Source organism: Aethalodelphis obliquidens, unplaced genomic scaffold (assembly GCF_003676395.1).
Source record: "Aethalodelphis obliquidens isolate GAN/ISIS:26980383/991018 unplaced genomic scaffold, ASM367639v1 scaffold10, whole genome shotgun sequence".
Classification (NCBI taxonomy): domain Eukaryota; kingdom Metazoa; phylum Chordata; class Mammalia; order Artiodactyla; family Delphinidae; genus Aethalodelphis; species Aethalodelphis obliquidens.
Window position 1 is genome coordinate 17,974,252 of NW_020837954.1, and position 144,179 is coordinate 18,118,430.

At 34.9% G+C, this 144,179-nt stretch overlaps 1 long non-coding RNA gene across 1 annotated transcript; it reads left to right on the forward strand.

Moving 5' to 3' along the window:
- The first annotated feature begins 27,427 nt into the window (after nucleotides 1-27,427).
- Nucleotides 27,428-98,103, forward strand: LOC113622702 (uncharacterized). The gene is made up of 4 exons (XR_003433623.1): nucleotides 27,428-27,590; nucleotides 76,552-76,748; nucleotides 83,913-84,050; nucleotides 97,232-98,103. It is a non-coding gene; the product is annotated as an uncharacterized LOC113622702 (long non-coding RNA).
- The last annotated feature ends 46,076 nt before the right edge of the window (nucleotides 98,104-144,179 follow it).

The following is a 144,179-nucleotide window of genomic DNA, read 5'->3' on the forward strand; positions in this document are numbered from 1 at the left end:
TTTGCTTTATTTTCATAGCTATAATTAAAAATGGAAACACTATATAAATTATATTTTAAATATATATTTCATATTCTATTATATCCTATAATAGACACATCAACTTATTCTAATTAAAACCTTTTGGAGAAAATACATCCTAGCCTTAGAGCAATTTATGATACCTGATTCTCTATATTATTTTTTAAATTGTTGAATTTTCAAAACACTGTTCATGTCTTCCATTATTTAAAATAAGTGTGTAGTTTCCAATTATTTCTATTTTTTTACAATGAGAATGCATATAATTGCTTTACTAAATTCCAAAAGCTTGAAATTTATGAAATGTACGTTTACTTATTATCTTTTACAAACACTGCAAGAATGACAAAAAGTAATTTTTAAAAAAATTATAAGTACTAAAATAGAAAAGTAAAGAAAAAGGAAGCGTATCTTTAATGGACATAATTTGGCTGAATTTCTCAAGGAGAGAAAACAAAATGAATACAATGATTAGAAGGGAATGCTTTAGAGATTGAGGTCTTTATAGGGCTGCCCCAACCTCAGAGGTCCAAGAAACAATAAGTAAGGAAAGTATGCTAAGGTATTATGTAAGTGATTAATTCATGTAGCAGATTTGAAGAAATGAGGATATGTAATGGACACAGGAAACATATATACCATTGAGTACAAATACTGAGGCACAAAGAAATTCAGTGCCTCCAGGTAGACATGGAGCCCAAAAGTAGTGTTTACCTACCAGGAAAACAAGTTATTGGAATAACATATTGGTATTATGAATTGTTCCTCCCAACCAAAGCTTCTGAGGCAGACCATAGTACAAAAAGTAGCTTCCATAGTCTAGGGCTTGTCTTTCAAATTTTTTAATCTGGTGATTAAAAAACAAATATTTTCATCTTGTGTTTTAAAATATATTACTCCTTTCCTTAAGAGTTTCTGGGTGCTGAGTCATAATTAAGAAAATCTTTATCTCCCCTTGAACTACTGAAACAAATATAGTACTTGTGCTACTAAATAACCAAGAGATTACTGAAGAAATCAAATAAAAAATTAAAAAAATATGTAGAAACAAATGACAATGAAAACATGATGATCCAAAACCTATTGGATGCAGCAAAAGCAATTCTAAGAGGGAAGTTAATAGCAATTCAATGTCACCTCAAGAAACAAGAAAAATCTCAAATAAACAATCTAACCCTACATTTAAAACAACTAGAGAAAGAAGAACAGAGACAACGCAAAGTCAGTAGAAAAAAGAACTCATAAAGATCAGCGCAAATGAAATAGAAACGAAGAAAACAATAGCAAAGATCAATAAAACTAAAAGCTGGTTCTTTGAGAAGATAAACAAAATTGATAAACCCTTAGGCAGATTCACCAAGAAAAAAAGGGAGAGGATGCAAATCAATAAAATTAGAAATGAAAAAGGAGAAATCACAACTCACACTGCAGAAATACAAAGGATTATAAGAGGCTACTACAAAAAAACTATATGCCAATAAAATGGACAACCATGAAGAAATGGACACATTCTTGGAAAGGTACAATTTTCCAAGCCTGAACCAGGAAGAATTAGAAAATATAAACAGACCTATCACAAGTAATGAAATTGAAACTGTAATTAAAAACCTTCCAACAAACAAAAGTCCAGGATCAGATGGCTTCACAGGTGAATTCTATCAAACATTTAGAGAAGAGCTAACACCAGTCCTTCTCAAACTCTTCCAAAAATGGGCAGAGGGAGAAACACTCCCAAATTAATTCTACAAAGCCACCATCACCCTGATACCAAAACCAGACAAAGATGTCACAAAAAAAGAAAATTATAGACAGTATCACAGATGAACATAGATGCAAAAATCCTGAACAAAATACTAGCAAACAGATTCCAACAACACATTAAAAGGATCATACACCATGATCAAGTGGGATTTATCCCAGGAATGCAAAGATTCTTCAATATACACAAATCAATCAATGTGATACACCACATTATCAAATTAAGGAATAAAAACTATATGATCATCTCAATAGATGCAGAAAAAGCTTTTGATAAAATTCCACACCGATTTATGATAAAAACTCTCCAGAAAATGGGCATAGAGGGAACCTACCTCAACATAATAAAGGCCATATATGACAAACCCACAGCAAGCATCATACTCAATGGTGAAAAACTGAAAACATTTCCTCTAAGATCAGGAACAAAACAAGGATATCCACTCTCACCACTATTATTCAACATACTTTTGGAAGTCCTAGTCACAGCAATCAGGGTAGAAAAAGAAATAAAAGGAATACAAATTGGAAAAGAAGAAGTAAAACTGTCACTGTTTGCAAATGACATGATACTATACATAGAGAATCCTAAAGATGCCACCAGAAAACTACTAGAGCTAATCATTGAATTTGGTAAAGTAGCAGGATACAAAATTAATGCACAGAAATCTCTTGCATTCCTGTACACTAATGATGAAAAATCTGAAAGAGAAGTTAAGGAAACACTCCCATTTACCATTGCAACAAAAAGAATAAAATACCTAGGAATAAATCTGCCTAAGGACGTGAAAGACTTGTACTCAGAAAAGTATAAAACACTGATGAAAGAAATCAAAGATGACATAAACAGATGGAGAGATATACCATGTTCTTGGAGTGGAAGAATCAACATTGTGAAAATGACTATAGTACCCAAAGCAATCTACAGATTCAATGCAATCCCTATCAAACTACCAATGGCATTCTTCACAGAATTAGAATAAAAAACCTTACAGCTCCTATGGAAACATAAAAGACCCTGAGTAGCCAAAGCAATCTTGAGAAAGAAAAATAGAGTTGGATGAATCAGGCTCTCTGACTTCAAACTATACCACAAATCTACAGAAATCAAGACAGTATGGTACTGGCACAAAAACAGAAACATAGATCAATGATACAGGATAGAATGCCCAGAGATAAACCCATGCACATATGGTCACCTAACTTATGACAAAGGAGGCGAGAACATACAATGAAGAAAAGACAGCCTTTTCAATAAGTGGTGCTGGGAACACTGGACAGCTAAATGTAAAAGAATGGAATTAGAACATTCCCTAACACCATACACAAAAATAAACTCCAAATGGATTACAGACCTAAATGTAAGGCCAGACACTATAAAACTCATAGAGGAAAATATAGGAAAAACAATCTTCGACATAAACCACAGCAATGTCTTTTTTAACCCATCTCCTAGAGTAACGTAAATAAAAACAAAAATTAACAAATGAGACTTAATGAAACTTAAAAGCTTTTGCACAGCAAAGGAAACCATAAACAAGACAAAAAGACAACCCTCAGAATGGGAAGTAAATAATTGCAAATAAAACAACAGAGAAAGGATTAATCTCCAAAATATACAAACAGCTCATGGAGCTCAATATCAGAAAAACAAACAATCCAAATAAAAAATGGGCAGAAGACCTAAATAGACATTTTACCAAGGAAGACATACAGATTGCCTAGAGGCACATGAAAAGATGCTCAACATCACTAATTATTAGAGAAATGCAAATCAAAACTACAATGAGGTGTTACCTCATGCCAGTCAGAATGGCCATTATCATAAAATATAGAAACAGTAAATGCTAGAAAGGGTGTGGTGAAAAGCAAACCCTTTTGCACCGTTGGTGGGAATGTAAACTGATACAGCCACTATGGAAACAGTATGGGGGTTCCTTAAAAAACTAAAAATAGAACTACCATACGACCCAGCAATCCCACTACTGAGCATATACCCTGAGAAAACCATAATTCAAAAAGAGACATGTACCACAATGTTCACTGCAGCACTATTTACAATAGCCAGGACATGGAACCAACCTATTGACTTTTTAAACATTTTGTTTTCAGCAGTTACAGTGTGAACTTTTCAAGGACATGATTACAACTTAATCTTCTTCATATTCTCAAGGTTTATAATAGGGACAGCCACACAGTAGATGTTAGACTAAAATGTGTTGATTTTCCTATTGCAATAATTTAAATAACAAGTTTTACTGCTACAAGTACTTTGTAATAAACTTTAGAAGAATTATCTACATATTTGTATTAGTCTCGTTTATCCAGTAATTACTTCTTATAATATTTTTATTTTATTTGTAAATCTCTATATTAATATACCCCAAAATTAATTTTTGTAAAGTTGTACCATTATGAAACCATAAGATAGACTCAAGCTTCACAAAATTCAAAATATATAATTAGTGTAATTGTATTGTTTTCTTTCATACGTTTCATCATTTCTTTAATATTTGCTTTTCTGTCACTAGAAAAAAATCAAATTGATCTTTGAAATGGGTGCATCCCTGAAATATGTTTAATTATCACTGCCATAGGTAACTGTGCCTACAATGTAGTTTATTGCTACTAAATGCATATTATACTCAGATAAGTATAACAAAATGATAAAATCTATAGTGATAAATAATAGAGTGAAAGCAGAGGTGTTTTGTATAGAAAAGATGTCTCCTGATAAATATGTAACAATTTTTATGGAGTGGCTAGTATGTGCCAATCAATATCTTATAACAGTAAAGAAAATAGCTTATGTGATTTTAGCTTCATAAAATGAATATGGAATAATGAAAAAATGACAAAATTGAGAACTTAAATTCAACTTAATGAAAAATTTAACTAAATGTTTAAGCTTAAATGTAACTTAATGTTAAAAAAAATAGATATTACTTAAAGGAATTATAATCTCTCAGCGATAGAGATGTTCAAACTTTAGATACTAGCATTCCAAGGCTTTGATTCATGAAAGAGGCCATCTAAGAAAAGGTAGCATGATGACCCTAATTTTTTTTTACTGCTATTTTGGGAATGTAAGAGCTGTACTTAAAGATTATGTTAATTATATTAAATGCCAGAAAATGCTCTGTTAAAAAAAAAAGAGAGAAAAGTACAAATAGGGGTCTGTACATCTTAAGAGATATAAACTTTTTAGTTAAGTGATGTGGGTGATGAAAAAAGAATGTGGATAAACTGTAATGCCCCATCAACTACATTCATACATAGATAATTAGGCAAAGGTAGTGGGGAAGAGTTGCAATGCCATATATGTTGAGGCATACAATTTTCTGACAGAAACCACAAACTGGAAATGACATGGTAGAACTTTAGATGTAGAATTGAGGCAGAACTGAACCAAAAGAAATTTAACTAACTTGTCTATTAACAAAATAAGTCTAGAAATGATGTAGTTTGTTTCAGATTGAAGAACGGGGGAAAATAACTTAGATAAAATATTTTGTAGTAAAAAGGAAAATTAAGAACATCCTGGAGATTTATGAGATAATATTTCTTAAAATTAGGTACTATGGGATTCTAGTGTCATAAAACTGGAATATTTAGCATACATTCTTTAAAAAAAGCAATTACACAAAGCCAAAAGTATTATAAAGAGAGGAAACACATACAAAATGAAAGCTAGACATATGAGCTATAGAAAGGAATGCAAGAAAATTATCATAAGAAAAATTTTCATCAGAATTATTAAAATATTAAAATGATGGCACAGAAAATGGGTTCAATGAAATAAAGAATGTCAAGACAGAAGAAGACAAAAATGTAAATAAGGTAAGAAATTAGAGAGAAAGCATTCTGCTAAATGTTGTTTTCCAAGGAATATAATTTTTAAAATGTGAAAATCAATAATCTATAACACAGTAGGAGAAAATATTTATGTGTCAAGTAGAGAATTTTGTGTGTGAATTCTATAGAATTCAGGTTTCTATAGAAAGTGAATGAAAATATAACCACAACAACCTAAATATAGTGCGGGGTTTAAATATAAATAAAAATATTTATGGTAGATTTACTTTGAGTTTTTTAAGGAACCTTCATACTGTTCTCCATAGTGGCTGCACCAATTTACATTCCCATGCCTCCCTTTTCTCCACACCCTCTCCATCATTTATTGTTTGTGGATTTTTTGATGATAGCCATTCTGACAGGTTTGAGGTGATATCTCATTGTAGTTTTGCTTTGCATTTCTCTAATATTTAGTGATGTTGAACATCTTTTCATGTGCCTCTTGGTCATCTGTATGATGTCTTCTTTGGAGAAATGTCTATTTAGGTCTTCTGCCCATTTTTTGATTGCACTGTTTGTTTTGATGATATTAAGCAGCTTGAGCTGTTTGTAAATTTTGGAGACTAATCCCTTGTTGGTCACATCATTTGCAAATATTTTCTCCCATTCTGTGGGTTGTTGTTTTGTTTTGTTTACGGTTTCCTTTGTTGTGCAAAAGCTTTTGAGTTTTATTAGGTCCCATTTGTTTATTTTTGTTTTTATTTCCATTATTCTGGGAGATGAATCAAAAAAGATATTGCTGCAATTTATGTCAGAGTGTGTTCTGCCTATGTTTTCCTCTAAGAGTTTTATAGTGTCTGGCCTTACATTTAAGTCTTTAATCCATTTTGAATTTATTTTTGTGTAGGGGTTAAAAAATGTCCTAATTTCATTTTTTTACATGTAGCTGTCTGGTGTTCCCAGCACCATTTGTTGAAAAGACTGTCTTTTCTCCATTGCATAATCTTGCCTCCTTTGTCATAGATTAATTGACCATAGGTGCCTGGGTTTATTTCTGGGCTTTCTATTCTGTTCCATTGATCTATATTTCTATTTTTGTGCCAGTACCATACTGTTTTGATAACTGTAGCTTTGTAGTATAGTCTGAAGTCAAGGAGCCTGATTCCTCCAGCTCCGTTTTTCTTTCTCAAGTTTGCTTTGACTATTTGGGATCTTTTGTATCTGCATACAAATTTTAAGATTTTTTTTGTTCTAGTTCTGTGAAAAATGCCATTGGTAATTTGATAGGGATTACATTGAATCTGTAGAGTGCCTTGGGTATAGTCATTTTGACAATAGTGATTCTTCCAATCCAAGAACATGGTATATCTCTCCATCCGTTTGTGTCATCTTTGATTTCTTTCATCAGCATCTTATAGTTCCCGGAGTACAGGTCTTTTGTCTCCTTATGTAGGTTTATTCCTAGATATTTTATTCTTTTTGATGAAATGGTAAATGGGATCAGTTCTTCAATTTCTATTTCTGATCTTTTGTTGTTAGTGTATAGAAATGCAATAGATTTCTGTGTATTAATTTTTTATCCTGTAACTCTATTGAATTCATTGATGAGCTCTAGCAGTTTTCAGGTAGCATCTTTAGGATTTTCTATGTATAATATCATGCCATCTGCAAACAGTGATAGTTTAACTTCTTTTCCAATTTGGATTCCTTTTATTTCTTTTTATTTCACCTTCTTATTAAATTTATTTTTGAGTAGTTTTGTTGTTCATGTACCATAATGTGCAATATTTATCTGAGAGTCAGAAAAATTATGTTGTCAGAGAAGTGCACCTCAGATAGCTTAAGCCCAGGTAAATCTTAGCCTGGATTCTGGAAGTGAAACCCAAGTGTCAATAGAATGTAATGTTTCTGACTTTTTTCACTAGGTTTTCTATTTTATCTTTCTTCCAATTGTGTGTTTTCATTTTGTTCCTCCTTTGTTTACAATCAATAAGTTTTTCCCCACTAGTGGCAAAGATGACTGGGTATTTAGTTTTGTGGTCTGACCATTTGATGATCTCTGTAGATTAATAGTAAATGTCTCTTCTCTTTTTGTAGAAAATCTGGTTTGTTAGTCTTTTTCTGTTGATTTATTTGTCTATATTTTTAGCTTATATCAGTTAAGAATGTATGCTCCCAGTGAAGGAGAATCACTTTCTGATATCTAAAAATGTGAATTTTTGTTTTTTTCTTTACTCTTTACCTGTGTCTGAAGTTACAGATATGAAATCATAAGTACTCTGTGTCTATAATTCAGAAAGCCTTTACCTCTCATTTGGTAAATCTGTAATGTTTTTCTATCTTTAGAGAGTATCAGTATATTATAAACTTTCCAAAATAGATGTTGTCTGATGGCTTGGAGATATGAATAAGCACACATATGTTTATCAGTATTAAGTATTATACAAGCATACATTTATTCTACTTTTTTTTTTCCTTTCCTGAGCTTATACAGGATGACTAGTCAAATAAGTTAACATTATTTCTGAGTAATTTTAAAAATTATTTTAGCAGTACACATATTTTGTAGTATGCCTGCTTGATGTTAATTTCCAGGATATTCAGGTAACTTAAAATCTTGGATTGATATAAAAAATTGATTTTAGGGGCTTCCCTGGTGGCGCAGTGGTTGAGAGTCCGCCTGCTGATGCAGGGGACACGGGTTTGTGCCCTGGTCCGGGAAGATCCTACATGCTGCAGAGCGGCTGGGCCCATGGGCCATGGCCGCTAAGCCTGCTCGTCCAGAGCCTGTGCTCCGCAACAGGAGAGGCCACAACAGTGAGAGGCCCACGTACCACAAAAAAAAAAAAAAAATTGATTTTAATTAATGTATAATCACTAGATTTCTAAATAATTTCTAATGGGGAAAGAATTCTGAAACATTCATTATAAAGCATAAATTTAAGCTTATATACTTTTACTTCTTATTTTTATGTTATATATATAGAGATTATGTCTTTTGGTAATATTACTGATTTTGTTTGTTCCTGCTACTTTAAGAAGATGAATAAGGGATGTGTGACTGTAGAGTTTTTTACCTTTGCTCACAGTTTTGATAGTCTGCCAAATGCATGAGTATACCAGACAGTTCTCAATTGTTCATTCCTGGTCCCCAGTTGTCTCTGTGAAATAGAAGTTAGTTAACTGGCTAAAGTTAATTAATATGAGTAGTTGAATCTATACTCGGAGCAGTAGTGACAGGAATACAGTTATGCAGATGCTTTTGTTTTACAAGGAAATAAGCAGCTTGATCTACAGCACTGAATCTCAGACTGTTTTGGTTTCCAGCCCTCTTTATACTTTTGGGCTTACTGAAGTCTCTGAGGAGCTTTTGTTTATGTGGGTTATAACATCAATGTTTACCATGTTGAGAATGTGAAGCTTAAAAGTCATTAAGTACATATTTTCAATTCATCTGAAGATAGCAATGATGAACATAGTGCATTTTAACAAAAATAAGGTCTTGGTATATTGTGAAAATAGCTTTGACTTCATAAATCCCCTGAGGGAGAACTGCTGACGTAAAGTATTAGTTTTTCTCAGAACATGAAATAATAATGGATAAAACTTGGAAAGTGAATTTCATTTGCTTTGTTTAGAAAAACTGAGTTTGTAAAAAAAATACAATAAAATGTGTTAAAATCAAGAAAATTTCACTCAAACTTGATGGGTTTGCCTCCTTGGTTTATTGATGAATAATTTGGCTGCAATATGATAGATTTTTTTATCTTACATATAATCTGTCTTGTTAGAAATGATTTTATTTCTTAGAGTAATTTTTTGTGCTTTTTGTTGAATCTATTTCTCTTTCATATTAAAATCTTGGTACCCCACAACAAACTAGTAAACTCCAGTTGTGTAAACTAAAAGTGTTTTAACTCATATTTTATTCTTACTGACTTCCAAATATTAAGAAATTTACTAGATTTCTTCTTTTTCATGGAAATGCACTGATTTGCAGATGTTCAGTAAGCGTTCATCCACATATTGCTAGGATATATTTAGGGTTTATTTAGTCAAATCAATTGTGTAACTGAGATCTTACCTTGAGAATGTTGTTTATTTAATCAGATAGAAGAGACCACATTTAAGAAATAAATGTTGGCTATATTTGTAGAGCTAGTACATACAGAACCTCCTCAGAGATGGTGAAATTCCCAGTTTTATAATGAGGGCTATTGTTATGATGGTGGATACTGTTGGATTAAAATTTTTTGTGATTGTCATTGACTGGAATATATTACACTAATAATAACACTATTATAAGAAATATTGATGTAATGTTTTGTGTTAAAAATATTTAGTGGATGCTTCTCTGGCTCCTGGGTTAAATATGTTAAGACAGGCATAATAGCTAGTCTATTTATTTTGAAGCTGATTTTAATTATTAATCAGTGTGAGCTTATTACTATAATTATTGTTCCTGAGATGATGGTTACTAGGATGGTAGTAAAAATAAGGGGAATTATTAGTATGGAAAGGATATAAATCAACATTTTCAGGATATAGCCTGGCTGGTGTATGGGTTACAGGGTTCCATCTTGACAGGTAGTAAGGGAGAACATGTCTTGGTAGGCCAGGAACCTTAATAAACTTTAGGCATATTGAAAATAGAAGAAGTCACCTAATTTTATAGATATTGAAGGAGAAACCTGGTAGAGTGTCTTAAGATTAGTTTCCTAGCAAATTCTAAAGGCTTTTAAAAGTTCAATCCAACTTTCCTTATGAAATCTTTTAGTTAATAGTTTAGTAGTGACATTTACGGCGTTAGGGGTTGGTTATTCAATAGTACGTGGCTCTAGATTTGCAAAGCAAATTAGAAAAACAAATGTATGCTTAATTGACATTCTCCTTGCACTTATATAAATAATCAGAACAACATAATGGTGGCAGGTTTTTGTGATTTGTTTTTGCATCAAGAATAATCTTGCTTTGTGATCATTATGATCACAGGTGAGGAGTACTAGGAAAAATGGTACAGTATTGAAATGGGCAAAAACAATTACTGGATGTCCTCTAGAGCACACTTTGGGGTTATCTCCTGAGCTATTTAAAACTAGGTACATTGTTAAAAAATTGAATCATGTGGATGATAATACACATGATTTTTGTCCATAGGAATCCAAATGAACTTTATGAGATACTTCTGATTATTGTACTGTGAATATTGACAAGTTTTACTTCTATTTGGAAATTTATTTCAGTATTCCTTTTTGCCTAATTGTAATATCTTAATGGTACCGTCATTGACTAATTACATACATTTTTGACGTGTATTTTTTTTTGCCAAAAATAGTTGGCATTAGATTTTTCCTCTGATACATTAAATATCAAAATATACTAATCATATCATCATTGTTTTAAGATAATAAAAGAGTGACCTATCAAAGAAACTTATTCATCTGTATAAGGAGCAAAAACACATGCTCAGATTTTCAAGAAATGAGAAAATGTATTCCCAGTGAACACTTCAAAAATTAGTTTTCTTTGGTACAATATTACTCTCAGGGAACAAGAAATTACATAAAATACTGGAAAATCTAAATAATACTTCTAAATCCAAAAAGTGATAATAATTTCCAAAATCTAAGATGTTATATATAATAATGAGAATTTAATAATACTAATATATCCTAAGATTATAGCCATAGTTAACAAATATTAGAAGAGGGCTAATAAAAATATATTGTGATTTATAGAGGATCAAATGACATTATGGGTTTTGACAATAAAAGTGAACTAATATATTAATAATCTTAATGGGAATATTAAGTTGATCAGAAATTTGTATGTATACATTACTATTAATACTGTATAATACAAGAAAATAAAACATCCAAATAACTAAAAACAGAAAGTGAGTTTTACACAAAGCCTAAAAACCAAAAGGATAGAATAAAATTGTTGCATAAGGTAAGGGTCTTTATAATTAGTGAGTAAAGTCTTCATTTTGCAATAAATATTATTTAGAGCACTAACTAAAGATTTTGGGAACAATAAATATGGTCTCCACTTTGAATTTCCTTGGAGAACACTCTTAAAATTGTTTTTTGGCATCTCCTTGGAAGTTGAAACCTGTGCAGTCTGCACAACTATAGGAGGCAATCCTGAGTACCTACCATAACCTTATTCCAAAAGGATAGGTTAAGCATTGAAAATTAAGCTCCAAACCACAAAAGAATTGGAAAATGTGAAAGAATATAGACTTTCACAAGTTTGAAGGCAAATGAATGAATGGAGAATTTTCAATTATATGATAAAAGTTGTAATCCTTAATATACAAGTGTACCTCTAAATAGTGTCAATATACAATTAAAACTTATTTGTGTATATTTTTTAATTGCTCTCCCAATACTGTAAATTTTATATAGGATATCTCAGTAAGTTTGTTTAATTTTACAGTACACAAATAGAAAAATACATACCTCAGTAGAAAAACAGGTGAAGTATATTAACATCTATTTTACAAAGAATAATTTCAAAATGCCAATAAACAAGTATTACTAGTGATCTAGGAAATGCAGAGTAATAGAGTTTTTTTCCTTTACCCAGCTTGAAATGATTACAGATTAAAATTCACATGCTACTTAGATTTTATGTTAATAGTTATAGTGTACAGATGTTAAAAGAGAATAAATTAACATGAAGTTTCTGAAATACAAAGTTGTAATAGGCACCAGATTAAACAAAACATGGTATCAATGACCCAGGAATTACATCACCAATAAATTATGTTAAAATGCAATAAGTTGGGCTTCCCTGGTGGCGCGGTGGTTGAGAGTCCGCCTGCCGATGCAGTGGACACGGGTTCGTGTCCCAGCCCGGGAAGATGCCACATGCCGCGGAGCGGCTGGGCCCGTGAGCCATGGCCGCTGAGCCTGCGTCTCCGGAGCCTGTGCTCCGCAACAGGAGAGGCCACGACAGTGAGAGGCCCGCGTACCGCAAAAAAAAAAAAAAAGTGCAATAAGTTTGCAAATTTATATATGTAAGTATATTCTAGACAGTAACACAATATTGTAAACCACAGAAGTGACTGTAAATATAGGTATATTTAAATCTATTATAACATATCTGCACAATGGAATTGTATTTAGTTTTAAAAGAAAAATATAAATGTGTATATAAAAATAAAAATATTATAATGATGTAGTAATAAATGAAAATACTACGATTAGTAAGACAGTGTATGTACATAGATAATTATAAAATAAACAAGATTGTGTTATTAAAATTTTTCTAAACACACCCATAGGATTAAGAATAGTAAACAATCTTTTCAACAAGAATGTGAAAAAGGGGAAATAAACCTATTGATTGGATATTCTTTTTAGAGAAGTATATGACATCTGTCTTTCCACTGACTCCCTTTGTTCCATAACGAGATACTTTCATGGCCTAGGCATTTGTCTTTTTGGAATAGATGTAGGTAATGGCAACTAAATTGTCATTAGCTCCTTCTGAGTCCTAAGTCTATTCTCTTATCTTTCCCTCCAGTGCCTGTTTGGAGTGGGAAAAGGTTTCACTGAGCATTCTTAAAACACATTAACTGCAATAATTTACAGTGTTCCTAGAGCCTACTCCCTATTTTCAAGCAGGGCTGACCTGTTCAGCTATTTCCCTAAAGGAAAATTTTCTACTCTTCAAGTAGAACCATATCTTTCAGTAATGTGTATTGAATCTCATCAGGTGCTTTTATCTGAATGTATTGAGTTCCTCACAAGGTTTTCTTCCTCTCATCTTTTAGAATTGTGAATTATTTAAATAGATATTTCTAATATTAACCAACTTTAAATCCCAAATAAATCTTTCTACGTCATTATGATCTATTTTTACTTTTTTTTTTTTTTTTTTTTTTTTTTTTTTTTTTTTTTTTTTTTTTTTGCGGTACGCGGGCCTCTCACTGTTGTGGCCTCTCCTGTTACGGAGCACAGGCTCCGGACGCACAGGCTCAGCGGCCATGGCTCACGGGCCTAGCCGCTCGGCGGCATGTGGGATCCTCCCAGAGCGGGACATGAACCTGCGTCCCCTGTATCAGCAGGCGGACCCTCAACCACTGCGCCACCAGGGAAGCCCTATTTTTACTTTTTACACACTGATGGATTCAATTTGTTAATATTAAATTAAGAATTTGCAGTATATAAAAGTGAGAATTGCCTAAATGTTTCTTCTCTTGTACTGATTTTGTGTATTTTGGGTATTAAGTTGAAACATCCTTCATTAACTGATTGAATGGGATTTCTACATTTTCTTGTTAGATTTTTATACTCTGACCTAGTCAGGATAGGGAGGAATGAGGCTCCAACTACCTTCTTACTAAGAATGACAGTTTTCACTAATCAAGTGTTCTTCTGATCTGATCTCAAAGAGTTATATACAGTTACTTTAGATTCAGACTGCATTTTAAAACAAAATATGATCAGTGTTTGAACTATAATCTGTGTTTTTTTACCCCCCTCCTTCTCAAGGGCTGATGACATATTAACAAATCCCACTTTTCCCTATACTCTAATTGTTATAATTTTTTGAAAATATGTCTTTTTAAAATAATGTATGTTAATATTTGTCCTAATACTTTCTCCAAGTACTTTGCCTTTAAAAGGGTAGTATCATCAACAAAAATTTGAAAGGTATTTTATATTTTCACATTTAATTCTTCCATCTACTAACAGCATATGTATTTTGAAAGATATGTACTTCACATTTAATAAGAGTAAACAGAGGCAGTCACATCTTAATATTATGTATTTTTCATAACACAAAATGTAATCTGCCTATTTAAATGTGTAATATTCTAGAAATCCAAATGATATGAAAATTATCTATGAGGTGATTTTAATACAAAAAACTATAATACATTGGTATAAATATCACATGGACTGATTGTTCATTTTCTCTCTTGCCCAAAGGGATTCATGAAAATACATTGTCAAAAAGCCAAAGGATACTTAAATTTTACAATGCCTGTGTGATTTTTATATTTTTTGTAGCAACATGTAGAGTTGGAAAGACAACTCAAATTATTATAGAATCAAATAAAAATTATAGCATATGAAAATATTTGTTTTGCATACAATTCCTAACTGAACCTTATGCACAAATGCAGATGACAGTTACCTTTTTTTTGTTTTTAGAAACTGAGGGATTTTAGTAGCAAGCATACCTTGATATTTATTTTCCCCAAAGGTGAAAAATCATGGAAAAAATTACCTAGCATATAATTTAAGTTTAAATCTCAGTTGGTGAAATGCATTACATTGTCTCCCTCACATAAAAAGTATGTGTTTTATTTGACAAAAGCTTTCAAAAATATGCTTTTAGGTGTTTTCATTTTTTTTTTTTAATTTGGTGTTTTTAAATAAATTTCCAAAGTAGCTAATTTTTAAATATTCATGTCTATTTTATGTTGCTTATTGTCATATACACATTAAGTATTTGATTTATAAAATCAATTTTATTATAATAAATGTAGACATCATAAATAGAATCACTAACTTGATTCAATTATTTTCATTCGGTCTGATATTCTAATTATATTTTGATGAATAATTTTGAATTTCTCTAAATTATAATTATCTCTGGTCTTTCTAAAGCATTATTCATTTTAAAGCTCTCTGACTAATGAATTAAGTGGCTAATTAAGAAAAAAGGAAATTGAACTTAATCATACTGTTTCTGGAAAGAGTGGAAAGTTACTACATGTTTCGTTTGATAGAAATGATTTACTATAAACCTTGATTATATTAGGCCTATTATCAATGAAAGGAATGTGATAGCATTTCTTTTTTTTAGTATTTTGCTTAAGGTAAATATAGAAATATTATAAATATTCAGGGGATTCATTCTTTTTTTCAAAATTGTGTACTGATTACCTATACTTTGCCAGGAACTCAAAAAATATTTGAATATTTGCAAAATGGTGACACACAGGGGTGACAAAACAGACAAGAGCCCTGTCAAATAAAGGGCCAATTGGGGAAATGCTGGTGATAAGACAAATAAATAAATGATAAAATTGTGGGAAAATAAAACAAAATAGAGCATGACTTGGTGGTGGGGAGAGGATAGTATTTAGATAGTATCATCTGGGAAGCTCTCTGAGGAAGTGACATGTGACCAGCAGTCCTAATTACAAAGACAAGCCAGCCATGTGACAGTCTGGAGGAAGAGTGTTACTGGCTATAAGAGGAGGAGGTATAACAGTCTTGAGTTTGAATGACCCTGTTATTTTCTAGGGACAGTCAGATTCTTTATCTGGAGTGAAGGAAGATTTGTAGAGGAAGTCCACAAGACAGGGAGGAGCCAGATGATGTGTGACCAAATGAGCCATATTAAGTGTTTGGATATTATTATATATACAATGGAAAACCACTGGAATGATTTAAAGCAATAGAATAATATAACCAGCCTTTTTTTTTTTTTAATACAAGCAACCTGATTAGTATAGGAGGTATAATCCTCTTTGTCAGAGACAAAAATCAAAACAGTAAGATTCTTATGTAAACCAGAGAGAGTTTGATTAGTAGATGGTGTTGGAGAAAGTGAAAAATGGATATATTTGGTATATACTTTGGAGTCAGAACTTGCTGATGGATTGGCTGATGGAGGAAGGAAAATATTACAAAATGAGATCAAAGTTAATTTTATTTGAGCTGTTATAAAGACTGTCATCAATCTTATCAGAGTAAAATATTCTACTCAGAGCAAATAACCTTACGGTGAAAACATTTCCACAAAAAAGGAGCCCTGACCATTTAAGAAACTGTAAAGTGCCCAAGTATGTCTGTAGTGCTGGTGGAGAAACAAAAGAGGAGAAAAATTCAGAGACAGTTAAAGGCTAAATTTACAGAGTTGTAATTCACGTTTATAGTGTAGACATAGCAAAAACAACAGAAAGGTCTTGGCTTAAGACTTTATTAAAATGTCCTAAGGTCAGAAGAGCTCAAGATCACTTGTTGGGGTGAGAGGGCAAGAAGAAAGATTTAATGGGTGTATTGCAGGAGGCAAGTCAAAGTTCAGCTCTGTTCCAAGAATTATCTGTTCAAATTCTCAGAAAGATTGAGAAAACTGAGGTTTTGTTAATCATGAGACAACCCTTTGTTTACCCTTTATATAGCCAAAATTGCTAGAAAATTTTTTTTCCAGTACTTAAACATGCCAGCATGTTCCTCTTTCTTGTAAATCTTAAGACAATGCAGAAGGAAAGTGAAAGTAATGTATGATGTTCTTGGTGAGAGGGAATAAGTAGCTTCTTTTTTATTTTTTAATTTATATAATTATAGATTATTAGAACAGAAAGAATTTTTTGATAATGTCTAATAAATAGCACTAATTTACAGATGAAAAATAAGGTTTGGAGAATATATTATATGTGAACTTAGTGACAAGCTAGATGTAGAATTTAGAATTAAACATCTGAATTCTAGGTGGTGAGTGTTCCTGAAGGCTTGAAAATTTAGTGATATTCTCATTTCAATTTTTAAGGAATGGTAAGAGAAAATAATGTGATAGCCATGTTCTTTCCAACAATGATCTTTTATTTTATAAGTGACATACAAGTATTCGTAATTCCACTCATACTACACTAAGAATAATTATCCCTATTTCAGAGCATCTGAGTTGGAACTCGAATAACATTTTATTTTATTTTATTTATTTATTTTTTGCGGTACGCAGGCCTCTCACTGTTGTGGCCTCTCCTGTTGCAGAGCACAGGCTCAGCGGCCATGGCTCACAGGCCCAGCCGCTCCATGGCATCCCGGACCAGGGCACGATCCCGTGTCCCCTGCAGCGGCAGGCGGACTCTCAACCACTGCGTGACCAGGGAAGCCCTCAAATAGCATTTTATGACTCAATCCTGTAATTAAGTCAAAACCTTTCAATATATTGTAAAATAATACACATATGCTCTGGATCAAATAAAAATCTCTCATGGAAGTTAGTGTAAATGACATATATATATTTTTATAGAGAAATGATAATGAATTTTTTCAAACATATTTTTAATGGAAGAAAATGGTAGCTTTTACATTAAATTTATCTATTTCCATGGGGAATGATGTTCTAAGATGTGCAGTGGTATAGGAACCAGTACAATAGAAGGACCTAAGGGAAAATTAATGTTTTAGCAAGATAATGGTGAAGAACATGTAAATGCACCCATTTATTTGCACATTTTTATGTTGATTCTGATGATATAAAAATACAGTAAAGTAAATTTTACATTCCTTTTAGCTATGGAACTTTAGCTATATAATTGGCAAAAGTTTAAGGAATTTTATTAACAATGATTTGGCATCTGTAAAGTAAAACATAACTTATTGTATAAAAATTTATTAATAATTATCAAAAGCTGTGACACTGTTAATACATGTTGAACTAAATATGCATCTTATAACAACTGAAACAAAAAAAATAAGTGTACACAGTTAGAGGTATGAATTCATCAAAACAATAAGAAATCCCCTTTAGTCGATTAACACTTACTATGTCACAGGCATTTTCCTAAATGCGTTAACATTTCTGATTATTATTTGACTGAATAAACAGAATTGACCTGATTTGGTAATATTCTTTGCCATATTATAGTTTTCCTTCTCATACTACTTCACCTAATTAAAAACCTATGGCTAGGAATCTTTCCTGGGGAAGATGGGTAAGCACCATTGAATGACTGAAATATACACAAAATCTGTGTGTACATGCAAATGGAATCTACTCACAGAGATTTGTGACTCCAAGATTTAAAATTCTTACATTATTTAAATTAGCAATACTTTGTGTTAAGAGTAATCAAAAATGTAATTATTTTGTATTCCCTCCAATAGGTAATATATCGTTAGACTAATTTTAAAAACAACTGTTATCACTGGTAAAACACCTCATGAAAAATGTCAAGAATTCTCAGTAATAAGGGGGGATTTTCTGGGCAGCATTTCAGCCTCAGAGGACAGATAATAATACATAATTTTTCCCAATAAATAAGATTTTATTAAACATCTCTGAGGACATGCCATATAGAATTCATGGAATACATTCACAGATATTTTATTAAAAAAACATTTGCATGATCAGGAAAACATGGTTTCAGCATTTCACAAATATTTAAATCACAAAGAAATACAGTTGAGGGAATTTTTTATTATCATTGAATTTTGGACAATAAGGAATGAGACCCAGCTACCTAGCTACAATAAAGCATGGGTCTGATAGATGTCAGCAATGAATCAACTGATGAATATAAATCAAAATAGGATGCAGAATTGGATCAGGGTATGACACAATCCAAAGAGTAAAAAAGAAAAGAAAAACATGTCATGGAAAAAATATGTGTGTTTATATTCTATCCAAGAACATGAGATATCTTTCCATTTATTTTTGTCTCCTTCAGCTTCTTTCATCAATGTCATAGTTTTCAGTACAGGTCTTTCATCTCCTTGGTTAAATTTATTATTATTAAGTATTTTATTGTTTTGGATGTTATTGTAAATGGAATTGCTTTCTTAATTTTCCTTATAGAGAATATCTTGTTAGTGTATAGAAATACAACTGATTTTTGTGTGATTTTCTATCCTGCAATTTAATTAATTCATTTATTCTAACAATTTTTTTTTGTGAAATCTTTAGGGATATGTGTGTGTGTGTATGTGTGTCTGTGTGTTTGTGTATACATATATATGTTTGTGTGTGTATATATATATATTCACAATATTTGCAAACAGAGACAAATTTACTTCTTCCTTTCCGATTTGGATGCCTTTTGTTTCACTTTCTTAACTAATTGCTATGGCTAGGACTTCCATTACTATGTTGATTAGAAATTATGACAGTGGGGCTCCTTGTCTTCTTCCTGTTCATAGGGGAAAAGCTTTCAGCTTTTCACTGTTGAGTGTGATGTTAGCTTTGGGCTTCTCATACATGGCCTTTATTATGCTGAGGTAGAGTCCTATACCAAACTTGTTGAGAGTTTTTATCATGCAAGGATGTTGAAATTTTTCAAATTCTATGTCTATTGAAATGATTATGTAATTTTTATCCTTTGTTTTGTTAATATGGTGTATCACATTTATTGATTTGGGTATGTTGAATCATCCTTGTGTCCAGAGATGAATCCCTCTTGATCGTGGTGTATGATTCTTCTAATGCACTCTTGAATTTGATTTGCTAGTATTTTGTTGGGGATTTTTGAATTGATGTTCATCAATGACATTGACCTGTAATTTTCTTTTCTTGTAGTAGTGTCCTTATCTGACAACAATATCAGAACAATGCTGGATTTACAAAATCAGTTTGATAGTGAACCTTCTTGTTCAATTTTTTGGAAGAGTTTGAGAAGGATTGGTATTCATTCTTCTTTAAATGTTTGGTATAATTACCTGTGAAGCATCTAGTCCTGGGCTTATCTTTCTTAGGAGATTTTCTATTACTGATTCAATCTCTTTGCTTGTTATTGGTCTGTTCATATTTTCTGTTGGTTCATGATTTAGTCTTAGTAAGTTGTATGTTTCTAGGAATTTATGCATTTCTTCTAAGTCACCTAATTTTTTGACATATAATTGTTCATAGTAGTCTCATGATCTTTTGCATTTCTGCAATATCACTTGTAATATCTCCTCTTTCATTGACAAATTTATTAATGAGTCATTTCTTTTTTTTAATTAGTTAGTCTAGCAAAAGGTTTGTCAATTTTGTTAACTTTTAGAATAACCAGCTCTTAGTTTTGGTTGCTCTTTCTATTTCCTTTCTAATCTCTATTTTGTTTATTTTTGCTTATATTTATTATTTCCTTTTCTCTGTTAACTTTGGGTTTACTTATTACTTTTCTAGTTCCTTAAGTTGTAAGGTTAGTTTGTCATGTTATTTATTTACCTATCCACAGAATCTGAAACCAATAAACGAATAGGAAGACCAAAATGCATCAACCATTTACAGTTCAACCTGCTATTGATTTTGTAATTGTGGATACAAATGACAAAACTTAACTATCCACTAATCATATTACTAATATGAATTAGTAAAACTCAGGTTGGTATTTTATTGTAAATTCAATCACAATATAATTATAAATTGATATCCATGGTTCTTTAAATGCCTCTTGAAGGAGTAATCTGAGTATGAATTTATTATTTTCAATAGAGAATTTTCTGAGAGATTTTGAAAAATTATTTTGTTCACTAAAATAATGCCACTTCTTGTGAAACTGAGTCATCAGGTGCAAAGAAAATTATGCATTTTCCCATTTTCTTTGGGTGTATTTTCTCCATTACTCAAGTCATGATGTGTATAACTTTAATATTAAATAAGAAGCTTTTGATTAATTTTTGGATACACTAAGTCAAGAAAACATTGTCTGATATTTTAACTAAAAGATTCACCATTGGAGGCTTCACTGGTGGCACAGTCGTTGAGAATCTGCCTGCGAATGCAGGGGACACGGGTTCAAGCCCTGGTCTGGGAAGATCCCACATGCCGCAGAGCAACTGGGCCAGTGAGCCAAAATTGCTGAGCCTGCGCGTCTGGAGCCTGTGCTCCGCAACAAGTGAGGCCGCGATAGTGAGAGGCCCGTGCACCACGATGAAGAGTGGCCCCTGCTTGCCACAACTAGAGAAAGCCCTCGCACAGAAACGAAGACCCAACACAGCCATAAATAAATAAATTAATTAATTAAAAAAAAAAGATTCACCATTGAGTTTTATATTACTCTCCAGTATTTTGTATGTGATAGAAACATATGTCAGTACAAGGATTTTCACATATTTCCATCTATAACTGAGTCTTTCTAATGGATGTTTTGTATTTCTGAATCACATTCAAAATATTTTTGGCTCAATTTGAGCCCTATAAAACTTTTTGTAAGCTAAATTCAATCAATAATTCTTTTGGATATGTTAGTATTGATACTACTAAATTCCATTTCAATAGCTAATTATTTCATTTGATTTGAAAAATACATAAATTGAAAATTATCTGAGACATTCTGTCCTGGATAATAACCTAAACTCTTGTGAGAAGAGTCAATTTCTGCTTTTTTCCCCCATTGCATAATAATTGGACCGTATGATAAAGGAGATTGTATAGAGCAGAAAGTCACATTGAATTTATTTATTAGTACCTTTTAAGCATACTGTTGGAGGAAAATTACCTGCAAATATGATGGCTAACAATTCCTTTCATCCCTGTCTGGATATGCCTCTCCTTTCATCAAAAGGTGGAGGCCATTTCCTTATCTTTTGAATCTTGACTGGGTTTTTGATATGCTTTTTCCAATAGAAAGTGACAGAAGTGACTTGCCTAGATTTCTGAGCTTATCTATGTTTTAAGAAAACTTTCAGGTCACATTTTCATCCTCTTAGAACCCTGTGCCACTATGTAAAAATTCTGACCTCTCTGCTGCGTAGAGTTCCAGCTGGCTCTCAGAATTTCCAGGTATCCCAGATGAGGCTCCAGAGAGAAAAATAAAGTCATCTTGAATATATAAGCCCCAGCCCATCTCCCAACTAAATTTAAGCACATAAATAACCTCAACTGACACCATGTAGAGCAAAATAGCTGTATACTTGAGCCTAGTCATGCAGTAAAGGATTAAGCTTACCCAAGAAATGTTTTGTATTTTCCCAGCCTCCTGAGAGGTAACCCCTAGACCTTTGGAATCTGCCTGATAATAATATTTACTTTCCAGAGGGACTTTGATCATGCTAAATAGTCTATTTTAACAATGTGATTTATGATGGGGGCCATGGGGTACCAGGTCAGCTTCTGGAGGGGCTGGAGACTAAGGCCATGTCTACACAACACTCCCCAATAAAATCTCTAGACACCAAGGGTCAGGAAAGCTTCCCTGGTTGTCAGTGCTCCATTTATATTGTCACACATTTTTTCTTGGGAAAATTAGACATTGTGGAGAGCACAACTGCAAGTTCTGTGCTTGAAAGTCTCCTAGACCCTGTCTTGTGTGCTTCTTCCCTTGGATGGCTCAAATCTGCATCCTTTCATTATAATAAATCACAACCGTGAGAATAACATTTGTACTGATTTTGGTGGGTCCTTTTAATGAAACATTGAAACTGAGGATGGTCTTGCCCACCCCCCACCCCACAATTGCATTTATGTCAGAAGCAAGAGTGATATTGGAGACCACTGAACTTGCAGTTGGTGTCAAAAGTGAGGGTGGACTTGGAGACTCCTGAAATTTGCACAAGCCAACCCACAGGTTTGAGAAATAATAAGGTGAAGTTGCTTTAAGACATTCAGTTTTGTTGCAACTTGTTATATACCAATATATAAGATGGGCGTTACCAAAACAACAAACCAAAATATAATAAATTATGAATTTTTAATTTCATATAATTCAAAAGAAAATGGTATCTGCTTATAGATGGAAGATAAACTTATTTTGGAGACTGAGAAGGAAATTGTGTTTATCAGTAACAACATATTTAGTAAATGTACTGTCTACAATAACTTGAAAAGCAAATCAAGTGACTACTTAGCCTGTAGCTCCAGGAGATAAGATTGCAAAAAGCTGGTACATTATTGAATACTGACTGTTGCTTGTTGTGTTTAGCAAGATATAAGAAAGAGATTAGCTCAGGCAATAATTACCCAGTTTTTAAGCAGACATGAAAGTAAGTTACATCTATAAATGTAAGACTTTCAGAGTGAGAGAAACAAACTTCTTCTGGATCTAAACAACAGGAAATATAATGAAAAAGTTTATGAACAATGAAGATCCATTAGAAGTTCTCTGAAAACAAGGGGTCTTGGCCTTGAGGCAAAGCTCTGATTAAGTATGTTGACCTCCCACACAGGCTATTATTTTCACCTGGCTCTGAGTTTTCTATTAAATTAAGAAAGATGACAATAAAGCAAAGAATAAATAAGGAAAAAAGAAAGCAAAGAACGAAAGTTGACTTGATACCCTAAGTCTCAGAAAAAAAATGTTATTTTTATTAACAATACATTAAATCGAAGGCAAAAATAACAAAAACATGATGTTTTTCTACTTTTAAAATATTTCACCTTGAAATAATTTAGATTTATAGGAGAATTGTAAAGATAGTTTGGACAGCTTCTCTTTATTCTTCAAATAGCTTATCCTAATGTCAACACCTAATATACCATGGTACATTTATCAAAAAAAATTAATATTGGTACAACACTTTGAACTATAGATTTTATTTGACTTTATCTAGTTTTCTTTATACTAATTTCCTTTTTCCTGTTCCAAGATCCAATCAGGATAACAATTTTTCAGTTTTTCCTTGTCTTCCATTATTTTTACATTTGAAAACTACTGGTCAGGTATTTTTAGACTGTCCGTCCTTGTGGGATGGTCTGACATTTTCTCATGATTAGATTGGGGTTATGGCTATGTGGGAAAGTATCACACAGGTGAATGTCCTTCTCTTGGTATCATACAAGTGGGAACATAATAGCAACATGAATTATCACTGGTGATATGAACCTTCCCTTGGAGTGAAGGTGGCATCTACCAAGTTTCTCTACTCTAAAGGCACTCCTCTTTTTCATACTCTAATTATCAGAAGACAGTGATTTAGTCCAGGCTACTCTCCAGGAAAGAGAACTTAAGGTTCATCTCCTGGAGGGAAGATTATCAAATAATTTGTGGGTGTATGTTAGAGCTATCATGGTAATTAATGAATATTTTGGAAGAGGCAATGTGAGGTATGCAAATATCCTGTTCCCCAAAGTCTCACAGATTAATTTTACCATTCATCAGTGGATCTTGCCTAAGAAGAATGATTGCTCTCATGTTCTAATACCCATTTTCCATTTCCTTCATTCTTTCTTACTGATATGATTTGGACTTTTTTAAGAAGGAAGATTTGTTCCTTCCTCCCACTTATTTTACATATCCAATCATGTATTTATACTAGTATGGATTCATATGTATATATTATTCTTTGAGTTATTGTACAATACTATAGATATTTATTTACTCAAATTGTGCCAGTTTGTCCACTGGGAGGTCTTTCACTTAGCTCCTGTGTCTTTCTCATATGTCCCATCCTTTTGTTGCTGTTGTTTTTAGCATCACAAGGTACTTCAGGCTTATCTTGTATATATGCTGTCCTAGCTTTAGAATCAGTCATTTCTCAAGGGAGGCCTATTTCCTTTTACAGGAGAAAAGTATTTAAAATCTAAGATGTCAGCATTTAGTATGGTTATTGCTACTGGTTGTCACCACTTTTGACCCTTTCAGTGAATGGTGTTAGAAAGTATATGTATGTAATATATGTACAGTTTCAGTCTATCTAGCCATCTAGCTATCCATCTATCTATCATCTATTTATCTATCATCTATGTATCTATCTCTTAAAATGAGTTCATTCTGATATCTCCAACTCTAATTCAGTTACACAGGGTTCATTCTAGCCTTACCCTTGGCCTATTGTAACTTTTTTGACATGAGAAACCTGACTCCCAATATCTATATATCTATATAATTTTAAAATTATTTGTTCAACCTAGTATACACCTAGATTCAGAATCGCTAATTGATATCATTCTGAGCAACAAGTTTAACTAGAGTACAGTTTTGATGTACAGTTCTATTTTGACTTTATATTTAGAGTATCCATTAAAAATATGGCTCTTCAAAATTACTTATACAGCTCCTTTTTCTGCCTACCCTTTTCAGTGAGGTTATAGCATACATTTGTAATATAGTTAGATTCATTTCTGACAGTCTCTATTCCATCCCTGCATCCCCCGACACCCTAGTTGGTTGTTTTTTATAAGTGCATACAGTAAAAATCTCTCTTTTTGATGTATACTTCCATGGTTTCTGACAGATGCAGACAGATGCACCAACACAATGCTGTACAGAACAATTCCACCACCCAAACAATAGACTTGTGCTGTCCCCATCTCATCAACCACTCTGCTCTCCCTCAAATCCTGACAAGCATTAATCTGTTTTCTTTTCCTGTAGTTTTGCATTTTCCAGAATGAAATAAATGAAATTATGCAAAACGTAGTCTTTTGAGTCGGACTTCTTTTACTTAGCAAAATACATGTGTCATCCATGTTTTAAAAGGATCTATAGCTAATATTTTTAAATGGTTGAGCAATATTTCACTCTATGTATGTACCAGTTTGTTTATTCATTCACCTGTTGAAATACAACTTGTTTTATTTCCAGTTTTTGGTGATTGTAATAAAAGTTGTTATAAACCTTCACAGGCAGCTTTATGTGAACATAACATTGTAGTGCACTTGGGAAAATACCTAGAAGAAGGCTGTCATGTGGTAAGTGTATTTTTTTTTTTTTTTTTTTTTTTTGCGGTACGCGGGCCTCTCACTGTTGTGGCCTCTCCCGTTGCGGAGCACGGGCTCCGGACGCGCAGGCTCAGCGGCCATGGCTCACGGGCCCAGACGCTCCGCGGCACGTGGGATCTTCCCAGACCGGGGCACAAACCCGTGTCTCCCGCATCGGCAGGCGGACTCTCAACCACTGCGCCACCAGGGAAGCCCGGTAAGTGTATTTTTAAGTTTATAAGAAGTCACCAAACTTTTCAAAAGTGTCTGTGCCTTTTTACATTCCCACCAGCAATGTGTGAGTGTTTCAGTTCCTCTACATCCCAATCTAAACTTAATATTGTCTCCCTATTTGATTACAGCCCTTTAGTGAGTGTGAACTGGTATCTCATGGTATTTGCATTTCCCTAATGAGTAGTGATATTGAGTATATTTCATGTGCTTATTTGCTATCCATTTATATTCTGTGGTGAAAGTTCTGCTCAGATATTTTTCCCATTTTTCAAATATTTTTAAACTTTATTTTGAACTAATTCCAGGTAACTGGAAGTTGCAAAGATAGTACATAGAGTTCTCATGTACCCTTCATCAAATGTTACCAGTGGTTACATCTGTTATAAGTATAGTATCAAAACCAAAGAATTAACACTGGGAAAATGTGAGTGTATAATTCTATGTCATTTTATGAGATGTAGATATTTGTGTAGTCTACCACTGCAATTAAGATACAGAACAATTCTATCACCACAAAGATCTCTCTCAGGCTACTCATTTATAGTTTCCCCCAAACACCCTGCTCCTCACTATTTCTAGCCCCATCTACCCACTCATCTATTCTCCTTTTTTATAATTTTGTCATTTTAAGACTTTTTTATAAATGGAATTACACAATACGAGACCTTTAGAGATTGGTGTTTTCACTTACCATAATGGACTTAGGATACATCCAAGTTGTTGCATGTATCAAGAATCCATTCCTTTTAATCGTTTAATTTAATTTTCATTGTTAAGCAGTATTCTATGATATAGATATATCAGTTTGTTTAACCATTCACTCACTGAAAGGCATTTGGGTTGTTTCCAGTTGCTGACTGTTAGAAACAAAGCTGCTATGAATAGTTGAGTGTGAATTTGAAACCGTGCGTAATCATTAGTCAAATCCATTTCACCTGCCTTCACTAATCAAGGTAGTTTTAAGACTTGTGTGTCCTCCAAGCAGCACGTAGCTTAAACAGTAAGATGTTTGCTGGAGTTGTTTATCAGCAACTTGGAGTCAGCTGTGTCTAGTTATAGTTGAAGTTGGAGTCAGCTGTGTCTAGTAAGACTGGATAGGACCAGAGACCCTCCTATTTGTCCTGAACGAGTGTCCGCCCAGTGACCTTTTGACATCAGAAGACCCAAAACTCCACCTTCAGAACATGCTAATCACCTCCATTTTTAAACGTGCAGAGGCCTGCAGCTTAATTACACCTGAGAAGATTACTGCACCTTTTTCCAATCACCTTTCCCCACCCTCCCCAAGCTCCCCATACCTCAGAATGCCCTGCTTCTTTATTCTTTATCCCACAAACCTCCTAAGGTCCTTGCCCTCGAGGTGGAGGTTTGGAGACTTGTTCTCCTTTCTCATTTGGTTGCATTGGGAATAAATCCTCTCTGCTGCACACCTCAGCTTCTCAGCGGTTTGGCTTGCTGTGCATCAGGTAAAAGGAACGTGGTTTGCTAACAATTTTTTCTTTGTTTTTTGTTTGTGCCTGTATGTGCATGTTAATATAACTTTTAAATTTCTCTGGAATAAATGCCCCAAAGTACAATTGCTGGGTTATATGGTAAGTAAATGTTTAGTTTTGTAAAAAGACTGTTGTAGTCTTTTCAGTGTGGCTGTATCATTCTAGATGCCCACCTGCAATGTATGAGTAATCTAGTTCTCTCCATCCTTGTCAGCATATAGTATTATCAGTATTGTGCATTTTAGTCATTCTGACAGAGAGAAGTGGTATCTCATTGTGGTTTTAATTTGCATTTCTCTAAAGGCTAATGATGTTGGACATGTTTTCATGCTTATTGATGGGTCCTCTTAGGTGAAATATATTTTCATGCGGTACACGGGCCTCTCACTGTTGTGGCCTCTCCCTTTGCGGAGCACAGGCTCCGGACGCACAGGCTCAGTGGCCATGGCTCACGGGCCCAGCCGCTCCGCAGCATGTGGGATCTTCCCGGACCGGGGCACGAACCCGTGTCCCCTAGCCTCGGCAGGCAGACTCTCAACCACTGTGCCACCAGGGAAGCCCCCCTGAGAGTTCTTTACGTCTTCTAGATACAAAGCTTTTGTAGGATATATAGTTTGCAAATATGTTCTCCCAGTCTGCAGCTAGTTTTTTATGCTCTTGACTGAGTCATTTGCAGAGAAAAGTTTTTAATAACATCCATTTTTTATAAAGGTTTCCTTTTGTGGGTTGTGCTCTTGGTTTGAGTCTAAAAATTATTTACCAACCCTTAAGTCCTGAGTTTTTCTTCTATTTTTTTTCTAAAAGCTTAGATTTTTCTGAGTTTTTTTTCCTAGAAGTTCTCCAAAAGTGATTCATTTTAGTTAATTTTTGTATAAAGTTTGAAATTTAGTTCAAAGTTCCTTTTTTTCCCTACAAATGTCCGATTGTTCCACATTGTTTGTTTAATAGGCTATTCTTCCTCCACTGAATTGCTTTTGTATTTATCAATTAGGCATATTGGTGTGGATCTATTTATGAGTTTCCATTCTATTACATTAATCTGTGTGTCTATTCTCCACTAATACCACACTGCCTTGATTACTATGAGTATAAAGTAGCTGTTAATGTCAATTGGGTGATTCCTTCTACTTTATTCTTCTTTTACAAAATTGTTTTAGCTATTCTAAGTCCACTGTCATTCCATGCAAGTTTTAGTATGTCTGTCTATATATGCAAAAAAGAAAATCTTTCTGGAATTTTTGTAAGAATTGTGTTAAACTACACATATATTTGGGAAGATATCTTTAGTATGTCAAGTCTTTCACTCCATGGACTCAATATACCTTTACTTGTTTAGATATTTTTTGAATATTTATCAGTAATTTTAAAAAGTACTCAGCTTAAAAGTCCAGTACAAGTTTTGTTAGATTAATGCAAAAGTGTTTCATTTTTATGAATTATTGGAAATAGTACTATTATTTTTAACTTTGGTTTCTACATGCTATTATGTAGAAATGCGATTGATTTTCCTGTTGTTGACCTTGTATCCTGTGAACTTTCTGAACGGAAAAGTCTATTCACAGAGACTTTTGGAGATTGAGATTTTCTATGTAGACCATAATGTCACCTGCAAAAAAAAAAAAAAAAATTCTTTTCAATCTGCAGGCCTTTAATTTCTTTGTCTTGCCTTATTGTGCTGGCTAAAACATACACTATATGTTCTCGTGTTCTTTTTGTTCTAATGGCTGGAACATCACTACTGTTTAGAGTGGTGACAATGGATATGCTTTCTTTGTTCTCAAAATTAGAAGGCAGGCTTTTGGTCTTACATCATTAAGTACAATGTTAGTTGTAGGTTTATTTTTTTTTACTAGGTGATCTTATCAAGTTGATAAAAAATATCCTCTACAATGTCCTGATAGTTTTTTTATCATAAATTGATGTTGGATTTTGTCAGATGCTCTTCCTGAATTAACTGATGTGATCACATGCTTTTTCTTCCTTAGCCTGTTGATATGATGGATTATTTTGGTTGGTTTTCAAATATTAAATCAACTTTGTATACTTAGAATGAATTCTATTTAGTCATGGTATACAATTTCCATACAACTCTAGATTATTCAGTTTGCTAATATTTTCTTGAAGACATTTACATATAATTTTATGATAGAGAAACTTCTTTAATTGTTATGCTTTGTTCTGATTTTGTTACCAGGGTAATGCTGGCCTCAAACATTGATTTGAGAAATGTTTCATCCTCTTCTATATGCTGGAAGAGATTTGCTAAATTAGTATTAATTCTTCTTTACATATTTGGAAGATTTCTCCAGTGAAGTTTTCTGAGATTTGTTTTACAAAAAAATTTTAATTAAAAATTTATTTAATATTACAGTACTATTCAGTTTATCTATTTCATTTTGATTTAGTTTTGCTAGCTTGTAGTTTTGAAGGAGTTGATTCATTTCTTCTAAATTATTGCATTTATGAGTAAATAGTTGTTCATACCATTACCTTGATGTCCTTTTAATAGCTACAGTGTCTGTAGTTCTGTACAAATGATGCTGTCATTTCTAACATTCATGATTTATTTCTTTTTATTTTTGCTAGAGGATTATCAATTTAATGATTTCTCTTTCACTTTTGAAACATTCTTGCAAGGTAAGAATTCTGTTTGAACATTTTTCTTTCAGCAGCTTGCAGATATCACTTTATTTATGGGTGAGTTATTTACTTAAACCATTTATTTATGCTTTATGATGGGAAGTCTGGTATAATTCTCACTCTTTTTCTTTCAGAGGTAGTGTGCTCTTTTTCTCTATCTGCCTTCAACATTTTGCTTTGCTTTTCATATGAATTCTGCTTGGTGCTCTCTGAGCTTGATAGGTCTGTTTTAGTGTCTGTCACTGTTTTGGAAAATTCTTATACATTATTTCTTCAAATATCTTCAACCTCTATTTTCTCATTCTAGGCTTCTAATTACATATGTTAGACCATTTGGTATTGTCCCAGAGCTCTTGGATATTCTATTCTGTTTTTTGTTCAATATTTGTTTCTCTTTCCATTTTAGTCGGGTAGTTCTGATTATCCAAGTTCTTCTTCAAGCTTATTGATTCTTTCCTTGGCAGTGTCTAATCTGATGAATCTGTCAAAGTCAATCTCTGTCACTATAGTTTTATTTCTAGCATTTCTGCTTGCTTCTTTCCTCTACGTTTTATTATCTTTGAGGGAATTATTTATCTAATATTTATGTTTTATAACTTTTCAATTATAGCCTTTATCATATTCATCGTAATTATTTTAAATTTACTGTTTGATAGTTCCAACATCTGTGTCATACCTGATTCTTATCTCAATATTTGCTTTGTCTCTTTAGACTGTGTTCCTTCTTGTCTTTTGGTGTGCCACATTACTTTTTGTTAAAATCTAGGTGTGCTATATAGCACAATAATATTGATATAAACATTTTTTTCTGATTGGAGATGAGTACACCTTTTTTTCTGGCTAGGCTTTTAGAGTGTAGGTTCCTGTTATTCTAATCTGCCATTGAGCCCAGTTTAAACTTTTCTCTATGCATGGTAAGACTTTTTAAAAAATTATTTATTTTTGCTGCTCTCCAGAAAGAATCTTTCTCTTGCAGTTCTTTTGGCTGTTCCTATTATTTTCATTTGATGCTTGTTTGCCTGGTGGTAGGGGCTGGGAAATGGGGTGTTTTCTGATTATTGTGACAAAGATTCAGTCTTAAGTAGATACTCTGAACCCTTTTCTTGGTGGTGTGACTTTCAGAAGGGATCTTGTGAAATCTACTATAGCTGCTATCTACTATAGCAGCTATAGTAAGCTACCACAAAATCAGTGGCTTAAAACACCACAAAGTAAAATCATTATCGTATCATCCTGAAGGTCAAAAACCTATAATCAAGGCATTGTCAGGGCTGTGTTCCTTTGGGAGGATTCAGGGGAGAATCTGTTTTATTGACTTTTCCAGTTTCTAGGGGAATTCTTTGGCCAAGGGCTGCTTCTTCCATCCTCAATGTCCATTGCTCTAACCTCCGGTTTTTTCATCACATCTCATTCTAACTTTTGCAGTTAAAGAATTCAATTAAAAATGCATAGCAATAGCAGTTGTATGGTATGGCAGATTTACTAGAGGAATTGTTCACAAAATTTGCTTTTGGCAATAAATGGTTGATAATTCTGTATTTGTTTCCTATTGCTACTGTAACAAATTGCCATAAATTTAATGGCTTAAAACAACATAAATTTATGATGGTACAGTTTTGCAGATCATACTTCCAAAATGTGTCTTGTGGGCTAAAAATTGCGGTGTCAGCAGAGCTGTGTTACTTTGGAAGCTTACAGGGGAGAATCTTTGCCATTAGAGGCTTCCTGCATTCCTTAGCTTGTGGACCCTTCCTCCATCTTTATAACACAGTATTTTATCCTTTCTTTCTCCCCCCAGGAGTGGTTTATATTTATTTCTTTTAAAAATCATTTTAAAATTTTATATTCAAATAATGAATGCACATGATTTTATTTATTTATTTTAAGATCTTTATTGAAGTATAATTGCTTTACAGTGGTGTGTTAGTTTCTGTATAGAACCAACTATACATATACATATATCCCCATATCTCCTCCCTCTTGCGTCTCCCTCCCACCCTCCCTGTCCCACCCCTCTAGGTGGTCACAAAGCACCGAGCTGATCTCCCTGTGTTATGCGGCTGCTTCCCACTAACTATCTATTTCAGTAGTATATATAAGTCCATGCCACTCTCTCACTTCGTCCCAGCTTACCCTTTCTCCTCCCCATGTCCTCAAGTCTATTCTCTACATCTGTATCTTTATTCCTGTCTTGCCCCTAGGTTCTTCATAACCCTTATTTTCCCCTTTAGATTCCATATATATGTGTTAGCATACAGTATTTGTTTTTCTCTTTCTGACTTACTTCACTCTTTATGACAGACTCTAGGTCCATCCACCTCACTACAAATAACTCAATTTCATTTCTTTTTATGGCTGAGTAATACTCCATTGTATATATGTGCCACATTTTCTTTATCCATTCATCTGTCGATGGACACTTAGGTTGCTTCCCTGTCCTGGCTTTTGTAAATAGAGCTGCAATGAACATTGTGGCACATGACTCTTTTTGAATTATGGTTTTCTCAGGGTATATGTCCAGTAGTGGGATTGCTGGGTCGTATGGTAGTTCTATTTTTAGTTTTTTAAGGAACATCCATACTGTTCCCATAGTGGCTGTATCAATTTACATTCCCACCAACAGTGCAAGAGGGTTCCCTTTTCTCCACACCCTCTCCAGCATTTATTGTTTGAAGTTTTTTTTTTTTTGCAGTATGCTGGCCTCTCACTGTTGTGGCCTCTCCCGTTGCGGAGCACAGGCTCCGGACGCGCAGGCCCAGCAGCCACGGCTTATAGGCCCAGCTGCTCCGCAGCATGTGGGATCTTCCCGGACCGGGAAGATCAGTGTCCGTGTCCGCTGCATCAGCAGGCGGACTCTCAACCACTGCGCCACCAGGGAAGCCCTGTTTGAAGATTTTTTGATGATGCTATTCTGACTGGTGTGAGGTGATACCTCATTGTAGTTTTGATTTGCATTTGTCTAATGATTAATGATGTTGAGCATCCTTTTATGTGTCTGTTGGCAATCTGTATATCTTCTTTGGAGAGATGTCTATTTAGGTCTTCTGCCTATTTTTCAATTGGGTTGTTTGTTTTTTTGATATTGAGCTGCATGAGCTGCTGGTAAATTTTGGAGATTAATCCTTTGTCAGTTGCTTCATTTGCAAATATTTTCTCCCATTCCGAGGGTTGTCTTTTTGTCTTGTTTATGCTTTCCTCTTTTATCCTTTAGTTACGTCATTATGTCAGCTTTATCTGACTCTCATCCTCCTGCTTTCCTCTTAAAAGGACCCTTTTATTACATCTGGCCCACCAGAGAGTCCAGGATAATCTCATCACTGAAAGCCTCTTCATCACGTTCTCAAAGTCCCTTATATAATGTAAGCTAACAACATATCACAGGTTCTGGGACTAGGATGTGAACAGTTTTGGGGGGTTGTTATTCAGCCTACTGTGTTGCTCTTCCTCCAGATACAATGCCAGAACTAGTACACATTCCTGCTCTTCCACAGGCTAAAGCTGTTTTTTTCCCATTCCCTTCTGACAGCTGCAGTGGATTTCCAACAGTGTATTCAGACTATAATTCCATTGCTCCTGACTATGTATATTAAGGATTTGTTATTTAGGGGAGATAGGTGACATAAATTTGGGTGAAGTTTTGGTTGTTGTTGTGGCTCTGCCCCAAGCTGCTGTAGATAATCTCTTATACCCTCTGGAAACCATTTCCACTTCCTTTTCCCTCTGGAGACTTAAGTTTTGATTCTATAAATGGTATAGGGGGTGCTGTTTGGGATGGAATATCATCAATAGCTGCTATTCTCTTCCCTCAGCCAATATCATGGGGACTATTTCTCAAAATTCTCCTCAACCTTCACTGTGAGCACTCACTAGTGTTCCTTGATGGAAAAGCCTGGAATAAGGTACAAATCCCCCTATGTTCATGCTGCATAGGGGTTTCCCACTTTCACTTTAGTCCTCATCAATTTATTAAAATTGTCTAGCTAAGTCTTCTCATGGGGTTATACAGTGTCCTACAATGCTTGGCTCAGGTAAGCAAGTGATTCAATTCTAGTACGTGCCTGTCTCCCTTCAGTTTTCATTTGTTTGCCCCATGACTGCAGTTCTCCATTGGCTTCAAAAAAATCCTTAATTTGAAATTTTTCTAGGCTTTATATGTTAGTTTATTTCAAGAGTGGAAATAATGCCCTTTCAGGTCTGTACCACTCTGAGTTCAATACAGAATAACCTATTCTGACTTACTAACTTTTTTTTCAAAAAAAAGAAAAGAAAATGAATATCACAATAAAAAGATTTCTAAAGCAACACTTGAGGCCCTCAAACTTGCCGAGCAAAAAGTGAGCTGTGAAATCTGCTCATCTCTATAGCCCCCAGACATAAGCCCTAAAGATCATTTTCTGTCAATGAAAGTTCATGGACAAGAAAGTTTCATCCAGAAATAGATTCATTTTAAAAACAGGAGTATCTTCCACTATAATACAAGGGCTTCTCATAATTGTTTAACATTATTTCATCATTGCTGTAGATTTCTCACTCTTTACTGGATGGAATTTTTCTTGCACCTTTTCTGTCACTGTTCCTCATCATCATTTGCATGGAGGTCATATGGGTCACCCACTATGGGGATATGTGCCCTGAATTGACAGAGAAAGCTTTGCATATTACTAAAGAATTTGAAAGTCTTGACTATGTATTTATTACAAACTTTTCTCTCTAGTGGGGCTGTACTCGAATATCTTGTGGCTCTGTGTAGCCTCTGAAATCTCTGTGGAGAACTCTAGGCAACAGTTTTCTGCTGAGACATCTGGGTCATACCTTGAGTATGCAGAACTTAGGAGTTTGGCCAGCAACCAAGGGAAGTTCCATGCATATTTTTAGAACCCCTTTTCTGTACCCCCATTCTATTACCTACTCCCTCAAATACCCTTGTCAACACCAATGTTTGATTTCTGCATTTTCTCCTCCAAGTCCCATCGTTCTCTATTTGGACTCTACTTCCCTGATCTCAGGTTCTGACAGTGCCCTGCAGGAGTGAGCTGAGTTGAATGTGGAGCTCACTTCCTGAGCTTATCCTTCTTTCAAAGATAGTAGAATGATTTTAGTTTATGTGGAATGTCTCAAAAGAGACTTTATATATAATTTTTTAAGCTTTTTTTTTTAGCTTTTACTGTATTGAGCTACTCTATCATGACTGGAAAAATACATAAAACATTTTTAAAAGAAAGATAATATATTTGAATAATGCATAATTAACAGATCATTCAATAAATGAGATAACTGTGGGAATTTATGGAAACAATATGACAGATCCTCATCACCTATAAATTCTAGTTAAAGTATATCATTAAATGTAAAAACAGAGAACCGGAAATAACCAGTGGTAAATATGTTCCTTATCTTGTCTGGGGAGTGCCTTTCTAAGCATATAAACAACAAAAGAAATGAAAAAAATAAATTTCACTAGACCTAAGCAAATAAGCATTTAAAATTGATATACATCAAATTTTATATACATGCAATAACAACACCATAGTGTGGGCAAAGGATGAATAATTCAATAATAATAATTCAAAATATTTTAATATTCCAGAAAATTAATAAAACATGTAATATTTTCCATGATAATCTTGGTAGACAAGTCAAATATTAGGAAGTAAAATGGTGTAAAAATGATTAACAATGAAATATGATTAAGAAATATGATTAACAAAGAAATATGAATAAGGAGAATAATTAAACACTTAGAAATAGTTAAAAAACTCTTTAATATTCAACATTTATTATGGTGAGTTGAAAGAGTCACTCTAATTAAATGCTAGTGTGAGCATGAAATGACTTTTCTGGAAATAAAAATTTGTCAGTATTCTTTATGTCAACAAAATTCCAAATTCTAAATATCTAATAGCTAATATGTAAGCTAAGCAGTAATTACATGTAAATAAAGTGTTCAAACATAGATAATACTTATATAACTTATTCTTACTTTACATGAGAAAATATCATTAGACGATCTTGTAAACAATTCCCATGCCATACTATAATGATAAAAAGGATAGCATGATTCAAGAATTTATGTAGAAAATGAATCCCACAACATAAGTGAATTTATGATGTCTGAGTTTGTACATCTAAGATGGGAGGCACAGGAAGAAAGGAAATAAAATTCTAACAAAACCTAAAGTTCTAACAAAACCTATCATTAGGCAATAGAAATACAGGCTTTGTTTTCTTTCCTGTATTTTTCTCAGGATTTTTAAAGTTTCTCAAGAAACACATTATGAAATTTGAAAAATAATTTTGACTATATGGTCCACTTTAGATGGTATTTACTATAATTGCACATTTTCAACTTTTCAATTAATAAAAAAAAGTAAATATGTGAAATGAAATAGATGTAAACTGAGGCTGAGAAGAAAATTTGTCAAACTTGTTTACAACATCTTATTTACCATACATATGTATATAGAGAGAGCACAAGAGCAAGAAAGGCAGTATATATAGTATATTTATTATACAATACATAGATAAATGACTATGTATAAAGTATGTATAAAGTTGAGATAAAAATGTTCATTAGAGCATAAAAGTTAGAGGGAAGGGATACTGAACAGCATGAAAAATGAAAAAAGGATAGAGCATGCAAATTGAGTTTTTTGTTCAACTAAAGTACATTAACATCAAATCCATCTATAGAGAATGACTTTAGCACATGATATACTTTATGACAAAATAACATTCTCAGATGCTTGTACCAAATGGGTAACATCAAGCTTGGAAAAGTGGCCCAACATAATTTGAGCCTTAACACTTGTTCCAGAATTGCTACTGGGTCCATCAGCCACCTGGCCAGTGATTTCATCAACTGGTTGTGTCATAATAGAGATGCAGCTGTTTCTTTTCTTACTCCCTTAAGCATTAAAACCATGTGAAAACCAAGCAGCAAAATTTCAGATTTATAATACATCAGTCATAAAGTTTAGATATAAACTCTCATATGTTCATAATCGTTTATTGAGCACCCACAATGTCTATAGCTGTATACTAAGTGTCATAAGAAAAATAAACAAAAAGGATGAATTGATTTCCTATACTTCAAAACAGAAAGTATGCACTTGAAAGTTTGAGATAATTTCTGTGAGATCAGGGAGAATATGTTTTGCTAAACTATAGCTATCAGAGTGTTTTAATCATAACTCAAGGCTGCCCTTAGCATGAGGAAAACAAGTATATTCAGAGGTTAAAACGTATTTCAAATCTTTAAAAAATACATATTCATTGGTGAAATTTTACTGTCACAGAAATGATGAAATTTGATGACTAATTCTATGAAAGTAAACTGGATACATCTGCTCTTTGCTTCTGCCACAAAAGGGAGTGAATGTATACATAGCAGAGCCTAAGAAGGAATATGTGCCCAACCACATCCTGGCAGCTTTGGGAAGATAGGATCCGCCCAAACTAAAATAACACTGGAATTGGGAGTAAAGAGCTATAAAACTTAATATTTTAGTAGCCTGTAATCCACTATTCTTGAACTAAAGTACAAGGTCATTAACTTTTGTAAAAAACTTTGAGCTAAGGAAATTACACTAGCCTCATTCTTTGTAATTTGCTGTTTTTACCTTAATAAAAGTAGCTTTTAAAAGTCAAAAAAAAAAAAGTTTGAGATCAGTTATATAGAGCATATATTAGTAATGAATAGTACAAATACATGAATTTGAGCTTTGTAGCTTTGTATTTCAACAGCAAAAATTCATGAATGGAAGGAGAAACCATTTTAAATAGCTTTCATTATTCCAGTGTTTGAATTCTTCAAAAAAATAAATTTCATAAAGTAATGGAGACTGCTGGCTTTCCAGAAGTCAAATCTCAGCCCAACAAAATTCACTTCATTGATATGTGGATTGACAACCAGTGTTTGAGGAAGTATTGAGGAAGACATGGTTTAAGTGTTAATTGACTCGATAGCCCATTTTAGAAAATGCAAACTGCTAAAACAACTAATCTTCTCTACATTTTAAAATCCTTTATTTCTTTACATTTTTATCCCTCTCCTTTTCAAAAACGTAACTTTGAATAAATCTACCAGTGACAGACATGAACCACCACTGCTGAAACTAAAATAGTTGCGGCTTTGGAGTAATGGCAGATCCCTGCAGCAACAGAGCTTTAAAATAATAAACAAAAACGTTGCTTTGAAATTTAAAATGGATCCAAGTTTGGGATGAGAATTATCCCTTGGAGAACCTTAACTCATGTCTGGGGCTTTCCCAGTCTGGCTTACCAAGTAATTACCTCATCTGGAGAGGTTTGATGTATCCCATGGCCCTAAAGTGTTCTCTTGCCTAGTGTGCCTACATTTTGAGAAAGTCACTCAATTTTTTTCACTTGTCTTTTTTTGATTCCTAAAAAACAATATAAGTGTGTGGTTAGTGACCCACTAACACTGACATTACTTGGCAGCTTGTTGAAAACAAAACATCAGGCTTCACACCAGACCTACTAAATCAGAATGTCCATTTTCTTAAGGTTCCCAGATGAGTCATATGCATAATGTTTGAAAAACACTGGACTACCTAATTACATGTTCTCTATTGGCTCAATATTTTTCCTGCTTCAAATGAGAGCAGTGACTACTTTTAATGGTAGCATACAGTGGCCCTTATCATAAATTTCCCTTTTGTGTCTCAAATAGCAAAGTAGCTGTTAGGTTTGTGAACATAGGATGTTAATATTTTGGTAGAGTTTTGAAAATTTGCAAAACCTTTGTATTAAAAAGAAAGGCATTGTTCTTGGTTTTGAGAAATTGATGGTGTTATATACATTTAGCTTCTTAACTTAGCAATTTATAATTTCTGTGTCTTTAGGGCAGACATTTTTTGAATAAGCAGGATTCATTTAAAAGAATGGATATTTTGGTGAAGATTCTGAGCATGTCTAATCTTTTTTTCAATTTACATATAAAAAACAACCTTTTTGAGTAAAATATATATAGCGTAAGAAATTGGAAAATGATCTTTAACCTAGTCCATATATTTTGTCTTTCCTCTGTGATGAGTCAAGTTCTTTCCTTCTGCTCAGTCATCATTTTTCTGAATTCCATTGCCTCAGGTTAGTTTTGGCAGATATTATGTTGAGGATAATAATCATGAAAGTATATTTGAGAATAGTCTTTTAAAGATACATGTAATATTCCAATTATATGTTTAAAATAAATACTATAACTTCATTTTTGGAGTTCCTTTTCAAGTCTTCTCCACATATTATTCACACAGCAGGTATCTCTCTTGCTGATTTTCAGTTATTTATCTTAAGTAGGAAGTAGGTCAAAAAAACACCGTGGATTTTTTCCTTCTGCCAGCCAGCACGTTTAAAGTACTCATTTGGGGATCCATGATCAAAAATATAGTTGAGAATATCAACACTAAGTATTGGTCTTAATGCATATATAATTTCCTTCAAAATTTAATAGTTCCACAGTGATGAGCAATATTGTCTCAGCTATTAATAGCAGACCAACATTGTGGATTTGCTTGTAATAAAACAAACTGAAGGTAACAGTAGGTTTGGCCATACCAAAATCTTTGCTTGTTCTCAAGTTTTCCAGACTCCAAAATATTTTGTCAAGTTATTTTCCATCAAGCAGATTGAAAATGGCATGTAACCAAAGAGCAAATTGCAAAAGAACCAGGATATGGCAGTTTCTGGATCTTCCCACACCTGTGGATACAAAATTTTCACTGAAGTACTTAAATCAATTAATTAGTATAGAACTTATTCAAGTAATTAAAGTATAGAAAATATATTTACTATAGTAAAAGTTACTTTCATAAATTATTTTTTTATTTTCCTTATAATTTTACCACTTACGTATCAATCTCTAAACCTATGGCTAAATTTTAAATGTTTTTGCATGTATGGAATTATATCAGAGTTATGAGTCCCCCAAAATAGAGTGTGTCACTGTTACCGAGTCAAAGCTCATACTGCTTGCCTCTTGACAGGCCAACAAACCAAGAGAGGGCAAGGAATAGTGACTTCATTAGGAAAGCCAGCAGACCAAGAAAATGGTGGACTAGTGTTCCAAAGAACCATCTTACTCGAGTTCAATTTAGTCTTCTTTTACACTAACAGGAGAGTGTGTAGCTGGTTGTTGCAAACTTCTTGTTGCTGGAATCCTTTGTTCTTGCAGCTATCCACATAGGGTCTGGTCACAATGTTCCTATAAATCTCCAGCAAGACAAATGTTCCATACCTTTTTTCTCTATATGAATGAAAAATGATATACCTTTAAAGGTCAAACCTGGGAGTCAGAGCCTTTGAGAATGGGCTATCATGTACATTTCAGACAATAGGCAACATTTTTTTACAAAAGTACAGAGCCAGCATAACTAAGCACATGCAACAGAGCACAAAGGTTAGATCTAAAGGAATAGATCAGATATGGAGTCAGGTTTGTTCTTCTCTGTTACATCACAGCTTGCTGAACAGATTATAGCACAGCCTGTTGGTTTGGGTCCCATTCAATGAATGCTGATTTGGAGTTTCACTGATATAAGGGACTAGGTAGAATGTCCAAGTGAAGCACATACTGTCTCAGGTGTCCTTCAAGGTCCTTTTTAGGTGAGTGTGTGTGTGGGGGGGTCTCAACAGGCAGCAATTATTTTTCCTTCCCTAACTGCCAAAAGGATTGACAGTGTGATCTGCCCACATAGTCCCAGTAAACTTTATGTGGTGACCCCTGAATTTTGTCTGGTATTTCCAGCTAGCTCTGCAGATGGAAGTGAGATAGTGCCGTCAGTGCTGTTGATATGGATGTTTCTGACTTGCCAACCAATAAGGCATCCTTTTTTGGTGAAAGTTTTTGACATATGACAGTAGAGGTACTTGCACTAAATACTGTCCTAGGTTCTGGAGGCAAAAGGCAAGGAAGTTTAAGTACTCCTGAGAGAGTTCTGCAAATGTATATTGGAGGCCTTGCCATACAAATGTAAATTGATCATGTTTTTATGTGACAGGAGGGCAGAAAAGAAGGAGCTGGAAATGTCCATGATAGCATATCAAAAATCATCAGCTTTTGCAATGGATTCAGTTATCGCCTTGATATCTGGAAAAACCAGGACTGCCAGATCAAAATTAAAATTAGTTGGTGATAATCCTGTGTAAACTTCCACCTCCATTTGTCTTTTCACCAACTGTAGACCATATGGGGCTTTTATATTGAGATAGCATGTTACTTTACTACATCTGTAGAGTTTAAGTTCTAAATCAAGGCTGTGATTTCCATTTCCCCTACTGAAATTCTATGTTGTTTTTCTTGGACTGCCTGAGACTGAACTGGGAAACAAATTTGGAGCTATCCATGTGTCCCACTGGCACTTCTATACATGAATTCTTCCTGATCAAAATAATCCTTTCTATAATTTAATATTTTCAGAGAACAAGCAAAATAATAACATCATGCATTCAGAAGTGGCTAAAACTATAAATTGAGTTGGCACAAAGGGCACCACGCACAAGGTCACGTTAGCTTCCCTTCCCCATTGGAACCTCACTTACACTTCGCCAGTTAAATCTGGGTTCCCCCTTCCTTCCACAAAACTGAACAGGTTGATCATTTAGACACCTGAATCCAACAGACTGATAAAAGCTTGAGTCCGTCCCCTTTCTGGAGTTTCCCACATACTAAAATGGGTGAGTTCATAGCACTTTTGGTCCCTCTTGGCAACAGCGAAAACTTGACCACATCTCTCTCCACCCTTCTCTCCTACCTTCCCCTAAAGAATTTAAGTTCATTAGTAAGGAGGGAAAGATTAGAGGACATAGGAGAGATTGAATCCATTCCATTAAACAAGATGCATTTACATTTGGTTTCCAATATTGTAGCAACTGCTTCTATTTCAACTAAATGAACTTCTGTTGTTTTTTGTCTACCCAAAGCTTTGAATCATATGGTATGGTTGTGACTACTAACACCATTTATTTAGCTTTGGGAACCCATTTACTAAGCAGCCATAGACCCATGCTTTTGGACCAGGGCTGTGAGATTTGCACCATTTGGCTCGCTTCTGCTTGACGCATGGGGTGGCAACGATTTTTAAGGAGCCTTCCTTAATATGGGGCAACTGCTGCTCCATTTCCAAGAACATATCTTTCAAACTTTCACCCATTTTCTTTTTTTGAATGTTTGAATTTTATTTATTTTTTATACAGCAGGTTCTTATTACTTATCCATTTTATACATATTAGTGTCTATATGTCAATCCCAATCTCCCAATTCATCACACCACCACCACCTTCCCCTGCTACTTTCCCCCCTTGGTGTCCATACATTTGTTCTCTACATCTGTGTCTCTATTTCTGCCCTGCAAACTGGTTCATCTGTACCATTTTCCTAGGTTCCACATATATGCGTTAATATACGATATTTGTTTTTCTCTTTCTGACTTACTTCACTCTGTATGACAGTCTCTAGATCCATCCACGTCTCTACAAATGACCCAGTTTCATTCCTTTTTATGGCTGAGTAATATTCCATTGTATATATGTACCACATCTTCTTTATCCATTCGTCTGTTGATGGGCATTTAGATTGCTTCCATGACCTGGCTATTGTAAATAGTGCTGCAATGAACATTGGGGTACATATGTGTTTTTTTTTTTTTTTTTTGCGGTATGTGGGCCTCTTACTGTTGCGGCCTCTCCCGTTGCGGAGCGCAGGCTCCAGACGCGCAGGCTCAGCAGCCATGGCTCATGGGCCTAGCCACTCCGCGGCATGTGGGATCCTCCCAGACCGGGGCATGAACCCGCGTCCCCTGCATCAGCAGGTGGACTCTCAACCACTGCCACCAGGGAAGCCCAACATGTGTGTTTTTGAGTTATGGTTTTCTTTGGGTATATGCCCAGTAGTGGGATTGCTGGGTCACATGGTAATTCTATTTTTAGTTTTTTAAGGAACCTCTCTCTATAGTGGCTGTATCAATTTACATTCCCACCAACAGTGCAAGAGGGTTGTGTTTTCTCCACACCCTCTCCAGCATTTGTTGTTTGTAGATTTTCTAATGATGCCCATTCTAACTGGTGTGAGGTGATACCTCATTGTAGTTTTGATTTGCATTTCACCCATTTTCAATATAAGGGACAATGGAATTTAGATTTCTTTATATCATTTTCTCATTCTCCGGTAAGTCACCTTTATTAACATTGTAAACCCAATCCAGAGCAATAAGAACTTGAATTCTAGCCAGTCCTTCTGTTTTTCTGGGCTAGTTTGTCTGTCTCAAGGGTAACTCCCATAGAGGGCAAAAGATCTCTTATGCCAACTAGGATGAGACCTTGCCTTGCCATCTCCAAATTGATCAAAATTTGGCATGATAAATGCAGCATAAGTAGGGTCATAAGACAATACAGCTGTTGCCATTGTTTCTTAGAAAGCATTACATATCTTTACCTCTTATCTAAGTGGACCAGCCACAGTTCTAACCATTTACTTGATTCACATCCACAATGCTTGTAAGTTTCCTTCTTTACCTGCTCACTGGTACTGTGTTTCTGTAACTGTTGTCTGAAAGGAGTCATAATCTTATTCCTATCCAAGATGTATCTTAGTGCTGTTTTAGTTATAAAGGAGCAAGCTGGAGGTTGATAGATTGGTGAGGAAGCTTTCCCACATGGAGGAGAGTCAGCAACATTCATGGCACTGTTCAGGCAACAGTAATTTAACTTATTTCCTGGTATCCAGAAATGGGCAATAAATAGACGTGATTTATTGCCTAGGTGACCTAGAGTTTGGTCAGTAGGTTGACTGCTGAATTCCATGAGCTTTCCACATTTTCTGTTAAGCAGTTGTGAGGCCTTCATTCTTAATTTTTGGAAAATCATGTTTCTTTTTTTTAATTGAAGTATATGCAATTTTCAATATTTTCAGGTGAAGAATATGGTGATTCAATATTTTTATGAATTATAATTCATTTAAAGTTATAAAATATTGACTGTATTCCCTGCGCTTTACAATATATCCTTGTTGCTTATTTATTTTATACATAATAGTGTCTCTTAATCCCACATCCTTATCTTGTCCCTCCCCCCTCCCTCCTCTCCACTGGTAACCATTAGTTTGTTTTCTATATTTATGAGTCTTTTTCTATGTTGTTTTAGACATTTATTTGTCTCAATTTTTAGATTCTACAAATTAGTGATGACATAGAGTATTTGTCTTTATCTGACTTATTTCACTCTATACTCTCTAGGTCCATCCATGTTGTTGCGCATGGCAGAATTTCATTTTTTTTTTATGGCTGAGTAACATACCATTGTGTGTGTGTATGTGTGTGTATAATACCACATCTTCTTTATGCATTCATTTGTTGATGAGCACTTAGGTCACTTCCATATCTTGGCTATTGTAAGTAATGCTGCTATGAACACTAGGGTACATGTATCTTTTCAAAATAGTGTTTTTGTTTGCTTTGGATATATACTCATATGGTAGTTCTATTTTTAGTTTTGTTTTTTTGTTTTTTTTTTTTTTTTTGCGGTACGCGGGCCTCTCACTGTTGTGGCCTCTCCCATTGCAGAGCACAGGCTCCGGACGCACAGGCTCAGCGGCCATGGCTCACGGGCCCAGCCGCTCCGTGGCATGTGGGATCCTCCCGGACCGAGGCACGAACCCGTGTCCCCTGCATTGGCAGGTGGACTCTCAACCACTGCGCCACCAGGGAAGCCCTATTTTTAGTTTTTTGAGGACCCTCCATAATGTTTTCCACAGTGGCTGCACAAAAGTACAAAACACCCACAGTGTACAAGGTTTCCCTTTTATCCACATCCTCTCCAACATTTGTTATTTGTAGACTTTTTGATGATAGCCATTTTGACAGATGTGAGATGATAGCTCATTTTGGTTTTGATTTGCATATCTCTGATTAGTGATGCTGAGCGTTTTTTCCATGTGCCTCCTGCCTATCTGTATGTCTTTTTTCAGAAAAATGTCTATTAAGGTCTTCTGCCTATTTTTTAATCTTTTTTTATATTGAGTTGTATGAGCTGTTTATATATTTTGGATATTAGCCCCTTATTTGTCATATATTTGCAAATATTTTCTCCCATTCAGTAGGTTGTCTTGTCTTTTTGTGGATGGTTTTCTTTGCTATGCAAAAGTTTATAAGTTTAAATAGGTTCCATTTGTTTATTTTTGCTTTTCTTTTGCCTTGGGAGACAGATCCAAGAATTATTGCTACAATTTTTATCAAACGGTGTTCTGCCTATGTTCTCTTCTAGGAGTTTTATGGTTTCTGGTCTTACATTTAGGTCTTTAATACATTTTGATATTTTTATATATGATGTAAGAAAATTTTCTCATCTCATTTTTTTTACATATAGCTCTCCAGTTTTTCCAGCACCACTGATTAAAGAGACTGTCTTTTCTCCATTGTATATTCTTGTCTCCTTTGTTGTAGATTAATTGACCATAAGTGTGTGTGTTTATTTCTGGGCTCTCTATTCTGTTCCATTGCCCTATGTGTCAGTTTTTGTTCTAGTACCATGCCGTTTTGATTACTGTAGCTTTGTATTGGGTTGGCCAAAATGTTCATTTGGGTTTTTCCACAAGATCTTATGGAAAAACCCAAGCGAAGTTTTTGGCCAACCCAATAGTATAGTCTGAAGTCAGAGAGCATGATAACTCCAACTTTGTTCTTTTTTTCTTAAGATTGCTTTGGCAATTATGGGTCTCTTGTGATTCCATATATATTTTAAGATTATTTGTTCTAGTTCTGTGAAAAATGTCCTGGGTATTTTGATAGGGAATGAATTACATCTGTAGACTGCTTTGAAGTATAGATACTTTAACAATATTAATTCTTCCAATTCAAGTATAAGGGATATCTTTATATTTCTTTTTATCATTTTCAAATTCTTTCATCAATATTTTATAGTTTTTAATATATAGGTCTTTAACCTCCTTGGTTAAGTTTATTCCTAGGTTTTCTTTTTGATGCCATTATAAATGGGATTTTTTCCCTTAATTTCTCTTTCTGATAGTTCATTGTTAGTACATAGAAAAGCAACAAATTTCTGTATATTAATCTTGTACTTGCAACTTTACTGAATTCATTCATTAGTTCTAATAGTTTATTAGGAGAGGCTTTAGGGTTCTCTCTATATAGCATCATGATGTCTGCAAATAGTGACAGTTTCACTTCTTCTTTTCCAATTTGGATCCCTTTTATTTCTTTTTCTTTTCTGACTGATGTGGCTAGGACTTCCAATACTATATTAAATAGAAGTGGTGAGAATGGGCATCCTTGTCTTGATTCTGATTTTAGAGGAAAAACTTTCAGCTTTTCACCCTTGAGTGTGACGTTAACTGTGGGTTTGTCATAAATGGACTTTACTATGTTGAGATGGATTCACTCTATACCAACTTTGATGAGAATTTTTTGTCATAAATAGATTTCAATTTTTTTCAAAAACTTTGTATATTTGAGGTTATCATGTGATTTTATCTTTTCTTTTGTTAATATGGTGTATCACATTTATTGATTTGAGAATACTGAACCATCCTCGCATCCCTGAAATAAATCCCACTTGATCATGGTGTATGATCCTTTTTACATATTGTTGAATTCAATTTGATGATACTTTGAGGATTTTTACATCTATATTTATTGGAGGTATTGCCATGTAATTTTCTAATTTTTAGTGTGCTGTTCTGGTTTTGGTATCAAGGTAATGGTAGCCTTGTAGAATGAATTTGGGTGCAGTCCATCCTTTTCAAATTTTTGAAATAGTTTAAGAAGGATAAGTATTAGCTCTTTATATGTTTATAGAATTCCCCTGTGAAGCCATCTGGTCATGCACTTTTGTTTGCTGGGAGTTTTTTTAAATTACATATTCAATTTAAACTAATGATCAGTCTGAGAAGATTGCCTATTTTTTCCTGATTCAGTTTTGGAAGGTTATATATTTCTAGAAATTTGTCCATTTCTTCTAGGTTGTCCAATGTGTTAGCATATAACTCTTTACAGTACTCTATTATGATTTTTGTATCTTGGTGGTATTGATTGCTATTTCTCCTCTTTCATTTCTTATTTTGTTTATCTGGGCCCTCTATCTCTTCTTCTTGATGAGCCTGGCTAAAGGTTTATCAATATTTATGTTTTCAAAAAGGAGATATTGGTTTTATCTTTTCTATTTTTTGTTTCTATTTTATTTCCTGTCTGATCTTTATTATTTCTTTCCTTCTGCTGACTTTGGGCTTTGTTTGTTCTTCTTTTTCTAATTCCTTAGATGGAAGTTTAGGTTGCTTATTTAAGATTTTTCTTGTCTCTGAAGGTAGGCCTGTATTGCTATGAACTTCCCTTCTAGAACTGCTTTTGCTGCATCCCATTGATTTTGGAAAGTTGTGCTTTCATTTTCATTTGTCTTGAGGTATTTTCTGATTTTCTCTTTGATTTCTTCTTGACCCATTGCTTTTTTTTAGTAGCATGATGTTTGGTCTCCATGGGTTTGTTCTTTTCCCATTTTTCTTTCTGTAGTTCTTTTCTAGTTACATACCATAGTGTTCAGAAAAGATGCTTGATATAATTTCTATCCTTTTAAATTTGTTGAGACTTGTTTTGTGGTCTAGTATATGATCTATCCTGGAGAATGTTCCATGTGCCCTTGAAAAGAATGTGTATTCTACTGTTTGGGGATGGAATGTCCTGTAGATATCTATTAAGTCCAACTGCTCTATTTTGTCATTTAAGACCACTGTTGCTTATTGATTTTCTTTCTGGATAATCTGTCAATTGATGTAAGTGTGGTGTTAAAGTTCCCTACTGTTATTATATTGTTGTCAATTTCTCCCTTGATGTCTGTTGATATTTGCTTTATATATTTAGGTGCTCCTGTATTGAGTGGATATATGTTAATGAGTGTGGTATCATCCTCTTATATTGATCCCTTTATCATTATATAATGCTCTTTTTTCATCTTTTGTTACAGCATTTGATTTAAAGTCTATTTTGTCTGATATGAGTATTGCTACCCCTGCTTTCTTTTCATTTCAATTTGCATCAAATATCTTTTTCCATCCCTTCACTTTCAGTCTTTGTGTCTTTAGCTCTGAAGTGAGTCTCTTATAAACAGCATACAGATGAGTCTTGTTTTTTCATCCAATCGGCCACCCTATGGCTTTTGATTGGAGCATTTAGTCCATTAATATTTAAAGTAATTATTAATATGTTTTTACTTATTGCCATTTTATTACTTCTTTGCTGGTTGTTTTTGTAGTTTTTCCCTGTTCTTTTCTTCTTTTAGTGTCTTTGCTTGTGGCTTGATTTTTCTTCAGTGTGTGCTATGTTCCTTTCTCTCTTGTTTTTGTGTGTCTATTGTAGGTTTTTGATTTGTATTACCATGTGGTTCATAAATGTTGACTGATAACTATATCTATTTGTTTTAAACAGGTAGTCCTTTAAGCTCAAACACTTTATAGAAGATCTACATTTTCCAATCCCCTCTCCCACGTTTTGTGTTTTGATGGATGTCATATTTTGCATCCATGTTTATCCCTTTACTGATTATTGTAGTTGTGCTTGATTTTACAATTTTTGTCTTTTAATCTTTGTACTAGCTTATTTAAGTGGTTGATTCTCAGCCTTTACTATATACTTGCCTTTACTAGTAGGATTTTTCCTTTACTATAGATGCTTACTCTTATTATAGCTTTTTCTTTTCCATTTAGAGAAGACATTTTAGCATTTCTTTCAGGGTAGGTTTAGTATTGACGAACTCTTAGTTTTTGCTTGTCTGAGACGTTCTTTCTCTCTCTGATTCTAAATGATAATTTTGTTGGTTACAGTATCCTAGGTTGAAGGTTTTTCACTTTCAGCACTTTAAATATGTGTCACTCCCTTCTGGCCTGCAATGTTTCTGCTGAAAAATCAGCTTTTAACCTTATGGAGGTTCCCTTGTATATGACTTTTGCTTTTCTCTAGCTGCCTTTAGAATTCTCCCTTTAACTGTTGCTGTTTTAATTATGATATGTCTTGGTGTGGATCTCTTTGGGTTCATCTTGTTTGGGACCCTTTGCTTCTCCTATACCAGGATGTCTGTTTCCTTCTTCAGGTTTGGGAAGTTTTCAGTCATAATTACATTAAATACATTTTCAACTCCCTTCTATCTCACATTTTGGGATCCATATAATGTGAATGTTGGTATGCTTCTTGTTATTTCAGAGATTCCTTAAAATGTTCAAATTTTTTTTTATTTGCTTTTCTTTTTGCTGTTCTGATTGGGTGATTTCCATTATTCTATCTTACAGCTCACTTATGCATTCCTCTGTATCACCTAATCTGCTGTTTATTCTGTCTAGTGTGTTTTTCTTTTCAGTTATTGTTTTCTTCAGTTTTGACTGGTTCTTTTTTTTTTTTTTTTTTTTGTGGTACGTGGGCCTCTCACTGCTGTGGCCTCTCCCATTGCGGAGCACAGGCTCCAGACGTGCAGGCTCAGTGGCCATGGCCCACGGGCCCAGCCGCTCCGCGGCATGTGGGATCCTCCCAGACCAGGGCACGAACCCGTGTCCCCTGCATTGGCAGGTGGACTCCCAACAACTGTGCCACCAGGGAGGCCCTTGACTGGTTCTTTTTATATTTTCTAGGTCCTTGTTAAAATTCTCAGTGTATTCATCTGTTCTTTTCTCCAATTCAGTTAACATTCTTATTACTAATTCTTTGAATTCTTTATCTGGTAAATTGTTTATTTCTCTTTCATTAGTTGTTCTTTCAGGTGTTTTTTCCTTGTTCTTTCAATTGAGATAAATTATTCTGTCTTCTCATTGTGCTTAACTTTCTCTGTCTCTATGAAATTAGGTGAAACATTTGCCTGTTGTGGTCTTTAAGTGGTGTCCTTGGGTGGGAGCGTCCCTATATTGTCTGTGGCCAGTGGTTTTGGTGTGAGATCTGGATTTAAGGTGGACATAAGTCACGTCTTTCCTTGGGGTGAGCTGGCAGCTATCACTGGTAGGAAGTGAGGCTGGAGACAGAGGGGCTAGGGCCAGAACCAAGAATGAGCCAGATCTTTTCCTATGTTCAGTGGCCATTACTGCTCCATAGGAGGCAGGAGTAGGTCCCAAGTTGCTAGAGCAGAAGCCCTGAACTTCTGGTCCAAGCTGGCTTAGTTCCCTTCAAGTGTGTGCTGTCACTCCTCCCAGCAGTGTCACCCTCATTGGCATGGTACTCAGGGAGGCCTGGGGTGCAGGCTGTGGCACTCTGGCTGCCATAAGATATCTGAACTGCCTCTGATGCACCACCTGTGTAAACACTGGCAATGGCTGCCCCTTCTCTGCTTAGATACCATTTTACTGCCTCAGTGTCTCACACCAAGGTGTTTCTGTGGTCATAGCAGCTCTCATTCCAGTGTGGAGCTACAATGTGAGACAAGCAGGGCTGGAGAATTTGCTTGGCTCATGCATGCACAGGAATGGATGTGGGAAATCAGTTAACAATGCGTGTTCTCAATCCACTCTCTCTGCCCTGCTTTGGGAGTAAGCAAACCTTTGCCTGCTCTTCACAAGTGCAGTCCAGGCTTTCCACAGCTCTCCTTTTAGTCCCAACAGCCCTCCAAACAGCCAAGGGGGCTTGTCTTCCTTTTGTCGGACCCCAAGGCTGGGGCACCCTCCACTCACTCCCCATGGAGGATCTCTGCCCCTATAATCTCCCTTTTCTTTTGAGTCCCCTCCTAGGGGCACAGGTCCCAAACTGATTGCTTCTCTTCCCTTGCTACTTAATTTCATGTGGATTTTTCTTACAATGTTGGTTGTACAGGCGTCTTTCTGCCAGTCTCCAGTTAGTTTTCAGTGAGAACTGTTCCACATGTAGATGTATTTTGATGTGTTTGTAAGGGGAGGTGAGTTCCACATCCTTCTACTTTGCCATCTTCATCTGAGTTTTTAGGAATCTCACCATTTCTGTAAGTCAAAAGTCCAGTACCACATGACTGGGATATCTGCTCAGGGTAAAACAGAGCTGACACAAGGAATTGCCCAGGTTGATCTCTTATCTAGGGGCTCGGGAAGAAAGTCCACTTCCAAGTTAAATTCCAGAGCAGTTAAGTTCAAAGCAAAATTCAGTTTTTTGCAGTTTTAGGACTGAGGTCACTGTTTCCTTTCTGATTGACTGTCAGCTTGGGCCTACTCATAGTTCCTACATTCTACCAGCATCATTTGCCCCAAGGTGTCCCCTTCATTTTCAAGCCAGAAAGGGTACATAAATTGTCTGATTTCTCATGTCTCTGGCCTAGATCCACATTTAAAGATTTTGTGATTAGGTCAGGCATACCTGAAAGTCATGTTCTTTCATTATTCTATCCTCATAATCAAAAGAGTAACATATGGTGAAGAGCATGAGATTTTAACCAACATGCAACCTAACAGATTTGTCATCCATTATTCATCATACTGTGGTAGACTAAAAGCACAGGATGGACTTCAGGGTCAAAGGACAATTTATTACTCTCAGCATTAGCAATAACCACAATATCATTATTTTGGCATCACTTCTTGCTATATACTGAATGTTTGTGTCCCCTCAAAATTTATATGTTGAAACTTAATCCCCACTGTGAAGGTATCTGGAGCTGGGATTTTGGGGAAGTGACTAGGTCAGGAGGATGGAGCCCTCATGAATGGGACTAGTACTCTTATAAAAAAAAAAAAAAAAGACTCCAGAAAGCTTCCTCCCCCTTTCTACCATGTAAAGACACAGTGACAAAAAGGCTATCTATGAACCAGGAAGTGGATCCTCACCAGCCACTAAATCTGCTGGTGCCTTCATGTTGAACTTTCCAGGCATCAGAAATGTGATACATTTCTGTTGTTTATAAGCCACTTAGTATATGGTATTATAGCAGCCCAAACAAACTAAGACAGTTCTCCCAGCCCCAGTTCCCAAAGGCCAATGGAAAGAAGACAGGTGGCACTGGCCATGCAGTAAGTTGTGGTACAAGAGAGGACACATGAGCCTACGGAATCCAAATCTTTAACACTAAACGATATGATTGTTAGACTGCAGTTCCAGAGGGAAACACTATCTTTATCTTCCAAGCAAATATGTCCTTTTCTCTGGGAAGGAAACATTGTATCTTTCAAAGATGTTTTCTGTACAAATATTCTTGAATAAAAAGTCCAGAAAATAGTACCTTTGCTCACAAGATATTCAGAAATGCAAGAGATCCATGAAGAATGGTCTTCTAAAAATATATTCTTACTGTATTTGTCTTTTTGCCCTCACATGTCCTGAGAGGTGTTTGTTGAAATCTCTCATTATATCATTGGTCATTTGCATATTTTATTGTTTAGTTCTAACAATTTATCATGACCCCACCCTAGTCCTGCAATTACAGTTTTACATTAGATAAAACAGTCCTTATACCTGTGCTACTAGCTTACTTATAACCACCTTCCCCCAAGGAAGAAACAAAGGAGGACTGAAATTTTAAAAGATTATATTTTTGTAGTATATGCTTCTAGAGTGTACTATGCTTTATGTATCCTCTATCACTCAAGTCACAGAATGATCTATATGTCAAGTTTTATTTTCCTTGGAGATGAACAGCCTGACATTCAGAAAGATAAAATAATATACATATGTTATTCCACAGCACAATTTGGTTTTAATTTGGGCCTATTAATCTAAAAATTTTCTGTGTAATGTCATATCTTCAGGCAGAAATTCTTTGCTTGCTTTTCATTGATAACCTTGCTTTTATGGCTTATTTTTCTTTTTTTTTAATATCAAAATTTATTTAGTGCTGATCTTGACTATAGCAATACATTGTTATGGTCTTTTTATAACAAGTTTTGGAGTTAGAAAATTTTGTCATCTAATAGAAGAGCTTATTAAAAAAGACAAATTATTGAACAATACAAAGCCTCAGTTTCCTCAGATGTAATATGAGACTATACCCTAATTCCCAATATTTTTTGTCAATATTAATAAAGCAATATATAAATGACATACATGGTTCAGTATGTGGGGCATGGTATACCTTCAGCAAATAGAACTTACAAATGTCACATCAAAAAAAATGTATAGATTCCAATATCTACATTATAAAAGTGCTATCTACAGCTGGTTAACTGAGAGCTTTATTAACCAGAATAGCAAATAAGTTTAAGAGGATTTGTTTGAGGCTAATAATGTGTGTTAAAACTGAATTATATTTACATACCAGGATTTCTAACAAGCCTATGTTGGTACCATTAAGTATAATGGCAGAAAAATATTTTGCCTTCCTATAGTGGGGGTGTGGGTGCACGTGATACCTTGAAATACATACTATGCAAACACTACATGATACAAAAAACTAATGGACCCCCCAAATCATGTTATTCATTATTTTAACATAAGTATCTGTATTTTTTTAAGTTATCAATTCACTTGTTTAAGAAATTGCTAAATAAATTTGTTCCATCCCACTCTCTTAGCACGTAGAAAAATGGCAAAATCGATTAATGTTGCCTTTATTTCCTTATTCATAATATGCATTTTAAGTACTCAGTTGTAAAAATGCAATAAAATGTTTCCTTCCAAGTAATTTTTATAAGTGCTTCTGTTCATTTCAATTATTTTCATGGGCATGCCAGTAACAATGTGTTTTAAAGTTGGCATAACATATAGAAATGAAGAACAGGGCTTACTCTGCTAGACAAGATATTTGTCTGCATTTTATTCTCAGATTATCATCCATAAAGGGTTCATCTGCAGCAGTATCTGAAATATTCTGCATAAGTGCCAGTTAAGTGCATTTGTTTCCTAAATCTACCCAGCATAATATTAGACATTATATTTTTGGACCACATAAGTGAATGTTTCCACCAAGCAATTTCAATCAGTTGTAACTATTTTGCAATTTTTCCTCTACTGCCAGTTGAAAATGTATATGCTCTGCCATCTCCATTAAATTCTTATATCCATTAAAACATGAGATTAACGTGGAAGCCAAGCATTTTAACATCATAATTTTCATTTGCATGAATTTTTTTGTGTTTAAAGCACGTTAAAAATCTCAAATTTTTACATTATACCTTATAGCAAGGTTTTAGTAATTTTAATAATCGATCACCTAATCGTTGGAATGACAGAAAAGTAGGGTACCTATGAGAACTTTGAAATAAGAATGATACAGAAATAAAAGGTGATTGTAATGGGTCTTTGCTTAGCTCAGAATAATGGCCTATATTTGAAAATATGGAAGAAAAAAAACTAGAGATTGAAGTTAGTTACCAGAAATATTTTTAGTAATATTTTTCATATAACTTAATTTCCTTTATTCTGAGAAATAATTGAATTAAGGCAGCTAACCCACTATGCTTTTGCTATATTTTTTATATTTAATTTAATTTATACCTTAAAAAAATCACCAACAGACTATTTTAAGGCATATGAAAGCTAGAGTTTTTATTCTGGTTGTCAAAGTATTCTAATTCAATAAAAAGTAATCAACAGAAGATTTGCTAAACAGGTTAAGACATTATAGTTCATAAATAATAGGGAATATGGAAGCATTTGGTTTATTCCAATCAACTGGAGAAACTTAAAGAGAAAATATCTGTAGATTACGAAATTTTAAAAGAAGTGGACAGTTTTCTTCATTTTGTATAGCATGTGGTATATAACATGATGCTTGGCTCATTGATTTATCATTGGATATTATAGACACAAATTCAAAATTAGACCAATAATACATTTAATTTATAAATATGCTCTATAAAATAAATTGAATTTAAGTGCTTTTTGGCTGGTGCAGTACCCCTGGGAAGTAATGTTCATTGTTTTAAAAGACTATTAACATGCCTGGTTAGAACATATTTTTAATTTTTGTAGAGTTACAGTCCTAGGACAAACATTTGGAACTTTTTGACACTGTGATGTTTTACTGAAAATGCCTTATTGAGCTAGATAATATAATATAGTCATATGGACCTTTTGTAATCTGGATCTACAGGGTGTATTATAGCTAATGATAGTACATAGAGTCAAACTAGGCTTTTTTTTTTTTTTTCCTGCCAGATGGCAATACAAAGGGTTGGAATGTGAATCAAGGTTAAGTCTGATTACTCCTACTACATGTGTTCTGTTTGGGTTTATCGTCAGTCACTGCCCACCTGAGGTCCTGAGAGTTGTTATGATTTGTCATGAACTAATTCTGTAATTAGTCAGCTGAAGGAATAAATTAGTATCGATAAGATTTAGAACCAGAAAATGGAGAGGAAGATGAGTTTTATGTGCTAATAGATGCGAATTTACTATTGGACCAAGCAGGATGATCATCAGCCATCCAATTAAACAATCGGTATAGTTTATTTGGATTATTTCTAAGCGTTCTAGTACATAGGTCACTCTCTAAACTTAAGGGTGTAACCATTTTGAGGTGATCCAGAAGAGCAGCTTGGGAGGCTACCCCCTGATATTTGCTCCAAATAACTTTACTCAGCTGAAAAATTTGATTAGCCCTGGACATTCAAAGCCTTTTAAGTTCCATTTTTTACTTTTGGGGGAAAATAATCTCTTTCAAAATATGCAAGATCCTAAATTTCTGGATCTTTTTTATTGCCTTTCATTTGTTTTTAATTGAGGTGTAATTTACATGTAACATTGGTTTCAGGTGTACAACATAATGATTCGATATTTGTATATATTGCAAAATGATCACCACCATAAGTCCAGTTAACATCCATCACTATACAGTTATATATCTTTTTCTTGTGATGAGAATTTTTATGATCCACTCTCCACAACTTTCATATATTCAGTACAATATTACTAACTATAATCACCATGCTGTACATTACAACTTCCTGATTTATTTTATAACTGGATGTTTGTACTTTTGGGTCCTATATAATATAGTAATATGGGCCTTTTGTAATCTGAATCTCCAAAGATGTATCATGTCTAATAATTGTATATAGAGTCAAAATACACTTTTCAACATGAGTTTATATGAAAATTTTAGAAGATGATGAATATTACCATAAAGTTAATTTAGGTACATTTTCACATATGGTCAATCAAGCTGTGTTTTCTATCTATTTAAATCTCAGTGCTATAGTTGGAGATTTGTGTCCTCCAAATTATATGTTATAATCTTAACCCCCAAAAGTGATGGTATTAGTATGTGGTGTTTAAGGTGTTTTATCAGAGGTGTTTAAGTTATGAGGATAGAATCTTGAATGGTTGGAATTGGTGCCTTATAAAAGAGATCCCATAGAGCTCCCTGGTCCCTTCTACCATGTGAAAATAGTCTTAAGTATTTAAGTAAGAAGTCTATAACCCAGAAGAGGGCCCTCATCCAACTGTGTTGGCACCCTGATCTTGGGCTTTTAGCCTCCAGAACGATGAGCAATAAATTTCTGCTGTTCATAAGCCACCCAGTTGAGGCATTTTTTTTTTTCCTAGCAGCCAGAATAGACTAAGAGACTCAGAAAGATCAGTCAGAAGTGTCTTACTCAGTCCTCTACTCACAAAATATTCCATACCAAGCATCAAGTATTACATGTCCTGTGAGGTAAGCAGTATTATTACTATATTGAGTGAGAAAAATAGGGTGAACAGGGGGAGTTTAATGTAAAGAATTATTAACTAATAATGAGAGATTAACTACTAATGGCTAAAGATAATTCTAAAGGATATAAGGAGAGCAGATACAGGGATCAGCCACTACCTCCAGGGCTGAGGCAGAGGACCCAAGGCAGAAACAAATTTGGAAGAGCTTCCTCACTTCCCACTAAGGCTGAGGTTCAGACCATAGCGAAGATAGTGTTGGCATGGCACACTGGAGAGTGGAGAACTTCACTGAGGTGCTGTGGACGGGGACTGACTTCGGTGCCAAATAAGCTCACCTCTAGCAAGCTACTTGCTGGGGTGCTGATGATATTTGTGGGAAGTTGCCCAAACACTATGAGAAGCTGCCCTCTGGGTTACTAGTGGAATTTGCTGGGAAGCTGCCTGTACGAATGCCACTGAAAACTGTGGGAGTGCTCAAATTCACTGAGGGGTGAGTACCTTTGCGTGTTCTGCATACCATTGGCCACTGTGTGCTGCAGAGCCAGAAATGAAACTCATTAGGAAGAGGAACCCCTCTGCCCTGCCGTGTACCTCTAGCACATTTTATCGACAAATCCTAACACTACACTATCCGGCAAAAGCAGAAATGTTTACCGGGTTTATTGCCAGAACAGCAAAGCAGGGCAAAGAAGGCTGGATTTGGAGCAGAGAGGAAATACATTTATAATTGGCATACTTTTGTATTTGTAATTCCTCTTAAATGTTAGCAACATTGTAAGCTCCTTGGGGGCAAGGGCAATGTCACCCTTCTTCCCCCACCCCCATGGGTATATGGCAAAAACATGAGGAAAATCATGCTAAGAGAGGATATATTACATATTCAAATCATTTAGCTTCTTTCAGTGTATTGTTTCTTCAGAGGACTGTAGCCTAGTATTTCCTCTTTTGAAGAAGCAAAAGTGGTGAATAAGGGATAATTAGTGAAAATCAGGATAAATAGCTTGATTAATTTCACTCAACTCTTTGAAGCATATACATTAAATAGTTTTTATTTATTTATTTAATGCCACCTCTATGCCCTTGCAACTTATCCCCACCCCCACTATTCCACCTGAGTCTCGGGCTCCCTCAGTGATATCTCAGTAGAAACCTTTAAATTTTCAGTTGATTTTGGTTGTTAAATTCTCTTGTGGCTTTCAAAATTTAGAGTAATTCAGTTTAAAGCATATGTTTTATATTGGATTCAAAGCTGTTCTCTCACTAATGTAGGCTGTATGTGTGTCTCCAGGGGTCTGAGAGGAGAGGTCAGGGGCCTGTGAAGCACTTTCAAAGTCACCTCTCTTGCCCACCAATTTATTTTCCTTGGTGAAAAAGGCTAAGAAGAACGGGGTAAAATGTTCAATAAAATATATTTCTTTGAATGAGTATTTGAGTGTGTGTCAACTGGCCATCTTTTCTGTCATAACAAATCATACAAAGGTAGGAGAGATGAAGTTGCTGTCCTTTCCACTCTTCTTTTTGGTCATAACTGATCTTTCTTCTTTTGGTCATAACTGATCATTGTCTTTAGTCTTACAGTGGCAAAGTGGACACTTAGAAGTGTCGACTTACTCAATTTGATACCTAGGAGGGAGGCCTAGTGGCATGTGCCTAATATGCCTGAAACTCTGAATCACACTCTGGCAGTCCCAGCAAAATATTGCCAGGTAAATGTGTAATCTGTCCTCCAAAACTCTAATCATGAGCCTGTTCTTATAGGCAAGGGTAAAGTCCATTTTCTGTACCTCTTGGGAAACGTACATTTAAGGGTTTTCCTTACCTGATCTTGGCCTGGCCACAGCATTTCTCCTCAGTCCTCCTGCCTTTGTTAATTCAGTATCACATGCGAAAGCCGTTAAGGCCAATGGCTAAGCAGATATCCTATTTGGGATGTAAATAATTAAGCCTGCCTTACAAGCAATTCTCCAATGACTACTACATGCCAGGGTGGTAATGAAAATCGGTCAACATCCCCTCCTAGAGAATAACTTCTTTTCATCATCTGTCCTCCCTCAAAAGACCACCTTTGTCCCTGTATCTCAACAGTTCTCTTAAATAGGGAAAGGCAAGTGGGAGAGGATCTTAATGACAGTTTTCCTGAAACTGTGCCTTTCTTTGGGCTCTGGTCTCACAGCTTGCTGTTCTCTAGACTCAGAATGTAGGATACTGATAGGTTGGTTTTTCTCAGTTGTTGGCTATACTAGTCAATTCTATGAAAACTAGTCAGTTTCTCCAGCTTGACAATTTAATCTACCATGTTCCAAAAACAATGCATTCTGTCATTAGAATTATAAGGAATTGTAAAGATAAACATTTCATCTGCTTCATGAGTCAGAACTAGACTAGGAGAAGGGCCTGAGAATTAAATAAGAAATATCATACTTGCCCTTTTTATTTTTGCACATTCTTTGAAGTTCATGGAGTAATAATCTCTCTCACCATATTTTAAACTTTGCTTTATGTTTTCTACAGAGCAATCTATCTTGTGAAGAATTAAGTTATTTTAAGGAAATCTGGGAAGGAATTTTCAGAGTTTTCTTAAGCTTTAGTGTTTAAAAAGAGTACTCCCTTATGCTGTAATGCTTGTTAAAAAGGGATACAAGAGTGCCATGCAGTGATCTGATACAGAGAGACTAAGGGAATACAGGGAGACCAAGGGGGGGAGAATAAGGTGGGAACAAGGATCCATTTTTTAAAAGCAACTTAAATATTTCTAATGAAGAGTAATAGACTATAATGTAAGAAACAAGGTTTTGATGTGTTTTTAATAAATTTTAGCATATTTTATAGGATATTGAAACTTTCACTCTCAGTAAATTTAATGATCTCTCTAGAATGATATTCACAATATTCCTGCTGTTTTATCTTATGTACACATTGTAGAAAAAACTTGAAAAGTGTTAGTGAAAAAAATTATAAACACTTCCATAAGGATAAAACATAACTCCTTGTAAATAAAAATAGCAATTAAAAATGCTGCTTTCCCTAAAAATTACTGGCAAATTGCAATACTGAAAATACTATAATTCAAGAATTAAAAGTAATAAATTTAAGGACACGAAAAATGATATTCAATATGAGTCAGTGACTTGATGATATGAAATCTGAAAATTTCCCAAAGTCGAGAAGAGCTTCTTGGCATAAATGATACCTATTACAATATTTTAAGTAACTTTCATGCATGTTGTACCCTTTAGGAAACAGTGCAGTGGAGGGCATTTGTTCTTGTTTTTTCCCCTGGGAGTAGTTCTCTACATGAGTTTTGAAAAATTCATAGGTAATAAAGTTAATGGTCTATGAAATAAATACTTTTAAGTAGTTTGAAACATTTTAAAATTAATTAGATTTTAATTAGTTTCAAAAAACTGATGTATAGTTGTATAATATTAGTTTCAGGTATACAATACTGTGATTCAAAATTTTCATAGATTATACTCCATTTAAAGTTATTATAAAATATTGGCTATATTCCATGTGCTGTACAATATATCCTGTAGCTTATTTATTTTATACATAGTCATTTGTACCTCTTAATCCTCTACCCCTATCTTGCCCCTTCACTCGGCTCTCTCCCCACTGATAACCACTAGTTTGTGTTCTTCATCTGTGAGTCTGTTTGTATTTTGTCATATTCACTCCTTATTTTTATATGTTGTAAGTGATAACATAGAGTATTTGTCCTTCTCTCTCTGACTTATTTCACTAAGCATAATGCCCTCTAGTTCCATGCACCTTGTTACAAATGGCAGAATTTTGTTCATTTTCATGGCTGAATAAAATTCCATTGTAATGTATATACGACATCTTTATCCATTCACTGTTCATGGGCACTTAGGTGGCTTCCATATCTTGGCTATTGTAAATAATGCTGCTATGAACATGTTTAAATAGTTTGAAACAGCATATTTCTTTTCAACATTTTGACTATTAAAAATTTTTTTAGTCTATATTTCCTTATTACTCACTTGATCTAAGTTTCTGTAGAATCAGTTCTAGTTTTATTTATCTTTTTCTGTTGGTGGTGGGGGTATTTGGTTTTGTTTTTATGTGTAGAATAGATTGAGATATCATCATAGATTAAAGAGAGAATTAGGAAGTATAAGAACTAATTTCTGGACCTGCTTTTTCAGGCTTATACTATATAATGCTGTGTAATAAATTAAAAAAAAAACTTGTTTAACTTTTCAGTTAATAAATCCACTTTACATACATTGTCTAATTTTATCATCACAGCACACCATAAGAGATGAGGCAGGTATAACTGGTGTTATTTTCCTGAAAAGAAAAATGAAGTTGGAGAGAGAGATTGGTTTTTGTTTCCTGGTCAAAAATATGAGTATTGTTTTATTAATATTACCTCTTATGTCTCTGTCCTTATGATTCCACATATTTATAGGTCAAAAATGATTTTTTCCTCAATTTTTCTGATATATTACTCTGCACAACAGAGCATTTAAATGCTTAACAGCATGTAATCAATAAATTTATCATAATAGTCCTTAATGGGCAGTAAACTGGAGACCATCCACAAAGTGGAAATAATCTGACTAGAATTTCCAGAATAGATAAAAAGATACAGACCTCTAATTGAAATAAAATTGCAGCTACTTTTTAGTTTTCAGTGAGTGTTAAATTGTGGAGCCAAGCTCCAGGTTCTAGTAACCACAAAAGGTGGCATAGCAATTTCAGTAAAATGTTTCTCTCCTTGAAGGTTGATATTCATTTTGTTTATTTTCTCTAAGATAATTCACATGGAGATGGGGAACAGAAAATAAGCCTCACTTTGCTCTTTAGGTCACAGGAAATTGCACGAGTCAGAATAATCAAGCTAGAGGCAAGATATTAAGTCAGGAAGATGGAATATTAAGTTAGGAAAATGGCATAATATTCCAACTACATCACAACGGTGGTACCTGTGTATTTCTCAAAACCTTATCTTTATAGAGATTTTCTTAAATATGTGAATTATTTGTAATAGCTCCTATCAGGACTTACTGACAGGATAATTCTCTGTGGTCTTTTCTTTTGTCCTTCCAGTTGGATAAATCAAATATCTTTCTGAACACGTTTCAACCATTCTACTCTAGTATACAAAATGTGAAACCTCTGTTTTTGACCTTTTGATCCCCCAATTCTGGAAGGATGGATATTGTTATTTCTTCATCTGATGAGGCATTTAGTTTAAGGGAAAGATTTTGATCTTGTCTTATTTCTCACCAAGGATTTATTGGGTTTAAATCAGTGACAGCTGTAAAGTTCACCTTTGCCCAGTGCAAGCTGAAGAGTCAGGTGATTCTTATCTGAGACCAATTAGCTTGCAAAAAATACAAATGGACAGGGCATTCCATGTACAAGTGAGTACAGGAAGAAAAATTACCTGAGATAGTGAAAAACATTTTATTTTTAATTTTTTAGGAACTGACAAAAGAAATCTCCAACATAATACTATCAATGAGTTCCATAGGTAAATTGAGCAAAACTCCCACAAAACACTACTGTCAGAAAAATAGGATAAATAAATTCACAATATGGAGTTGTCACATCTTGGTGAAAGAAATGAGCTCTAAAGCATTGTTGTTCAAAATGTGATTCATGGATCTGAAGCACTGGTATCACTCAGGAGCATGGTAGAAATGCAGATTCTATGCCCCACTCCAAACTTACAGAATCAGAATCTTCATTTTATGAATGCAGATTCACAGTTTTCAGCATACTAGTCTTTTATCTTTTTTAAGTTTATTATTATTTTATTTCATTTTTGATGCAATTTTAAATGGGATTATTTACTTTCTCTTTCTGATATTTCATTATTAGTGTATAGAAATGCAACAGACTTCTGTATATTCATCTCATATCCTGCAACCTTGCTGAATTCATTTATTCTAATAGTTTTGTGTGAAGACCTTAGGATTCTCTATATAGAGTATCATATCATCTGCAAATAGTGACAGTTTTACCTCTTCTCTTCTGATTTGATATCTTTTATTTCTTTTTCTTGTCTGATTGCTGTGTCTAGGACTTCCAATATTATGTTAAATAGACGTGGTGAGAGTGGGCATCCTTGTCTTGCTCCTGAATTTAACAGGAAGGCTTTCAGTTTTTCAGTGTAGAGTATTATGTTGCCTATGGATTTAACATAAATGTTGAGAGAAGTTCTTTCTGTACCCACTTGGCTGAAAGTTTTATCATGAATGGATGTTGAAATTTGTCAAATGATTTTTCTGCAGTTTTTGTGATGATCATTTGGTCTTTGGTTTTTCTTTTGTTAATGTGGTGTGTCACATTGATTGATTTGTGTAAGTTAAACCATCCTTGTGACAGAGGAATGAATCCCACTTGATCATGGTGTATGATCCTTTTTATATATTGTTGAATTTGGTTTGATAATAGTTTCTTGAGGATTTTTATATCTATATTTATCAGATATATTGCCCTGTAATTTTCTTTTTTTGCTGTGTCCTTGTGGGGTTTTGTATCAGGGTAATGATGGCCTCATAGAATGAATTGGGGAGCATTCTCTCCTCTTCAAATTTTGGAGGAGTTTGAGAAGGATAGGTATATAATTTCTTTATATATTTGGTAGAATTTCCCTGTGAAGCCATCCAGTTCTAGACTTTAGTTTGTAGGGTTTTTAATTTTTATTATAGATTCTGTTTCACTTCTAGTGATGGTCTGCTCATATTGTCTGTTTCTTCTTGACTCAGTCTTGGCAAGTTGTATGTTTCTAGAAATTTGTCTATTTAAGTTGTCCAATTTGATGGCATATAACTGCATCTTGCATTCCATTGACATTTAAGGTAATTATTGATAGTTATATACTTATTGCCATTTTATTCATTTTCTAGTTGTTTTTATAGTTCTTTGTTGATTTCTTTCTGTTTTTCTTTTTGTTTGGTTTCCTTTTGTAGTATACTTGAGTTCCTTTCTTTTTGGTGTTTGTATATCTATTGTATTTTTTTGATTTGCAGTTACCATGGAGTTTATGTGTGTTGACCCATAACTATATCTACTGGCTTTAAACTGTGATAGTCATTTAAGTTCAAACACATTCTAAAAGATCTATGTCCCTCCCACCCCCACCACATTTTGTGATTTTGATATCCTATTGTACTTTACATCTTCAAGCTTATCCTTTTACTGTTTATTTTAGTTATATATATTTTTTTGATTTTTAAAATCTATGTACTGGTTTAAGTGATCTTTAGTCATTTTTTTATACTTGCCTTTCCTATTGCCATTTTTCCATTTCCTGTAGACTGTAGATTCTTTTCCATTTAGAGAAGACCTTTAAATATTTCTTTTAGGGTAGGTTTAGTATTGCTGAATTCTTTTAGTTGTTTTTGTTTGTTTGTTTTTTGTCTGAGAAATCCTTTATTTCTCCTTCTATTCTAAATGATATTCTTGTTGGGTAGAGTCTCCTAGATTGCAGGTTTTTCCTTTTCAGGACTTTGAATATATTATGCCACTCCCTTCTGGCCTGCAAAGTTTCTGCAGAGAAACCAGTTAGTCTTACTTGTGTTCCCTTGTAACTGACTCTATTTTTCTCTTGCTGCCTTTAGAATCCTCTATTTAACTTTTGCCATTTTAATTATGATATGTCTTGGTGTGGGTCTGTTTGAATTCATCTTGTTTGGGGCCCTCTGTGCTTCCTATACCTGGATATCTGTTTATTTCAAGTCTGGGAAATTTTCAGCTCCAATTGCCTCATATATATATATATATTTTTTTTTGCGGTATGCGGGCCTCTCACTGTTGTGGCCTCTCCCATTGCGGAGCACAGGCTCCGGACGCTCAGGCTCAGCAGCCATGGCTCACGGGTCCAGCCGCTCCGCGGCACGTGGTATCCTCCCGGACTGGGGCACGAACCCGCGTCCCCTGCATCGGCAGGCGGACTCTCAACCACTGCGCCACCAGGGAAGCCCCATATATATTTTTGATCCCCTCCTCTCTCTCTCTCTTATTCTGGAACCCCTATAAATAGGTTTGCATGTTTTATAATATTCCATACATCTTATTTGTTGCCTTTTTTTTTTTTGTCTTTTTGTCTGCTGTTCTGATTGAGTGCTTTCCATTATTCTATCATTTGGATCACTTATTTGTTCTTCTGTGTCATTTAGTCAGTTAATCATTGCTTCTAGATTGCTTTTTATCTCAGAAATTGAATTATCTATTTTTGATTGGGTCTTCTTTATAATTGTTAGTTCCTTGCTACAGTGATCTGTGTTTATATCAATAATCTTTTTTAATTCAGATAGAATTTTTATTACCATCTTTTTGAACTCGGGCTGGTTGACTGGCGATCTATGTTTCACTATTTATTCTTTCAGGTTATTTCTCTTGCTCTTTTAACTGGGAATCGTTCCTCTTTTCATTTTACTTACTTTCTCTGGTTCTATGAATCCAGGAGTAACAGCTAGCTATGGTGGTCTTGAAGGTTTTTTTTTTTATTATTTTGTGGGAGCATCTCTGTGTAGACTGTGTTTGTCCAGTGTCTTTGGTGCTTGGGCTGGTTTTGATGGGGATGCCAGCCATGTCTTTTCTCAGGGTGTTCTGGCCCCTATCACTTTTATAGGAGGTGTAGTTAGTGTTGGGGAGCTAAAAATCTGTTCAGGGTGTGAGGTGGGACATCCTCTCTGCTCTGTGGCTGTTCCCACCCTGTTAGGGTCCATGTTTGCTCCTCAGTTGTTGGAGTGGAGGCCCTGAGGATTGGCTTCAATCAGGCTCCATTCCCTTTGAGTGCATGCCCTATCCAAAGGAAGGGGAGTCCTGTAGCAAGTGAGGTCTGTCTGTTCAGAGGTCCAACTTGCTACCTGTGTAGCCATCCACAACTCAGCTCAGATGCAACACAAGGTTGTGTCCCTTTCCCTGTTGTGGTCATCCTAGATCTAGGGAAAGGTTATGACATGGAATGAGCTGGGCTGGAGCCTTTGCTAGGATGGAGCTGTGGATTGGAGCATTGTGGTTACAGAAATTGATGCAGCTACACTGACACCAGAGATCTGGACTGCCTCTACAGTATTCTTCTCTCAGAACCTGTCTGCTCCAGATCCAGCACAAAGCTGTGGTATGGAGTGGGCCAGTGCACTTGCTCAGCTGGGAGATGGACTGCCACCTGCTGATCACAGTGTTTCCCAAGGGGCTGCCTGAATAAGTGCTGAGATGGCTACTGCCCCACCCAGACCACATCACAGGCCCCTGGGCCACCTCTGCATCCCTAGATCAGTCTTTCCTCCAGGCCTTGTATGCTTCAGATCTAGCCCCAAGCTGTGGTGTGGAGTGAGTGGGGCAAGGGTGTTTCCCTACTTGGATTGGGGAGTGCAGTGAGGTGCTATCTACCAGTGCAGAGCTCTCTCAGCCCTGTTTGTTGCAAGCCAGCACTTGTGCAATCATCATGAGTAGAATGTAAGCTTCTCTAGCCCTTCTATCTATCCCAGAAGTTCTCCCAGCAGCCAGGGAGGCTTGTCTCCTCTGCATAGGATCCCAGGACTGGGATGACCAGTCTGTGGCTCAACCCACTCCCTCCTCAGGACAAGAGTCTGCTTGTGTGGATATTCTCTTCCTTTTGGATCCCTCCCAGGGGTGGACATTCCAACCCTATGCCTTTTTCCTTCCTATTCTGTTACATGGAAATCTTTCATGTAGCTTTTTTTATATAGGTGTTCTGACAGTTTCCAGTTAATTTTCCATGAGAATTATTCCACATATAGATGTACTATGGATGTGTTTGTTGGAGGGGGTGGGGAGGTAAGCTCCATGTCTTCTTACTCTGACATCTTAATCTGATCCATAGATATTTGAGGTTATTGACATCATTTATCATTTAATTTTTATTGGCAGTCTCAAATTACAATTATTGTTTTATCAATATATTTCCTTTAGTAACAATGTTAAATTTGCTAATCCTAATTTTTTTTCAATAAATTTGCTTGAATTTTCTGTACATATAATCATATCACCTATAAATAAAAATGTTCTCTATTCTTTACTAATTCAATTATTTTGCTAAATATATGAGGGAGATTGGGCTATAATTTCTTTGTCTTATGAAAAGAACTTTTACTACCATTGCAATTCTGGTCTCAAAATACAATTTGGGAAATATATACTTGTTTTTCACTTCTGTAAGAGATAATTATAAGATTGATATTTTTGTTTAATCTTTTAAAGAGTTGACTTTGAAGATATTGAGATTTCTGACACAAGGACTTTAATAATGATTTACTTTATTTAAATATATGACCATTCAAATTTCTTATTTCTTCTTGCAGAAATTTTGGTTTTATATAATGGATTATGTATGTATAACATATATATTCCATTATATAAAATATATATATTTAGTAAATATACTATATGTGATATATGTATCCATTTAGTTAACATGATTAACCAACTATGATAAAAATGTTGTCTACTCTTGGGACCTCTACAAATTTGCTTAAAAATGGAAAACTATGGGACTTTGGACTAGACTTAGTGTGTACAGATGAAATAGAAATATGGAGTTTTCTATACAGCAGCTGTATTTGTGTAAGAGTCTCAGTTTCAACTTTTTGCCTTCTGAGGATAATGTATTCATCTCCTATCCTTGCATGTGTTTTAAAAATTTTGGATTAACTCCCTCCTCTCACATCCTCAGAGTTGCTGCAGCATTAGCTTGCATGCTCAGGATTCTGGTATTCAATGCTTTCTTTATTACTGACGCTAAGTCTTCTGTTTCTCTTGTAAGCCCAGAACATTATTTTCTAAATTTCTTTTTTTTTATTGAAATAGAGTCTTTTACAATGTTGTGTTAGTTTCAGATGTACAGCAAAGTGATTGCTATACATATATATATAAGCATATATATTATTTTTTTATATTCTCTTCCATTATGGGTTATTACAAGATATTGAATATAGTTCCCTGTGCTATACAGTAGGTCCTTGTTGGTCATCTATTGTATATATAGCAGTGTGTATATTTTAATTCCAAATTCCTAATTTATCCCCCCCCCCCCCCCGCCTTTCAACTTTGCTAACCATAAGTTTGTTTTCTATGTCTGAGTCTGTTTCTGTTTTGTAAATAGTTCATTTGTATCTTTTTTTGAGATTCCGCATATAAGTGATATCATATGATATTTATCTTTCTCTGTCTACCTTACCACATTTAGTATGATCATCTCTAGGTCCATCCATGTGGCTGCAAATAGCATTATTTCATTCTTTTTCTGGCTGAGTAATATTCCACTGTGTACACATACCACATGTTCTTTATCCATTCATCTGTCGATAGACACAGAGATTGTTTCCTTGTCTTCGCTATTGTAAAAAGTGCTACTATAAACACTGGAGTGCATGTATCTTTTCAAATTATGGTTTTCTCCAGGTATGTGCTCAGGATGGGGATTGCAGGATCATATAGTAGCTCTATGTTTATTTTTTTAAAGAAACTCCATAGTGGCTTTACCAATTTACATTCTCACCTACAGTGTAGAAGGGTTCCCTTTTCTCCACACCCTCTCCAACATTGATTATTTGCAGAATTTTTGATGTAAATTACCTCACTTTAGTAATGATTTGCATTTCTCTAATAATTAGCAGTGTTGAGCCTCTTAATGTGCCTTTTGGCCATCTGTATCTCTTCTTTGAAGAAATGTCTATTTAGATTTTCTGCCCATTTTTTGATTAGGATTTTTGGTTTTTTTGACATTGAGCTGCATGAGCTTTTGGTATATTTTGGAGTTTAATCCCTCATCAGTTGCATCATTTGCAAATATTTTCTCCCATTCTGTAAGTTGTCTTTCTATTTTGTTTATGATTTCCTTTGCTGTGCAAAAGCTTTTAAGTTTAATTAGGTCACGTTTATTTTTGTTTTTATTTCCATTACTCTATGAGACAGATACAAAAAGTATTGCTACTATTTATATCAGAGTGTTCCGCCTATGTTTTCCTCTAAGACTTTTATAGTATCTGGTTTTATATTTAGGTCTTTAATCTATTTTGAGTTTATTTTTGTGTCTGGTGTTAGAGAATGTTCTAATTTCATTCTTTTACACATAGCTTTGCAGTTTTCCTAGCATCACTTTTTGAAGAGACTGTCTTTTCTCAATTGTATAGACTTGCCTCCTTTGTCATAGATTAATTGACCATAGGTGCATGAGTTTATTTCTGGCCTTTCTATCCTGTTCCATTGATCTATAGTTCTGTTTTTGTGCCAGTACCATACTGTTTTAATCACTGTAGCTTTGTAGTATAGCTTGAAGCCATATAGCCTGATTCATCCAGCTCCATTTTTCTTTTTCAAGATTATTTTGGCTGTATGGGGTCTTTTGTTTTTCCATACAAGTTAAAACAATTTTATTCTGTTTAAAATGCTGTTAGTAACTTGATAAGAATTGCAATGAATATGTAGATTGCCTTGGGTAGTGTGGTCATTTTAACAATACTGAATCTTCCAATCTAAGAATCTAGTATATCTTTCCACCTGTTTGTGTCAACAGCAATTTCTTTCATCAGTGTCTCATAGTTTTCTGAGTCCAGGTCTTTTGCCTCCTTAGGTAGGTTTATTCCTAGGTATTTTACTCTTTTTGATGCAATGATAAATGGAAATGTTTCCTTAATTTCTCTTTCTGATAGTTTGTTGTTAGTGTATAGAAATCCAACAGATTTCTGTATACTAATTTTGTGTCCTGCAACTTTACCAGACTCATTGATGACCTCTAGTCATTTTCTGGTAGCATCTTTAGGATTTTCTATGTACAGTATCATGTCACCTACAGACAGTAATGGTTTTACTTCTCCATTTCCAATTCTATTCCTTTTATTTATGTTTCTTCTCTGATTGCCATGGCTAGGAATGCCAATACTATGTTGAATAAAAGTGGCAAGAGTGGACATCCTTGTCATGTTCCTGATCCTAGGGGAAATGCTTTCAGCTTTCCACCATTGAGTGTAATGTTAGCTGTGGGTTTGTCATATATGGCCTTTATTGTGTTGAGGTAGGTTGCCTCTATGCCCACTTTCTGGAGAGTTTTTATCATGAATGGATGTTGAATTTTATCAAAAGATTTTTCTGCATCAACTGAGATGATTATATCGTTTTTTATTCTTCCATTTGTTAATGTGGTGTATCACACTGATTGATTTGTGGATATATAAAAATCCTTGCATCCCTGAGGTAAATCTCAGTTGATCATGGTGTATGATCCTTTTAATGTATTCTTGGATTTGGTTTGCTAGTGTTTTATTGAGGATTTCTACATCTATGTTCATAAGTGATATTGGCCTGTAATTTTCTTTTTTTGTGGTATCTTTTTCTAGTTTTGGCATCAGGGTGATGGCTGTCTCATAGAATGAGTTTGGGAGTGTTCCTACCTCTGCAAACTTTTGGAATAGTTTCAAAAGGATAGGTGTTAACTTTTCTCTAAATGTTTGATAGAATTCTCTGTTAAGCCATTTGGTCCTGAATTTTTGTTTGTTGGAACTTTTTTTTTGTTTGTTTCTTTGTTTGTGGTACGCGGGCCTCTCACTGTTGTGGCCTCTCCTGTTGCAGAGCACAGCCTCCGGACACGCAGGCTCAGCGGCCATGGCTCACGGGCCCAGCCGCTCCGTGGCACGTGGGATTTTCCCGGACCGGGGCACAAACCCATGTCCCCTGCATCGGCAGGCAGACTCTCAACCACTGCGCCACCAGGGAAGCCCTGTTGGGACTTTTAAATCACAGATTCAATTTCAGTACTTGTAATTAGTCTGTTCATTTTTTCTATTTCACCCTGGTTCAGTCTTGGGAGACTGTACCTTTCTAAGAATTTGTCTATTTCTTCTAGGTTGTCCATTTTACTGCTGTATAGTTGCTTTTTGTGCTCTCTTATGATCCTTTGCATTTCTATGGTGTTGGTTGTAACTTCTCCTTTTTCATTTTTAATGTTATTGATTTGGGTCCTCTCCCTTTTTTTTCTTGATAAGCCTGGCTAAAAGTTTATCAATTTTATTCACTTTATCTTTTTGAAGAAAGCTTTTAGTTTTGTTTTTTAATCTTTTCTATTGTTTTTTAGTCTCTATTTCATTTATTTCTGCTCTCATCTTTGATTTCTTTCCTTCTACTAATTTTTGGCTTTGTTTGTTCTTTCTTTAGGTATAATGTTAGGTTGTTTGTTTGAGATTTTTCTGGTTTCCTGAGGTAATCATATATCATTATAAACTTCTCTCTTAGAGCTTCTTTTCTGCATCACATAGGTTTTAGATCATCATATTTTCATTTCCATTTGTCTCTAGGTATTTTTGATTTCCTCTTTGATTTTGTCAGTGATCCATTGGTTGTTTAGTAGCATATTGTTTAGCCTCCATATGTTTGTGTTTTTTGCCATTTGTTTCTTGTAGTTGATTTCTAATCTCATAACGTTGTGGTCAGAAAAGATGTTTTATATGATTTAATTTTCTTAAATTTAAGGAGGCTTGCTTTGTGGCCCAGCATGTGATCTATCCTGGAGAATGTTCCATGTGCGCTTGAAAAGAATGTGTATTCTGCTGCTTTCAGGTGGACTGCTCTATAAATATCAATTATGTCCATCTGGTCATTTAAGGCCTGTGTTTACTTATTGATTTTCTGTCTGCATAATCTGTACATTGATGTAAGTAGGGTGCTAAAGTCCCCCACTATTACTGTGTTACTGTCAATTTCTCCCTTTATGGCAGTATTTGCCTTATATATTGAGGTGCTCCTATATTGGGTACATATATATTACAACTTTTATATATTCTTCTTGGATTGATCCATTGATCATTATGCAATGTCCTTCTTTCTCTCTCTTAACCTTATTTATAGTCTATTTTGTCTGATATAGGTATTGCTACTCAAGCTTTCTTTTGATGTTCATTTGCATGGAATAACTTTTATCCATCCCCTCAGTTCAGTTTGTATGTGTCTCCAGATCTGTTGTGGATCTCTTGTAGACAGCATATATACAGGTCTTGTTTCTGTATCCATTCAGCCAGTCTATGTCTTTTGGTTGGAGCATTTAATCTGTTTACACATAAGGTAATTATAGATATGTAATTTTTTACTGCAACTTTGTCAATTGTTTTGGATTTGTTTTTTTTTTAGGTCTTTTTTCTTCCTTTCATTGTTTGTTCTTTATTTGTGTGATTTTTTGACTTTTATTACTGTTGTGTTTGGATCCCTTTTACTTTTTTGTGTGTATGTCTCTTACAGATTTTTGGTTTGCAGTTACCATGATGTTTTGATATAGCAGTCTATATATATACATGGTTATTTTGAGTTGCTGATCTCTTAATTTCAAATGCATTCCAGTTATCCTGCATTTGTACCCTCCTCCTCTCATGATTACTGCTTTAGATACATTTGTGTGTGGCTGCCTCCCTTCCTTTACTATATGTTTACCTTTAACAGTGAGCTTTCCCATTTCATAATTTTCTTGTTTCATTTGTAGCTTTTTATTTTCCACCCAGAGAAGTCCCTTTAGCATTTGTTGTAAAGCTGGTTTAGTGGTGCTAAATTCTTTTAGCTTTTGCTTGTCTGTAAAGCTTTTGATTTTTCCTTCAAATCTGAACAAGAACCTTGCTGGTTAGAGTATTCTTGTCTGTAGGTTTTTTTCTTTTCATCACTTTAAATATATCATGCCACTCCCTCTGGCCTGTAGAGTTTCTGCTGAAAAATCAGCTGATAACTTTACGGGGGTTCCCTTGTATGTTTGTTATTTGTTGCTTTTCCTTCATTGTTTTTTAATATTTTCTTTTTATCTTTATTTTTTTTTCAATTTGATTACTATGTGTCTTGGCATGTTTCTCCTTGGGTTAATCCTGTATGGGATTTTCTGCTCTTCCTGGACTTGGCTGTTTCCTTTCCCATGTTAAGGGAAGTTTTCAGCTATTATCTCTTCAAACATTTTCTCAGGCCCTTTCTCTCTCTCTTCTCCTTCTGGGACCCCTATAATGTGAATGTTGGTGTGTTTGACATTGTCCCAAAAGCCCCTTAATTTCATTTCAGTTAGTGTATTTTTCAACTCTGTTTGGTTGTTCTTTATATTTCCTAACACTTTATTAAAAACTTCTTTTAACTTTTTGTTCTGTTCATCCATTATTTTCCCAAGTTCTTGGATCATCTTTCAATCATTACTCTAAACTCTTGGGTAGACTGCCTATCTCCACGTCACTTAGTTCTTCTGGTGTTTTATCTTATTCCTTCATCTGGAACATATTCCTCTGCTGTTTCATTTTGTCTAAATTTCTATTTGTATTTTTATGTACATGGAAGGTTAGTTATACTTCTCGACCTTGGAGAAGTGGCCCTCTGTAGGGATATCCTATGTGTCCCAGCACTATACTCTCCTCTCATCACCTAAGGGCCAGGGATCAGCTGGCCCTAGGGTAGGTTCTGACTCAGTTCCACAGGATGTGGGATTTTAGCTTTCTTTGCTTCTGGTGTCTGCCCCCTGGTGGATGAGGCTGTTCTAGAATCTTGTGCAGGCTTCCTAGTGGGAGGGGCCATTGCCTGTCCACTGGTGAGTAGAGCTGGGTCCTGGCCCCTCTGGTGAGCCAGGGCCATGTCTAGGGGCATGTCTAGAGGTGACTGTGGGTTCAGGAAGTTTTTAGGTAGCGTGTCTGATGATGGGTGGGGCTGTCTTCAGCCCATTTGTTGTTTGGCCTGAGGTATCCTAGCACTGGAGCCTACAGGCTATTGGGTGGGGCCAGGTCTTGGTGATAATGGCCCAAGCAAGATGTCAGCCTTCAGATGAATACTCCTGTATATGTTCACCACCAGCTTTTATGTCCCCAGACAGCTACACAACCCCCTTGCCTGCCCTGGAGACCCTCCAAGACAAGCAGGTAGGTCTGGCCTATCATCCTTTGTTGTGACTGCTTTTGTCCTGAGTCCTGGTACATAGGAGACCTGTGTACTCTCCAAGAGTGGAGTCTCTGTTTCCCCCAGTCCTGTGGAGCTCCTGTGATCAAGTCCTGCTGGCCTTCAAAGCCAAATGCTCTGGGGGCTCCTCCTCTTGATGCCAGACCCCCAGGCTAGGGAGCCTGATATGGGGCTCAGAGCTCTCACTCCCAATGGAGAACTTCTGTGATATAATTATTCTCCTGTTTGTGGGTTGGTCACCCAGGGGTATGGAGTCTGATAATTTCACAAGCGCACCCATCCTACTGTCTCATTGTGGTTTCTTCTTTGTCTTTGGATGTAGAATATCTTTTTTGGTAGATTTCAGTCTTTTAATCAATGGTTGTTCAGCAGTTAGTTAGTTGTGATTTTGGTGTTCTCATGGGAGGAGGTGAGTTCGAGGTCCTTCTGCTCCACCATCTTGTCCCCCCAGAACATTGTTTCACATTACCCTATATTTTGAAAGAGAGGCGTTTTGCTTTACCTTTATATAAAGTATACATTTAAAACTTTAAAAATATTTATACGCATTATACATTTATAATATTAAAATAGAGAAAGATATATGCAAAACTGTAACAGTATGAATTCCTGAGGAGAAAATAAATATGAAGATCAGCATGGGATGGTGACTCTATTTCATATGTTACACTTCTACATTATTTAAACTGTTTGTTTGTTTATAGATGAAAATACTTATAAAATTTTAATAGAATTTAATCAGTACAGAAATTATAATCAGTACAGAAATACAACTTTATAAAACTGAATTATAAATACTTTGAAGACAAAATGTGTGAATGCCACCATTTAAAGACAGTATTTTAATTACGTTTCATAAAATAGTCATACTTGGAAAGGTATATAGATATCATCAAATATAATACGTGATTTACAGTCTCAGGAATTCTCCTGGATATTAGATATTTGTCCCATTCCCTTTCAATTAGCACAGCCACACTTAATCTTCCCCCCCCCCACCCCAAGTCTTCTATTATATACTACTTGAAGAGCAAGATTATGGCTAAACTGGAGTTTGCAAATCATTTACTTAGACCAATGTAAGACTACCTTCCTTTCCTCTTTGGATTGATATTTCTACTTTTACAATGCAAGTTTGGTTTTAGTGTGATGTATATTTCTTAAAGTCTGACTATGTCCTCTTATTTCTCTACAACAAAAACATGCATATGCATTAACATCTTCTGTACTTATATTGTGCTCTTAAGTCTAATTTTTAAAAATTTTTCTGACTTTAGTAATCTTTATAAATAGCAAGCAATTGATGAACACATTTAGATAATTTGCAAATATATAAAGTTTATGTTTATTGGAATGCCCAACTTAATGAAATGGATGTTTTGTATTATTTTCATCAGTTTATGTATTTGGATGATAATTTCTGAATGCTACAATGAGTAATCACTGAAAAACATTTTCATAAAAATAATTACATGGAGGGACTTCCCTGGTAGTCCAGTGGTTAAGACTCTGTGCGTCCACTGCAGGGGCACGGGTTCAATCCCTGGTCAGGGAACTAAGATCTCACAAGCTGTGCAGCCAAAAAAAAAAAAAAAAAAAAATTACATGGAAATAATTTTTCTATAGCAAAGTCACTGAATACTTTAATCTTCTTCTGATTTACATGCCAAAAAACAAACAAAACAACTCACAAGGTAATTTATCATCAGACTTTGTTGTAACAATATCTCCATGGATAACTAGATTAAGTCATCTTCAATTTTATTGAAAACAATGCACTGGTAACTACCTGACCTGTACACAAGTTTTCAAGTAAAATTAGACACCAATATTTTTATTTGCTTTTTTTTCCTTTTTCATCCCAATGGTATTTAAAGTGAGAGAAAAATGATAAAAGAGATCTTGAATTCTGTATTAAGGGAATTCCTTCTTTTAATGACTCTAATTAAGTGATTCCTCTTACTACCAAGAAAGGCTTTTGTTTGTTTTCTAATAAATATATATTTTTCTTCCATGTTTCTAATTTTGTTTTGGAGTTTTGGTGTATGAACTCCCCTTCCTGCATGTGCTTACACATACACACCTAGTTCAGGACTATATAATTCATAACTCTTTTTGTTCTGTGATTTTTATAATCAGCCATTTCTGTTTGTGGGTAGGCACTTATAGTTTGTTCCTAGGTATTACTCTTCATATCTACTCTTAATTCTTGAAAACCTTTCAGTTCAAATTCCTAAGTAAGTGGGTACACTAAAGATAAAAGTATTTTTGTGATTAAGAATGATTGATTACATTTATAGTATCAAAGGTGCAGATAAAATGGGTTATTTTTTCTTTAAATGCATATGCCTTAAAGAGAAACAAATTCAATTTCTTGGAATACGAATAAAATCTAAACCAATTTTACTGCTGCTAATCATCTTCCAAACACCTAGTAGAGAGGAAGGGAGAGTGCAGCCCAGTGTAGTGGGGAGAGGTGAGGGAACAAGGGTAGTCAAAAGTAATTGTTGGAAAATATGGTTTCTTGATATCCCAGGAAGGATTTAATAATGCAGAGATAGGAACAGTTATTTCTACTATCTATGTGTAATCAAAACATAATGGTTTGTGATAGTTAATTTTATGTGTCAACTTGACTGTGCCACAGGGTATCCAGATATTTGGTTAAAAATTATTCTGGATGTATCTGTGAAGGTATTTCTGGATAAATTAACATTGGAGTCAGTAGACAGAGCACAACAGATTGCCCTCCCCAATGTGGACAGGCCTCATCTAATCATTGGAGACCTGAGTAGAATAAAAAGCTGAGTAAGGGAGAGTTTACTTTCTTCTTCCTAATTGTCTTTGAGGTGGGACATTGGTCTTCTCCTGCCTTTTGACTCAGACTCATATTGGAACTTCCGCTGTTGACACGTACTTTGGACTTAGACTGGAACTTACGCCATCAGTTCTTCTGGGTCTTCACCTTGGCAACTGCACATCTTGGGACATCTCAGCTTTTCGGCCTCCATAACCACTTGAGACAATTCCTTACAATAGAAAAAAGGTATGTTTCATGTATATATATGTTCTGTTTCTCTTAAGAATTCTAATATATGGTTACTATCCAGTTGCTTAGAAAAGAAAAAGTGTTCCTACATTATATGGAACAACCAAATGTGAATTTTATTGGCCTCCTTTTGGGACCCAGCTGGGTACAGTCTTTACAGTCTTACATATACCAGGAGGGAGGCAAGGTATTTAGCTGCTACACAATTAATCCAAGTAAAGTGACATAGGCAAAACACACACCAACATTTACATATCAAGTAGTAGTGTTTAAATGAAAACCTGCCAAATTATTATCAATTTCATCTAATTATTTGGTAATTATGTGATTCAACTACTTTAGGTTATATATGAGGAAATAAGAAAAACAAAACAAAAAAACCTCATTGCAAAATGAGATTTACTATGACTCCTCAGGAGTGAGAGAGAGTGTAATAGATAATTTGTAGAAAATAATCTTTGTATCCATGTACCTTCATGTGTAGTTCCTCCCGTGAAAAGGTGTCTATTTCCCAGCCCCTTGAAACAGAGCTTCAGCCTTCTCTCTTAGAACACTGTGACTACCATCTGAATAAGTTCAGCCTAGCTTACTGGATCAAGAGAAAAGTCTTGGTTATGCAGTGCTATTAATGGCAATAGATGATATAGAGGGATGTTCTACTCACCTGGTACCAATACATAGGCCTTATTAAACAGAGGTCAGAGGGAAGAATATGGCCCACACACTATTACTACGCATTTAGAAGGACTAGGTACACCTTTTTTCAAAGACTTCTTCAATACAATAAATAATTTGATTTGAATCAATAATTCAAAGAATAAATTTAATTACAAATTAAATAAGGAATTAATTTGATATAATGAACAAATTGTTAAAGGTATGAAAACTATGCAAAAACATTACCGCAAAATCATGAGAGAGATAGAAAATAGATATAGATGCCAAGGTGGATAAAAATATCATAGTTAGGAAACAGCAATTTTATATTTCAAATAGAAAGCCTTCTAACATAATAATTATAATAAATATTGTTCTGGAAATTCTAATTAACTCCATTAGATAACAAAGATAATAGTATAAATATCAGAAAGAAATATAAAACATCATTTTCAGATAATACGATTAAATATCTACAAACATTACAGTTAAGCTATTGTAAGCAGTACAAAATTTTAAAAGACAATGATATGCAAATTAATATGCCAAAATTTGTAACATTTATACATATAAACTAATTATAAAATAAATTGAATATCTTATAATATTTGGTGATGTTAGACAGTATCTGTTCTAGGTGCTGAGTATAACTCATAAGTCTTACAATAGGTATTCTTATTATCCTCAAGTTACAGGTGAAACTGAGTCTCAGGGAAGTTAAATGGGCCATCATCACATAGCTATAGAGGTGACAAGATTCCTGTCCCAAGCATACTGATTCTAGAATCTATTCTCTAAACTTCTTATATTGTCCCTTGATCTAAACCATAGAACAAACACAAAATATAAAGAACTTTGCAGGATTAATGAAGGAAACAAACAAAATTGACCTAAAAACATAACTGGAAACATGGAAGGCAGAAGCCTTATTATTTTCCTGTTCTTACAATTAGTACAATGCTGGTCACATTTATTAAGCACTTAATAAATGTTAGGGAATACATAAACTAGTAACAATATCATAGAGATGTAGGATAACATGCATTCTTATTTGCTGTTTGTAGAGTATAAATTTGAATAATTTTTAAAGGAAAATTTGATATTGTTTATAATTGAAATGCTATATAACATTTATTCTACATAAATATTCTATACTGTGTATAGGTGCTTCTGACACAAAGAACTGAAAACTTGATAAATCATGCCTTTAAAAAAACTTGATAAATCATGCCTTTAAAAATAGAGTCTTTTGTTTTCCACATATAATTGGACATAGACAGTGTTTGATGTTGGCAAAGAAGTTCAACAATCTAACCCGTTTGGGGACTCTCTTATTCTTCCCTGACATCCTTAAAGCATCTTGTGTTTTTCTCCCTGTACTTGTTTCATCATGGTTTCAATATGTCAAACTCATCAGAAACCAAGTCTATTCCAGGAAGAAAGGAGGAGAAAGGGACAGAAGCAATGCACACTCTCTTCACACCTGTCACTTATCAGAAAACAAGGTATCCTTGAGAAGCCCCCCACAGATTTTATATTGCCTATTTATTTACAAACGAGTTACTCTAAATATAAGTGACTAGAGGAAAGAATCTGGCTTTCAGTACTCAATCGACACTTTCACAATCATTGCTGAAATACATATGTAAAATAGGTAGGCATGTACGACCTATACGATAAGAAAAAAAAGGCTAGAAAAACACTAAGTAACTATCAGTAGGAGATTAATTATCACAGCCATGTAAGGAATAAAGGAGGAGAATGAAGAAGTAGGAAATGCCCCTCATCATATACCTTAGCTTTGGGTGAAGTATTGAAAAAGCTAGTCATTCCTCTAATTGTTATGGTGTTAGGAAAAGTCTAAATTTAGGAGAATATTGAAATACATAAACTATGTTCTCATCTTTAATTTTAAAATGTACTCTTCTGCTAAACTGAAGACATTCACATTTTAGATCTCAAGACTGCAAGCATCAAAATGATCTAACAATCTGGGAACAACTTGGTCTAGCCTTCAGTATACGACCCAATGACCCAGTGTCACAAGCTTCTGAAATAGGGGACTGATACCATTAATAAAACATTAATTCACATACTTCTTTGTCTCTCCTCGTCTTCCTTGTCCCCAAAATTGTTTTTTTTGTTGTTGTTGCTGTTGTTTAGACAGGTTTTCTAGGTTGATATGCTTGCCTGCCTTTGTATTTTCATTTCCTAGTTTTAATCAACAATATTTATGACTTCAATATTTATAAACCAAATAAAACAAAGACATGCAATGTTCCATTGCTGCAGTTTTTTAAAAAAATTAAAGCTATTCTCCCCATCCATAAATATTTCAACACAAATTGAACTAGTCATAGAAAGATAGATTCCTATGTCCATATTTTAGCATCATAAATTGGTGGGAATCTGAATCATGGTCCATTAGGTGTGATTTATGCTTCTCATTAAATATAGCTATAGCAACTTTTTTTTTTTTTTTTGCAAAGGACAGTTAATAGTAAACAAGTTCACTTGGAAGAAATTTAGATTCTCCATAAATAACACTTCTGTGGGACTTCATCACTTCTGTTTCTATAAAGCTAATTAGTAGACCAACTCATGGTATATGTTGAAATCTCTAACAAACTTGTTTAATATTCTTTGTCACAAACTAAAGCAATGCAAAGAAATTATAAAAAGCTGTTCAAAATCTTATTAAAATACTGAAATCAAAAGAGCCTAAGTTTGGGGAAAACAGAAACAAATGTTTCTGAAATATAATATTTCCTAATTCTTTTTTATGTAAAGCACAAACTGAACATTGTAGGTACTTTTTCATAAGGAAAATTTAGCCAACTTTGGAGTTGTACTTACATAATATGGTATATTTTGTTATTCAGAAAAGATTAATCTTTCTTACCCACTTCTAGGGGAGTATTTTATTTTCCCACCCTGTGAGTGTTGCATTTGACTATGTGATTCCCTCTGGCCAAAACAATGTTAGAGGGTATGACACATGAGCATATCCAAAGAGAGGCTTTATCTGTGCTTGCATGGATTGGTTAGTTCTCTCTTGTGCCCCTGTCCACAGGTGTGAGAATTTCATATCCCAGATAGGGTATGCCCTTTCAGCTTGGATCTAAACACACATTTAGAGCCAACCTGCATCTTGGAGGTGAATCTTACTGAACCCGGGACAGCCTAGCAGAGTCAAGCAGAGATGCAGCTGATTCATATACCCATGGACACAAAAGAAGTGGTTTTGCCTTTAAACCACTTATTTCCCATGCTGTTTGTTTGCTATGAAACATTGCTACAGCAAAAAGATAAGATATACAAATGGTTAACATTCCAGGTTGGTTAATAAGGGATAGTCAAAATCACTCTTGAAAATTCTTTGGTCGCTAATAAAACACACTGTAGTTACTTTTGTGTAAACGTCTCTGTGATATGTCCAAATAAATGTATATTCCAAATATATAAAATGTATATGTAAACAATTTTATAGTACTACATTTTAAATATTAAAGATGTTCAACCTATGGAAGAAGCTTAAAATAATAACCATTGAGGAATAACTTGACTTCTCTCACATGAACACTCCTGGGCATGTATTCATTTAATAGGACTGCCTCCCTAATAAAATGGCTATTTTCCTTTCTCCTATTTCTTTTTCCTGAGTAGGCATTATATTAGAACTCCTCTATATAACTCTGCAACCAACATGAGATCAGTATATATACTTATATTTTCATCATGTTTTATAATTTTTAATTAAATAAAAACACTGAATTATGCAAAGTTTTATTAATTGATATAACTGCCAACATTATAATCCAATCACAATACTATTTTAGTTTTTATTCCCCAAAACATTTGTATTTGGATATTTTTCCAATCAACATGGCCTAGTCTCTGGTAATTGCCCCTCCCTCATCATAGAATTCAAATGGCTGGTTCCATTCATGTATTCATTCATTTACCCATTTGACTACAAAATGGAGCATTTGTATGATCTAGGGATAGAACCTCTATAGTTAAGCACTATGAGGATATCTGATATTTGTAAATTTTATATATAATTTATTTAGAAAAACCCAATAGCCTATTGGGTTATAATTTTGGGGTTATAATTTTGGGGTTATATCAGTTAATAAAACTATATTTAGTTGAGTATACATATATTGTTTAATTAAAACAAAATATGAAAAGAGAAGTGCATATATATTAAGTCATCAAGAAGTACTTATCGAGTGGTGATATGTGCTGCAGAACTTACAGCAAAGAATATAATATCTTCATGTAACTTTGATCCAAATGATATAGTCAGAGCATGTTATATATGTTTTATATACATATATATACACATACATATATGCATATAAGCATATAATAATATACATGTATAAGTATGCATCTGTGTTCATGTATACATATATATACACATTGATGTATACTATTAAAATAGATAATAAGTACTATAACAAAGCAAAACCTGGCAAAGACTATACAGCTGATGAAAAATTAGTGACCTGGAAAATATATGTGAAACACAGATAGAAAACATGTAATAGTGATTGAGATGGAGGATTAATTAAATGTTATAACAACTATCGATTGAAGTTTAGATGTAGAGAAGACCAAAAATGAAGAAAACATAATAAAGAAATAATGATTAGAACTTATGAAAGATATAAATCCAAATAAATTATTTGTAAAAATTTCTAGCAGGATAAATGAATATAAATTCATATGCATATTATCAAATGTCGAAGAAAGAAAAAGGTCTTAAAAACAGGCAGAACAACAACAATAACAAAAGCAGGTTACCTAATAACACTGGACAAATAGAAATAACAGAATTTTCAACAACAAAAATATAATTTAAATGAAGTGAACTAATATCTAGCTGTCAACCTAGAATGCTGAACTCAGAAAATAAAATAAATATTACAAATGAGAGTAAAATAAAAATATTCTTAGTTAACTAAAATGGGAGAGCTGCTTATCTGGATCTCAAATGTATCTACATATAGAGAACACACTGAAAGAAGAAAGGAAAAAGATAAATGTAAGCTGACACAATGAAATAAGAAATACATTTTATAAAACAGTTTTGGTAAAAAGGAGCAGAAAGCATATTTTGTTATCAAACAATAGGTGAGAAAGATGTTTAGGAAAGAAAAATTAAAATTCTAAATACATTAAAAAGAATTAAATGCATTGAGTGATATTCCCTATTTATTATAAATATATGCAGTCTCCCCAAACTGATCCATAGACACAATATAATATGAATCAAAATCACATTGTGATATTTCATGGAGCTAACAAGTTGACTCATATGTATATAAGGATCAAGAGTAGGAAGAAAACAAAACAGAATTATATAATCATTCAAAATGAGCAAGTTTCTGGTAGAGGAACTCTTTATAGGATATAATGATATTATAAAGTTCTGGTAACTAAGGGAAGGTGGTATTGGCACAGAGCATTAAACATTAAGCAGTCTAAACCAGACCTTTTCATATATGTAAATTTGATGTGACAGAGAATCCATTGTAGATTGGGAGGAAGGGATGGACTATTCAATAAATTTGCAGGGTAAATTGGTTATCCATAAAGAAATAAAATGAATTTTAATCTCTATATATTTTATCATACAGCTTAAGATGGGTATAAGAAGTGAATATGGAAGGCATAATTTTTTAATATTTAGAAGAAAATATAATAATGACACAAAATCATTAACCAAAAATATCAATGTGGGAGATGTAAACTAAAAAATTTCTAGAGCTCAAACAGGGCATGGAGATATTATAAGCTCTAGACAGCCAAAGTTAGTTAGGAGTGGAAATTCTTACTGATCTCCTGAGGCATTCAATAGGGAGAGCACACACACAGATCACACCTTAGTAGCAGAGCTAAACTATCCCTAGATTAAAAAGCTAGGGCAGGCATAGAACTCAAGTAGCTTTAATTTTTTTTATTTTTTATTTATTTATTTTTTTTTGCAGTACGTGGGCCTCTCGCTGTTGTGCCCTTTCCCGTTGCGGAGCACAGGCTCCGGACGCGGAGGCTCAGCGGCCATGGCTCACGGGCCCAGCCGCTCCGCGGCATGTGGGATCTTCCTGGACCGGGGCACGAACCCGTGTCCCCTGAATCGGCAGGCAGACTCTCAACCACTGCGCCACCAGGGAAGCCCTCAAGTAGCTTTATTAAAGGGTTAATTTTTTGCCATGTATCATGGAGCTATGCATCCATTGTTTATTATTCTGTAAATACTAAAAGGAATTGCTATGCAGATTTCTGGTGCTCTTTCCTGTATAGGTTCCTGTTTGGGGAAACATTGTTTGACAACATCCAGCCCCCTCAGCCAACTTCAGCTCTGATCTGTTTCCTCATCTCAACAGCACCACCATACTGGAATTCTCATCCTTGCATTGTAGTCTAGAATGTGTTTATAAGAGAAAAAAAGCAGGGCAGTCACTAAGCTCATCTCAATTGTCATCTTTCTCTCAGAGTTCACAGTTCTGCACGGACTGCTATCCAGTGTTCAAAAACCATTGTTCCATATATTTCATCAGCTTTCTAATTGTTTTTTGGTGGGAGAGTGAACAAAGTTTCTACAATAATGATCACCTCTGAAGGAAAAGTAAGGTGAGTTTTACACAATAGATATAATAGTAATTTGATGATCGGTTTATTAATGTATTTTTATTTTCAAAACTCCTATGTCATACACATAAACACACAACACTATCTTTTATCAATTATTCAAAAAACTGAAAGAACAGAAACAGGATAACAAGTTAAATGATTACTACAATATTAATTTGGACAGCCTAAAGAAGGTGGAGGTGGTACATGGTCATTAGTTTCACTGCCTACTTTGAAAGCAGAGTTTCAGGATTGGCTAATGGGTTAGTCCTAGGATGTGGAGAAAGAATTTAGAGAAGGATAACTGCAAGTCTTCTACCCCCAATAAACTGGGTTAATGTTTGTGCTCTGGCAAAGATGTGAAAAAACTGAGCCATGAGCAAATTTGAAAAGGGAATTAATAAATACTTAAGTTTGACATTGTGAGTTTGAGATGCCCATGAGACTTCAAAGTAGAGCTATAATAGGTATTTCATGAGAGAGTTCAGGGTAAAACATTAATTTGGACATATCTGTGCATATATGAGATTTAAATCTATACACTTAGATCATCTAAGGAATAAGAATAATTAGAGTGGAAAATGTCTGTAGCCAGACCTCTTGTGCACTAAACCATACAGAGAGAGTTTCTGTAGGGTAAGGAGTTAGGAAAGGAGGCTGAGGAAGAACAGAGGGTCATATAAAAGAAAAACTAGGAGAAGGCAGTGTATTGGATGTTTGAAGAGAAAAGAAGTTGTTAGTCATTTCAGAAAATGGATAGTAAGGAGAGATTAGGAAACTAAGTAAGCTAGTCCCCACTCTATGTCACTCAATTTGGCCTATCTGGAAAAAAAGAGAAAAAAAAAAAAAGAGAGAGAAAGAAAAAGAAGAGGAGGAAGAAGAAAGAGGAAAAAAGCCTGAATAAGACATTTGACTAAAGTGTCAAACCTGTTTATATGAGGTGATAAGACAGGACAAAAATTGAGTGTTTTGGAAACCATGTAATTTATTATGTCTATTAGAGTTTAATTTTGTAAACATAATTTATTGCTGATGGTGCTTAAATGTATTTATTTATCATTTGGAACTTTGTAAAAGAAGCCAATTATTCACAGAGACATGCTCAGTGTTTTATTATATAACTTGTCCCTTGTAATGTAACTTTGTAAAATGGAGCTGATGATTCAGGTTGCCAACTTATGCACCAGCATAAAATTTGTTTCCCTTGGTAGTGCTAATAATAACACAACAACTCGCCTAGGGACCCAAACAGATTGTGCAAAGTTGTTTACTTCTGCTGCTGTTAAAGGATGCTACAAAAACGATTATCCCCTACCTGAAATATCCTAAAGGAAAAAACACCTGGTGATAAATATTTTAATTTTTGAATCTAAAGCAACATTCCATTCTCTTTTATCTACATGCATATATGGTTCCCTCTCTCAAAAGCCTCTTTATTTTTGGGGGAGAAATGGCTAAAATTTATTAATCTACAGATAAATTTCAATCCTTTTAGTGGTCACCTTCATGCCTACTTGCAATGTTCATCACAAAGAACAATAAAAGGGCTTTGACCTGAGCAAGTAGAAAGTTACTTTCATTCATAATAGCATTCACTCATTGTGACTAAAGGTCAGCTTTACAGCATTTGTAATTAGATTTTTCTGTTTTAAAAGATGCTTAAAGATATTACCTTACAAAGAGTTAAAAATCAAAAGGAAAGTGTAATATATACCAATAAATTTGTTAAACGAAATGGACAAATTTTGAAAGACAAAAAAACGAAAGAAGAAATTAAAAATTCAAATAGTGCCTTATCCATGAAAGAAACTGAAATCATAATCAAAACCTTTTCGTAATGAAAATTCCTTCCTAGAGTGTTTTGTAAAACATTTAAGGAAGAAACTATACAGATCCCACACAAAAACCTTTCTAAAAATGAGGAGCGTACAGTTTCTTGTATGATAGCAGCATAACCCTGACTCCCGAACCTGACAAATAAGAAAAATACAAATCAATTTCCTCATAACTGTAGATACAAACATCCTTAATATAATATTAGCAAGTTGAGTCCACTCATGTATAAAATAATAATATATTGTGTAAAAGAATAGTTTTGCCATGATTATAGTATTAACATTCAAAAAATTTCTTCAGTTAAATAATACACATTACAGAATAAAGAAGGAAAAATAAGTGATTATATCAAGACGTAGAATAAGAATTTAATAAAACATCCACTCATAAACTGATAATAAGTTTCTTAAAAATTAAATAGTGTCATACATATTGGTGAAATATGAGGACATCTCTGGTGAATTTCACAAAGCACTAAAAGAAGAATTAATACTAACTTTTCACTAACTCTTCCAGAAAATAAGGGAGGAAAGAACACTTCCAGACTCATTCTATAAAGTCAGTATTACCCTTATACTAAACCCAGACAAAGATATCACAGGAAAAGTAAACTATATAACAACAACTGCTATGAATATAGACATAAAATTTCTCAACAAAATACTAGCAACCCCAAACCAGCAATGTTAAAAAGGATTATACATTAGGACTAATTAGGTATTATCTCAAGATAGCAAGATTTTTTTAACATTCTAAAATCAGTTAATGTAATTCATCATATCAATAGAATAAAGGGGGGAAAACACCTGCTACTCATAGAAAGAGCATCATACAAATTACAACACCAATTCATGATAAAAACACTTAATACACTAGGACTAGAAGAGAATTTCCTCAACTGATAAAGAGCATCACCACCAACAAAAATTATCCCACAAATAACATCATATTTAATGGTGAAAAACCAACTGTTTCCTCCCAGCCAAGACTGAAAGCAAGACAAGGATATCTACTCTGACTACTTTTATTCAAGGCTGTACCAGAGCTTTTAGCAAGGAAAATTATGCAAGAAAAAATTTTTAAAATTCAGGTTGGGAAGAAAGAAGTAAAACTATGCTTATTCACAGATGACATGATCTTGTACATAGAATATCCCAGGATATCCACTAAAAATCTACTACAACTAACAAATAAATTAAGCAAGGATAAAGGATCTAAGAGCAATATACAAAAATCATTTGCTACACTAGCAGTGAACAATAAAAACATTTAAAAAACAATCCCATTCATATAAATATCAAACATATGTAGGGATGTGATTAATAAAAGTATAATATTTATACTTAAAACTATAAGAATTTGTTGAAAATAAAGATATAAATAAACAGAAGGCATTTCAAGTTCATAGATTAGAAAATTTAACATTATTGAGATGGCAATATTCCCCAAATTGGTTACCTGATTCAATACACTCTCAATTAAAACTCTCATCTGACTTTTTTGTAGAAATTTAAGAACTGATTCTAAAATTTATATGGACATGAAAAACCTAATGACCAAAACAATCATGAAAAAGAACAAAGTTGGAAGACTCACACCTGTGAATTTCAAAACTTACTATGACACTATAGTAATCAAAACCATATAGCACCTGCATGAGAATAGATATAAAGATAAATGGAATAGGATAATATTTATGATCAATTGATTCTCAGCAAAGCTGTCAAGACAATTTAGTTGGGGGAAGCATCGTCTATTTGAACTGCTAGATATCCACATTCAAATGGATGAATTTGCACCCCTACCTCACACCATATTTTTAAAAAACCTCAAAATGAATCCATAGATCTAAATATATGAGCTAAAACTATTAAACTCTTAGAAGAGAATGTTTGAGTAAATCTATGTAATCTTGGGTTAGGAAGTTATTTTTTAGATATGAAAGTAAAGGTATAAGTAACAAAAGCCAAAATAGGTAAACTGTACTACATGAAAAAAAAAAGTGCTGAAAGAAAGTAAGAAGAAAACCCACAGAAAGAGAGAAAATATTTGCAAATATAGATCTGATAGTGGGCAAGAGTGACTATACTGAGACAAAATAGACTTTAAGTCAAAAATTGTCACAAAAGACAAAGAAGGTCATTATATAATGATAAAAGGGCCAATTCATTGCATAAATATATACATCACCCACATCCGAGTATCTAAATATATAAAACAAATATTCACAGCTCTGAAGGGAGGAATACACAGCAGTAATAGTACAGTAGGAGACTATTGCCCTACTTCCAACAAGGACAGCACGTCCAGATAGAAAATCAATAAGGAAACAGAGGACTTAAATGACACTATAGTCCAAATAGACCTAACAGACATACACAGAACATTCTACCCAACAGCAGCAGAATACATTCTTCTTCAAGTACACATGGAACATTCTCTGATAGGTCATATGTCAGGTTAAAAAACAAGTCTTAGCAAATTTGAAATAATACCAAGTATCTTTTTTGACCATAATGGAATTAAACTAGACATCAGTTAAAAAAAAAAAAAAAGAAAAAAGAAAAATTGGAAAATTCACAAATATGTGAAAATTAAACAACACACTTTTCAACAACAGTTGCATCAGTGTAGCTATGCCAACATCTTGATTTTAGTCCCATAAAACCATACCAGTTTTTTGACTTCTAGAACTGTAAGATAATACATTTTTTAAGCCACCAAATCTGTGGCAATTTGTTACAGCAGTAATAGGAAACTAATATAGAGTTACTAACCATTTATTGTCATGTTCCTGTGTTATGGAAATTTCCTCTAGTGAACCTGGAATACTATCACACTGCAATCAGAAGTCTCTACCATATAAAAACTAAGAAAGCTCCCATGATGTATTAGCTCCCATCATGGAAGGATGGGATATTCTATTTAAAAGTTTTATTGGAAAATTGTTATGTTTTTTAAAGAGCTTTAAGGGGCTTCCCCAGTGGCTCAGTGGTTAAGAATCTGCCTGCTCTTGGAAGGGACATGGGTTCGAGCAGTGGTCTGGGAAGACCCCACATGCCACGGGGCAACTAAACCTGTGAGCCACAACTACTGAGCCTGTGCTCTAGAGCCAGCGAGCCACAACTACTGAAGCCCGCATGCCTAGAGCTCATGCTCTGCAACAAGAGAAGCCACCTCAATGAGAAGCCCACACACTGCAACGAAGAGTAGCCCCTACTCGCCACAACTAGAGAAAGCCCGCACACAGCAATGAAGACCCAACGCAGCCAAAAATAAATAAATAGTTTGATAAAAGAAAATATGAAAATAAAGAGCTTTAATTTCACAAATCTCCAATGTATTAGGAAATAAAAATAACAGTAAGATTCATTATTCCAAATGCAATGTACCAGAGAGTACAGAACATAATTCTATTTTGGCAAGTGTTCTAGCCAAAGTACTTTGGGCCATCGTATTAATTAACAAACTAGGCAGGTGGCTATTTTGCATATTCTTACACATATTGTACCTATATGATATACTAAGAACCTCAGAAGTAGCCTTTGAAGCCATTCCATATAAAAATAGACGGTTGTATATCCCATACTTAAGGTTCCTACCCAAGAACTTCACTCATATCTTTGTTTAATCACTACTGGGCATTGCAGCTGGTGAAGAAAAAAAGGAATTTGTCTTGAAGATTTATAATTGCCCAGTGTCTTGCATGACAATCTCTTTCATGGGCTCATACCAAAACATAGGAATGCTGCAAAATAATGTGTGGCATAAGATGCTTTAGAAAAATATGAGGAAGTTTACAAGAATGAGATAGACTGAAAAACCAGTACAAGACTCCTACTGTGTGGGAGATTTTCCATTGCCAGACTCCTGCAATTTGGACAGTGGCTTGCTGGCTCCTTTGACACATGGCATCCAGCAGCATCTACTATCATCTTTCACCAGCAACTCTCTCGGTGCCTCTGGTAAAATATATCCATTTTAGCTGTTTCTGTAGCAATATAGAGTGTGACTTTGCATCAGTTTCCACTGGTGTGGCACCACGGTGATGTCTCTGCCTTTCAGTGAGTCATGTTTATGCCTTCACCATCACTGTCTAGATCTCAGCCTGGGGTAGAGAGCTCTTCCTCAGGCATCCTTTAAGCCCTAGTGTAGCGGATGCTCTTTATATGTGCTGTTCCCACATTCTCTAGATCTCTCTTTACTTCTTACTAGTCAATTAATTATTACTCCAATCCCGTATTAATGTTAACAGTTCTTTAAATTAAACTTTCTCTGTTCAAATCACTGTGTAGTTTGTTTCAACTGGACCATAACTAATAAACTGCTTGAGTGCTTTTAATCCCATAGAAGCTCAACTGACATTCATTAGTTGAACAAGCAAATGGATGAATGAGGAATGTTCACTAATTTTCAAAACCACCAGTGGAGGGGATAGGGGAAAACAACAGAAATCTCTTGAGCATAATTAGAAATGGCTCATGAACAGTTTGGCCAGTGTGGCATATTGCACAAGTTTAAGTAGCTATTTCTGAACAGAATCAGGGAAAGCAGAAACTGATAACATCATTGCTACATAATGCTTCTTTTTAGCCAGACTTGGCAATAATCTCAGTCAATTTGTGAGCAGAACTGCTACCAGTTGAAAACCTGGCATGAAAATTTATACCTTAGGAAGGGTCATCTGTAGTTCTTGAATAAAACCATTATTACGATGCAATCACTGAAACTGATCTGGGGGAAAAAATGCTTACTTGACTACACCCAACAAACTATGTTTGAATAAGTTGTTAATGATTTAGTGACTTTTCCAATTCTGTGCTATTTGAAGTGCGATCTCAACTGCTGTTCATAATTTTGAAACATCCAGTTAGTTGGCTTTAACCACAAAAGAGTTATCTGGGCATCTAGAGGCCCCCTGATATTTCCAGAGGTATTGAGCATGTTGCATACTCGTTGGTCTCAGGCTTACCAAGAGGGAGATCTCCCTAACCTCTTGCAGTGCCAATGCTTTGCTCTTCGGTGTCATTTTGCAGCATAGTGTAATTTGAAAGCTCTGTCTGTAGCTGTATTGAACACTGGTTGATCAAGGTGCATCCCCCCAGTTAGTTTTTTTTTTTTTTTGTATTTTATTTTTTTATTGGAGTATAATTGCTTTACAATGTTGTGTTAGTTTCTGCTGTACAGCGAAATGAATCAGCTATGTGAATACATATATCCCCTCCCTTTTGGACTTCCTTCCCCCCACCCATCCCACACTTCTAGGTCATCACAGAGCACACTGTGCTATATAGCAGGTTCCCACTAGCTATCTATTTTACACATGGTAGTAAATTTATGTCAAACCTAATCTCCCAATTCATCCCACCCTCCTCTTCCCCCCCTTGTCCACATGTCCGTTCTCTATGTCTGCGTTTCTATTCCTGTCCTGCAAATAGGTTCTTCTGTACCATTTTTCTAGATTCCACATACATGGGTTAATATACGATATTTGTTTTTCTCTTTCTGACTTACTTCACTCTTTATGACAGACTCTAGGGTCCATCCACATCTCTACAAATGACCCAATTTCATTTCTTTTTATGACTGAGTAATATTCCATTATATATATGTACCACATCTTCTTTATCCATTCATCTGCTGATGGACATTTACATTGTTTCCATGTCCTGGCTATTGTAAATAGTGCTACAACGAACAATGGGGTGAATATGACTTTTTGAATTATAGTTTTCTCAGGGTATATGCCCAGTAGTGGGATTGCTGGGTCATATGGTAGTTCTATTTTTAGTTTTTTAAGGAACCTCCATACTGTTGTCCACAGTGGCTGTATCAATTTACATTCCCACCAACAGTGCAAGAGGGTTCCCTTTTCTCTGCACCCTCTTCAGCATGTATTGTTTGTAGATTTTTTGATGATGGCTATTCTGACCAGTGTGAGGTGATACCTCATTGTAGTTTTGATTTGCATTTCTCTAATAATTAGTGATGTTGAGCATCTCTTCATGTGTCTCTTAGCCATCTGTATGTCTTCTTTAGTGAAATGTCTGTTTAGGTCTTCCACCCATTTTTCGATTGGGTTGTTTGTTTTTTTGATATTGAGCTGCATGAGTTGTTTGTATATTTTGGAGATTAATCCTTTGTCCGTTGCTTTGTTTGCAAATATTTTATCCCATTCTGAGAGTTGTCTTGCACAGCAAAGGAAACCATAAACAAAAAGACAACCCTCAGTTTGTTTCTCAATACTTAGGGGTAAAATATCTCAAAGTCAAGCAACAAAAAACAAGAGAAAAAGATAGACTGATGTGCTGTGTACTTTTTTAAAAAGTAAATGAAGTCTCTTCAACATATTAAAAATTAATATATCATATTATATATTATATATGTGTATATTATATATGTATATATATAACTGAATCATTTTGCTGTACACCAGAAACTAACACAACATTGTAAATCAACTATACTTCAAATTAAAAGAAAGAAACCAAATGACTATGTGTTTCTAATTGAGAGCTGACATCAAGCTGACACCATGGGGTATGCGTTGACAGTTAAAAATTATCTAAAATCTATGCATGCTTTTCATTTTTTTAAGTTACATATCTTAGACACATAGAGAATCACCTGGTATACTCTTAAAGACTCTGTAGTAAACTCTTCATTGTTATGTATTGATTCACTGATTCCTTCTTCCCATTAAGGTAGATTATCTGAAATAAATATTTTCTCTTAACTAGGAAAAACTTTTTTCCAGGGGTCAACCAGAATTTGTATAAATTCAGAGGGGTGGGCATTTATCATTAAATGTACATTTTATATTAATATTTCAGGAGAACACTCAAGTTGCTATCAACACAGATATCCTTTGAAGGCCTAAGGGACATAATTTTGATGTTTACTCTTACATCTACATTATAAAAAGGAAGAAAACAAGAAGGAATTATTAGGAAAAAGTGTTATTACTCAAGATGACAGAAATTTATATCTATATCTATTATATTTATACCTATATATGTGGTTTACAGAGGTATGACATAAGGAGCCTGTTAAAAGCTATTATCTTTTTCTCTAATCATTACTTTCAACTATGATCATTAGGTTTCTATTTCCTGATCAACAAGAATATTTCAGGAAGATCCCATAGGTTATATCACTCTCTCATATTAAATGTTAAAAACAGTTATTTAAAAAGCCGATCTTATTGCTAATTAAATCCTATGTAATCCTTCAGACACACCCAGGGTTGTTTCTTACAGTAGTCAGAGTGGAACTTCTTATAGTAGCTGGAGTGGCATTTGCCACTCTTATTTCTTCCCCTACCCCAGCACCTTGCACAGGAAGAAGAAGGTTATTATGGTCTGATTCTTAGTCTTCCTCTCTGTTTTGAAGATTCTTGTTCTGAGACTGAGAGATTGAGGCTAAGAAGAACAATGAAATAGGCAGGTAACTTCATTTATAATCTGTTCATCTTTGATAAGAAAGAATCTACATTTTCATTTTGGCTTGCTTTGTTTATGTCTCCTCCTAGTGGCTTCAGACGACAATGTTCATAAATTTCTGGGAGCCATGTTGAGCTTTACCCTATTTCCTGCTTTCTGTGATTAACTCTCTGCAAAGGAGAAGCTTTGTCTCAACATGGCTCCAGCAATGGTCCATTATAAACTATCTTTGAGTAGTACGACACTTTTACAGGTGCAGCAGACCCTTGGGCAGTCCCATGTCCATCTCTAACTTCCATGTCCAAATATGGAGCCAAAGGAACCACTGAGTGCCCCTCACTGTCTTCTTCCCAGGCATAGATGCTATAGATTCTTGTTGTTCCTCTGCTTAAGCTTCTGTCAAGTTACACCACCTCAAAAAAAGCACTAAACACCAAATACAGGAACATGTATCAAGTTGTGCAAAGAGCTCATTATGTTATTATAATAACATAAGGGAGATTCTGAAATTCAATGGCCCAGTAAACTTCTAGTAGGAAAATGAGATACCAGTCTCCTACCCTGCAGGAAGCTTCAGTGTCTTTGTCTCTAAGAGTAAAGCTCTACCTGTAAATTCTCACTCTGCTTGGGGAGGGAAGAATCCTACTTTTTTCCCAAATAGCAGGGGAGTAAAATCATTTTATTTCTAACATCAATTTCCTCATCAGTGGTAACCCAGATTTTTCTTCTTTTCTCCTTCGCTTTAGTTTTTTTCATTATATACCCTAGTGGGGAGTGCAATGAAGTAGGAGCAAGGGAGTAGGAAAAAGGGAGTTCACTGAGGAAGAGAGGGTTTGGTCTGGTTTTGTAAGCCCTGGAAGGTAGTGTCTGACCCTATTTATGAATTAACGTTTTAAAAATATGGAGCATCTAGTATCCATTGTTTATTACTGTGGATCCTAGCACTGTTTTGCAGGGTCATCAGTAAAATTCTTCAGTCAATATCCAGTCAGAAACATATCACTTCAACTCATGCTACATTCCATGCTTTCAGGTGTCTTCTGTCACTGCTCCCTACATTGCCTTCCCTATCTTGGTGAATAGCAACTTCACTTTACAGTTTTTCCAGCCAGCTTAGAATTATTATTGATCCTCCCATTTTTTTATAGTTCACATCAAAATTAATGAGCAAATATTCTCAGCTGTACCTTCAAAAATGTCCAGAAATTGAATATTTCTGACCTGGAACACCACTGCTATACTGGTTTAAACTATCTTTAACTGTCTTCTGAATTATTTCAATAGCTTCCTAACCAGCCAGGGTGCTGATGCTTTAGCCTTCCATCCTTCACGCCAATTCTCAACAAAGCAGACAGAGTAATTATTTTAAAAGATAAATCTCGTATTTCATTCCACAAATACTTTAAAAAATCCTCCAGTGATTTCCCATGTAATTTACAGTGACTCTAAGGCCTTTAGATCTGTCTCCCTGCCCTACTTACCTCTGCGCTATTCTTTAAAAAAGGTTGGCACATTCTGGTTTCAGGATTTTTGCTCTTACCAGTCTGCTGGCTTGAAATTCTGTCCCCACAGATATGTACATGGCTCATTTCCTCAACAACTTGCAATATCATCATTATTATGAAACCATTTCTGACTTCCTTATTTAAACATTTAATTCTACCTTATCATCTTCATTTCTATGCCTTATCACTAACTTATTTTTCTCTATAGAATTGATTATCTCAAGGCTCTCTACTTAGCAAAAGGAATATTATCTATTAATGATTGCTTAATAAACAATCATCAAATCTCAGTGGCATCTAACAATTAGATTTTCTTTTTCATGTATCTATGGGTCAGCTTCAAGTTGGCTCTGGCCTACTTTTGGTTGCAGCTTGTAGTCTAGTCTACTCTGATTTTTAATTCTGAGGCCCATGTTGGACAGGCAACAGCTACCTGGAGGAAACTCTTCTCTGTAATGGCAGTGACCAAAGGGGGCATACTGACTGCACACACACATTTTGAGCATCTATTTTCATTTTGCCTACTAACATTGCATTGCCTAAAATAACTCATGTGGTTAAGTCCAAAGTCAAGAATGGATGTGTATACAGTCTGCCCATGGAGATAGAAGAGTATGAAATTTTTTGTTAAGTATTGAATGTATCATATATGTGGAAACAGAATTTAACCAGCTGTAACGGGTGAAAAGATTTAGATTGGACAATTACAGAAGTATTCTAACTTCTAATATATACATCAAATTGTATTCAATTAAATTAGACAAATATAAGGATTTTCAAGTGGAAAATTAGACTCCACTTTGATGTTGGCTTTGGCACTTAGTGTCAAAGAATGTGTGTGATTCAGATAAGTGAAAGAGAAGACAGAGGAAAGTCTTCAGCAAGAAAGCTAGTTAAGCAAAAGTTCAGAGGAAGGAAAAAACAAAGTTTTCAAGTAGTGTCTAAGTTCTCCTTTACTCTCACTTCCCAAACAATTCAGTCCAAAACCATTGAGACTGGGTGGCCCAGGCCTTGCAGAAGCCCCAGTAGGGGGAGAAGAAAGACCATATGTTAAGATTACTTTTGTGGTGTAAAATAGCTAGCTACTGGCAAGCAGCTGCATAGTCCAGGGAGATCAGCTCTGTGCTTTGTGACCACCTAGAGGGGTGGGATAGGGAGGGTGGGAGGGAGATGCAACAGGGAGGGGATATGGGGATATATGTATACATATAGCTGATTTACTTTGTTATACAGCAGAAATTAACACAACATTGTAAAGCAATTATACTCCAATAAAGATGTTAAAAAAAAAGATTACTTTCATGAATATTCCATATTCCATCCTGGGTTCCTAATTTTAGTTTCCTTACTGCCTCTTCCTTCTTGTCCCTATTATTTGACTCACTTCAGTATATTTCCTGATGAATTCTATCTGTTGCACTTTTTATTTCATACATTTTCCGATTCATAGTTTTCCTTTAACCTCCTTTGGAATACAAGAAGTTTTACTCTTTTTGTTGTGTTTAGCTAGTCTATATGAGAGCCTAGGTGAACCAGGGCTTCCCTTGACATTCTGAATATTCACAGAGATGTCATTTTTTCCATTCTCAGTGCTCTGATTATAAATAGCCAACCTCATGATGTGAGAAACTTATAATGTGAGACTATATTGTAAGACATCACAGGTTTTAAGGAAGAATGAATAAATCCTCCATTATTAGGTCCTTTCTCCATCTGCTACTTATTCTAACTCCATGATGGATTAACTAACCCTTTCTTCTCTACTCACATTTAAATTCTGTAACCAAAACATGTCCTTAACTTAGCTAGTAACTATCCTACAAGGCAACTCAATTGCAGGACCATTGTGCAGGCTGCTGGTCAGAGTAGATGTGGCTGTTTTGAGATCCAACCACATTTCCTAGTCTAATCATTATACTGTGGTAAGATAATTTGGTATAAATTGCATTATTCATTCATAAGGAATCCCTCATGAGAGAGTTACATCCATGCCAGGCAGTCTGAGGCTTCTAAATAAGGAGGGTACTTGCCTGGTACATTTCCACTTCAGAACATCAGCAAACAGAATCTCCATTTGCACATTACAATTCTGAACTATCCCCTCCTTCTGCTGTTCCTCCCATGACTCACCACACAAACATTTCATTGTTGTTCTTGGTTTTTAACAATAATATGGCTACATCTCTCCTGAATGTATGAGTCTAAACTTTTCCTTTATCTTTTAGTTTGTTTGTAGTTTATGTCCTAAATATACTTCAACCACTAAAAATAAAGATCCACTAATTAATGTATGAAAATAAAAAATCGTTACCTTTGCCCATAGATCAAAGAGATCAGAAGTACATTATTTAGAGGTATTTAACAGATAATGTAACTCGATTATATTCTCATTTTACAGGTGATTATAATGAAGAATATTGAAGAGGATTCAGGAGATGTTATTTCAAGTTGATCTCTGTCTCCAAAGTGTCAATATTTTAGGGGGGGTGGCACATTTTAAGACTTCTCATCCAATTTTGTACATTTTATAATAAGGATCACAGAGGATAAGTTACTTGCCCTAGAGCCTTGACTCTCAGACTTTCTACTATAGTACTTATGTCATTAAATAATTGTTTTCTCATAAAAGTCATAACATCTGATCTGTAGCTTATAAGGAAAAGTCTAATTTGATTTTTACTATCCCTTCTTAAATTATATGATTCTATGAACTAAATTTGTTTATTTAATCCTCTCCTAGACCTCAACTGGATATATCCGCATTTGGCATATTCTTTAATCCCTTTCCTCTCATATGGAGAATAAGGAAACTTTAATCCTTTTCCTCTCATATGGAAAACAGATGCACTGAAAACACCCTAGAATCCATCCCAGCATAGTTGCTCCTGCTCTACTGCCAGTTTCCTGCGTTAATGCTTATGGAGATTTGCTATACTTGACATCCTTCAAGAGTGTATAGAGTAAGTACATCACTGCCTATAGTTTTATATTAATGAATCCTTATTAACATTTCTATGTGATGTGGTATCACATTTGTGTCAACTTTCTTAGGTTGCTTTATCTATTTCCTTTTTTCTTTGTCAATTTTCCCATTAGAGAGAAAAGCATTTCTCATCTAGGTTGGAAAACCTCTATAATTACATGTCTAACCCCTATCACTTTTCTTTAGGTCTATTACAATATTCTTTCATTTGTCTTGCCAAACATCACTCACAGCATTTGGGGTATAGTGACTCTTGGAGTAGCCAGTGAATAAATACATGTTTCAGAGGGTTTGTTTGTTTTTTTGTTTGTTTGTTTTTAATCTTAATAGGTGGAAGTGAAGCAAGTAGCAGTCTCAACTCTCCCACACATTTATCATCATTTTCATATTAAGCAAATGAGAACAGACATTTAAATTGTAATAAAGTTTTATAGAACAGCAAAGTAAAACATTCATCTAAACTAAATGTTATTTCCTGATCAAATGTTAATCAATGGGATTTCATAAATTTAAATTTTATTCTGGTAATATATTTGTAAAACTACAGCTTACGTTTTCCTTGCAATGCATGAGAATATTTAGCAGTAAGGAAAAGTGACTTCTGCTGCTAGTCAGAAAAAGACCCAGAGGACTTCCCTGGTGGTTCAGTGGTTAAGAATCCACCTGCCAATGCAGGGGACACAGGTTCGAGCCCTGGTCCGGGAAGATCCCACATGCCACGGAGCAACTAAGCCCATGGGCCACAACTACTGAGCCTGCGCTGTAGAGCCCACAAGCCACAGCTACTGAGCCAACGTGCCACAACTACTGAAGCCTGCACGCCTAGAGCCTGTGCTTCACAACAAGAGGAGCCACCACAATGAGAAGCCCACGCACCGCAACAAAGAGTAGCCCCAGCTTGCCGCAACTAGAGAAAGCCTGCACACAGCAACGAAGACCCAACGCAGCCAAAAATAAATAAATTTATTTTTAAAAACCCATATATTTAAAAAAAGATGCATTTATTAAAAAAAAGAAAGAAAAAGACCCAGAGACTTATCTCTCACTGTCTCACTGATAATAAGCCAACATTTATATAACTCATAGCACAATAGAATTTTAAGACAACAGATAATGTTAGAGATTAATAAGTACAGACCCTCATGTTACTGGTAAAGAATATGAAAACTACAAAAGTGAAATAATATTAACAGTAAAATAATTTTGAAAACTAGCATTTGTTGAACACATAACACAATTATGCACTTAGTTTGCATATACCATTTTATACACAGAACAATCCTTGAGGTAAGTGCCATTATTAAAGAATTGCCCATTAACATAGAGGAAGAATTAGAAACTGTGTTTTCAAATCTCAGTGCAGGGTTATTTTTAACTCAGTAGTCTACATCTTAATTGTAAATATTTTTTAATCATTAAAATATTTTCCAGTTTCTGCAGATTGCATGAGGCATTTTATGCTGAATAAAAATAGCATATATCATATTAAAACTAAAACATAAACATGATTTACTATGGGATTGATTGTCAAATACAAAACCATAAAGACTAAATCTTCCTTCTAATGAATTTAGTAGAGGAAAACGATTCCAAAAATTCCCATTCAAGCTTACCAAAAAATCCAGCCTACACTTAGATCAGGCATAGCCACTCACATTTCTGGTAACTATAATAAAGTTTGTGACTCATCAGTAAGAAAAGTCTATGAAAAATGCTTCAGTATATTCATGACAGCTTCATAAACTTCATACCAATGATATTTTAATTAACCATGGAATAATTTGGCAACTGATAATTTTGGGAGCATACAATACAGATAATTTTTGTTCAGCCCAATCTATTATAATAATTGACTCATCCAAGAGGTACTACATTTTAAAACCCATAGTTAAATTTAATTTAGGGTTCTGTAATGTGTTAGAAAGAAGAGAGCAGGTATACGTATAAAATAACATTTCTAAAAATCCAAAGCAGAGCTTTTAGATTTCGTTTACTTCCATTGAACTTATTCAAAGAAAGACTTATTCTTGTAGTTTTATATCTACTAAATCAAGTTAACAATAAATCCTCATTTTTAAAGATAAATCTAAAAGATAAAATGACATGAAATATGATATACTTTGGATAGTAAATACCATGGAAATAATTTATACCTCTATTTGTTCAACATTGTTTGATGAAATTTCTTATGAATACTAGAGCATGATATTCATAGAGTATGCGCAGTATGGGGAAAGGGGCGTTGAAACGAAATGGGTGTATGTGGGGCAGTGTACATAGGTGAGATATAGTTTATGCCCTCAAGAAGCTTACATGAAAGAGAATGGATTATGTATTCCAAAATCCAGGAGTCCAAACAAAAGAAAGCCCTACTCCCATGCAAAATCTCTACAGAAATAAAAGAAGTAAAAGTTCTGCATTTCAGGGTCGGCTTGTTGAACCAGCAAAGACATTTGACTATATACTTCCAAGATTGGAAGTGTTTTTCTTTACTATCAGTTGTGTTCTTTCCAATAAATCTCTTACAGAAGTCTCTACGTCAGGCACTAAGTGTTAGATATGGTTAGCATATTGATACTAAAAAGTCTTAGCTAGGACTTCCAACTTTTTAAGATAATTTAAATGTAAAATTCATCTGTTAACCAGCAATTTAATGTCATGTGATGTGCAGTTTGGATATTGTATGAACAGCTAAGGAGTTACCCATTCTAGTGCCAAAGATCACTCTGCTAATTTTGTTGTGTACAGTTGATGTAAAACTATGGTGGGGACAGGCTCTGCTCAGGGCCTTGTCTCTAGGAAGATTTTGTCAGCTCCAAATACAGTTTAGAAGATTCAGAAAAAAAAAAAGAAAGAGAATGGGTTAAAATAACTATGCAGATAACAATTATACAAGTTTAAGAGCAATACCTGGACTAAGCTATAGTATAATACAAAAAATGTAGAGAAAAAAGGTCTGCCTCCGTCAGTAGCAGCTCCAGAAATTCTATGTAAGAAGAATTTAGTGGTGGGGCTCTGTGCTTAAGGAAGATGATGAGGCAAGCTTGGGTTGGAGGCTGATATCAGAGCTCTGTTTTCTACCGCCAACAGTGACAAGTATCTGAGGGAATGGTAGCTATCTGAGGTACTGACTGGAAAGAATATGGTGGTGAGAAACAAAAGGCAATACTTTAGGAGAAATAATTTCACAGAGGAGTACAAGAAATGCTCCTTCAACAAAAGAAATTAAGTTTCTTCCATCGTGAAAAAAATATATAAAAGGCAGTTCTAATCCTAATGTTTGCAGGGACTTGGACAAGACCACAGAAATAGATTCATATATCATATGGCGAAATATATAAATGTTATAAGTATAGCAAATAAATTGTTAAATAAAATATGTTCTATTTTTGTACCTTGATAAATGTACCTCATATTTTATTTAACAGTTTGTTAGATTTATTTATTTATTAGACTCCTCTTTTTTCATGGAAGCAGGGAAGGAAGAACCATTTCCTAACCCTGGCCCATACTGAGTCTCTGCTTTGCCTCATACGGATCTCACATAAATGTCTGTAGACATCCCAGCCCACATGGGTAAACTCCTTCCAAATCCCCACTGCTTGAGCTAAGGAGCGCCCATACCAAGACTAATTATGGTCTTTGGGAAGATAGATCTGTGGGAAAGAACTGAGCAGATGCTAGACATTGAGGTGAAATAAAATGAGAATATTGGGACTATTTTCTTGCCCATATCCAAAAATGAGTGTGTACACTGGATGTCAGCTAGAAATGATACAGGTGTAAGATTAGATATTCTGGTAAAGATATAACCAATGTAACTCAGGGTGGGAAGTGTTCAAATGTCAGCACATACAGTGGAGTTTTGGCAAAATCGAGTGTTGTGACTTTAATATAAAATTAAGTTTATACCACCTATGAGGGGTCACTAATCATAAGCCATATTTTTTTCTCATATTTTTATTAGTCAGCCATTATCCCTCTCCCATCAAACTCACTGAAGCTATCTTGAATTAAATATGAGTATTAAAGCTAATTAATATTTGAAACAATGTATCTCAACTGTTGAAATAAAATTATCACTATTGCCGATAAATTTTCAGTTAACATATTTTGTTTTATTAAAGTACCTTAAAATATGGTTAATTAAAAGGCCATGGATGTCTCAAAATTTTTAAAAAAAATTTTAAAAAATTAAAATTTTTCCATCTTTATGGGAACATAATTAACTTCTAAATTCTATAAATACATACTAACTTAAAAATCTTTGATAGAAAAGACACTGGTTGGAGGTGCCTCCACGAGAAGACACACTGTGACAAGTAATTCATACACAATTTCTTTATTTTTCATCCATTTGTATAAAGATCACAGGATGAAAATTCAAGTAGAATTGAATTCCTATGTACAACTGGACACATTCTATGTGAAGTAATTGAGACTCTTAGCTATTCTTCACAGCCCATACTATTCTTCTCCAATAATATGTATGTAGCAAAGGCTGTTGGCTAAACTATATTTAAAATTCTTCCTTGTAGTTGTTATATATGTATAGCCATGCAACTAGTTCTTGCCAAACAATTGTGAAAGAGAGGTGGTGCTATTTATTTTTCCAATACATTTAAAATAGCAAGTTTGAGAGGACCTTCAAGTTGGTGGAGGAGTAAGACATAGAGATCACCTTCCTCCCCACAAATACATCAAAAATACATCTACACGTGGAATAGCTCCTACAGAACACCTACTGAATGCTGGCAGAAGACCTAAGACTTCCCAAAAAGCAAGAAACTCCCCATGTACCAGGGTGGAGCCAAAGAAAAAACTGAGACAAAAGAATAGGGAAGGGATCTGCACCTCTGGGAGAGAGCTGTGAGGGAGGAAAAGTTTCCACACACTAGGGTGGGCAGAGGGGGAAGTTTTGGAGCCACGGAGGAGAGTGCAGCAACAGGGTGCAGACGGTAAAGCAGAGAGATTCCCACACAGAGGATCGGTGCCAACCAGCACTCACCAGCCTCAGAGGCTTGTCTGCTCACCTCCTGGGGAGGGTAGGGGCTGGGAGCTGAGGCTCAGGCTTCAGAGGTCAGATTGAGGGAGAGGACTGGGGTTGGTTGCATGAATACAGCCTGAAGGGGGCTAGTGCACCACAGCTAGCCAGGAAAGACTCTGGGAAAAAGTCTGGAACTGCCTAAGAGTCAAGAGACCATTGTTTCGGAGTGCGTGAGGAGAGGAGATTCAGAACACTGCCTAAATGAGCTTCAGAGATGAGCGTGAGCTGCGGCTATCAGTGCGGACACCAGAGATGGCATGAAATGCTAACGCTGCTGCTGCAGCCACCAAGAAACCTGTGTGCAAGCACAGGTCACTATCCACACCTCCCCTCCCAGGAGCCTGTGCAGCCCGCCAGAGCCAGGGTCCTGCGATCCAGGGACAACTTCCCCAGGAGAACACATGGCGCGCCTCAGGCTACTGCTATGTCATGATGGCCTCTGCCACTGCAGGCTCGCCCCGCATTCAGCTCCCTCCACTCAGCCTGAGTGAGCCAGAGTCCCATAATCAGCCGCTCCATTAACCCCATCCTGTCTGGGTGAAGGACAGATGCCAGAGGGCGACCTACATGCAGAAGTGGGGCCAAATCAAAATCTGAACCCCAGGAGCTGTGCAAACAAAGAAGAGAAAGGGAAATTTCTCCCAGCAGCCTCAGAAGCAGTGGATTAAATCTCCACAATAAACTTGATGTACCCAGCATCTGTGGAATACTGGCATAGACAACGAATCATCCCAAAATTGAGGCAGTGGGTTTTGGGAGCAAAAATAGACTTGGGGTTTGCTGTATGTGACTGACTAGTTTCTGATTTATATGTTTATCTTAGTTTAGTTTTCGGCACTTGTTGTCATTGGTGGATTTGTTTATTAGACTTGCTGCTCTCTTCTTTTTTTTTATTACTTTTTTATTTTAATAATATATTTTTAAAAAATTTATTTCATTTTACTTATTTATTTTTTCTTTCTTACTTTTTTTTTCCCTTTTCTTCTGAGCTGTGTGGCTGACAGGATCTTGGTGATCCAGCCAGGTGTCAGGCCTGGGCCTCAGAGGTGGGAGAGCCGAGTTCAGGACATTGGACCACCCAACACCTCCCAGCCCCGTGTAATATCAATCAGCAAGAGCTCTCCCAGAGATTTCCATCTCAATGCAAAGACACAGCTCCACTCCAGCAAGCTGCAGTGCTGGACACCCCATGCCAAACAACTAACAAGACAGGAACACAAACCTACCCATTAGCAGACAGGCTGCCTAGAATCATGCTAAGTTCACAGACACCCTAAAACACATCATTAGATGTGGTCACGCCCAGGAAAAAGACAAGATCCACCCTCATCCACCAGAACACAGGCACAAGCCCCTTCCAACAGGAACCCTACACAACCCACTGAACCAACCTTACCCACTGGGGACAGACACCAAAAACAACAAGAGCTACGAACCTGCAGCCTGTGAAAAAGAGACGCCAAACACAGTAAGTTAAGCAAAATGAGAAGACAGAGAAATAAGCAGATGAAAGAGAAACGTAAAAACCAACCAGCTAAACAATATGCTACTAAATAACCAAGAGGTCACTGAAGAAATCAAAGAGGAGATAAAAAATAATCTAGAAACAAATGACAATGAAGACATGACGGCCCAAAACCTGTGGGATGCAGCAAAAGCAGACCTAGAAGGAAGTTGATACCAATACAATCCTACCTCAAGAAACAAGAAAAATATCAAATAAACAACCTAACCTTAGACCTAAAGCAATTAGAAGAAGAATAACAAAAAAAACCCACCAAAGTTAACAGAAGGAAAGAAATCGTAAAGATCAGATCAGAAATAAATGAAAAAGAAATGAAGAAAACAATAGCAAAGATCAATAAAAGTAAAAGCTGTTTCTTTGAGAAGATAAACAAAATTGATAAGCCATTAACATGACTCATCAAGAAAAAAAGGGAGAAGACTCAAATCAATAGAATTAGAAATGAAAAAGAAGTAATAACTGACAGTACAGAAATACAAAGGATCATGAGAGATTACTACAAGCAACTATATGACAAAAAAATTGACAACCTGGAAGAAATGGACAAATTCTTACCAAACTACAACCTTCTAAGACTGACCCAGGAAGAAATAGAAAATATAAACAGACCAATCAGAAGCACTGAGACTGAAACTGTGATTAAAAATCTTCCAATAAAACAAATGCCTGGAGCAGATGCCTTCACAGGTGAATTCTATCATTTAGAGAAGAGCTAACCCCTATCCTTCTCAAACTCTTCCAAAAGATAGCAGAGGGAGGAGCACTCCCAAACTCATTCTACAAGGCCACCATCACCCTGATTCCAAAACCAGACAAAGATGTCACAAAGAAAGCAAACTACAGGCCAATATCACTAATGAACATAGATGGAAAAATCCTCAACAAAATACTACCACGCAGAATCCAACAGCACACTAAAAGGATCATACACCATGATGAAGTGGGGTTTATCCCAGGAATGCAAGGATTCTTCAATATACGCAAATCAATCAATGTGATACACCATATTAACAAACTGAAGGAGAAAAAACATATGATCATCTCAATAGATGCAGAGAAACCTTTTGAAAAAATTCAACACCACTTATGACAAAAACCCTCCAGAAAGTAGGCATAGAAGAACCTTACCTCAACATAGTAAAGGCCATATATAACAAACCCACAGCCAACATTGTTCTCAATGGTGAAAAGCTGAAACCATTTCCTCCAAGATCAGGAACAAGACAAGGTTGTCCACTCTCACCACTATTTTTCAACATAGTTATTGAAGTTTTAGACATAGCAATCAGAGAAGAAAAGGAAATAAAAGGAATCCAAATAGGAAAAGAAGTAGTAAAGCTGTCACTGATTACAGATGACATGATACTATACACAGAGAATCTTAAAGACATTACCAGAAAACTACTAGATCTAATCAATGAATTTGTTAAAGTAGCAGGATATAAAATAAGTGCACAGAAATCTCTTGCCTTCCTATACACTAATGATGAAAAATCTGATAGAGCAATTAAGGAAACACTCCCATTTACCATTGCAACAAAAAGAATAAAATACCTAGGAATAAACCTACCTAAGGAGACAAAAGACCTGTATGCAGAAAACTGTAAGACACTAATGAAAGAAATTAAAGATGATACAAACGGATATAGAGATATACCATGTTCTTGGATTGGAAGAATCAACATTGTGAAAATCACAAATACTACCCAAAGCAATCTACAGATTCAGTGCAATCCCTATCAAACTACCAATGGCATTTTTCACAGAACTAGAACAAACAACTTCACAATTTGTATGGAAACACAAAGGATCCCGAATAGCCAAAGCAATCGTTTTTGTTTTTGTTTTTGTTTTTTTTGGTGGTATGTGGGCCTCTCACTGTTGTGGCCTCTCCCATTGTGGAGCACAGGCTCCAGATGCACAGGCTCAGCGGCCATGGCTCACGGGCCCAGCTGCTCAGTGGCATGTGGGATCTTCCCAGACTGGGGCACAAACCCGTGTCCCCTGCATCGGCAGGCGGACTCTTAACCACTGCGCCACCAGGGAAGCCCAGCCAAAGCAATCTTGAGAAAGAAAAACGGAGCTGAAGGAATCAGGCTCCCTGACTTCAGACTATACTACAAAGCTATAGTAATAAAGACAGTATGGTACTGGCACAAAAACAGAAATACAGATCAATGGAACAGGATACAAAGCCCAGAGATCAACCCAAGCACATATGGTCACCTTATTTTTGATAAAGGAGGCAAGCATATTCAATGGAGAAAAGACAGCCTCTTCAATAGTGGTGCTAGGAAAACTGGACAGCTACATGTAACAGAATGAAATTAGAACACTTCCTAACACCATACACAAAAATAAACTCAAAATGGATTAAAGACCTAAATGTAAGGCCACACAGTGTAAAACTCTTAGAGGAAAACATAGGCAGAACACTCTATGACATAAATCACAGCAAATCCTTTTTGACCCACCTCCTACAGAATGGAAATAAAAACAAAAAAAAATAAATGGGACCTAATGAAGCTCAAAATCTTTTACTCAGCAAAGGAACCCATAAAGAAGATGAAAAGACAACCCTCAGAATGAGAGAAAATATTTGCAAACGAAGCAAATGACAAGGTTTAATCTCCAAAATATACAAGCAGCTAATGCAGCTCAATATCAGAAAATCAAACAATCCAACCCAAAAATGGGCAGAGGACCTAAATAGACTTTTCTCCAAAGAAGATATACAGATGTCCAACAAACACATAAAAGGATGCTCAACATCACTAATCATTAGAGAAATGCAAATCAAAACTACATGAGGTATCACCTCACACCAGTCAGAATGGCCATCATCAAAAAATTTACAAACAATAAATTCTGGAGAGGATGTGGAGAAAGGGGAACCTCTTGCACTGTTGGTGGGAATGTAAATTGATACAACCACTACAGAGAACAGTATGGAGGTTCCTTAAAAAACTAAAAATAGAACTACCATATGACCCAGCAATCCCACTACTGGGCATATACCCTAAGAAAAGCATAATTAAAAAAGAGTCATGGGGCTTCCCTGGTGGTGCAGTGGTTGAGAGTCCGTGTGCTGATGCAGGGGACACGGGTTCGTGTCCTGGTCCGGGAAGATCCCACATGCCGTGGAGCAGCTGGGCCCGTGAGCCATGGCCGCTGAGCCTGCGCGTTTGGAGCCTGTGCTCTGCAACGGGAAAGGCCACACCAGTGAGAGGCCAGCGTATCACCAAAAAAAAAAAAAAAAAAAAAGTGTCATGTACCACAATGTTCATTGCAGCTCTATTTACAATAGCCAGGACATGGAAGCAACCTAAGTGTCCATCAAGAGATGAATGGGTAAAGAAGATGTGAGAAATATATACAATCGAATATTACTCAGCCATAAAAAGAAATGAAATTGAGTTATATGTAGTGAGGTGGATGGACCTAGAGTCTGTCATACAGAGTGAAGTAAGTCAGAAAGAGAAAAACAAATACCATATGCTAACACATATATATGGAATCTAAAAAAAAAAAAAAAAAAAAAATGGTTCTGAAGAACCTAAGGGCAGGACAGGAATAAAGATGCAGACGTAGAGAATAGACTTGAGTACCCGGGGAGGGCGAAGGGTAAGCTGTGACGAAGTGAGAAAGTAGCATTGACATATATACACTACGAAATGTAAAATACATAACTAGTGGAAAGCAGCCACATAGCACATGGAGATCAGCTTGATGCTCTGTGACCTCCTAGAGGGGTGGGATAGGGAGGGTGGGAGAGACATGCAAGAGGGAGTGGATATGGTGATATATGTTTACCTATAGCTGATTCACTTTTTTATACAGCAGAAATTAACACAATATTGTAAAGCAATTATACTCCAATAAAGATGTTAAAAAAAATCGGTGCTGGATCTAAAGGCTCATGTATGGATAAATATAGGTACATGAGAAAGAAAATACCAATCTTATCCTTTTTTTATTCTATAAACATAAATCAATTGAAGATGTAAGTGAAAAATAAGACAATAAAACATAGGTAAGATAACTAGAGAATATCATCCAACCTTGAAAATAATTTTTTTTTAAAAGAACAGAGAATTCAAATAAGAAATTGATAACTTGGACTGACTACATCAAAATTGGGAAGGTCTATTCATTGACACATATCCCAAGAGAGTGAAAAGGCAAGGACAGAGTGGTAAAGGACTTTTTCCATATAATACATTCAACAGTGGACTCTTATCCTGAATATATACAAAGAAATTCTAAAGAAATAAAAGGAATCCAAATTGGAAAAGGAGAAGTAAAACTGTCACTCTTTACATATGGCATGACACTATACATAGAAAACCCTAAAGATGCTATCAGAAAATTACTAGTGCTCATCATGAATTTGGTAAAGTTGCAGTATACAAAATTAATACAAAGAAATCTCTTGCATTCCTATATACCAACAATGAAAGATCAGAGGAGAAATTAAGGAAACAATATCATTTACCATTGCCAACAAAAAGAATAAAATACGTAGGAATAACCTACCTAAGGAGGCAAAAAAACTATACTTAGAAAACTATAAGGTACTGATGAAAGATGGTTTAAAATCCACCTGCCAATGCAGGCGACATGTTTTCAAGCCCTGGTCTGGGAAGATCCCACATGCCGCAGAGCAACTAAGCCCATGCACAACAACCACTGAACCCATGCTCTAGAGCCCACAAGCCACAACTACTGAGCCAGTGTGCCACAACTACTGAAGCCCATGCGCCTAGAGCCCGTGCTCTGCAATAAGAGAAGCCTCTGCAGTGAGAAGCCAGGACACTGCAATGAAGAGTAGTCCCTGCTCACTGCAACTAGGGAAAGCCTGCAGGCAGCATCATAAACCCAATGCAGGCTAAATAAATGAATATTATAAAAAAGAAAAGTTTGAGACCTTACTAAATAAGTTAAAGAAAAAAAAAGATACTGATGAAAGAAATCAAAGATAACACAAAGAGATGGAAAGATATACCACATTCTTGGATTGGAAGAATCAATATTGTCAAAATGGCTATACTACCCAAAGCAATCTATAGATTCAGTGCAACCTCTATCAGCCTACCAATGGCATTTTTCACAGAACTAGTACAAAAAATTTCACAATTTGTATGGAAACACATAAGACCCCAAATAACCAAAGGAATCTTGAGAAAGAAAAACAGAGATGCAGGAATTAGGCTCCTTGACTTCAGACTATACTACAAAGCTACACTCATCAAAACAGTATGGTACTGGCACAAAAACAGAAATATAGATCAATGGAACAGGATAGAAAGCCCAGAGATAAATCTCCACACCTATGGTCACCTAATCTATGACAAAGGAGGCAAGAATATACAATGGAGAAAAGACAGTCTCTTTGATAAATTGTGCTGAGAAAACTAGACAGCTACATGTAAAAGAATGAAATTAGAACACTCCCTAACACCATACACGAAAATAAACTCAAAATGAATTAAAGACCTAACTGTAAGGCCAGACACTATAAAACTCTTAGAGGAAGACATAGTCAGAACACTCTTTGACATAAATGGCAGCAAGATCTTTCTTGATCCACCTCCTAGAATAATGAAAATAAGAACAAAAATAAACAAATGGGACCTAATTAAACTTAAAAGCTTCTGAACAGCAAAGGAAACCATAAACAAGATGAAAAGACAACCCTCAGAATGGGAGGAAATATTTGCAAACGAAGCAACTGACAAGGGAGTAATCTCCAAAATATACAAACAGCTCATACAGCTCAATATAAAAAAAATAACTAATAACAAAAACAACCCAATCAAAAAATGGGTGGAAGATGTAAATAGACATTTCTCCAAAGAAGACATACAGATGGCCAAAAAGCATATGAAAAGATGCTCAACATCACTAATTATTAGAGAAATGCAAATCAAAACTACAATGAGGTATCACCTCACACCAATCAGAATGGCCATCATCAAAAAATCTACAAACAATACAGGCTGGAGAGGGTGTGGAGTAAATGGAACTCTCTTGCACTGTTGGTGGGAATGTAAATTGATACACCCACTATGGAGAACAGTATGGAGGAGCCTTAAAAAACTAAAAATAGAACTACCATATGATCCAGCAATCCCACTCCTGACATATATCTGGAGACAACCATAAATGGAAAAGATACATGCACCCCAGTATTCACTGCTGCACTATTTACAATAGCTGAGACATGGAAGCAACCTAAATGTTCATCAACAGAGGAATGGATAAAGAAGATGTGGTACATATATACAATGGAATATAACTCAGCCATAAAAAAGAACAAAATGATGCCATTTACAGTAACATGGATGAACCTAGAGATTGTTACACTGAGTGAAGTATGTCAGACACAGGAAGACAAATATCATATGATATCACTTATATGCAGAATCTAAAAAAAACGGGTACAAATGAACTTGTTTACAAAACAGATGTAGAGTCACAGATGTATAAAACAAACTTATGGTTACCAGGGGATGGGATAGGAGGAATAAATTGGGAGATTGGGACTGACATATACACACTACTATAGCTAAAATAGATAACTAATAAGAACCTGCTCTGTAGCACAGGGAACTATACTCAATACTCTGTAATGGCCTATATGAGAAAAGAATTAAAAAAAAAAAATTGGGTATATGTATGTGTATAACTGATTCACTTTGCTGTACACCTGATACTAACATAACATTGTAAATCAACTTTGCGCCAATAAAAATTTAAAAATTAAAAAAACTATACTCCAATAAAAATTTTAAAATAAAAAAAATTGGAAAAATAAAATTAAGATTGGTTACCAATTTTTAAAAACTGTCAAAAGATTCTGAATTCTCCCCAAAAGTGGATGCTCAAGGTTTGAAAGCACTAACCAAGTATTCAACCTTATTAGTTATCAGGAAAAAGAAATAAGTAATTTAAAACCACCATGAAATGACATTACACACTCACCAGATAGTTCATATAAAATACAGACAATACTAATTATTGATGAGAATTTGGAAAAATTGGAAGGTCTATAAATTAGTACACCAATTTGTAAAATGTTTGGCGCTACTAAATCTGATCATATCCATATATAGAAACTGACCCAGTAATCCCAATAAATATGTGCATTTCTGTGAAAAAAAAAACTTGTATTAAAATATATGTAGCTGTTATATTTGTACTAACAAAACCTGGAAACAACATAAATGCACATTAATAAAATGGATAAATCCATTGTGGTATATTTACATAAAAGAATACTATTTGGAAGAAAAATGAAAGAACTGCTGCTATATGTAATTTCAGTGTATAATATTAAAAACACACATAAGAATACTGGAGCAAAAAGACATACAAAAACATACATATCCTATGGTTCCATTCATATTCAAATACAGGCAATATTATATGGATATTACTAGCAAGCATAATGTATATCCATATATCCATAACCTTTGAAGAAGTTGAGAGTAGTGATTAGAAGGGACATACATTGGGAATGCTAGATATATTTTATTCTTAATATAGGACACAGTTACACGTCTGTTCAATTTGTTATAATTATTTGAAAACTAATGATTTTTATACTTCAATATATATGTTATACTTCCCTCAAATATATTTAAATAAGTATATTTATTATCTCTTTCAGTAAGGTTTTATATTAAACTGTTAACCTGAAGTTATATTTTTCTATTAAGGGGATCTTGCAACATCTGGTTCTAAATAGACCCTATGCTGTATGTGACAAAATTAAATTGTTTCATATTTTTTTATATAAATATAACAATATTAATTAGGGTACAGTTGCCAGTGAGGTGCCTGGAAACAGCGCTGTTCTCCCTTTTGGTAAACAGTCATATAACTATGAAAATTTTAACTTTGAGAGTGGGTTTGGCCTTTGGAACTTCTAGATTGATCCTTGCCCAGTCCTCTATTCTCTTCTTGTATTTAAAAAAGTATTTCAATATTTTATCTCACGAAGAGAATCTTGAAATAATGATTTATACCTTACAATCACTTCATACCATGACTTCACTTTTGTTCTCTCCAACTTTTTATTACTTTATTTTACTCTTTTCTTATTCTTCATCTTTCACTTTTTTAGAAAATAATTTACTATTTATCTGCTTTTCTGCCTTATAAACCATCTATTCTTCTGATTGCCAGTAATCCCATTGTACCTGGCTTTAATATCTCAATTGGAATTCCCAGAACTAAAGATAAGGCAGACAGGCACAGAGGGTGTTTTATTTTAACCTAGGTTTTAGTGTGAGAGAAACACCAATTCATTAAAGCTTTAGAAAAATGGGAATACTAGAAAGTCTTTACAAATAAGGAAATGAATAATATCATTTTACAATTGTGAAAGCTAAGAGGAATGTGACAGGCTCTGTCCATAAACTATAGACAAAGCTGTCTGATCTTTGCTAGTTATGTAGTTTATACTTTGACTCTCATTATAAAAATCATTTGTAGAGACAGAAACAGAGTCAGAGACAGAGAAATAGAGAAAATGAGAGAGAGAGAAAATGAGAGAGAAAGAGAAGGAGAGAAAGAGAGAGAGGGAGACACCCAAAGGGAATAGCAAACTTGGCTGGCAACCTGCTCTATGTTGCCTGAAATAGTCCTTTTCACCATTAGACAAATCCCTGCATAGTTGCATTAGTACATAGGTAGAGCATCAAGCCCACTCAAATTGTATTAATCAAACACTGGCTTGTTCTCCAATTTAATAGTTAACAGTCATTATTCAAATATTGAAAATACTTTCCAAATATGAAATAGTCCCACTCAAATGTGATCTCTTGCTAAAAACTGTTAACCTTCAAGCATACTTGATGCCAAGCAGGGCCCTGTGGGGCTCCTGGGCACAGAGGCCTTTTTGTCGCCTGTTTCTTTAGGCAAGACTCCAGCCTCCATGACCTTCCCTGAGTTACAAAGGACAGATTCAAACAATTGCCAATCAAGGGAGGAGCAGCCATGAAACCACCTGAGGCAAGATTAAAGGGACCAGAGAAGCTCATCAAGATTAGGAGACCCAACAACCTGAAACCCTGCACACACCCTAATCTTGTCAGCAACTCCACCCTTTTGAAACTTTGCAGAAGAAAGAAGAATGCAAGACTTTTACTGCCTTGATCCTTATCACATACCTCTGACCAAAAGTCCTGACTATATATCCTCTCCCTATCCCCCAGGGAGGAGGCACAGTTCTTAAGGCACTAGCAAACTGTGTTCCCTCTGCCTCACAAAGAAATAAAGCCACTCTTTCTCTCTCCTGCATAACTTTGTCTCCATATTTCTGTTCGGCATCGGTACACAAAGAGCCAAGATTTTGGCAACATACTTTGGTCAAATAAACCAGTTTCACAAATCTCAAAGAAATTTTGGTAATAGAATGATGTTTCCTGCTGAATTCAATAATCATCAATGCACCTTTATTTTACCTGTAGCATTTTTTCCATTTGAGTATTAGCTTAGAATTTACTATTGTTCCTGATTACACTATTTCCTTTTTTAAAAAGTATCCTTAAGTATAAGCAGAAGAGGCAACTATCATGTAAGAGTATATAAAAAGTAAACAACAAAAAAAGAAAAGAAAAAGGTAAGCCACACTCACTTTTATAAAAATTGTCATAGACAACTCTATAAACAACACTGCCCCAAATAGATTCTCCAATAGTATGTGCAACAGTGCCTGATATTAACGACACATTTTTGGAGAGTCATTTGTTTCCAAGAGACCATATTGAGATAACACTTGAAAAATTCAAACTGATATTTTAAAACTTAGTTTAGCCTAGCTCTCTCTGACATGGAACATGCCAGGTACCAAGGTCAAGACACAATTTACATTTTTTACATTTTTAAAAGTCCTGCATCCCCAAAGATAAGCAGGAATTACAATTAAACGCTTAATATCAAGAAATAGGACACTGCAGTTTATTTCTCTTTGTTTGTTTGTTTTAATATAATCAATCCCAAACATTACCTGGACAGAACTTATGACTATCATGTAATAAAATGGATTATAAATAAAGCCTTTTCTCTTTTATCTGAAATCCTGGGTGTCCCAGAACCTGGATCTCCTTGCATTATGCCAATAAATTATTTCATGAGATTTTATTGTATACCTATACATATAACACTCAGTCTCTGTGTATCAGCATATAATTTTGTTCTAGTTTTTTTATTCTGTTCTTTTTTTTTTTCTTTTGGCTACACAAGTATAAAATCTCCAGTAACTGATAGCATCTATTGTTAAAATTTGATAATAAGATGAGCAAAGAAAATGTTATGGACACTGCTAAGATAGATATTATCTTGGAGGTATGTCCTCTCCATGCAGAAAAAATATATATAATGGCACTGGTTGTCGATGGTCTAATATTAAGAAAAAACATTTTAAAAATAAGGCAAATACATGTCTTTATGGTTTTATTAGAGCGTTGTGTAACAAGTTTGCCAAAGAGTAATCTTTTTCTCCAAGGGAGTATAACATTGTGTAATTTATTATTTACTACTGATTCAGGTCCACTCTTTAAAGTTAGATGTTAAATTGTTGAAAACTGACAAGATACAAATAATTTTTGTTGAATGAGGTTTCAGTGATTTTTGTCAAGTGGAACTGATAACCCAACAATTATGTCTTTATTATCCTTTAAAAAATTAAGTTTTTTCTCTCATTTAACAATCATATTCCAGCATTCTTTTTTTATTGAAAATACGTGAATTTCTCATATCTTCCTTTGGACTAGTTTTGCCATCATGTTGATTTCCTCACAGAGTTAATTTTTTTTAACCTGTGCTCAGTGTAAAGAAATTATATTTCAACATGTTAAAAATTATACTTTTAGGGCTTCCCTGATGGCGCAGTGGTTGATAGTCCGCCTGCCGATGCAGGGGACACAGGTTCGTGCCCCGGTCTGGGAAGATCCCACATGCTGCAGAGTGGCTGGGCCCATGAGCCATGGCCGCTGAGCCTGCATGTCTGGAGCCTGTACTCCGCAACGGGAGAGGCGACGGCAGTGAGAGGCCCGCGTACCGCAAAAAAAAGAAAAATTATACTTTTACATTGGGAGTATATTAAAGTAGAATTCTGAAGGAGGACATTAAGAGTCAAACAAAATTTTGTATTGTGATATATGAATAAATATATATATAAATCAACATTTATCCACGTTTGGTTCTCCCATATATTGTATATCATGAATATATCTACCACTGAAAATATTATTTGATCATTCAAGCCAGTAGTAGTAATTTTTTAGTTAATTTCACATAATTTCACTACAGATTTTTGTTTGTTTTTGCTTTGTTTTGTTTTTCTCTACATATAGCCATTCAGTGGGAATGGAGGGCCAAAATAAAACAAGTAAATGATAAGGAATTAGGCACTGTGACAGAAGCACTTCAATTATAAAAGACACATAATTCAGTAAAGATAATCTGACACAGTTCAATGAAGCAAATTGTGCTAATAAGTGGCATTCTTCTAACTCTCAATAATTTATCCTAGGTATTCATTAGAATATATAGTTTGAAGATCACCAATACTTGACTCCATAATGTTTAAGATTCACTTAAGGTGAGAAGAAATTCCAGCCTGAAAATTATAAGTTCATCCCATGTCTGTGGGGTTCCAGCTTGTCCTGATCTTCCAGTCCTTACAGCTTTCTGTACAGATTTCAGACTTGCTGAGCCAATCTTCACAACTGTGTAAACCAATTCATTCTAATAAATGTCCCATATAGGTAGATAATATGATAAATAATAGAGAGAAGGAGACAGATGTGTGCATATGTATTCACATATGTATACATATATAGATATCGATATAAAATTGATATAGGTATAGATATATCCTACTGGTTCTGTTTCTCTGATTGAACCCTCTCATAAAGATTTTGGTACTAGAATTGGTTCTATAGGAACAGAATATTAAGCGGGAGTTTTCTAAATCAAATCTGGGTTTTCTGGAATCTAATCTGATTAAATTTAAAGGCACTAATTACTCTCTTTCCAATAATAAATAAGACTAATATTTCATGGCATAATGCAGCAAAGAATTACTAAAATAATCAAACTTTGATACCTGTAATTGAGTATCTGTAGAAGGCAAGGCCTGATTCACCAATATTTGCTCACTTAGACTATTTGTCAAAATAAAGAGTAAAATGGGGTTGGTTGGTTGTTTTTAACTGCATGGAAGAAAGTGAGGAAAGAATATCACAACATTAAATTTACCATATTTCTTTGCTTTGTAAGGTAAAATTCTGCAGTAGTACTACAAAGTGTGTGTATCTGTGAAGTAGAATGTTTATGGATACAAACTATCTACAATATTTTTTTGAATCAAGAATGCTAGTGGTACCCCAGTCAGAATGGCCATCATCAAAAAATCTACAAACAATAAATGCTGGAGAGGGTGTGGAGAAAAGGGAACCCTCTTGCACTGTTGGTGAAAATGTAAATTGATACAGCTGCTACGGAGAACAGTATGGAGGTTCCTTAAAAAACTAAAAATAGAACTACCATAAGACCCATCAATCCCACTACTGGGCATATACCCTGAGAAAACCATAATTCAAAAAGAGTCATGTACCAAAATGTTCATTGCAGCTCTATTTACAATAACCAGGACATGGAAGCAACCTAAGTGTCCATCAACAGATAAATAGATAAAGAAGATGTGGCACATATATACAATGGAATATTACTCAGCCATAAAAAGAAATGAAAATTGAGTTATTTGTAGTGAGGTGGATGGACCTAGAGTCTGTCATACAGAGTGAAGTAAGTCAGAAAGAGAAAAACAAATACCATATGCTAACACATATATATGGAATCTAAAAAAAAAAAAAAATCGTCATGAAGAACCTAGGGGCAAGATGGGAATAAAGACACAGACCTACTAGAGAAGGGACTTGAGGATATGGGGAGGGCGAAGGGTAAGCTCGGATGAAGTAAGAAAGTGGCATGGATATATATACGCTACCAAACGTAAAATAGATAGCTAGTGGGAAGCAGCTGCATAGCACAGGGAGATCAGCTTGATGCTCTGTGACCACCTAGAGGGGTGGGATAGGGAGGGTGGGAGGGAGGGAGATGCAAGAAGGGAGAGATATGGAGATATATGTATATGTATAACTGATTCACTTTGTTATAAAGCAGAAACTAACACACCATTGTAAAGCAATTATACTCCAATAAAGATGTTAAAAAAAATGCTAGTGGTAATACTGAATTACCTTCCTAGTATCTATATATTAAAGATATTATGAAATCTTTATCGTATAAAGAGGTGATCAAAAATAGTGAAGTTATACATCTTAGGTGGCTATTAGGCAGTTAATTAGTAAACATATTGTTATTCTGAATTTTGTGATGTTTTTGGCATTTTCAGCTTTATTTGCTGCGATTTCTTTTGTCATTTTAACTATATATTTATTTTCATAACTAATATAATATTTACAATTTTGTACTCCTTTTCTTAAGGTTGACCCACCAAAATTGTATCATTTTCAGGCCTCTGCAAAACCTGGATTTACTCCTTTCTATACCTGTATGTGGAAAAATGGGAACTAAAGAAACAGTGTGTGGTAAAGTATAACAACATGGCCTAGACTGCCCGAGTTTGAAACTTGTTTCTGTCATTTATTGGCTGTATGTTGCTGACAAGTGATCTAACCTCTCTGTATCTGAATTCCCTTATCTTCAAACTCAGGATAATAACAAAACTTACCTTGTCAAGCTGTTGCAAGGATTATATAGAGCACTTAGGACAGAAGTGCATGGCATATAGAAAATATTTGCAGGAATTTATGGTTAGCCAGGGTTCAATTAAAACATAATCTATGACAGGAAATAAATTCAGAAAATATGGATATTATTTTTATTCTGAAATACTGAGAAATCTGAAAAGAACTATTATGGATTATTTTCTACATTTGCTTACATGTTCTTACAGTCTATAGAAATACAAGGTAGGATTGAATTTCAAATATTTTAATGGAACAAATGTAAAAATCTCACTTCAAATGATAAAATAGTGGACTAACACAATACCACTCTCTATTCTGTGCAGTACAGTTATTGCTATATATTTTTCACTTTAATTGTGTGCTGTGCATGAGACTAACTTTCATGTTCATGCCTCTGTTCTAGTAGAGCATAGTTGTTTGCTATCTCAAGTGTCGATATGACATGAAATCAAAGCTCTATACTGAAACTACTGTGACAACATGGGGATGTAGGCAATATACTAAGATAGAGGACATCTCGTTTTAAATAATTACAAACAAATTGCATGTTGTTTGGTAGTGTAGAGAAAGTTGGGCTTTAGGGGAAAAACATTAAAACTACACAAATGAATAATTCAACTGAACTTTATGCTTCTAATTTCTGAATATGTTAGCTATTCTTAAAAGTTTACTTCAAATAAATTGAAAGCTATATAAAACTATATTACAATTCCATTAATTTAGCAAATTAGAGCAATTGGAAAATGTCAATTAATATAAAAAATACTAGATTTCCAATTCAGAAAAGTGCTATCTGCAAAGCTATATTTCTATCCTAGATACTTTTGTAAGTAGTATGAATTGATATTACAAGAGTAATTCTAATTATAGATAGATAAAAATTAGCTAAGGTATAAACCCTAAGGTCAATTGATATTTTTGATTAGATATGTGTCTTGCTTTTTGTAGAAACCTGTTTCTGGGGAGTAGAACTCCTAAAATTGCAGGATTATTAAATCTGATATGACAGAGTATACCTTCAGGATTGAAACTGTACTCATCTTTTATACTGGCTCTCTTCCCATCACCCGTTCCCTCTCTTCAACTAGAAAATAATTACAGGCATATTTCATTTTATTGTGCTTCACTTTATTGTGCTTCACAAATATTGTGTTTTTTTTACAAATTAAAGGTGTGTGGCAACCCTGTGTTAAGCAAGTCTATCAGCGTCATTTTTCTAACAGCATTTGCTCGCTTCCTGACTCAGTGTCACATTCTGGAAATTCTCGCAATATTTCAAATTTTTTCATTATTATTATATTTGTTATGGTGATCTGTGATCAGTGACCTTTGATGTTGCTACCATTACTCACTGAAGGCTCAGATGATGGTTAGCTTTTTTTTTGCAATAAAGTTTTTAAATTAAGTTATGCACATTTTTAGACATAATGCTACTGCACACTTAATACACTAGAGTGTAATGTAAACATAACTTTTATATTCACTAGGAAACCAAAAAATTCACGATTCTCTTTATTGCAATATTTGCCTTATCATGGTGGTCTGGAAACGAACCTGCAATATTTCCAAGGTATACGTCCTTGAGAAATATGCCAATATTGATAAAACCTAATTTTATAGTGTACAATTAATTATGACATTTTACCCTGAACTATATTCATTTATAATATAATGATTTTCAAAATGTGTCCCCCATCAAAATTCCTTAGATATAAATACATAATAATTCCATATATATATGATTCTGCATACTTATATTTGAATAACATTGTTTAAATTCCTAGAATATCATATGAAAACCTTACAATGAATGTAACTTGAACTATTTTTCCTTATATTTCTTAGTGGGAAGGTAAGAAGCACTGAAGACTAAATTATTTTTTCTCTGATATCTGACACATGAGAAAAATGGAAATATATTGCTGCCTTTAAGATACTTGGAAAGCATTAAATGCTCTTTAGAAAGCATTGATAGTTTCTTACATTCAGTGTTTTTGTTTGAAATTAAAATTGTCATCAAGTTTACAAACCTCATTGTCATTTCATTAATTACACTTTCAACTTTGGATTAAAACTGTGCATTTGGTGGCAGGTGTGAGGCTTTAAGACAATTTTGCAGAAGTGTCTTTCATTTGTTAATTATCATAAATTCTCAAATAATGGTCTTATAAACTTAATTACTTTATAATTAAAATCCTTAACATAACTATGTTGTAGTGTAGCTTAAAAAAGGAATTCCACAAAAATTCTAATTTATGGTTTTCCTTTTCATACTTTAATTTCCAGTGTTAGAGATGCCAAAACTGACAATGTGTGTATTCTGTATTCTTTCTGAAATTATTTATCACACACTACCTCAATTATTTGTTATAATTACACATATTCTAAATGTTCTATAGTTCATAAAAATAAATATCTTTGAAAGTTATTAACAGTCTAGGAAAGCAATTCTTTTGTTTGGAAATACTGCTATTTTTTATTTAGAATTCCTTTTAACCATCAAACCTTAAATGTTTACATTTTATTTCATTTTTCTTCATTTTCTTTCCCTTAACTTTTTCTTCCTTTCATCAGATCTATTTTTACCATTCCTACTATGTGACCAACACTATGATAGGCATTCTCTGCCCTTGATCTGCTCACAGTAGTGGCTGGATGCATGTATAAAATAATCAGGATGCACACATAATTCCATTAAAGCATAATTACAACATGATTAAATTATAAACCTGAAAAATATGTATCCTCTCTTTTTATATATAAAGACACAAGGGGCACAAATAATATTGCAGTGGAATTAGAAAGACAAGCAATATTTTATGCATGGGGAATGGTATCTAGAACTATGTACATATGCAAAAATCACAAATTTCTGCATGAAAATTATAAAGATTAGATGGTTAAGTGAGTACAAACTATTACATTCCTATTCATTATGATATGATCAGGAGAAATGAGGGAGATTATTGATAATTATTCCTGAATTCACCCTCTAATCTTCCTCTTCCCATTTTGCCCTTTACACATATGTCTCAGTCATAACTAAGCCTGATCACTTCCCCAAGACCCTGGCATCTTTTGACTAACCTCATGGTATGACTGCACAATAATAGAGTCACTAAATAAAAGGAGATACATTCAGTATATGTCATAGAGCATTTAAATATTTGGTCATATCTAATAAAGTAGATTATTAATCTCTTTCTGAGCACTGAACTTCAATTGGAGAAGAGTTTTATTAAAAGGAGGCCTCCAAGCTTTAGCATCTGAGACTCATGAGTTTTATCTAGGCTTTTTCCTAGATACTTTCTACTTTTGCCACTTTGGGTATGTTTTTAAAGGGAAGGATTCTGATTTTTCTTCATAGAATTAAAAATGCAACTCACACATTTGTTGAGAGTATTATATAAGATACATGTGTAATATCTAACACTGATGTGAGAAATCAATGATTTAGTGTCTAGTGCTGAATATAATACATGACACATTCTAAGTAACCAATAGCGTTTTTAACTTCCTTTATCTCCTAACATATAGTAGAAAAAACACTAAGCATATTAATTAAATTTTTTTTTAATGAATGAAATATGGAGTTTATTGGTTTTGTGGGCAAAATAGTGCACTTAACTGGTTTACTATTTATTCAGATATTTTGGTTTCTCTAGGCCATTCTTCGGTTTAAACTTTTGTATTGTATGTCATTGTTGCCCTTTGCAGCTGTTTTTGCTTGGACATTAGATGAACAGGGAAGTATATGTCTAATGATCTGCCTGTAATCTTTGGTATTGTTTGTGTTTATACCTATTTAAATCAAAATAGATATTTAAATATATTGAAAATATTTAAGAATCTTAATATCTTTTCTTGGTTTTGGTCCTAAAGCTTAATGTGGCTAAATGATCTGTGGAAATGAAAAATTTGCCACAAAAATATTCCCATACTACATATCAACATCTTAAATAACGTATAGCAAGCCTAGAAGAAAAGTAATATAATCTGCCTTATTTTTAAGGCTTAATTAAATATAATATTAAGACAGACATTCAAGAAGCTTTGAATCATCTCTTAAAGAGTAGTCCAAGTAGAGAAGGAAAATTTATTTGATTTTTAAAAATAATTGTATAAGTGTACTCTCTTACAAATGTATCCACTATCACTAACAAGGATAGAAGGCAATTTGGACCATAATTTTGGTATGTCTTACACCTTTCAATTTTTAGCAAGAAATAGGAGTTTATAAAATAAGGTGATTAGAAATGTCTAGTGCTTTCAAAAATAATCATGATAATGATAGTTAACACTTACTGGTCATTTTCAATGTATCTAACTCTAAGCAAAACATTTTACATGGCTTATCTCAGTTAATCCCCCCAACACCCTAGGGAGATAAATCTCTAGTATTACGCAGATTTTATACATTAGGAAACTGAGAATTAATTTTGCAAACTGTCATGGCTAATAAGTTGAGGAGCTACAACTCAGACAAAGGCAATAAAGAAGAGTTTAATTGGAAAATATTTATGGGTTTGCTTTATATTGACAAGTACATTACATTCTGATTTTGTATATAGAAAGAAAACAAAATAACCAGTTTTATAGACAAATATGTGAATGTGGTCCTGTTTACATTGTGTTTATTTATCCTACAATATCCCAAGCTTGTTTTCTTGACCTAACACTATTTTTGTAAAACCAACTAGGAAATAAGCATATTCTCTGTTCATTTTATGTATTAACTGATTTGCAATGCAGAGTCATTAAATCATTTAGAAGTATTTACTGTATATTTTAAATGAAATACTGACAGAAAATTCCTTCCTCTATGAGAGTATTATGCTATTTGAAGTAGGCTAGATGAGTGGTGTTAATTAAACAGCTGGCATTCAACCTCACTTTACTGTTTTCCCTTATCCAAACAACATTCTGCAGAGGGAACTGAATACTTTAAACGCTTGATGAGTAAAAATAGCATCCAAAAACATGAGAATTTCATTATAATAAAATTTTACAATAAGTTTTAGGTTATCATCATTTTTTATTTATTTTTATTTTTATTTTTTTGCGGTACACAGGCCTCTCACTGTTGTGGCCTCTCCCGTTGCGGAGCACAGGCTCCGGACGCGCAGGCTCAGCGGCCATGGCTCACGGGCCCAGCCGCTCCGCGGCATGTGGGATCTTCCCGGAGCGGGTCACGAACCTGTGTCCCCTGCATCGGCAGGCGGACTCTCAACCACTGCGCCACCAGGTAAGCCCTATCATCATTTTTAATCAGATTAATTTGCAAGATTTTGCCCTTTCTTATGCAAAAACATAAATATGTTTCAAATAGAGCAATGCATCATTAAGCTGATACTATTACTTTTCTAAGAAGAGGCAAAAGTTATTTATAAAACAATAGACCAGTCTTCCTTCTAGGACTGTATAACATTAAAAATAGCACACATGTGAATGTATACATAAACATAGATATGTTTATCATATGCATACGACTAGCATAGAGATCCTATAATCTTTTTTATCACTAAGTAGTATAGCCAAATTTGCATGTCTAAGATTAAACACGAGAAAAGATATTTACAGACTGTGACACAATTATTTTAGATAAAAAAAGTTATCTCAGATAATGATATGGTACTAAAAATTAAGTTTCCCTTAGCTTTACTGCCTGATGTGTGATTTAAAATTAACTAATTAATGACATCTTTTAACCATTGGTTTTGAACCAAATGCAAATAGACGAAGGAATCCAGAATGGTAGATTTGATACAGGAATGCACATGATGTTAACTTCCTGTGAATGAACATAAGGCATCCCTCTGGCCTTTGCCCTGCAGGCCATAGGTTTTGGAAAGTCAAGCTTGGGCTATATTTCAGCCTTTAGTGGCACCTATGACAGATACCTTTGTGCGGGGCAAAATAGCACAAAAATATGTGACTGTTCTGCTTTGCCTTAAGGCCAACATGGGCTTTCTACTACTCCTTACCCTTTGGTAAATGAACTTCTAGTGCTACAACTGTCACAAATAGAGAAGTTGGGAAAATGCAAGCTTTCCTAGTAGTCTGGAGAAGCCAATATCATTGACAGTGATAGTAAATAACAACAAATATTGTTTTAAGAAGGCAGGTCCTAGTGAATGAAGTGGAGGAAAAGTCTAAACCTAAGAGGTCAATAGGGACTTCCCTGGTGGCACAGTGGAAACGACTCCATGCTCCCAATGAAGGGGGCCCAGGTTCGACCTCTCAGGGAACTAGATCCCACATGCATGCTGTAACTAAGAGTTTGCATGCCACAATTGAGGAACCGGCAAACCACAACTAAAGAGCACGCGTGCTGCAACTAAGGAGCCGATGAGCTGCAACTAAGGAGCCCACCTGCTGCAACTAACACCCAGCACAACCAAATAAATAAATAAATAAATATTTTTTTTAAAAAAAAGAGGTCAATGGAATTCAGGCTCACTACAGTTATCAATATTTCTCCAATTTGGGGTGGAGCATGTTGTGGATGTAGAGAAAAATTAAGGCAGGGAATAATCTTTCAATATTGCTCCCTAAGGGGGAGTACAATTAATCATCCATCTATGAAAAAAATTAGACATAAATATCCATCTAGTAGGAACAAGCACATGCAAATACGGAGTGACAAGATTTATCTTTTAAAAAGTTCACAGTTTCAAGGAAATAATGTTTTTTAATTAAATAGGAAAAATTATCATCATTGTCAACTACAGACAATTAGCTTAAAATGAGCTATCTGAAAAAAAGGATAATTTGCTAGAATATAGTAAAAACCCCTTTAGATTAATCTTTACTGACAAAATAATTTTACAGAAAGGATAGTGACATTTCATTGATATACTTGTTAGTCAATAAGTTATTCCCAAGAATTCATTGCAAACTACACACCCATCATTCTGGCATGCATTCAATAAATATTTGATGTGCATAAATGCTGTCTATGTTTTGTGCTGGGCCTAAGAAATTCACAGATTTGATTTATAGTCTTTGTCTTCAAAGAGCTTATATTCAAAGATGGGGAGACAGACAAGTTGATAATTACCAGAGGATGCCTTAAGTGTTCTGACAGAAATAAATCAGTGTATGGGAGGAAAGAAGTGGAGGACTCAACAGAGACTTTGTAATTCAGCTAGGTTTCTAGAACAGATGTTAGCTATGGTGAGCTGTGAAGAGTTAGTAGAAATTAGCCAGGTAAAATAAGAAAGGCTAGAAAAAGAGCCATCATGGATGTATGTACATTGAGACAGTAAAGAGCCTGGTAATATGGGAAAATATTTCAGAATACTTCAAGGTAAAGTGAGGAAAAGGCAGTGATAAGTGATAAAGTTTGAGAGAGTGAAGTCAAGATTATGAACGTGTACTAATTTTCTATTTCTGCTGTAATAACTTATCACAAATTTAGAAACATAAACAACACAAATTTATTATTTCACAGTTCTATAGGTCAGAAATTATGGTCGGCTTGATTGGTTTCTCTGCTCTGAGTTTTTACAAAGTCCATTCCAAGGTGTTAGCCTTCTGGGCTCTTATCAAGGAAAGATAAGAAAGATAAGAAGATCTGGAAAGGATCTTCTGAGTTCATTCTGGTTGGCAGAATCCAGTTTTTCATGGTTATAGGACTGAAGTCCCATTTCTTTGCTGTCTGTCACACTTTGTTCCTACCTACTGCCCGCATTCCTTTTCATGTTTTCCATATCACCCCCTTCAGCAATGGAGGGTTCAGCTCCTCTCAAGATTTGAATCTCTCTGACTTCCCCTTCTAACTGTCGACTTAAAAAAATATTCACAACCTAAAAGTTGAGAGTTGTTTTATTTGATGGGAATTTTTAGGACTTCAAGACCGGGAGGCAGCATCTCAAGTAACCCTGAGAAAACTGCTCCAAGGAGGTGAGGTGGGGAGCCAGGTTATATAGAAGTTTTGCAACAAAGGGTAGGTATTTGGAACATCAAAAGATTATTGTAAATTAAAGAAAACCAGAGGGCTTCCCTGGTAGCGCAGTGGTTGAGAATCTGCCTGCTAATGCAGGGGACACGGGTTCGAGCCCTGGTCTGGGAGGATCCCACATGCTGCGGAGCAACTAGGCCCGTGAACCACAACTACTGAGCCTGCGCATCTGGAACCTGTGCTCTGCAACAAGAGAGGCTGCGATAGTGAGAGGCCCGTGCACCACGATGAAGAGTGGACCCCGCTTGCCACAACTAGAGAAAGCCCTCGCACAGAAACGAAGACCCAACACAGCAAAAATAAATTAATTAATTAATAAACTCCTACCCCCAACATCTTCTTAAAAAAGAAAACCAGAAATCCCAAGTTAAGGAATTTAGCGCTCTTCTATGTGTGGGAAGATGCAAGAGTCTGGGCTCACTGCAATCATTCCTTTGATATGTACCTCAGCTATCTGGGGCCATCATCCTGTGTTTTTACATCCTGAGTTACCTCCGTGCTCACTGTAGAGAGTGGCTGCAGTCTGATGGCTGCTAAATGGCAGGTATTCTTTCCCTTCCTGAGTTCCCTTAGGGCTCACCAGCTCACCATCGTGGTGGCTGCAATTGCTGATGACTGTGACATCCTTTGTTTACTGATATGACGGACAATATTCCATTTCTCATACCCTTTCTCTATGACTGATTCTATCTGTATCTCCCTTCTGCCTTCCTCTTTCTTTAAAAGCTCATGTGATTAGACTGAGTCTGCCATTATAATCCAGGGTATGACCAAAATCCCTATTTTAAGGTCAGCTGAAAGGTAACCTACTCCCTTTACAACAGTACCTAGATTAGTGTTTGATTGAATAGCCAGAGGATAATCTTGGAAATAGCTTTATAATTCTCATTGCCACAGAAGGCTATTTTTTCATGTAAAATTAAAAACATCAGCTTTATCTTGAAGAAAATAATTCTAAGAAATGATTCTGTGCATAGAAGTAACAGAATCAATGTCACATTTTAGAAAGATCCCTGAGTACAGCTTGAAATATTAGAGTGGAGAAGAATGGATGGCTTCAGAGAGACCAATTAAAATGCTCACTTTGCAATTAAGTTTAGAGCTAAGTGAACAGCAAAATAAAACAATAAGAGCAAGGAGATTTCAGAGGGGATAGATTTGGATGGCACTTAGGAAGTAAAATCTGCTGTACTTTGTTCCTGATTGACTATAAGAGAAGAGATTCAAGGATGACTTTCCTTTTTGGCTTAAACCAAAGAAGAACAGAATTGAGTAAGAAGGAAATATTACATACAGGTTTAGAGAAAACAGATTCATTCTCATTTAGAAATGTTGATTTTCATATGCCCATGGGATTAGACAATTTCTAATCAGTTATCATGAGATTTGAATGCAAAAAGTGGATTGAATTGTCTATGGAGATCTGTGAGTAATCATTGATTGGTACTGCAGAAATTTTATACCCATTTAGAATAAACATCAATATTATAATTTTAAGAAACATTAGAGAAGTAAGAGCATGAGTAAAAGAAATAATGGGGGTTTCCCTGGTGGCGCAGTGGTTGAGAGTCCACCTGCCGATGCAGGGGACACGGGTTCGTGCCCCAGTCTGGGAAGATCCCACATGCCGTGGAGAGGCTGGGCCCGTGAGCCATGGCCTCTGAGCCTGCACGTCCGGAGCCTGTGCTCCGCAACGGGAGAGGCCACACAGTGAGAGGCTTGCGTACCGCAAAAAAAAAAAAAAAAAAAGAAAGAAATAATGGGCATAGTAGAAGATGGGAAGTGAAAAATAGGCAAGTAGTTAATAAAGTATAGTTTGGGAATATTATACAGACGTTAGGAAATATTAATCACTTTGTACATGTAAAACATGTAATGTAAAATTATCAAGAGAAATCATTTAATTGAAAACAGTAATGTTCATCACAGGGCATATATTTCTCTATTTGTGTTGATAAGAAGGGGATTATATCAACTTATACACATATGTATTCACAAGATACTTAACTCTGTAGAGTGGGAAGAACAGTCACTTTTCATTATACTTGTGTCTATTTGAAGCAAAAATAAAAGAACTTACATTATTTTCAAAATGTTATAAAACGAAAAGGGATATATAGGCATCCATAAACTGTAATTCTCTATAGAAGTGCTCATGTATTAAAAGGATATTTATGACCTAAATTCATACTCTATACTGATAAAACCTGTTTATACAACATTATTTAGAGTATGATATGAACTTTGTAAGTTGTTATACTCACATATAACAAACATGTTTTCCTTTCCTCTATTTTATTCTTAAAATATATTACTTGTAAAAATAGGGGAAAAATCACCAACCTATTACCAAAAAGTGAGGCAGAATATATTGAATAGAAGATAATAAATGAAAAAATTTAATTAATGGTATAAAGTGTCTGAAAAAATGGGAGAAGATGGGACTCAGATGACACTTGTAGTTGTTGCTATAAATGGCAGTAACATCTCCTCTACTAAAACTGGAAGAAAGGTTATAAGGATGATTGATGATGCTGATAACTTTGGAGGTGGAAGACCTGGAAGCCATTATGTTCTCGATTAAGTAGGATTCAAGGTGTTCTGCTGAATGTAGTGGGGAAAGTGGCCAGGCAAGGGCTTTGAGAATGTATAGTAATGATTAGAAATAACTATTGTAGGGGCTGGGAGAGAAATGTGATTAGGGGGAAAGGACTAATTGTTCTCTGAGAGCTTTATATGGTTTCAAGGACCATTACAGAGTTATAGTATTTGAGACAGTTTGAAAATGATGCAAGAATAGACAGATAAAACATTTCTACATGATAGAAAGCCCAGGAAGAGACTCTTAAATAAACACCATGCAGGAAAGAGGTGCCACTGGACAATGGGTAAGGTTAGGCTTTTTGATAAATGATATTGGGACAAGTAGTGATCCACAGTTAGAAAAATGAAATCATATCAATTTCAGGGATATCAAAGATTTAATTTGAGAGGAAAGCTGTAAAGAATTTAGAATTTATTATGGAAGAATTTCTACCTGACTAAATTCTACGAGTCTCTATCCTATGTGTAACATAACAGGAGGAAGGGCAAATAATATTCACTGGGGGGGGTCACTCATGTGCGAGGCGTGCACTGTTAAATGTCTCTTGATATTCCCTCATTTTGTCCTTGCAAAAAATATTAGGTATGTCTTAAAGTCATTTACTATACACAAAGATAAAAAGTAAATAATATTAAATAAATTCTGTTAAATTACATAATTGTTTGGCAAGAGCTAAGAATAAGGTGGGTAGCTAATAATTTAGGATTCTTCTTGGCCTAACTGCAACAAGCTGACTCGAAGCCATTGCTGTCAATGTGATACTTACAAGAACAATGCAGCTAGAATCTTTCTGGAAGATCAAAAGTAGTAGACATTGAAATCCAATATGGTATTTTCCATATGTGTACTAGAAGTCTGAACTCTCCCTTTCTCACGTATGATCTGGTAATTGTAGTCCTGATAGGATAGAAGAGATGTTTCCACTTTTCCCACATCTGTTAGTTTTGCCATTTTAAAGTTGGGAAGAGCCAGAGATGAGGGTCTAGAGTTACTTCAACCTCTCCTTCTCCAGTTCTTGTGGAAAGAATCAAATAGCTTCTTATCAAGAAATGTTTGCAAATTATTTTTTCCTACATTCTTTGGAAAAAAGAAAATTAATAATGTTGTTAGATACTGCCAACAAAAGTGATGCGTCTTTTAATCTTTACAATATTTTCCAGATCAGTTTACTCAAGTTCAAGATATTCATTAGAAATTCAAAATTAAAAAATCATATCTAGACTATTAATATTTAATCTACTGAGATAGTTTGATAATGTATAAATGCTACCTAGAGATTAATCCATTAGAATGAATGCAGAAAGTACTTATAACTGTTAAAGCTGAATAAGGGACCTTTAGGGGATTAAGCATGCTTTTCTCTTTATCTGAAAAATTTCACTATAAAAATTTAATGAAAGGATTTTGCCTCTGAATATAATATGTGAGTATTCATATTTACATCTGAATTTATGCATCTCTCTTTCTTTAAACTTGTGTCCACAGCCGTGTAAGTATGATATATAATCTAAATGTATCTAGATGTATAATCTAAATGTATCTAGATGTATAATCTAAATGGTAATACAATCCATCCACATGAGGCCTGATAAGGCTATTCAGGATATCCCACACAAAAATGTTTAAAAAGGAAATCTAAGTGTGTAAATAACACCTGACTAAATGACTGGTTCTCTGGAACATCCATCATGGAAAGGTACATGTATATCTTGAATGTTACTGCTATTTTAAAATATCAAGTATGACAAGCTAAATAAGAAACTTTTAAAATATTGTGATTTTTTCATATTCTTGATGTTTACTAATTTAAACCACTTGTTTCTTCTTATCAAATATAATTCAGATTTATAAGTATCAGTCTTTTTTTTCTTTTTCTCTTTTGCAGTACGTGGGCCTCTCACTGTTGTGGCCTCTCCCGTTGTGGAGCACAGGCTCCAGACGCGCAGGCTCAGCGGCCATGGCTCACGGGCCCAGCCGCTCCGCGGCATGTGAGATCTTCCCGGACAGGGACACGAACCCGTGTCCCCTGCATCGGCAGGCGGACTCTCAACCACTGCACCACTAGGGAAGCCCTATCAGTCTTACTTTATTTCATTTTTAGGCATTCCCTAGAAACTGTCACTAACATAATGCTTCTAAATGTTTACATAATTAAAGGCGTCTCACAAGTGGCCTTGTTTAAATTCCTCTAAATTATGCTAGATTGCACACTTTAGTTATTAAAGTGTGATCTTTTGGAAAAAAATAATTTTTATAATTGATAATTACGGCACTAAAAAACTTAAAATGGAAACTATACAAGTTTCAAAAAATATATGCACCTTGAACTGATTAGTATATCAGAACTTTCCAACTTTTCAGTGGTATGATAAAATTTATGTGCACTCTTTGTGCCGGGAACTCTCTCTCCTGGCACTTCTTTTCATTTTTAAAGACATTTTCAATGAGTCTCTTTATTCTTTACAAGTTCTCTTTTAAAACTTGAGATCCCCAAGAAGGACATTACGGCTTAACCAGTTATTGCAAAAAGAGGAGGTCTGTTTCTTTCTCTCCCCCTCCTCCTAGCTCTCCTGAACAGAGGAGATAATCCTAATATCATGCCCCCTTAAACATGTAGTGGGCCAGTACATGTTAAAAGTTCACATATTTTTGTCTCTGTTGTCTCTTCATTTAAGAGGTTCCTTATCCTGTCTCTGGACATGTTAAAAGTTCACATATTCTTGCCTCTGTTGTCTCTTCATTTAAGAAGTTCCTTATCCTGTCTCCGTACATGTTAAAAGTTCACATATTTTTGTCTCTGTTGTCTCTTCATTTAAGAGGTTCCTTATCCTGTCTCCCTTTGGCTCCCCCTTATCCTCCCTATCTACCCACTAATGAGTTGCTCATCAATGTTTAAAGTTTCTATTCTAGCTGATGGCATGAATTAAATCTGGCAACGGGGAGTGTATGGTCTCACTTAGACTGTGAGCCCAAGTTGTTTGGCCCAACTCAACACTGAGCACTGATGTATCTGTCATTGTAGCACTTGGTTTTCCTTTAGTTCTTATTCCTTGTGTGTAAAGATCTCTTAGAAAAATAATTGGCCAGGGTGTTTTTGGTTTTGGTAGAAAACAACTACTATGAAATGTTTCACATTTTTTTCCTCAGGTCCTCTTGTGGTGCCACTATTGGCAGAACCTACACATATACTTGCTCTTCTGGAGAGCCTAAGAAATGCACTTTTTTCTTTATTCCACATTGTATTGTATGACAAGCTAGTTAGGATTAAAATCGGCAATGAATATGCCAATGTGCAGAAAGTTTTGTTGTAGGCAGGGCAAGATACAGACACCCCTGTGTTCCTTTACTACATATGATTAAAAATTCCACTAACAGCCATATCATATTATCTCACAACATACGGACAGAGCATAGCACTTGGAAGAAAATTGAATTTTTATTTATCTCATTGTGAAATGCATTCTTGGTCATGTAGTGAAGCATGATGGAAATAATCCTTAGAATCATGTTTTGGGTTTCAGTGTATTCAATTGCAGTGGGTATTTTAATAAATAGCTGAAGGAAAATTAGCTTTCTTGTATATAGACCTATATCATTTTCTCTGAAAAATATGGAAAGTAAAGTTTTAATGAACATTTAATTCCTAAAGCAAGAATTAAACAGGAAAATGAGAAAATAATGCTCCTAAAAATTCTAGCTCCAAGAATAGAGCTATGGGACTTCTCTGGTGACACAGTGGTTAAGAATCCCGCCTGCCAGTGCAGGGGACACAGGTTCAAGCCCTGGTCTGGGAAGATCCCACATGCCGTGGAGCAACTAAGCCTGTGCACCACAACTACTGAGCCAGCGCTCTAGAGCTCGTGAGCCACAACTACTGAGCCCGTGTGCCACAGCTACTGAAGCCTGCGCGCCTAGAGCCCATGCTCCTCAACGAAAGAAGCCACCGCAATAAGAAGCCCACGTACTGCAATGAGTAGCCCCCACTCGCTGCAACTAGAGAAAGCCCACGCAGAAACAAAGACCCAACGCAGCCAAATATAAAAAAATAAATAAATTTATAAAAAAAAAAGAATAGAGCTATGATAACATCTTAAAGGAAAATGAATGTTTTGTGGTTAAAATTGCAAGATTTGCTATATAAATGGAAAATTAAGAATGACTCCAAGATAGAAGTCAAAGTTGGGAACAATTTCTTTTGTAGAAATATCCAAGTTTTGAGGCTAGTTGTTTTGATCTCACATCGCTCTTTTTAATCCAGTAACACCTGAAATACTTTTCTATACTATGTCCGTATGTAAACAGAGCTAGCAATGAGATGAATATACCTCTTGTCGTCATATTAACCTATACTTAACTGATTTTAAAGATTTGGATATGAAAGAGGGGTATTTTCCCATTCATTTTAGGTCATGGAGGGGTACAGGAACTAGAACTAAAGGAGAAGAAAGATACATTGAATGAAAAATTTGAATAAACCCCATAAGGGGATATGAATTAAAAAATCAGTGCGTGGCAGCCCCTAAAATGTGCAGGAAGGAAACCAGTAAGAACAATTAAGGAAAGTCCCTTATATTGTAACAACTAATCTTGTAGATAAATTAAAATGTAAACATATTTGAAATAAACACAGAAGGAACATATTTAAAATAAACATATATTTTACCTTAAAAGTCTTCATTAACATGCTGGCCATTATTTGGTTTCTTATGTCATGCAGGTGGCTGAAAATTGGTGAGATTTACAATCAGGCATAGGCAGTCATTTGTTCTAGCACTGGCATTGACCCAGCTTTAAAAGAGAAATACTATTTTTCTTTCCTCTTACTATTATACTTTTATTCTATAACTTCTATCAAAATTTTATTGGGCATGATGGGGATGAGGTCTGGGAAGGGTCAGTGGAAGATTATGACACATATTTTATTTTTGGTTTCTTGAGCCAAATTCCATTAGAGCTGCTACAATTGCCACCTTAATCAGTGTCTTTCTGGGTCAACCAGAATTCTCAAAATGGATTGAAAAGTAAACAGTTTACTCTTCCCATAATTACTGCTCAGTCAGACTACAACCAGATCAATAAGCTGACTGACTTTGGACCGACTTACTTTCCTATATCTGAAAGGGATCTAAAAAGAGGAATGAGATTACTCCGATTGGATGTAGGGGTGAGATCAATCCTAGCATCGTGGGACAGCAATCAAAATGTCACTTGTAATAAAGAGAGAGACTCCATTACTGATGTTTGGCCTCTGAGAGTTTTCAAGTCCTCAAATTTCCCCTTGTTCTTTGCCCCACATCTGTGCAATCTGAAAGAAAACCCATTTTTCTCTCTCCCCTTGGCATTCCTTGAAATTTCAAATCACATGAGACCCAGGTTACAGGAGGTCACCCCAAACCATGCTCTACCCTTAAACACAATTAAAAATGCAAAACCACTTGCCTCCTTATGACTCTACCACCCTGCTCACTCTGCACTCCTCATCTTGTTTCACTCCTGACTGAATCTGAGCCCTTCTCCCTGGGGAATCCTTTTGCTATTTACTATGAGAGCAATAGCTTTATTTTACATCTCTTAGTGCCTGTGTGTCATTCATACACATCTATAAGTTCCTGGAATGAGAGGAGAGGGATTGCCCAGCAGTTAGCAGAGAATGCCCAATAAAACACTGCTGCGCCAAACAACTGTAACAGATGGACAGATGGACGGATGGATGGATGAGTGGATGGTTGGATAAGATAGAAGAAGATATACCTCTGAATACAAAGAAAAGAAGGAATATAGGTGTGTTAGTAGAAAGTAGACAGCAGAAACTAGAAACCTGACAATTATACAAGCCTAAATTATGATAGTGTTCTTTTTTTTTTTTTTTGCGGTACACGGGCCTCTCACTGTTGTGGCCTCTCCCGTTGCGGAGCACAGGCTCCGGATGCTCAGGCTCAGTGGCCATGGCTCACGGGCCCAGCCGCTCCGTGGCATGTGGGATCTTCCCGGACCGGGGCACGAACCCGTGTCCCTTGCATTGGCAAGTGGACTCTCAACCACTGCGCCACCAGGGAAGCCCTATGATACTGTTCTTAATTCATAGTTTTAAAGTCACCTTGGCTCACCCCTCTGAAAACCATACCACAAATATACAACTCCTATGAGTAACAATATTGTTGCAAAGTTTATTTTATAGGATTTATGTTTAAAAGGCTGTTTATTAGTTCATCTTTTTTGCACAGACACCATTTGGGCAAACTGAGATTTGCTGTCCTGGCAAAATGCCTATTTACAGGTGAAGAAATCCATTTTAAGTTACAATAATTGATTTATGTTAGGAGTCCTTACCAGGTCACTTAGAGGAGAGATTTAATGGAATACGTAACATATACACACATACATTACACACATATATACATATATATAATCTAAGATGCTTATGAGTATATAAATATATAAATATCTGATATTATAAGATGTACATTTAGTTGCCTCTTCACAAAGCAACCACATTGAAAACAAATAGAAAGCAGAAAAACCATTCTGTCAAAACTGATGAATGAAAGTTAGATTTTAAAATGATTAGACCTTTTATTGTTTTTAATTTTCTTTGTGCATATTTTGCTTACTTTTTCACCTAGATATCTTCCAGAACTTTAAGCACTTACTTCTTAAAATATTGTTTAAAGCAACAGTAAATCTGCAAAATGCTTCTGGGAAACTTAAGACTTCACCCTTCTGTGCTTTGTACTGGGAAAGAGAAATGCTCAGCAGGATAATTTTTGAGAGCAATATAAAATCTTTGTTCTTTGCGATTTTCTTCCATTCCTTGTCCATAGATATAAGTAAACGTACAGCACACAAAACCTAATGGCCTTAACCACCTCCCTCACCCCCAGCCCCACCCCACACAAAACTATTAAGACTGAGAGGGTACTATGTACTCAGCATTTGAAAACTGTTAAAACCTAAGAAGAAAAAAACAGCAAAAACATGTTTCTCAATCTTAAAAGTGTTTGGATGTGACGGTACTGACTTTTTTGACATCAAAAAAACTGTAATGTCTGAATTCAGTTTGACAATTGATTTTTCCCAGGCATTCCACTTTTGCATTCAGCATAGAGTGCTGTGCAGCATAAATAAACCCGAGCATTCAGAAACAAGTCAACAGAAAAAGCTGGCCTTGTAATAAATTTTAAACAGAAACTATCAACCAATTAATTGCAGATGCATTTGTTCCCCAATTAGACATGGACTGAAGTATAAAAATATTTTGCCCATTAATTTTGACTGCATATTTGCCACAACTGCAGTCTGACTTTGGTTTCCTTTTTTCAAATTTAAACAGATATGGACTCAGATACAGGTACAGATAGATATAGATATAAATTTGTAAATATAGACAGATATAGACGTAACTGTGGAGGTAGAGGTAGAGATAGTAGAAATAGAGAGATTGATATAGATTCTTGCCCTCTTGTTAGAGGATATTTGATTATGGACTCACATCAATGATTGATGTTAATATAACTCATCAGATAATCTAGGAAAGAACAAATTTCTGGGACTGATTTTTGAATTCTATCTTTTCATTTTCTATAAACAATAAGACATACGTAAAGTTTAAACTGGAAAAGGTTACTATTGCTCTATGACTCTGAAGGTATTAAAACTGTTCTTTTATTACTACTAGAGTTTTCTAATCAGCCCATGTCAAATAATACATGTCATATTGCACATTATTTACCTAGCTGTGGAAAATGTAAGTGCTAAGACCAATCAAATCAACCAATCATCAGGCAATTATTAAATAGTGAAAATAAACCAATTTACATGAAAAATTATCTTTTCAGATTTTACATTTATGTGATGTTGATGTCAGGAACATCTTAAATATTTAAAAATGGCTAACACAATGTGGAATTACTACATATATTTTTTTATAATCATTTTTTAAAATATCAATTTTATTGGCATTAAAACATAGATATAGAGATGTTCAAATATATTTTGCATTTCTTTCTTTGGACTATAATAAAATTCCTTTACAACTGTATTTTATATTTTTTCCCATATATGTAATTTTCTAACAGTAAGCAGAACATGTTCATGTGCTCTTTTGAGCATAGAACTACTCACACTTAATTGGTCACAACATATTTTATTGAATAACTGAGAGAGAAAACACTAAATTATCTTGAGAGAAATCTAGGAGGGATAGAATGAAAAGAGCATTTGGATGGAAAGAGAAAGAGAAAGAATCCAATAAGAGGAGGAGAGTCTGATAATGTGGTAAATCAATTATACTCCAACATATAATAAAATTTTAAAAAATTAAATCAAAATGAAACCAATCCCAATCAAATGAGATCCCTGGACAGAAAAAGGACATTCGGTAAAAATGAAGGCAATCTTAACAGAGCATTGACTTTAGTTAATAATAATGATGTACCAATATTGGTTTTTTAATTGTGACAAATGTACTGTGGTGAGGTAAGATGTTAACATTAAGGAAGATAAGTGATGATATGGGAACTCTCTGTACTATCCTTGCAGCTTTTGTAGAAATCTAAAATTATCCCCAAATAACATATTTAAAAAAAATAATGTGGAATAGCATATACACAGTTAAATTATTTGCATGCTGAGACAGATTCTCCCTAGCTCCCTATCTTAGGTGAAGTGTGGATTACTTGTTCTCAATTATTCTGTGCCCTTCCATAAGGAGGATCATATTTTCCAACACTGTCGAACTCAGGTATGGACATGTGACAGGGCTTACTTTCGACAATGCAATATGAGCAAAATACTGAATCATTTCTGACTAGAAGTTACACAAACCAAGATGTGCTTCACTCAGCTCTTTTTCTTCTGCCTTTTGGAATGTTCTTGGTAGGAGGTATTCTGGCAGCTTGTGTCTGGGAAAAGAAGAGGGTGTGGAATAGAGCTGCAGCTAACCTGAGATGTGCATTCAGCATGAATTAGAAATAACTTTAGTTTTATAAACCACTGAAGTTGAAGGATCACTGTTCAGGACAGCAAAATATGTGATGTAGAACACAAAGACTTGGTGTATATTTTGTTATTTGTTTGTTTGCTTCTTATCAGTTGAAATTTACTAAACAGTCTCAGTATCGCTTTTTGGCAAAAGTGGTAGGCAAGAAATGAATAGCATTAGCAGGATGATGAGATGATCCACAAACTAGAGTAAACACATGGAAGTAAGAGCACAGAATCCAAGATAATCATGAGAGCACAAGCCCCACACCCCAGTATCTTAGATAATTATTCAGAAAGGAATTGGAAGTTTCATAACTTATGGAAATGGAATTGGAGTCATTCTTACTACTATTAACATTATACACTAAGATATAAAGATTACTGACTACTTAATTATTTTAGCTTGATTTGAATGAAACTATTTCTTTTCTTTTTTATTTTGGCTGCACTGCACGGCATGTGGGATCTTAGTTCCCCTACCAGGGATCAAACCCATGCCCCTGCAATGGAACCACAGCATCTTAACCACTGGACTGCCAGGGAAGTCCCTGAATGAAACTACTTTTGATATATCTCTTAAAAAATTCTCACAATTGCAATATTGTATCTATTTTTTTTCTTCTGGTGTGGTTATCTGATCATCTTAATATCCATGAGTAAATCAACCTTCCTTATAAATAAAATTAGTGGTTTAGAGTATTTGTGAGTTCCTTCTGGTAGAAGAGTTATGACATATTTTCTGGGCATCAAGCCATAAACCATGTGAGGTTTAAGATGTTCTTTCAGGATTCCGGGTAAGTTTATTAAAAAGATTTTTGGTATATTAATGTTATAATCATTAGAAAAGATGCAAAGTGTTTTTTAAAAAGCAAAATTTTAACCTCCTTAGAAAGAAGTTCTATAATTTTTTTGATTAATTCTTTACCTTGCAAAAAGGTTTTGTAAAAATGTAAGAATGATAAAAGTGGGATATAAATTCAGAGAAGTTTAAATAATCTACTAGCAGAAGAGCTTCCAGTTACCATTATTTATTTTTATTTGAATATTCATTGATCTCACATATAAAATGAAATTATATTTTAAATATTCTATCAAATTATAGCACATACATTCCCTATAGTGATCTTTAAAGCAACAACAAGGACATTAAAAAAACCAAGAATATTTATAGCCAAATATGATATTTAACTGGAATTAGATAAAGCTAGTGATAGGATTAATTCCTCTACATAACTTGTTTACAGCAAGTTGTAACTATCAAGCATATTCTATGCTACAACATGCTCTGGTTACAATTTCACCAAACGAATGTAGCATTAGAAGAGATCTCATAGATAAAGGGGAAAAGTTAAACCAAGAGTTGTCTTATGCCTTCTTTTCCAATTTGAATTGCTTTTATTTCTTTTTCTTCTCTGACTGCCACGGCTAGGACTTCCAAAACTATGTTGAAAAAAGTGGTGAGAGTGGAAAAAAAAATAAAAGGAATCAAAATTGGAAATAAAGAAGTAAAACTGTCACTGTTTGCAGATGACATGATACTATACATAGAAAATCCTAAAAATGCTACCAGAAAACTGCTAGAGCTCATCAATAAATTTGGTAAAGTTGCAGGATACAAAATTAATACACAGAAATCTCTTGCATTCCTATACACTAACAATGAAAGATCAGAGCAAGAAATTAAGGAAACAATCCCATTTACCACTGCCAACAAAAAGAAAAATACCTAGGAATAAACCTACCGAAGGAGGCAAAAGACCTGTACTTAGAAAACTATAAGATGCTGATGAAAGAAATCAAAGACAACATAAGCAGATGGAGAGATATACCATGTTCTTGGACTGGAAGCACCAATATGGTCAAAATGACTATGTTACCCAAAGCAATCCACAGATTCAATGCAACCCCTGTCAAATTACCAATGGCATTTTTCACAGAACAAGAACAAAAAAATTTACAATTTGTATAGAAACAAAAAGAATGTCAAATAGCCAAAGCAATCTTGAAAAAGAAAAATGGAGTTGGAGGAAGCAGATTTCCTGACTTCAGACTATACTACAAAGCTACAGTCATCAAAACAGTATGGCACAGGAACCAAAACAGAAATATAGATCAATGGAACAAGATAGAAAGGCCAGAGATAAATCCACACATCTATGGTCAATTAATCTATGACAAAGGAGACAAGAATATACAATGGACAGTCTCTTCAATAAATGGTGCTGGGAAAACTGGATGGCTATATGTAAAAGAACAAAATTAGAACATTCTCTAACACCATACACAAAAATAAACTCAAAATGAATTAAAGACCTAAATGTAAGGATGGATACTTTAAAACTGTTAGTGGTAAATATAGGCAGAACACTCTCTGACATAAATCACAGAACTATTTTTTTGATCTACCTCCTACAGTAATGAAAATAAAAACAAAACTAAACAAATGGGACCTAATTAAACTTAAAAGCTTTTACACAGCAAAGGAAACCATAAGCAAAACAAAAAGACAACCCACAGAATGGGAGAAAATATTTGGAAACAATGCAACTGACAAGGGATTAATCTCCAAAATATACAAACAGCTAATGCAGCTCAATATCCAAAAAACAAACAACCCTATCAAAATGGGTGGAAGATCTAAATAGACATTTCTCCAAAGAAGACACACAGATGGTCAAAAAGTACATGAAAAGATGCTCAACATCACTAATTATCAGAGAAATGCAAATCAAAACTACAATGAGGTATCACCTCACACTGATCAGAGTGGCCATCATCAAAAAATCTACAAACAGTACAGGCTGGAGAGGGTGTGGAGTAAATGGAACTCTCTTGCACTGTTGGTGGGAATGTAAATTGATACAGCCACTATGAAGCACAGTATGGAGGTTCCTTAAAAAACTAAAAATAGAACTACCATATGAACCAGCAATCCCACTCCTGGCTTACATCTGGAGAAAACCGTAATTCGAAAAGATACATGCACCCCAGTGTTCATTGCAGCACTATTTACAATAGCCAAGACATGGAAGCAACTTAAATGTCCATCAACAGAAGAATGGATAATGATGTGGTACATATATACAATGAAATTTTACTCAGCCATAAAAAAGAATGAAATAATGACGTTTGCAGCAACATGGATGGACCTAGAAATTATCATACTAAGTGAAGTAAGTCAGACAAAGACAAAGGTCATATCATCTCACTTACATGTGGAATCTAATAAAAAATGATACATATGAACTTATTTACAAAACAGAACCTGACTCACAGATCTAAGTCAAACTTATGGTTACCAATGGGGAAACGTGGAGGGAAGTGACAAATTAGGAGACTGGGATTAACATACACACACTACTATATATAAAATAAATAACTAAAAGGACCTACTTTATAGTACAGGGAACTCTACTCAATATTCTGTAATATTCTATATGGGAAAAGAATCTAAAAAGAATGGAGGTATATATATATATATATATATATATATATATATATAACTGATTTGCTTGCTGTATACCTGAAACTAACAACATTGTAAGTCAACTATACCCAATAAAAATTTAAAAAAAAAATTGTAGTCTTGTTGACCATCAGAGGTTTCCATTTTACAATGACCGAATGCATCTTGGTTTAGAATTGAATGCTATCTAGAAATATTAGAAAAAGAAAGCTTCATGGTGAAGTAGATGTAAATATTCTAGAAAACAGAAGTGTTATAAGTTTCAGATTTACATATAACTATATTCAGGCATAGATGAAGATAATATAAGCAGAGCCTTTAAGGAATGCAAGGGGAGTTAAGAGCTAGAGTTAAAATAATGGAAATCCTTGAGAAACAGATGAACTTCTTGATTGCCATAAAACTTAACTTGATCATCATAAAATGATCTCTTTGGGGGATCTGTGGAGAGCTAAATAAATATAGCTGTTGTTTAATGTGTCTGTTAAGTAGTAATTTTTCAACTGATTATTTTTAACACATTTCTGTTTAATTATCCAACACTTCCTTATAGTTCCGATCTTGTCTGAACACTCCACCAAAGCCACTTCCATAGCTTCTCTAACTCTAAAACTGTACCTTTCCAAGTAGAATGGTATTTTCAGTAGCACATTGGTTTCAAGTTTTTGTATAAAATGTGGCTCCACCAGAATTTCACAGTGGCTGATTTTAAAATAGACCATATATTTGTTTGCTCTGTGTGCTATACAGAGCAATTAATTTTGATTCTAGAAAAGATTAACCTCCATTCACCTGAAAAACACGTAAATTTAAATGGGTGAATATATCAACATGTAAATTAATCATATCAAAATATTTTTAGCAATATTGCCTCTTAAAATAATTATTATGTTGTTTTACAATTTAAGTAATTGCTGTAAGAATTTGGATGATTTTCTATTCCTTACTCAATCTGATATAAACGTTAAATATCAATGAAAAGTCACAGCGGAGACCTTAATACAGAAGATAGTTAAAATTTCAAGCACTTTAAAATCTCTAGTATGATACAAAGTATACAATGTAGTTCTTAACTGAAGTTTATTTTTATACTAACACCTCACATGTTTTCTATATAATGATAATATGTTTTTGAACAACAGAAAACCACCAAATCATGCTATAAATATTTGGTAAAATATTCCATCTGGGGCTTCCCTGGTGGCGCAGTTGTTGGGAGTCCGCCTGCCAATGCAGGGGACACGGGTTCGTGCCCCGGTCCGGGAAGATCCCACATGCCACGGAGTGGCTAGGCCCGTGAGCCATGGCCGCTGAGCCTGCGCGTCCGGAGCCTGTGCTCTGCATTGGGAGAGGCCACAACAGTGAGAGGCCCGCATACCGCAAAAAAAAAAAAAAAAAAAAAAAAAAATTCCATCTGTCCATGTCAAATATATACTTTTTATGTTTCTAACCAGTTCTCTTTTGGAAAGTAAAATTCAATGTTTAGGTTGATGGTGAATTTATGAGTGTAACTCAGGTTTTGTTATTATTGGAATATGCCAAAATTTTACTCTGCACTAAGCACCAAGCTCACAAATTTTCATACCTTCTCACACATCTGATCTAAAATTGGATTTCCTATGAATTTTCTTACAGTCTCATCACTGATGAGAAAACATCGAACCAGAACATCTGCAAGTTTCCAAAAGTATAAATCTAAGTGTAACTCAAGTTATACAACGTTTCTTAACCTCATGAAGCATTTTGGAAATAAATTAAGAAAAAAATTCTCCTTTCTCAGCATCTTCCCTCTATATTCACTTTTATTTACATTCTGTTTTGTCTCTTTGTTTTCTTTCTCCTTCTCTTTTCCTATAAAGAAGAGTACTCTTTTCCTGAAGAGTAATGTGCTATTCTATTTGAAACTAAATCCAACCTGGCATTTCTATGTACAAACCTTTTCAGGTGTTTATGGGTGCACTGATCACATTATGTCCAGGTAGCTATCACCAAACATTATCAGCAGCAAAAGTATATGAAGCAGTGAATGCTAAGTACGGGACTCTGCCCATCTAAATGTACTGTACCTGATGTACAGAAGTCACCATCTGGGCAGCAAGGGCATGCCTCCTGATTCTTAGTTTTACAAACATTAACAGCCTCTTGAACTATAAGCTGACTAGGCAGCAGGAAAATTAGCCCCTGGGAATAGGGACAGGTGGTAACCATTTCCACCAAAGCATGCTGAAGGAAGAAGTGCCTACGTTAAAATAATTTCTGAATCTGAGCCAAGAACTGCCTGCTCCTCTTGCCAGCTAATCGTTCACTATTCAGCCTCTTCACCTGCTTCATTCTCTTGGGAGCTATACAAGCAGTACCCACCAGCTGCCCTGATGGAGAAGGCTCTGCTGTGACACTAGAGAAAAGCTGGGCTGAGAAAGCAGTGAGTACAAACAACCAGGTAAATCAGTGTAAAGGTAAACAAAGTCTTTGCTCTTTATTTTTTATGCTTTTTTAGAAAGAAACCAATGTATGTAATGGATGTGAGCAAAAGTCCTTTAAAACAGAATCTATTTTTCAAGAGCTTTATTGTACACATTTAAAAATATAGTGAAGGCTAATTAGGGTAACAATTAATCTCCATATCCAGTAGACATTCATTAAATAAAGTTGGTAAATTCAAATACTAACACTGATCAATTTTCTTTAAAGCTTGTTCCTGTCTCTGCTAGCTCCTGCTTCCTTTTCCTTGCTTTTTCCTTCTTCCTTGCTTTTCCTGATGACATAGAGATTAGGAGCTATCCTCTTTCTCAGCAACCATCTCTATCCTGTTTCCTTGCTACATGAAATATGGTTCCTGGACCAGCAGCAACATCATCACATGGGAACTGATTAGAAAATACAAACTCTCACACCCAACACTACTGAATCAAAATCTGCACTTTTATCAAGGCATCTATGTTTGCCCAATGCATGTTAATATTGGTTAATACGGTTTGGTGTTAGTGA